Source organism: Oncorhynchus mykiss, chromosome 15 (assembly GCF_057628025.1).
Source record: "Oncorhynchus mykiss isolate SJ-2025 chromosome 15, ASM5762802v1, whole genome shotgun sequence".
NCBI lineage: Eukaryota > Metazoa > Chordata > Actinopteri > Salmoniformes > Salmonidae > Oncorhynchus > Oncorhynchus mykiss.
Window position 1 is genome coordinate 36,326,430 of NC_143036.1, and position 121,896 is coordinate 36,448,325.

Consider the following 121,896-nt stretch of genomic DNA (forward strand, 5'->3'; position numbering starts at 1 on the left):
GCCCTGTGCCAGGTCTTTTTACAATAATGTCTGTAGACTCCGAATGGTTTGAGCTACAATGACGCTCTCTGACACTCACAAGCTACACAAGAGTTGTTAGAAGGTAAGGGGTTCTTCTATATAGAATATCATAGGAAATCCAAGGACATAGTGTCTATAATACCGTAATAAGCTCACATAGTTGCTGTCACAAACTCCAAACTCCACACAGTTGTCACTTACTAGTTGGATATTCATTTCCCATTAAGCAAATACTTCCTGTACTTACATCAGTCATATAAATTCATTTTTTATCAGGTTTTTGCTTTGGAAGACCTTGTTTTTTTATTGAAATTTGCCAATAACACTCCAACTATTTATGTCAAATTGGATTGTGGCCTACTTGTAGCCCTGGTTGTCCTGAAAATACAGTTTAAAACAATTCATTGTGAGGCTAAATACAAGGGCTGAACTTGCAGAAAAAAGCAGGGACGTTACTAGACATTCAGAACGTCCGGGGCTCAGCCCTGAAGACCTGGGGCTGACTAAAAAAATAGATTTAAAAAGCGTCATGTTGATGTTGGTCACATTACTGCTAACTAATGTGAGTTAGTCACGCTGTGTGCACTGTGCATTTCCAAAGTAATCCAAATGGTGACAGCCTAAACCACAAATTAATGTTTTGCATGAAAAAAATTATAGTTACGTGCAGCATAGCATGATTGGAATTTTAGTCTGCCATCCTTTGAATTATGTTGAAACTGCATAAACTCGCATTAGAAGTGGGAATGTTTTATAACTGTAGAGTGGGGGGACTGACACAGGATAATATGTACAAAGCAGGCACCAAACACACTTGAAAATGTATTTTTTTATAGTATTAATGGTAATAAATCACAGATTCCAAAGTCAATTGGCTACAGGACAATATTTCTACCTAATTAATTACACAAAAACAAATACACCCCCTCCAACACCCCTGTAGTAACAACACTTCACAATTTTACACACATGTACATACCAGCATATAATCCTTTCTCCAACTAAATATTCTAAATGTTTGCAAGTTATATTACACAGTACTAGGATGTTAGTCCATCCATAAAGATTAGAAATGAAACCAAATGAAACTGTAGGTGCAAAAGTCTATGACTTTACTCTTTCCCAAGCATTTTAGTGTGTTTATCTTTGTAAATTGTCATAAATTGTAATTCTCTCTTGGGTCAGTGGGTATGTAGACACCTTAAAGAACTGGAATGGTCAACGCGGCCTGTATGATTGCCTTCAGTGATGGGAACATATCAGGGTTTAACAATTTATACACACAGGACATCTTTATTTTTTTTGAGAGGTAAAGTTTAGCAAGGACTACTTCCTCTGGCTTGAAAGGAACATGCCATGTTTATCTTTTGTGAGTTACTCGAATCTGGCTTACTGTGAGGTCAATACCTCTGAATAACATCATCATGGGTGAACAAAATGTGCTATAGTAATAGCAAGCTAACAAAGTTTACCTCCAGTTCTCTCTCTATGTTCTCCTGTGTTCTCGCTCTGCCCTGTCTGAAGTTCTGCTTTCCTGAATCTCCTGTTATTACAGAGACGGCATAGTGTAGCAATATGGAGTATTCTGAACAGACAAACACACACAGAAACAATATACGTGCACACACGCACACTATGAACAACATGCAAATAATGTTTACCTGAATTGAGCTAAAGGTAAAATCTGGGATAATTTCTGTTCCTGAATGATATTAGCAGTTCACTCAATCTTAAACCTGATTAACATTCAACTGTCTTACCGTTCACTAACCACAATACCTTTGTTCTCTCTCTGTCGCTTTAGCAACAAAATCAAAATGCATGCAACCATGTGGCAAAACAGATGAGGTTGGCTTAGATTGTTAACATGTAAGCTATATTTCGTCTCCAATGTTTATTGAAAACAAATACATTTGCACCATGACCACTTGTTGTTACAAATACATAATTACAGTTGTTGGTTAGCTAGCTAGTGAATTTTTTTGCCATATTTGCATTGACATGGAATCAGTGAAAACACCTCAAAACAAGACATGGTATCAATAGCATGATGAAACATGCTGAAATAAGACACGTATGGTTCCCCACATGACAGTGTCATTCTTGCTAGCAATCTGGCCATGCAGAATCACAACAGGCTCTTATGCCCCATGGAAGTGTTTTCTGGGTTGCTAATGAAGCAGCACTGCTAGCTAGACTGGGTAGTCCCTCACGTTAGTTAGTTCGTTATTTAGCTTAACGTTATCTGTCAGTGCAGCTTTTGAGTAGAAATGTAAGTTACTCGAATCTGGCTTACTGTGAGGTCAATACCTCTGAATAACATCATCATGGGTGAACAAAATGTGCTATAGTAATAGCAAGCTAACAAAGTTTACCTCCAGTTCTCTTTCTCATATTTGCGCCACAGATAGAACAATGAGACAGATATTTCACTGGATTTTGGGATCTTGGTGGGGCAAAACAAAAAAGTGGAATGCATGCCAGCAAAGCCACTGCACAACACAACACTAAACAATACATTAATTGCACTATAACGGTGACAAACGGTGCCCACAAACTGTTAGGGCCTACATAAAGCTGTTCCAACAGCAGTCCCAACATCTTACCACTGCTACACCTGGCTATCAGCCTTGTCTGGCAGCGAAACAGTTCATTCAGCTTCATTTACTGCCTTTTTTAAAAAACATAGCTGATATTGCTGACTTGCTTAAACAAATGTGGTTTCAAATGACAATTGAGATGTATAAACTAGAGGTCGACCGATTAATCGGAATGGCCGATAATTTAGGGCCCTATTTTTGGACACTGATTTGGCCGATTTAAAAAAATAAATAAAAAAACGTTTTTTTTTACACTTTATTTAACTAGGCAAGTCAGTTAAGAACACATTCTTTTTTTCAATTACGGCCTAGGAACGGTGGGTTAACTGCCTTGTTCAGGGGCAGAACAGCAGATTTTTACCTTGTCTGCTTGGGGATTCAATCTTGCAACCTTACAGTTAACTAGTCCAACACGCTAACCACCTGCCTCTTATTGTACTCCACGAGAAGCCTGCCTGTTACGCAAATATCACTAAGAAGCCAAGGTAAGTTGCTAGCTAGCGTTAAACTTATCTTATAAAAAAACAATCAATCATAATCACTAGTTAACTACACATGGTTGATGATATTACTAGTTGATCTAGCATGTCCGGCGTTGCATATAATCGATGCGTCGCGCATTCGCTGGAAAAAGGAATGTAGTTTCTCCAACGTGTACCTAACCATAAACATCAAGGCCTTTCTTAAAATCAATACACAGACGTATATATTTTTAAATCTGCATATTTAGCTAAAAGAAATCCAGGTTAGCAGGCAGTATTAACCAGGTTAAATTGTGTCACTTCTCTTGCGTTCATTGCACGCACAGTCAGGGTATATGCAAAAGTTTGGGCTGCCTGGCTCGTTGCAAACTAATTTGACAGAATTTGATGTAATTATGACATAATATTGAAGGTTGTGCAATGGAATATTTAGACTTATGGATGCCATCCGTTAGATAAAATACAGAACGGTTCCGTATTTCACTGAAAGAATAAACATCTTATTTTCGAGGTGATAGTTTCTGGATTCGACCATATTAATGTATTTCTGTATGTTATTATGTTATAATTAAGTCTATGATTTGATAGAGCAGTCTGACTAAGCAACAGTAAGCAGCAGCAGGCTCGTAAGCATTCATTCAAACAGCACTTTCGTGCGTTTTGCCAGCAGGTCTTCAAGCATTGAGCTGTTTATGACTTCAAGCCTATCAACTCCCGAGATTAGGCTGGTGTAACCGATGTGAAATGGCTAGCTAGTTAGCCGGTTGCGCGCTAATAGCGTTTCAAACGTCACTCGCTCTGAGACTTGGAGTGGTTGTTTCCCTTGCTCTCTTCGGCTTTTGTGGAGCGATGGGTAACGATGCTTCGAGGGTGGCTGTTGTCGATGTGTTCCTGGTTCGAGCCCAGGTAGGGGCGAGGAGAGGGACGGAAGCTATACTGTTACACTGGCAATGCTAAAGTGCCTATAAGAACATCCAATAGTCAAAGGTATATGAAATACAAATCGTATAGAGAGAAATAGTCCTATAATTCCTATAATAACTACAACCTAAAACTTCTTACCTGGGAATATTGAAGTCTCATGTTAAAAGGAACTACCAGCTTTCATATGTTCTCATTCCTTCCTGAGCAAGGAACTGAAACGTTAGCTTTCTTACATGGCACATATTGCAATTCTGCCTTCTTCTCCAACACTTTGTTTTTGCATTATTTAAACCAAATTGAACATGTTTCATAATTTATTTGAGGCTAAATTGATTTTTATTGATGTATTATATTACGTTAAAATAAGAGTTCATTCAGTATTGTTGTAATTGTCATTATTACAAATAAAATGTAAGGCCAATTAATCGGTATCAGCTTTTTTTGGTCCTCCAATAATCGGTATCGTTATTGCCGTTGAAAAATCATAATCGGTCGACCTCTAGTATAAACTATGGCATAAGGGGACGACAAGCGTATAAGAGGCAATCCGTAATTTCGATTAAGACAATGAGCGAGCTAGGACAGACGTAAAGTTTCTCAATATAACTATTTGTTTAGCACTTTTGAAATGTACAGCGACAGAATTCAGAACATGGGCTGATGTTACTGTGCTCTCCCTGTATACCATGTTAGAAACGTAGGATAAATAAAGGGGGCATATAGAAGCAGACAATGAGAGCTTGTACAATATTCAATGATTGCATTTTTCTTAAACAGGTTATAGTCTACAATAGAACAGTCAGAACAGTAGGCAAAATTATGAGGGGTAAATAGACCAAATTATTAGGGTGAGGCACATGGGCTACTAACATTTTACTACACAACATACACTTAGTACCTTTCTTAGCTACAGTATACATATCTCCCTGGCATATTACGTAATTTATGAAGGAGCATGCAATACATTTTTGGACTCCCGTTGTTGTGATCAGCTCACTTGAACAGGAAGGTGGCTCAGCGGTCCTCTGAGTTGAGCGCGGCACAAATCATGGTTCATTGACAGCATGGCCAATGTTGAATGTTGATCATTTTAAACTTGGAAAACAGCCCCTTAATCCCAGATTTGGGACCACACAGCCACCGTCACTGATTTCTTTCAAACTACTGATTGAATTAGCGATTTCCAACTTCTTGTGTAATGTTTATGTCCAATGGCCGATGAGCACCGATACGTTTTATCTATTATTTCTCTTCATATAATAAGGATTAAAAATGATTTTACAGTAGATTGTTGACTTGATTGATGATGGTGACTGCTAGCTAATATTGTGAAAGTATGATGTTGACATGATCAGCCTTATCAAAGCTACTGTACATATAACGTGATTTGATGTATTTACAGTGCCTTGCGAAAGTATTCGGCCCCCTTGAACTTTGCGACCTTTTGCCACATTTCAGGCTTCAAACATAAAGATATAAAACTGTATTTTTTTGTGAAGAATCAACAACAAGTGGGACACAATCATGAAGTGGAACGACATTTATTGGATATTTCAAACTTTTTTAACAAATCAAAAACTGAAAAATTGGGCGTGCAAAATTATTCATCCCCCTTAAGTTAATACTTTGTAGCGCAACCTTTTGCTGCGATTACAGCTGTAAGTCGCTTGGGGTATGTCTCTATCAGTTTTGCACATCGAGAGACTGACATTTTTTCCCATTCCTCCTTGCAAAACAGCTCGAGCTCAGTGAGGTTGGATGGAGAGCATTTGTGAACAGCAGTTTTCAGTTCTTTCCACAGATTCTCGATTGGATTCAGGTCTGGACTTTGACTTGGCCATTCTAACACCTGGATATGTTTATTTTTGAACCATTCCATTGTAGATTTTGCTTTATGTTTTGGATCATTGTCTTGTTGGAAGACAAATCTCCGTCCCAGTCTCAGGTCTTTTGCAGACTCCATCAGGTTTTCTTCCAGAATGGTCCTGTATTTGGCTCCATCCATCTTCCCATCAATTTGAACCATCTTCCCTGTCCCTGCTGAAGAAAAGCAGGCCCAAACCATGATGCTGCCACCACCATGTTTGACAGTGGGGATGGTGTGTTCAGCTGTGTTGCTTTTACGCCAAACATAACGTTTTGCATTGTTGCCAAAAAGTTCAATTTTGGTTTCATCTGACCAGAGCACCTTCTTCCACATGTTTGGTGTGTCTCCCAGGTGGCTTGTGGCAAACTTTAAACGACACTTTTTATGGATATCTTTAAGAAATGGCTTTCTTCTTGCCACTCTTCCATAAAGGCCAGAATTGTGCAATATACGACTGATTGTTGTCCTATGGACAGAGTCTCCCACCTCAGCTGTAGATCTCTGCAGTTCATCCAGAGTGATCATGGGCCTCTTGGCTGCATCTCTGATCAGTCTTCTCCTTGTATGGGCTGAAAGTTTAGAGGGACGGCCAGGTCTTGGTAGATTTGCAGTGGTCTGATACTCCTTCCATTTCAATATTATCGCTTGCACAGTGCTCCTTGGGATGTTTAAAGCTTGGGAAATCTTTTTGTATCCAAATCCGGCTTTAAACTTCTTCACAACAGTATCTCAGACCTGCCTGGTGTGTTCCTTGTTCTTCATGATGCTCTCTGCGCTTTTAACGGACCTCTGAGACTATCACAGTGCAGGTGCATTTATACGGAGACTTGATTACACACAGGTGGATTGTATTTATCATCATTAGTCATTTAGGTCAACATTGGATCATTCAGAGATCCTCACTGAACTTCTGGAGAGAGTTTGCTGCACTGAAAGTAAAGGGGCTGAATAATTTTGCACGCCCAATTTTTCAGTTTTTGATTTGTTAAAAATGTTTGAAATATCCAGTAAATGTTGTTCCACTTCATGATTGTGTCCCACTTGTTGTTGATTCTTCACAAAAAAATACAGTTTTATATCTTTATGTTTGAAGCCTGAAATGTGGCAAAAGGTCGCAAAGTTCAAGGGGGCCGAATACTTTCGCAAGGCACTGTATCTGTGTCCGATGACCTTGAGCCTTCTTGGATGGGCACGTCTATGGCAGCAGCCGAAGGGCTAGAATTTTCAATGTCTACTCTTACACTTGGCAGTGACCTAAAGTCCCCATGAGTGACAGAACACTGAGCCAATCACTGCGCAACACTCCGTATTTTCTGCTGGCTTGCCCCAACACCACAGAAAGCACTGAGCTAGGCTTTAACACATGCATTTTGGAGCTGCCTTAACTCAAGAAAACAAACTAAAAAGACCATGTTTGTATGCGGCTTTATTAACTCAATGGTATGTATAGGTTATTTTACATTATTTGCAAACTGATATGTGACACGTACACAAACTCACACACCTTAGCCACATTCCTGACATTTAATCTTAGTAAAAATCCCCTGTCTTAGGTCAGTTAGGATCACCACTTTATTTTCAGAATGTGAAATGTCAGAATAATAGAAGAGAGAATGATTTATTTCTGCTTTTATTTCTCACATCACATTCCCATTGGGTCAGAAGTTTACATACACTCAATTAGTACTTGGTAGCATTGCCTTTAAATTGTTTCACTTGGGACAAATGTTTCGGGTAGCCTTCCACAAGCTTCCCTCGATAAGTTGGGTGAATTTTGGTCCATTCCTCCTGACAGAACTTGTGTAACTGAGTTAGGTTTGTAGGCCTCCTTGCTCGCACACGCTACAGTTCTGCCCACAAATTTTCTACAGGATTGAGGTCAGGGCTTTGTGCCACTCCAATACCTTGACTTTGTTGTCCTTAAGCCATTTTGACACAACTTTGGAAGTGTGCTTGAGGGCATTGTCCATTTGTAAGACCCATTTGCGACCAAGCTTTAACTTCCTAACTGATGTCTTGAGATGTTGCTTCAATATATCCACACCATTTTCCTCCCTCACGATGCCATCTATTTTTAAAGTGTACCAGTCCCTCTTGCAGAAAAACTTGCAGAAAAACACCCCCACAACATGATGCTGCCTCCCCCGTGCTTCACGGTTGGGATGGTGTTCTTCGGCTTGCAAGCCTCCCCCTTTATCCTCCAAACATAATGATGGTCATTATGGCCAAACAGTTCTATTTTTGTTTCATCGGACCAGAGGACATTTTTCCATAAAGTACAATCTTTGTCCCCATGTGCAATTGCAAACCGTAGTCTGGCTTTTTCATGGCGGTTTTGGAGTCGTTTTACTGTGGATATAGATACTTTTGTACCTGTTTCCTCCAGCATCTTCACAAGGTCCTTTGCTGTTGTTCTGGGATTGATTTGCACTTTTCGCACCAAAGTATACTCTAGGAGTCTCCTTCCTGAGCGGTATGATGGCTGCGTGTTCCTATGGTGTTTATACTTGCGTACTATTGTTTGTAGAGATGAACGTGGTACCTTCAGACGTTTGAAAATTGCTCCCAAGGATGAACCAGACTCTCCATTTTTCTCTGAGGTCTTGGCTGATTTCTTTTTATTTTCCCATGATGTCAAACAATGAGGCACTGAGTTTGAAGGTAGGCCTTGAAATAGATCCATAGGTACATCTCCAATTGACTCAAATGATCTCAGTTAGCCTATCGGAAGCTTCTAAAGCCATTACATAATTTTCTGGAATTTTCCAAGCTGTTTAAAGGCACAGTCAACTTAGTGTATGTAAACTTCTGACCAATTGTGATACAATGAATTGTAAGAGAAATAATCTGTCTATAAACAATTGTTGGAAAAATTACTTGTGTCATGCACAAAGTAGATGTCTTAAACGACTTGCCAAAACTATAGCTTGTTAACAAGAAATTTGTGGAGTGGTTGAAAAACAAGTTTTAATGACTCCAACCTAAGTGTATGTAAATTTCCGACTTCAACTGTATTAATGCCAAAATAACATGCAAAACAGGTAAGTCCTACCTGACCTGAATGACGGCTCACCACTGGATCTAAGCATCATGAAACCTATAACACAGTAAATTCATATTACTCTGTGAAAATCAGTTTTTTGGGACCTAAATTGCTTAGCATTTCCACTTATTCCTTCACAGACTCCATGAAATGAGGACCTCTTCCTGAACATTTGGTCATAAACATTTGTGCATGGTTTTCTAGAAACAATGGGTGGTTCATCTAACCCTTTGGCACGACTTACCCCACTCTCCCCTACAGTAAATGGTGAGGAGAGAGGGCTAGAAAGGGAGAGAGAGAGGCAGAGGTAGAGAGTAAAACAGAGAGAGAAATGGAGACAGAGAGAGTAAGATAGCAGGGGAGAGACAGAACGAGAGAAGGAGAGAGAAAGAAAGAGAAAGAAGGGAGACAGAGAGGAGGAGAGAGAAAAAGCTGGGCAGGAAATGGTGGATAGCCCAGGTGTCACCCAGGGGGCAAACAGTGAATAAAAGGTGAGACCTGCTGGGTTCTGTGCAAACAGCCTATAGTCACCTGGCCTGAACCCCAGTCCTCCTTCACACACACACACACACACACACACACACACACACACACACACACACACACACACACACACACACACACACATAGTGTGCAGGTTATCGCCTGGCTCTGTAGTAGAAACTCACATGTACTATATACCCTACTGAACTGTAGAAGGGAAGGAGGATGCAATGAGGGATTGAGGACAGAGGCATGGGGGGGAAGTTGCCTCTGGGCTTTTTTGCACCTTATCACTCATGCAAGATGGAGTGTTACTCATGCCTAACCTGAGCATCTTTTGTGTGTGTGTGTGTGTGTGTGTGTGTGTGTGTGTGTGTGTGTGTGTGTGTGTGTGTGTGTGTGTGTGTGTGTGTGTGTGTGTGTGTGTGTGTGTGTGTGTGTGTGTGTGTGTGTGTGTGTGTGTGTGTGTGTGTGTGTGTGTGCAATAAAGCATGAAGTAAAGCACGAGTTTGACAAAAGCCACACAATACTGACCCAAACATCAGTATGGTAGATTTAGCAGCAAGAGCTATGCATGCTTCTAATGGTTAGCCCAGACTGCCACCTAGTGAGGGGACTGTAAATTAATTCAGCAGTCTATACCAGGACCAAGCTCCGCACCTTGGGGGATCGGGCTTTCAGCTCGACTGCCCCCAGACTCTGGAACGTTCTGCCTGACCAGCTGAAGGCACCACAGACGCTGGGCTCCCTTAAAATGGTCTTAAAGACCTTTCTCTTTAGGAAGGCTTTCTGTTGATAGCTGTACACTTTGGTGTCCTTGTCCCATCAGCTGTGTTCTTTGTGAAAGTTGCCTGTCTAGTTGTGTCCATTTATTTTATTATTTTTTTATTGTATGCAAATTATTCTGTATAATGAAAATCGCTTTACAAATGTAATACACTATTATATATAAAATCAATCTCCTCTCTATATTGCACGATAGTCATGACATTAAAAAAAAATACCACCCAAAAATGCTATTTCGTTTTTAATGGTAATGTATGTTTGGCATTAGCAATGGTGGGCAATTCCAGTTCTCGAGGGCCTGATTGGTGTCACAGTTTTGCCCTAGCCCCAACTAACGCACCTGACTCCAATAATCACCTAATCATGATCTTCAGTTAAGAATGCAGTTTGATTAATCAGCTGTGTTTGCTAGGTATGGCCCCCGAGGACTGGAGTTTCCCACCCCTGCATTAGAGTATACATGCAGGCTAGTTAGATAGTTGATTTAAAACACCAGGCTACATAATTCCAATGGCCTTAAATTACAGTGCTATTATAGTGGTATATACAGTATTTACTAATGTGGTATATATATGGTATAAATGTACTAATGTTATATAAGGTTGTCTTTGTTGCTATGGGAAAACCCTGCTTGGCTTCGACTTCCCGTAACAGCAGCTAATAAATCTTTAGCAGTGAGTGTCTGAGAGGCTTGCATGCAGTTTTACATTATTCAGAGTGTATTATCCACACATTCACATCAGAGCTGTAATCCTAGCCTCTAGCGTTTCCTTCATTTGTTGTAATTATATGTTTGTCAGGTGAGAATATATCCTGGTGCTAACAAAGCTAGCTTGAAGTGAGCAACTGACACTCCACATCCTCCTCTCGCTCTTTAACAGCTAGATGTTGCTCAATAAACCTTTCTCCGTAGTTTTTTCTCCTATTAGGTCACCTCCCAAATGGCACTCTATTTCCTATGTAGAGCACTACTTCTGACCAGGGCCTATAAGGCTCTGGTCAAAAGTAGTGCATTATGTAGGTAGGGAGTAGCGTGCAATTTGGAGTGTAGGCTTATTGTCCCTTTCTCTCCTCAACTGACTTTCTCCTAAGCAATGATATATGGTTCAGGCTCTTGCCCCTTCCACCAAACCTAATAAAGCAAAAAAAAAATTACATGGAAAATGTACAAAATAAAACAAGAAATCAACTTCTACTTCAGGTGGCGGTAGCCCACTTCCAAAGATAAGTTGACACGATTTTTCTCTCTGAACAGTGTATTTATTGTATTGATGTTGGGAGACAATACTTGGAGAAAGTATAAAGATCCATCATTTTGTACAGTATATAGACCCTCGGTCATATTAGTTGGTTCATGTTGTTTTAACTTTAAACCCATGTGTGAGTTACTAATATTGTATGTGTTGATAATGTAGCTTTCACCTCCATTTTTAGTTAGAAACCCTGTTTTGACCAAGACATATTGAATGTATACAAGACATTAACAATAAATTATCAGAACAACACATTGATTAGGAGGAACAAACAGTGGTCTTTAGTTGTGACTGAGCTCAATCAAATCCTGTTTCTCCCTCCAGGCAAAGTGACTATGACTGACTTCTCTGCCTCCCAGGTGTGAAATAACATAATAAAAGGAGTCTGTGAGGAACATGTGTAAGTTGCTGCTTTGTGCGCAGTAGACTACTCTGCTCAGATACAGACAGACTTCTCTCTCTGCTCTCTCTAGTTTAGTACACTGTGTCTATGTGAGACCTGCTTCTCTTTGAATTCCTCTTGCTGGCAACACTCACGATTGTCAATTTCATGGTTGATTAATTGTCATTACTGGGTGAGAGACAAAAAAGGAGAAATGCATTTATGGATAAAAATGGGGAGGAGCGAGACCTTCCCTGAAGAGTGATGTTTAGAAAGAGAAACAATAATTCAAAGGTGTTCCTTGGGTTGTTGGCGTTGACCCTATTCTAGTCAGCTAGTCTATTTGATACAGTTCTTTTTTTTTTTATATTGTGGAAATTGTGAGTGAGATGAAGTTGATTAAAGTCATCATTCTCAACTTAGCAATAAAGTTAGTGAGGGCTGGGCAAGCAAACCATATTTTATATTTTCACTTAAGTTTGCTAAATGTAAAATTTGGTTTGTTAAATTTAACAAAAATATAATAACTGAGTGATGAAACTTGAAAAATTATGTCAATCATCCTTTCTTACCACCAGACATTTTTTTTAGGTACCCTTCCACAGATCTGTGCCTCGACACAATCCTGTCTCAGAGCTCCACAGACAACTCCTTCAACCTCACGGCTTGGTTTTTGCTCTGACATGCACTGTCAACTGTGGGACCTTATATAAACATGTGTGTGCCTTTACAAATCATGTCCAATCAATTGAATTTACCACAGGTGGACTCCAATCAAGTTGTAGAAACAGCTCAAGGATGATCAATGGAAACAGGATGCACCTGAGCTCAATTACGAGTCTCAAAGCAAAGGCTCTGAATACTTATGTAAATAAGGTATTTCTTTATTACATTTTTTTTTTATTTGCACAAAAATTATTTTTTCCATTTTAGAATAAGGCTGTAACGTAACAACATGTGGAAGAAGTCAAGGGGTCTGAATACTTTCCGAAGGCATTGCATAGAGAAACTAGTGGAGGCTGCTGAGGGAAGGACGGCTCACAATAATGGCAGGAACAAAGCAAATGGAATGGCATCAAACACATAGAGGCCATGGGTTTGTTATATTTAAAACCATTCCTCTTATTCTGCTCCAGCCATTACCACAAGTCTGTCCTCCCCAATTAAGGTACCACCAACCTTCTGTGATAGAGGTTAGTGGGAGATAAATTACAGTCATCATTTTTTTTCTCCTCCCTCTTCGTTGAATGACATTGACATAAGTTTGTTCTGTCGTGGTTGTTAAGGAAACAAGTTGATTGTGTTCTTAAAGTATTTCTAAAGTATTATAATCAGTCTACTGTACAGTGGCGTGTCGTGGGCCTGAGGCCTGGGCCTTCAGTGAGGTCCTACACAGTCCCACCCGAATTAATCCACCTCTTATTACCATCTTTATGATGCCATGGCTCTAGACACTATACATTTAGACAGAAACGCAGTATAACCAGGCGTCACCCAAAAACATGACACAATCAATGAGTCTTTTAAATATTTCCCTATTTTTCTTCACCTTTTCATTGTGCGGCTCCGTTGCCCTGAGCGCTTGTTCGTTGAGCTGTAGATCCACTCGGGTGTCCCCAAAAGTTTTCAAAAGCACCATTGCTTGTAAGTGCCCAGCCGTACTTTGGTGTCTCGTTACTGCCTTGGTTAGACAACTCAAGTTTGCAAAGCCAGTGTGGCTCCAAACACCAAATCCATCACTTGCAAATAATAGGCATTCCCAGCAGTACAATTTACAGTGCTTCTCGGAGCCTGTGAGCCATTGATAGCGCTCGTAGTTGGAACTTTGAAAGTGGCGAACGAACCCCTTTCCCACCTGTGACAGGCTTTGAATTAATTAGTTTATCAAATTCAGTTTCCTAGTTCTGAAGTTCTGCATAGACATGCCCATAGGACCTGCCTCTCAATATTGGTAATCCAATCAAAAGACGTGCACGCACTACGCCTGCTAGCTGGCTCCTGTGTAACACTGGAGCCAGCCAGCAGGCGTACAATAGCCAACTCTAAAGCTGATTGGTTGACACAAAATTTTCATTTCCATTCACTTCAAGCTACAAGCGCCCGCACTGTTGATTCTGAAGGCCTGAGGGCAGATTTTAGACCCCTGGCAACTCATGATGGCTGAATATGATTGGATAAAATATCTAACATAAAGACCAGCCCTCCAAATCTCAACCTGGGGCTGGAAGCAGTGCATTTGAATTGAAGGTAGTAGAGTTTAATTCAAACCAATTCAAACCAATTCAACTGAGAAGTGAAACTTAACATTTTCATTAATTTGACAAATCTTTTATCAAAAGGATATGCCACCTATTAATGCAAAGAATACAAATATTATACCACTCAAATGTCAAACAGTATTTTTCTTTGTCGTGAGATGGGTTGATCCACGAAATAAGTGCCTTTTGCGTCCATTTGATATTTTAAGTAGAAATTGTGCACCAATATTACATTTAAAAAGTATGTTATATAAAATGAAGTGCCCTTTAAAACCTCTTAACGATCGGACCATTTTTGTTTTTCAATTTTCGCCTAAAATGACATACCCAAATCTAACTGCCTGCAGCTCAGGACTTGAAGCAAGGATATGCATATTCTTAATTTGAAAGGAAACACTTTGAAGTTTATGGAAATGTCAAATTAATGTAGGAGAATATAACACATTAGATCTGGTAAAAGATAACACCAAGAAAAAAACGTGTTTATATATAATAAACAAAAAATTGTCATCTTTGAAATGCAAGAGAAAGGCCACACTGTATTATTCCAGTTCAGAAGCAATTTAGATTTTGGCCACCAGATGGCAGCGTTGTATGTGCAATGCTTTAGACTTATCTAACGAACCATTGCATTTCTGTTCAAAATGTTGTATCAATGTCACAAATATTACCGAAGGTGACTCCCCTTCTTGTTCGGGTGGCGCTCGGTGGTCGTCGTCGCCGGTCTACTAGCTGCCACCGATCCTTTGTTCTGTGTTTGTTTGTTTTTGTCTATTGGTTTCACCTGTTTCTTGTTTGGTTATTAGGGTGGGGTTATATAAGTTAGTTCAGCCCGCTTCCCGTTTGTGCGGGCTTGTTCGTATGTATGTGTTCGAGTGGTTTGTGTTTGCTTTTCGGGTTCTCGCTGTCCTTTATTTTTTCACATTATTTGTTCCTGTGATTTATTTCTGGACATTAAAGCGTGTTTTTCCCGCATCCTTTTGCTCTCTGCGCCTGACTCCACACCTATACACTCATTGAGCGTTACAATCAAGTCTGCCCAAATGTGCCTAATTGGTTAATTGATACATTTTCAAGTAAATGTGCACTCTCCTCAAGTAACTGTGCGTGGTATTCTTTCACTGTAATAGCTCCTGTAAATTGGACAGTGCAGTTAGATTAACAAGAATGTAAGCTTTCTGCCCATATCAGATATGTCTGTGTCCTGGTAAATGTTCTTGTTACTTACAACCGCATGCTAATCACATACGTACGTTAGCTCAACCGTCCCATGGGGGGGGGGTCACTGATCCCAAAGAGGTTAGTATAGACCATGTGGAGAATTCAATGAATCATATTTTCTACATGAATAAAGGCTTGATAAAGTGCGAAAATTCAGCATTTTGACATATAGGAACATTTTAACCAACTTAAAGATAGAATCCTCAGTAGTGGGAAACAGAGCCACTATCCGCCCCACAGTTGTTTTTGTTGACAAGCTGAGGTGAGGAGCACTAGGGGAGCGTAGCGTAGTTCACATGCTGCTGTTCTATTGTGTGCGCAATGATGTCCGAAGGAAAAACGTCTTTGTTGTTGTAATATTGCAAACCGACGTTGTGATTTCACTATTAAGGATTCCAGCTTTAGCCCCAAAATGTCTCCAAGTTTTCACCGTCATTGTAAAGCCCTAGTTATTTTGTTGCGTTGACAAAGTCATTTCTGAAGAGCACTTTTTGCCAGTCCTGTCTGGTCCAGCGACGGTGGGTTTGTGCCCATAGGCGACGTTGTTGCTAGTGATGTCTGTGACCTACCTTACAACAAGCCTACAAGCCCTCAGTCCATCCTCTCTCAGCCTATTGTGGACAGTCTGAGCACTGATGAAGGGATTGTGCGTTCCTGTGTACGCTGTGTAACTCGGGCAGTTTTGTTGACATCCTGTACCTGTCCCGCAGGTGTGATGTTCAGATCTACCGATCCTGTTCAGATGTTGTTACACGTGGTCTGCCACTGCAAGGACGATCAGCTCTCCGTCCTCTCTCCCTGTAGCACTGTCATTGCACTGACATTGCAATTTATTGCCCTGGCCACATCTGCAGTCCTCATGCCTCCTTGCAGCATGCCTAAGACACGTTTACGCAGATGAGCAGGGACCCTGGGAATCTTTCTTTTTGTGTTTTTCAGAGTCAGTAGAAAGGCCTCTTTAGTATCCTAACTTTTCATAACTGTGACCTTCATTGCCTACCATCTGTAAGCTGTTCGTGTCTTAATGGCCATTACACAGGTGCATGTTCATTAATTGTTTATGGTTCATTGAACAAGCATGGGAAACAGTGTTTAAACACTTTACAATGAAGATCTGTGAAGTTATTTGGAATTTATTTAATTATCTTTGAAAGACAGTGTCCTGAAAAAGGGACATTTCTTTTTTTTTTGCTGAGTTTGTCATTAGTGATTAATTTACCTCTGTCCCTCATTTTAAGGTCAACCCTTTTACATTAACTGAACTTTCATTTTAATATGGTGGAACTATTCCTTTTTGAATCTATTTTTTAAAAGTAAATCTAATAGTCAAATCGTATTGGCTCTCTTCATTGAGAGCCTCTTAGAGGTGGATCCTTCATCTCGCCTCACTGCCACCCAGTCCCTCCGCCATCCCTGGGTGGTCACCATGGCAGCAAGCTCCTCCTCCATGACCAACCTGCACCGCTCCATCTCCCAGAACCTCTGGCGAAGGTTGTCTCGGGCCTCAGTCCCCTCATCCTCCTCATCCTCCCAATGCCCCAGCAGCATGGGCTCCGAGGCTAGCCACAGTCGATTTCAATCTACGGGAGAGAGAGCTGCTGGAGAGGAACCAGACCCAGAGACCCACCACCCAGAACCAGAGACGACAGCCAGGGAATCAGGGAATTAGGACAGTCTCTGAAGCCCACCTCCCAGCCCCAGAAGCCCCCTGAGCAGGTTCAGCCAGCGGGCTCCTCCCCCACCAACACCACCCGGCCAGGGCTGCTCTGCCAAAGACCCAGTCAGAGTAACATCAGCAGCACAACAGCTGTTCAGGCTAAGTCTTCTGTCTTACTGCTGCAGACATCGGAGTGTCTCCATCCCCAGTCTGAATCATAGGCTTTGTCCCAAACGGCACCCTATTCCCTATTAAGTGCACCACTTTTGACCAGAGGGGGTGCCATTTGGGACGCAGATATAGTCTCCAGCTGTGTCTGTGGGTCAGGCTGAGGCCTTAGCCTGTTCTGTCGCTGCCACTCTGTCTTAGTTACAGACCCATGCTCAGCTAGAAGACTTTGATCCCTCTATGGCTCATTCAACACCTGCTTGCTCACACCACAGACTGATATGAGGGTCAGAGGCTTTTTCTAAGACTTAACCCTCTCCAACCCCAATAGGGATGATCAGACTTTGCCTTAAAAAAAATAGGCAAAACAACAGATTGTTTTTCAGGTGTAGTATAAATGAAACTTTAGTACAGGCCCTATGTTCCTCCAGGAACGAAAAGGATGAAGTAAGTATAAGTGAAACTTTGGGGGGGATGAGGCTTAACAGACAGTGACATCTCTTGACACACCCTGCTCTGTGACAATGTAATAAGCCATCATAAATATTTAAATTGAGATCCTGAAAAATGTTATTTCAAATCAAAACAGTTCAAGGAGTAGGCTAAAGGGAGATGAAAACAAAAAGAAAATCAAAGTTTGAAAGTGCATTAAAATGCAAATAGGATGGGAAGAAAAATTGCCAGTAAAGCTCCATTTCATCTGGCATTATCACAAATTACATTCATGATATGTTGTTTTGCATTAATATTGATGATTATTTTTTTCAGTTGAGATTACTTGGATTGCATCCAAAATGGCATCCTATTCCTGCACTACTTTCGACCAGAGCCCTAAATGGGCCTACTAAAGTAGTGCACTATTAAGGGAATAGGGTTTAGGGACAGCCTTGCTGTCTAGCTCACCTTGCTAGTTTCCACTGTGGAGAGGAAAATGTACAGAGGACATTGGGTCCTTATCACTGACGCTGGTCCAGTAATGGAGTCAGATGTAACTGATAGCCTATTTGTGTGGAAAGACCTCACTGGATCACCTCTCTACGCCATTGATTGGCTGTAAATATAAATATTAAATGTAATCTGCCTGACACCTGTATGTTTGTTTTCCACCCCCCTTCCCCTTCCTCCAATTCTGACCTAAAGGTGAAATGTCACTCCAATAGGTTAATGCAACAAAAGTGTTTAATCAAATTAATATTTGATATAATTCTACGTCATCATGTTTTGAGGACATATAATGTTCTGTTTTATTTGTCCACAAGGTGCCACTAGAGGGTAAGAACCCTGTGCCAGTGGGTGAATGAATGCATTAAAATAAATTATGAGAGGAAATAATGTTAATTTTTACATTGCCCACTTGAATTTTTTCTGAGAATGAGTACATTTTTCTTGAGTTGGTGGCAACACGTCCATCATTAAGCTTTATACTTGGGATTGGCAACAATTATGGCACTCTTGTAGAGCGGGTTGTCACCTTGCAATGGAACAGAGGAAGAACAATATCAGTAGGTCTACATACGATTCCCAATGATTTATCTCATCACAATCCTAAATCAGACAGTGAAGAGACAAACATAACTACTGTACTGTACTGTATATTCTCCACAAGTAAGTTCCCTTGAGTCTGGTGAGACACTTGTCCTGATACGGCTGTAGCCTTCATGGCATCTACACAACAGCCATATCAGGGAAAGCCAAACCCTGTCTGTGTCCCAAATGGCACCCAATTCCCTATATAGTGCACTTCTTTTGACCAGGTTCCATAGTGTCAAAGGTGAGCCAGAGCACCCGCACCCTGTCCCAGGTCATCGCTCCCAGTTCTTTATGGAAGTGGCTGAACTCCATCCAGTCGTGGCTGGGAGGTAAATAGTTTCCAGAGCAGTAGAGAGACCACATCCAGGACCATCATGGAGCCAGACACCACTGCAGTCACCAGAACCACATCAGGACCTGACGGGCACTCCGGGAGGAAGAGAACAATGTCAAAGTTTAAAGCCACAATCTGCCATTTCAACAGCCTGACTTTTCCATTATGAATAATCATTGGGTCGTATGTCAATAATTCAAATGGTCTTTAAACAGCAGGAATATGACAGAGTGTGGTTAGAGGGTTAATCTGGGATTCAAACAGCAACAAACTGGTTACCCACCACTCTTTTGGTAAACAACTGAGGATTGTAGCTGGAGAAATGTAGACACTTTCAAATGACTGACCATTCATGAGATTAAAATGATAATTATAATTTTTTGACAAAAAAATTGTTCCCACATACAGCAGCTTAATGGTTGAGTGAATGTGGGCAGCGCCCCGTCTCTGTCTGGCCAGATACAGGAAATTAACTAAGCACCCGTCTGTGTCCCTCTCATTACACCTGTGGAAGCCATGCCCAACAATGGGTATGCAAACCAGGTATTGAAAAAGTTAGGTCCGAAGAGTTGGTTAGTAGACTATTTGTGTTGTGCAATTGTCATCATGGCTGTTTGCATCAGGGGCCTAGGCATGGGTTGGCCTGTGTGGACACAGCCCCACCCACTGGGGAGCCAGTCCTTGACAGGCCCACCCAATCAGGTTGATGTGGTTTAAGCATTTTTGTGGACTTAGAACATCACATTTGTATTTTTGTTTTTTCAATGGGAAAACATTTAATTTTTAACACAGGTTGGGGACTTTTTGCCAAAATTAGAGTACACCCACTTCTCCAGGCACCACTACACAACTGCATAGGGCCGATAGAAAGACACCAGTCACAGACAGTATGATGTTAAAGCGTAAGCATTCACTCGGACATAATAAGTCAGTAGGTCCCAATCATAAGAATACAAAAACACAACCATTAAGCATTTCCCGATGGAAATATACAACCATTACTTTCCATTGCAAAAAGCATTTCACGTTTAATATACAAAGTAAATGTTGACCTAAAGTTGAAATGTTTTATTTAATTTAATTTATTTTATTTCACCTTTATTTAACCAGGTAGGCAAGTTGAGAACAAGTTCCCATTTACAATTGTGACCTGGCCAAGATAAAGCATATGTAACAATGTTTCACACAAGTAAGTAATTTTAAAGAGTTAGTGAGCTGCAATAAAAAATACAGTTCCACTCACCATGCTCAGCAGTTGTACATTTGGTTTGCTAATTTAGTAGCTAGTTATCTAGCTAAGTGGCTAGCTTCTTGCAAAATCAAGCTTCTCTTGGTAACAGCAGAGAATCCCCTCCTGGATCAAGAGCCTTGTTGTATAACATTTGCTTTGTGTGTGCAGCACATTTTTGAGTTACTTATATAACTTTAGGAGCTGGGATGTCTGTCCAGCAAATAGTTTATGTCAGACACTGTATAAAATATTTGCAATGCGCTCTTAAGCATTTAGCTAGCATTCGCTATGGGATTTTACATGTACTTTTTAGCATTGCTAACATTCGGATTACAACGTTCCTAGACGACCAGCAGGGTCAAATAATAATAATCACAGAGGTTGTAGAGGGTGCAACAGGTCAGCACCTGAGGAGTAAATGTCAGAGTTAGAGACGGCAGGTGCAGTAGAGCGCGAGAGTCGAAAACAGCAGGTCCGGTAAACAGGTCAGGGTTCCATAGCCGCAGCAGAACAGTTGAAACTGGAGCAGCAGCACGACCAGGTCGACTGTTGTAATTCTACTGCTTTAAATGGGCAGGTCAAGACAAGGGGCGCTATTTAACTGTGTAAATAGTGCCACTTGTCTTGACCTGCCCATGTAAAGCAGTAGAACTGTTATAATCTCCACCCGGCACAGCCAGAAGAGGACTGGCCAAGGACTCCGAGCCTGGTTCCTCTCAAGGTTTCTTCCTAGGTTCCTGCATTTCTAGGGAGTTTTTCCTAGACACTGTGCTTCTACATCTGCATTGCTTGCTGTTTGGAGTTTTAGTCTGGGTTTCTGTATAGCACTTTGTGACATCGGCTGATGTTAAAAGGGCTTTATAAATACATTTGATTGATTGATTGATTGATTGATTGATTGATTAAACAATATGCCAGATGTCAGAAAGAGAGCACAGACCTATCTCCACATGGTAAGCCCCGGTACTGGTCATAGTGGAAGTCACTGCACTCACAGAACTGCCCATAGTAAGCATGCAGGGTGGGATTTCTGTGGCTTTTATGGAACACACACTTTCCTGAAACACACACGCCATGCCCACTGCACTCCTCTGAGGTGTTGTCATGGCGACAAAGGTGTCTCCCATGATTCTTCATGCTCGGCTTTACTTTCTCACACAACGCTCTGACATGCCACACAACTTTTCTATCCCTCTGACATGGACAGTCACATATGTTCTTCAGCATGGTCTCCACCTCCTCACTGTAGCCCTGGGGCTTGATGACCACCCGGGACTATCCCGTACTGGTGCCAGACCCACATTGAGGGGCAGTGATGATTACGTTAAAATTCACATCAAGCATCCAGGCTCCCCTCTGTTGAGTCCAGTTTTCCTGAGATCGGCTGTCCCCCCATCAGCTCAATGAACAGGCTTATATTTGCCGTGAGGCCCAGGAGGTCGTGGTAAGTGAAAGGAAGAACTACCCTACGCCTTGACCTCTTTCTCCCCTCTCTCTCCAGATGACATCCTGCAACTAGTGGTCTGGCCGACCTACAACCTGGTCGCTCGACCGCATCCCCTCCTCCAGACCATCTCTGGACATTCTCCCATTCCTCACTTTCCTCATCGCTGACCACTGGCTGCATCCCCTCTGACTTCAAAATGGCCCAAGTTGCTCCCTCCTTAATAAACCAACACTCAACTTATCTGACGTCAAAAACTACAGACCTGTATCCCTTCTTTCTTTTCTTTCCAAAACACTTGAGTGTGCTGTCTCTGATTAACTTTCTCGTTATCTCTCACAGAATGATCTTCTTGACACTAACCAGTCAGGCTTCAAGACGGGTAAGTCAACCGAGACTGCTCTTCTCTGTTTCACGGGGGCTCTCTGCAATGACAAAGCTGACTCTCTCTCTCCTTTGTTCTCATCCTCCTAGATCTATCCACTGCATTCGACATCGTAAACAATCAGATCCTCCTCTCCACCCTCTCATCTTAGGCCCTGCACAATCTTGGATTGCATCCTACCTGGCAGACCGCTCCTACCTTGTGACTTGGAGAGGATCTGTGTCTGCACCACGTACTCTCACCACGTACTCTCACAAGTCTAGGTCCAAAAGGCTTCTTAACAGCTTCTACCCCAAGTCATAAGACTCCTGAAAAGCTAACCAAATGGCTATTCGGACTATTTGCATTGACCCCCTTCCCTTTTTACGCTGCTGCTACTCTCTTGTTATGATCTATACATCGTCACTTTACCTCTACCTACATGTACATATTACCTCAATTACCTTGACTAACCTGTGCCCACACACGTTGACTCTCGGAACCCCCTGTATATAGCCTTGTTACTGTTATTTTATTGTTGCCTTTTAAAACCTCTTAGAGATCTCTTCACACGCCAATCCCTTCAGCGGGATCGATTTGACAACATCCAGTGAAATTGTAGTGTGCCAAATTCAAACTACAGGAATATAAATATTCAACATTCACGAAAATATAAGTGTAATACATCAAAATAAAGCTTAACTTCTTGTTAATCCAGCTGCTGTGTTAGATTTCAAAAAGGCTTTACGGCGAAAGCATACCATGCGATTATCTGAGGACAGCGCCAGGAACACAAAACCATACAAACATTTACCAGCCAAGTAGAGGAGTAACAAAAGTCAGAAATAGCTATAAAATTTATCAATTACCTTTACCTTTGATTACAATTACCTTAGATTTTTTTGAGGTTGATCTTGAAGATCATATGAAGATCATTTAACTGCTCTTCCTCCTGTGGAAGGCCTTCTCGCTCACCTATCCATCACAGCTGATAGCTTCACAGTGTCACCCTCCCAGAGTGCAAAGAACCTTGGCGTGACCCTGGACAACACCCTGTCATTCTCTGCAAACATCAAAGCAGTGACCTACGGAACAGCAAGAGGAACTGTCCCTCCCTACCTTCAGGTTATGCTCAAACCCTACATCCCAACGGGGCACTACATTCTGCCACCTCAGGTCTCTTGGCCCTCCCACCCCTATGGGAGGGCAGCTCCCGCTCAGCCCAGTCCAAGCTCTTCTCTGTCCTGGCACCCCGATGTTGGAACCAGCTTCCACAAGAAGCTAGAACAGCAGAGTCCCTGCCCAACTTCCGAAAATATCTGAAACCATACATCTTCAAACAGTATGTTAAATAATCCTCCTCCTCACCTCGACCCCCCCCCCCTTCTATCGCTGACTCTACTGATAGCTACGTTATTGAGGCTGTGATATGTGGTTGGCCTACCTAGCTATCTTAAGATGAATGCTGTAAGTCGCTCTGTATAAGAACGTCTGCTAAATGACTAAAATGTCAATGTAAAATGGAAGTGAGCAGGGCCAGGGCTCAGTCCTTTTGCATGGGTTCTGGAGCATCCCCTCTGTGGTTCTATTTTGTGTCTTGTCCACAAATGCTCCAAAGCCTTCAGGGAAATAATGCAAAATACTGTTTAGCAGTAATGATTACACAAATCTGGGCCAATCAGCACAGCCAGGCAGGCAGCCAGGCAAGCAGGCAGGCACGCAAACACACACATACCCATTTTGAAGTCGCTGGTGGTGCTCCTCATCTCCTCAATCAGGTGTGTCCCCAGCCTCTTGACATTGGGTAGGTCATCCTCCATGAAGAAGCAGATGTCCATGGTGGTACAGGTCTATGGGGTAGTCCCCCATGTGCTTGAACTTCAACTCAAAAGTCTGTACTAAGAGGTAACCACTCACCTTTGCTGACATATTGGGGGGGGGGGGGGATACCTAGTCAGTTGTACAGCTGTTTTCCTTCAACTGAAATATGTCTTCCCGCATTTAACTCAACCCCTCTGAATCAGAGAGGTGTGGGGGACTGCCTTAATTGACATCCACGTCTTCAGCGCCTGGGGAACAGTGCTTTGCTCAGGCGCAGAACAACAGATTTTTACCTTGAGGGATTCAATCCAGCAACCTTTCAGTTACTGGCCCAGTGCTCTAACCACTAGGCTACCTGCAGCCCCACAGTGCCAGTCAAAAGTTTGGAGACATTCAAGGGTTTTTCTTTATTTTACTCTTTTCTACCATCGTGGAATTATTCTAATCATAAGGAGATACTTTTAGATTTCTTCAAAACAATCCAACTTTATTATTTAATTACTGCAGAAAGGAGCTTGTCAACGAGCCTCCTGTAGGTAATTAGTTGAGAGCCCCAGCAAGCGGATATGACCCACAGCATGTTATAGCAAAGTCCATGACAAACAACAGATGTATGGAATGGGTCACAAGGTTGCTAATAATTCACTGCAAACAGTATATGCTGTAAATGCTGTTCTCATTGTGTAGAGACCAGGGTCTGGCCCTGGAGCCATCTAACCCCTGGTACCCCAGTACAGAAACATTAATGCATGCTATGGAATGCAGTCTTGTTAGGCTTATCACCCAAAGACAACGTAAATCTTCTGTCAGTGTTACATCTCCCAAAGGTCCACTTTCAGTCCACACAGACACAATAGAGTTATAAGAACACTTTATTATGTTGCATAAAACAACCATTTGATGCAATTACAGTATTATAACATAATCTTGCAATTTTCTCCACCATACTACATTGTAGAATAATAGTGAATATATCAAAACTATGAAATAACACATATGGAATCATGTAGTAACCAAGTGTTAAACAAATCCAAATATATTTTAGATTGTTCAAAGTAGCCACCCTTTGCCTTGATGACAGCTTTGCATACTATTGGCATTATTAGCAAAAGTTTCAGTCTTCCAGAGATTTGAGACTGGGACTGAGGTTCACCTTCCAGCAGGACAATGACCCTAAGCTTACTGCTAAAGCAACACTTGAGTGGTTTAAGGGGAAACATTTAAATGTATTGGAATGGCCTAGTCAAAGCCCAGACCTCAATCCAATTGAGAATATGTGGTATGATTTAAATATTGCTGTACACCAGCAGAACCCATCCAACTTGAAGGAACTGGAGCAGTTTTGCCTTGAATAATGGTCAAAATTCCCAGCGGCTAGATGTGCCCAGCTTATAGAGACATACCCCAAGAGACTTGCAGTCGTAATTGCTGCAAAAGGTGTCTCTACAAAGTATTGACTTTGGGGGGGGTGAATAGTTATGCACGCTCAAGTTTCTAGTTTTTTTTGTCTTATTTCTTGTTTGTTTCACAATAAAAAAATATGTTGCATCTTCAAAGTGGTATGCATGTTGTTTAAATCAAATGACACAAACCTCCCAAAAATCCATTTTAATTCCAGGATTTTAATTACTTTCTTAAGCCGCTCTTTATATGTCACTCCCTTTGGTTTCTTCTCCAGTCGTCATTGTTCCTGTTTCTGTTCCTGTGTCATGTCTAAGCGTTGCTCGTGTTTCTTATTTTGTGTTATATTTTGTTTATTTATCAAAACACTCACTCCCTGAACTGCTTCCCGACTCTCAGCGCACATCGTTACAGAATGACGATTCAACAAAGACAAGCATCAGGGAGTGGTTTTTTTTGTGTGTTGGGGGTGATGTCGGGTGTTGGAGTCGAAGCTACCTGGGAGGCCTCAGCCGGTTTGTAGGCTCCCATGCCTCAGCGGGTTCGATAGGCTCCCATGCCGAAGCAACCAGGGAGGTCTAAGCTGGCTCGCTCTAAGTCGTCATCCTCCCGTGCCTCAGCCAGATCGACAGGCTCCCGCGCCTTAGCAGAGGTAATCGGTCTGCTCCTGATCCCTGGGATCGTCATCTTGGTCGGCGTCCTGCGACTGGAGCAGCGCGTCGGGTGGGGGTACTGTCATGTGTGCTCCCTTTCTGGCCTCTAGGTCACCAGGCTGCTCGTTAGGGCGCACACCTGTCACCAGCGTTAGGCGCATAATGACACTCACCTGGACTCCATCACCTCCTTGATTACCTGCCCTATATATGTGTTGATGGAATTTATATGAATGACTATAATCGTATGAGTATGAAATTGATTAGAATTATGTATGACCATAGTCTGTACAATATGTCTATAAACCGTGCCTCTGATACATCAGAGAGTGTATTTTGTTACAAAATACAGCACTGAAGCAGAGAACATTAAAATAATAATGACAAATTATTGGGGAATAATCCAAAGTGATACGCTACTACGCCAAGTCTTTCCTGAGCCACCAGTAGTAAGATTTAAGAGATGTCCTACCCTATATGACAAATTAGTCCACAGTTAAACTTGGCTTGACCACAAACCCAAGGGCTCCTTTAAATGTAACCATTGCAACCTGTAATGCTCCGGGTGTCGTGGGTGTGGAGTCAACTGCAGGAGACAGAGAGTTCAATGCTGCGCGTCCTTTAATCGCACCAATGCACCACAGGGTGCTCACAAAAACGTTACGTTCCCAAAACACAGGGAATCAAAATGTACAAATGGGACACAACGTGCCTATACCACAGAGCCAAAGGTTTACAATGAAATAATCCCGCACAACAACCAGGCGGGCCGGCTGTCTAATAAAGACAAACTAATTACACATTCACAGGTGCTACCACTCAACATACAAGGAGGGGAAGGAAAAACAATCAGTGGCAGCTAATAGGCCGGTGACGACGACCGCCGAGCGCCACCTGCCCGGGAAAGGGAAACACCCTCGGTCGGACTCGTGACAGTACCCCCCCCCTGACGCGTGGCTCCCGCAGCGCGCCGACACCGGCCTCGAGGTCGCCCCGGAGGACGAGGCGCAGGGCGATCCGGATGGAGGCGATGGAAATCCCTCAACATGGAGGGATCCAAGATGTCCCCCACCGGTACCCAGCACCTCTCCTCCGGACCGTACCCCTCCCAGTCCACGAGGTACTGCAGGCCCCTCACCCGGCGTCTTGAGTCCAGAATGGCCCGGATCGTGTACGCCGGGGACCCCTCGATGTCCAGCGGGGAGGGAGGGACCTCCGGTACCTCACTGTCCTGCAGGGGACCAGCTACCACCGGCCTGAGGAGAGACACATGAAACGAGGGGTTAATACGATAATAGGAAGGGAGTTGTAATCGATAACACACCTCGTTTATCCTCCTCAGGACTTTAAAGGGCCCTACACACTGCGGACCCAGCTTCCGGCAGGGCAAGCGGAGAGGTAGGTTTCGGGTCGAGAGCCAGACCCTGTCCCCCGGTACAAACACGGGGGCCTCACTGCGGTGGCGGTCAGCACTCCTCTTCTGCCGTCCACTCGCTTGTCGTAGAGATTCCTGGACGGCCCTCCAGGTCTCCTTGGAGCGCTGTACCCATTCCTCCACCGCAGGAGCCTCGGTCTGGCTCGGATGCCATGGTGCCAGGACCGGCTGGTACCCCAACACACACTGAAAAGGGGACACGTTAGTAGAGGAGTGGCGTAGTGAGTTCTGAGCCATTTCAGCCCAGGGAATGTATCGTGCCCACTCCCCTGGCCGATCCTGGCAATACGACCGCAGAAACCTACCCACCTCCTGGTTCACTCTCTCCACCTGCCCATTACTCTCGGGGTGATAACCGGAGGTCAGGCTGACAGAGACCCCCAAACGTTCCATGAACGCTCTCCATACCCGGGACGTGAATTGGGGGCCCCGATCAGAAACGATGTCCTCCGGCACCCCGTAGTGCCGGAAGACATGGGTGAATAACGCCTCCGCAGTCTGTAGGGCTGTAGGGATACCGGGCAACGGGAGGAGACGGCAGGACTTAGAGAACCGATCCACAATCACCAGAACCGTGGTGTTCCCCTGAGACGGCGGGAGATCGGTTAGGAAATCTATGGACAGATGTGACCATGGCCGCTGTGGAACAGGGAGGGGTTGTAGCTTCCCTCTAGGAAGGTGCCTAGGAGCCTTACTCTGAGCGCACACTGAACAGGAGGAGACATAACCCTTAACGTCCTTAGCCAACGTAGGCCACCAATACCTCCCCTGAAGGCTCCCCACTGTCCTCGTCACCCCAGGGTGACCCGAGGAGGGTAGAACGTGAGCCCACCGAATCAGTTTGTCCCGAACACCAAGCGGCACGTACCTTCGCCCCGCTGGACACTGAGAAGGCGCGGGTTCAGCCCGTAACGCCCGCTCGATGTCCGAGTCCACCTCCCATACCACTGGGGCTACCAGCTTCGATGCGGGAAGGATGGGAGTAGGTTCGGTGGACCCATCCTCCGTGTCATAAAGGCGGGACAGTGCGTCAGCCTTCACGTTCTGGGAGCCCGGTCTATAAGACAAAGTAAATCGGAACCGGGTGAAGAACATGGCCCACCTTGCCTGACGTGGGTTAAGTCTCCTAGCTGCCCGAATATACTCCAGATTCTGGTGGTCGGTCCAGATGAGAAAGGGGTGTTTAGCCCCCTCAAGCCAGTGTCTCCACACCTTCAGAGCTCTAACCACCGCTAGCAACTCCCGGTCCCCCACATCATAGTTACGCTCCGCTGGGCTGAGCTTCCTTGAGAAGAAAGCGCAGGGTCGGAGTTTTGGTGGCGTACCCGAGCGCTGTGATAGCACGGCACCCACCCCAGCCTCGGACGCGTCCACCTCCACTATGAATGCTAGAGAGGGGTCCGGATGCGCCAACACGGGCGCATCAGTAAACAGCGCCTTCAACTTGTTGAATGCTCCGTCCGCCTCTGCTGACCACTGCAAACGCACCGGGCCCCCCTTCAGCAGTGAGGTGATGGGAGCCGCTACCTGGCCAAAACCCCGGATAAACCTCCGGTAGTAGTTGGCAAAACCCAGAAAACGCTGCACCTCCTTTACCGTGGTCGGAGTCGGCCAATTACGCACGGCCCTAATGCGGTCACCCTCCATCACTACCCCCGAGGTGGAAATGCGATATCCCAGAAAAGAGACGGCTCGTTTAGAGAACACGCATTTCTCAGCCTTGACGTATAGGTCATGCTCCAGCAGTCTACCAAGCACCTTGCGCACCAGAGACACATGCGCGGTGTGAGTGGCCGAGTAGATCAGAATGTCATCGATATAAACCACCACTCCCTGCCCGCACAGGTCCCTGAGAATCTCGTCTACAAAGGATTGGAAAACGGCTGGAGCATTCTTTAACCCATACGGCATGACGAGGTACTCATAGTGGCCTGATGTAGTACTAAATGCGGTTTTCCACTCGTCTCCCTTCCGAATACGCACCAAACTATACGCGCTCCCGAGATCCAGTTTTGTGAAGAACTGCGCTCCGTGGAACGATTCCACCGCCGTAGCGATGAGAGGTAGAGGGTAACTATACCCCACTGTGATGGCGTTTAGACCTCTATAATCGATACACGGACGCAAGCCTCCCTCCTTTTTCCTCACAAAAAAGAAACTTGAGGAGACGGGTGAAATGGAGGACCGAATGTACCCCTGTCCCAGCGCCTCCGTGACATATGTCTCCATTGCCAACGTCTCCTCCTGGGACAGCGGGTACACGTGACTCTTGGGAAGCGCAGCGTCTACCTGGAGATCTATCGTACAATCCCTTCCCGGTCGATAAGGTGGTAATTTAGTCGCTTTCACTTTACTGAAAGCGATTGCCAAATCGGCATACTCGGGGGGAATGCACACCGTGGAACCCTGGTCTGGACTCTCCACCGACGTGGCACCGATGGAAACTCCCAAACACCTTCCAGAACACTCCTCTGACCACCCCTGGAGAACCCCCTGTTTCCACGAAATTTTAGGATTGTGCCGGGCCAGCCAGGGAGTCCCCAGCACCACTGAAAACGCAGGCGAGTCAATAATAAAGAAACTGATACGCTCCCTATGATTCCCCTGCGTCACCATGTCCAGTGGGACCGTGGTCTCCCTGACCATCCCTGACCCTAATGGCCGGCTATCTAGGGAGTGCACGGGGAAAGGAGAATCTATCGGCACCAGCGGAACCCCTAACTTAAGGGCGAGTCCACGATCCATAAAGTTCCCAGCTGCGCCTGAATCGACGAGCGCCCTATGCTGGGAAGAGGGAAAAAAGCGAAGGAAAAAAGTTAAGACAAACATGTGGCCAACAGGGGGTTCTGGGTGAGTTTGATGCTGACTCACCTGGGGTGACCGAGAAGCGTTCCGCCTGCCATCTCTACTCCCAGACGGACCCCCCCAGCACCGATCAGACGTGTGTCCTCTCCGACCACAGTTGGTGCAGGGAAGGCCTCCTCCTCCGGTACCCCTCGGCGCAGCCCCTCCCAACTCCATCGGAATGGGAGCGGAGGGGCTGGGTGGTGGAACGCACAGGACCCTCTCTGAACGCCCGCGGGCAGCCAGCAGATTATCCAGTCGAATGGACATGTCAATCAGCTGATCCAGTGACAGAGTGGTGTCCCGACACGCTAACTCCCGGCGGACATCCTCTCGGAGACTACACCTGTAGTGGTCCATGAGAGCCCTGTCGTTCCACCCAGATCCGGCTGCCAAGGTCCGGAACTCCAGCGCGTAATCCTGGGCGCTCCTCCTCTCCTGCCTGAGGTGAAATAGTCGTTCTCCCGCCGCTCGGCCGTCTAGAGGGTGATCAAACACGGCGCGGAAGCGACGGGAAAACTCTGGGTAGTGCTCCCGCGCTGAGTCTGGACCATTCCAGACCGCGTTCGCCCATTCCAGGGCCCGACCCGTGAGGCAGGAGATGAGGACACTCACCCTCTCTTCTCCTGAGGGAGTGGGGCGGCGGGTTGCCAGGTATAGCTCCAGCTGGAGCAGAAACCCCTGGCAACCCGCCGCCGCTCCATCATAAGCCCTCGGTAGCGTCAGACGGAGGGTGCTGGAGTCGGGAGATGGGGAGTCCGGAACCGTGGGTGCCGAAGGTGGAGAGAGGAGCCCACTCCTCTCCCATCTGTCCATTCTCTCCATCACTTGATCCATCGCGGATCCGATCCGATGAAGGACGGTGGTGTGGTGGAGAACCCGTTCCTCCATCGATGGGAGAGGGTTGGCTGCTGCTCCTGCTGACTCCATCAATTTGATAGGTGCGGGATTCTGTAATGCTCCGGGTGTCGTGGGTGTGGAGTCAACTGCAGGAGACAGAGAGTTCAATGCTGCGCGTCCTTTAATCGCACCAATGCACCACAGGGTGCTCACAAAAACGTTACGTTCCCAAAACACAGGGAATCAAAATGTACAAATGGGACACAACGTGCCTATACCACAGAGCCAAAGGTTTACAATGAAATAATCCCGCACAACAACCAGGCGGGCCGGCTGTCTAATAAAGACAAACTAATTACACATTCACAGGTGCTACCACTCAACATACAAGGAGGGGAAGGAAAAACAATCAGTGGCAGCTAATAGGCCGGTGACGACGACCGCCGAGCGCCACCTGCCCGGGAAAGGGAAACACCCTCGGTCGGACTCGTGACACAACCATTGCAGTAATATTGCACAGAATAAGTATTTTGTTGACACAGCTTCCAAAATGGAGTATTACGTCAAGCATTTCATTAACTGTAAAACCACTCATGTCATCTATAGATTGGAATGTCCACAGATTTCTCACCCTTCCTGTAAGTTTGTGATGGGTCCATTTGCTGTCATCCAGTGAACATTTTGCTTAATTTGCCCTCAGCTATGGTTAGACTGTTGTTGTTCATGTTTTGCTGTGTTCTAGTGTACTATGGAATATATTGCTTTCTTATTCTTGACACTTCTCCCAGTCATATTTATGGTTAGAACTACCTTGTAGTCTTCTGATACTTCTAGCTTGGAGTTGTATTTTTAAGATAACTTAGCTACAGTATTTCACCTTTTAATGTGTATAGTATTTTTTGTACTCCCTTACGAAGGCCATGCAGCCGAAACGCGTCGGTTTAAAAAAAACGTTGTTTCTATTGAACATTCCATACTAATAAAGGCATTTTAATTCATTATATGAAGAGTTCCTTGGTCCTCCTTTCTTTTGATGTTTATAAACCTTATTTGAATAACAGACAGACTCTCTGAGCAAGATTCAGTGCCGACCTTGACTGGGGCCACTGACAGTACTTCCAAGTCTCCCTATCTTGAGGGAGGAGGGGGAGTAAGTCTCACAGAATCCCCTAATCTTTGTCGGCTGGGTAGCAGGACATTGTGTGCGTATGTTAGTGTGAATATGTGTGCGTATGTTTGTGTGAATGGGTGTGTGTGAGAAGCCAGTGTAAAATTAATTGTTTTGAACAATAGAGCAGCGCGCTCTCGGAAATAAATGTTCTGACTATCGTAGCTGGGCCTCCGTCTGATTCATTTCAACCAGTTTCTCACAAATTCTGGGTTTCAGGCTGAGTAGTTAATTGAATTGGGTTTATGAACATTGAGAACATAATTCTCGTGACATTATGTCACTCCCTTTGGTTTCATCCCCACTCGTTATTGTTCCTGTTTCTGTTCCTGTGTCATGTCTGTGCATTGCTCGTGTTTCTTTTGTTGTATTGTGTTGTGTTTATTTTGTAAAACACTCACTCCCTGAACTTGCTCCCCACATCTCAGTGCACATCGTTGCACAAGTGGTCACCAAAATAATGATTTTATAATATTAGCCTTACGTTGTTGTTGTTTTTTAAATTAATACTAATGCTGTTTTCCATGCTTGTTTTCACTTAAAACTTTGGGATACTGATGCACTTGTAGTCAGAAAGGCCCTTTTTTCGTGTAGGAGTAGGCCTACACGATTTTATTTCGTGGACCCTACATTACACAATTTTATTCATAATGCATTTAATACAAGGCCCCACTTTTTTTGTGTACATTACACCATTTATTTCCTAATGCATTTTATTCAAGGCTATGTCAAATTTTATGAGGGTTGCCAGATTGGAGAAAAAAGTACAGAATTTTTGTTTTTGAAGTTGATGAAGGTATTTGATTGGGTAATGGGGATACATTTTATGATGGGAAATTATTATACACACCATAATACACACACACACACCATAGGCGGCATTCCCAGGGGGGACGGGGGACACACAACCCCCCCATCCTGGGAAAAATATGACTTGTCCCCCCCAACATATCACTGTAAACATAACTATGTAATTTAAATAATATTAATAATACGCAATGAGAGCAGTTGTGCTGATTATAGACACTTAACAGCGCGTTTTTAAGTTTCAAAAGATTGCGTCCCCCCGCCCTTTGCCTCACAATGGTTTGATCCACTGCCTCCCACCCTCACCAGCCATCACCAGTGGCACATGATGCAGGTACTGTGCATGTGTGGGAATCTGACAGAGTCTATCGTTGATGGCTGACCTCCAGTAAGTAGTTCAAACAAAGGATATGTTAGACATTTCTTTACTTCTACCACTCAATACAAGAAAACACATTTATAACCGTCACCAGTCTCCTCCTACATTTATGACCAAAGCCCATCTCCTACTGTAAATAACCTGCACACTGTGTGTGTGTGTGTGTGTGTGTGTGTGTGTGTGTGTGTGTGTGTGTGTGTGTGTGTGTGTGTGTGTGTGTGTGTAGCCAGCCAGACAGGTAACAAAATGGCAGAAAAAAAAAGCAGAGCTGTCACGTTCTGACCCTAGTTATTGTGTTAATTGTTTGTTTTAGTTGGTCAGGACGTGTGTTGGGTGGGCATTCTATGTTTTGTGTGTCTAGGTTGTTTTTCTGTGTTCGGCCTTGTATGGTTCTCAATCAGAGGCAGGTGTCGTTAGTTGTCTCTGATTGAGAATCATACTTAGGTAGCCTGGGTTTCACTGTTGTTTTGTGGGTGATTGTTTCCGTGTCTGTGTTTGTTTCACCACACAGGACTGTTTCAGTTTTCACATTTATTGTTTTGTATTTTTGTAGTGTTCTCGGGTTATCGTCTATATTAAAGATGTTTAACACTAACCACGCTGCATTTTGGTCCTCCTCTCCTTCAGCGGAAGAAAACCGTTACAGAATCACCCACCACAAAAGGACCAAGCGGCGTGGTAAGCAGCAGCAGCAGGAGAGGCAGCAGCAGCAGCAGCAGGAGAGGCAGGAGAGGCAGCAGCAGCAGCAGGAGAGGAAGCAGCAGCAGGAGAGGAAGCAGCAGCAGCAGCAGTGGGAGAGGCAGCACTATTTGGAGAAATGGACTTGGGAGGAGATCTTAGACGGGAAAGGACCCTGGGCAGAGCCAGGGGAATATTGCCGCCCCAAAGCAGAGCTGGAGGCAGCGAAAGCAGAGAGGCGGCATTATGAGGAGCTAGCACGGCAGAGCGGCTGGAATCCCGAGAGGCAGCCCCAAAAATGTATTGGGCGAGGAGGGGGGGTGGGGGGGGTGGCACAGGGAGAGTGTGGCAGAGACAGGAGTCAGACCTGAGCAAACTCCCCCTGTTTACTGTAAGGAGCCATGGATGGAATCAGAGCAGTCGGCGAAGTTGAGGTGTGCGTCTGGGAATGTTGAGGAGGTATTGGATAGAGTAGAGAGAGAGCTGTTGGTTTGGCGTAGTATGCACGGCATTCGCCCTGAGGAGAGTGTTAGCTGTCTGATGCCACCTGTGTCAGTTCCTCGTACTCAGCCTGAAACTTGTGTTAGAGTTCCGGAAGATTTGATTCTGGCTATACAACCAGGTCTCCAGTACACCTTCACAACCCGGTGTGTCCTGTTCCTTGCACTCACCCTGAGGTGCGTGTCCCCAGCCCGGTATCACCAGTGCCGGCACCCCGCACCAGGCTGTCTCTCTGTTCCATCAATACAGGTGCTCCCGCCTGTCTCTCTGTCCCATCAATACAGGTGCTCCCGCCTGTCCGGCGCTACAAGAGTTTCCGCCCCTCAGGCCAGATGCGCTAGAGCCCCTCAACCAGCCTGAGCTACCCCTCAGTCCTGAGTTACCCCTCAGTCCTGAGCTACCTATCAGTCCTGAGTTACCTCTCAGTCCTGAGTTACCTCTCAGTCCTGAGCTACCCCTCAGTCCTGAGTTACCCCTCAGTCCTGAGCTACCTGTAAGTCCTGAGCTACCCCTTAAGTCCTGAGGTGTCCCTCAGTCCGTTGGGCCTGTTGTTTAGGGTTCCCAGGTCAGGGTTGGCGGCAAGGGTCGCCGTTCCTAGGAGACCACAGAGACGGACTAAGACTATGGTGGAGTGGGGTCCACGTCCAGCACTAGAGCCGCCACCGCGGACAGATGCCCACCCAGACCCTCCCCTATAGGTTCAGGTTTTGCGGCCGGAGTCCGCACCTTGGGAGGGGGGTACTGTCACGTTCTGACCCTAGTTATTGTGTTAATTGTTTGTTTTAGTTGGTCAGGACGTGAGTTGTGTGTCTATGTTTTGTGTGTCTAGGTTGTTTTCTGTGTTCTCAATCAGAGGCAGGTGTCTTTAGTTGTCTCTGATTGAGAATCATACTTAGGTAGCCTGGGTTTCACTGTTGTTTTGTGGGTGATTGTTTCCGTGTGTGTGTTTGTTTCACCACACAGGACTGTTTCGGTTTTCACATGTATTGTTTTGTATTTTTGTAGTGTTCCCGGTTATCGTCTATATTAAAGCTGTTTAACACTAACCACGCTGCATTTTGGTCCTCCTCTCCTTCAGCGGAAGAAAACCGTTACAAGAGCATTTGTCAGTACACCAAAACGCAAAGTAAGAACACTAGTAGCCTAATATCTCAAAGACTAGTTGATAAAATGTTCATAGGAAATAAGTGAAATGCTAATGGAAAACTGTCATAATGATGTAATTAGGCAGAGCAGGCAACAGCTGGCACACAGACAGCAGAGCTGGTGACAGATAGGCAGGGACAGACTGGAAGAGACAGTGAGTTTCAGGTAAGTTTGTTGAGTCTTTGTTTGGCAACATTGTGAAAGGTTCTCTCTTTTTTAGACTTGTAAAATAGGGACATCATTTGAAAAGGCCATGGATATCCCCCACTCTCAACTTAAACTGGTGACTGAACTAAGATTTGTTTAAGGCAATGGTATTAGTGTTGTGATTAATTGTGTAGTTTTGGGTACCAGTAGTTAAGAGTATGGCAAAAAACGTATTTATTTTCTAGGTGACAGACTGTGTGTCAGTGAGGGTGGTGAATGGGAAAGAGCCAAGGAGAGAGACTTCAGAGGACAGTGTCACAGCTACGGCAGGACCAGATGTCAACTTTGTTGGCAGCAGCACCAGTATAGGGGACAGTGGCACAGCATTGTGGCACAGTGGCACAGCCTTTAGAGGCCACACGGATGACAGTGGGAATTTATACCAGCTTTTGAAACTTAGGGCAGAAGAGGATGATCCCATTTTATTGACATGGTTAACAGAGCGTACCACAATGTACACAGGCCCCAAAGCACAGAAGGAAATTCTGAACATCATGGCCAATACAGTCATTCGAGGCATTGCAGCTGAGATTTGGTCTCTTCCGATTGTACAATTTTCAGTAATTGTTGATGGTACTCAATATGTCTCTGGTGCTGAACAGGAGAGTGTCTGCCTGCGTTATGTTGACCATGACCTTGTCCCTCAATAGGAGTTTATTGGGCTATACAGGGTGTCAAGAGGCAACAGGCGAGTGCATTGCAAAAGTGGCAACTAAATGTGTTGTTGAGGCTCAATTTGCCAATGTCTGGCTTCGTGGGCAGGGTTACGATGGTGCCTCAAAAATGGCAGGAAAATACACAGGTGCACGGGCAATTGTGAGGAGGCTGCAGCCATTAGCCCTCTATGTGCATTGTGGAGCATACTGTGTAAATCTGATTACACAGGCTGGCTACTCAGCCTCCACTGATCCCGGATCCCTTTCTTGGGTCCATCAGTTAGGTGTCCTCTATGGCCAGTGAGGAAATTTTAAGAGCATGTTTGAACCAATTGCCACGTCCAAAGATACACATCTGGCCACCCTGAAACCCCTATGTCCAACAAGGTGGACTGTGCGGAATACTGCTTTTAGAGCTGTGGTAGGGCAGTATGAGCGGGTACTAAGCAGCCTGCATTATCTTGGCCATGTGCTTAGGGTTGTTGTCCTGTTGGAAGGTGAACCTTCACCCCAGTCTGAGATCCTGAGCTCTCTGGAGCAGGTTTTCATCAATGATCTCTCTGTACCTTGCTCCGTTCATCCATCCTGACTAGACTCCCAGTTCCCTGTCAGTGAAAAACATACCCACAGCATGATGCTGTCACCACCATGCTTTACCGTAGGGATGGTGTCAGGTTTCCTCCAGACATGACACTTGGGATTCAGGCCAAAGAGTTCAATTTTGGTTTCATCAGACCAGAGAATCTTGTTTCTCATGGTCTAAGAATCTTTAGGTGCCTGGCCGGGCGGCCAGCTTTGGGAAGTCTTGGTGGTTCCAAACATCTTCCATTTAAGAACGATGGAGGCCAAGGTGTCCTTGGGGACCTTCAATGCTGCAGAAATGTTTTGGTACCCTTCCTCAGATCTGTGCCTTGACACGATCCTTTCTCTGAGCTCTACGGATAATTCTTTCGACATGGCTTGGTTTTTGCTCTGACATATACTATCAACTGCTGGACCTTAAATAGACAGGTGTGTGCCTTTCCAAATCCTGTCCAATCAATTGAATTTACCACAGGTGGACTCCAATCAAGTTGTAGAAACATCTCAAGGATGATCAATGTGTCAAGACTTCTAGAAGTAGTGGGTGGAGGAGTCAGGTGCAGAGAGCAGGGTAGTTAGATACGTGGATATATTTATTCCCAAAGCAACAGAGTGTCGATCAACGCCACACACACGGGCGCTAAAAGACCCAGTCCAAAACAAACAGCACGAAACGGTTCGGGAAATAAAATCCACCAAAATCACACACACCAATAACAGAAAAACAAGCCCGCACAAAAGCCGCCGGGCCTACCGGGTTTAAATAGCCCAAAACCTAAACAAGAAACAGGTGCAACTATTCAGACAACACTAAATGAAACATAAAAGCGGATCGGTGGCAGCTAGTAGGCCGGCAACGACAGACGCCGAGCGCCGCCCGAACAGGAAGAGGCACCATCTTCGGCGGGATTCGCGACATTGCCATTGCCATGAAAGCCTAGTAGGCCATGAAAGCCTAGTAGGGTTCTGGGCAGAGGCAGTAGGCCTATTATACCTTGTTACAATAGCCTGATTGACGCGACCAATGCCATTGCCATTGCCATGAAAGCCTAGTAGGCCATGAAAGCCTAGTAGGGTTCTGGGCAGAGGCAGTAGGCCTAATATACCTTGTTACAATAGCCTGATTGACGCGACCGTAATAATAATCATGAAACGGCCTTGGAAGTGCCATAAGTGTAAGCCAACATAACTCATTATTTTGCATTAACCTGTTTAACTGCATTGATATAGCTTAATTGATCATAGTCCAGACTCGTTATAGTTGCAAATACCATGCAGTAGCACCGGCGGAATATAAAGCAAACAGATTTTATTGGCAGGTCCTCTGATTCCCCACATTTGTTGATTAATGAATTCCCCATTGTGAAAATGTATCCCCATTCGCCAATCAAATACCTTCATCGATACCACAAATGAAAATAAGAAAAATGCAGCTTTTTACTCCAATCTGGCAACCCTCATTAAATCTGACAAAAACAAGCATAGGATACAGCATTGACATTACTACAAAAAAAAAAAAAAAAAAAACATGAGGCTCCTCTTACAAGTATTTCTGTGACAACTTGGTTGATTATCAATATTGGGTTGTTAACGTGTTTTTTATATATATAAATAAATGTGGGAGACAAAAAAAGGCAGTGTAGAACACCATTGCCCGAAATGCATTGCTCCCATAACTTTCAATTATATTGTTCCGAAGTTTGCTCGCCCAAAATGTATTTTCCTATGAAATAATAACAAGTCTCTTTAGAAATAGAATGGCAAAAGTCTTACCACAATTGATACATATCAATGAAACAGGGTTTATTAAAAATAGACACTTACAAATACAAGAACATGTTTCAGTTTAATACGATATGCTAAAGAACTAGATATAGATCTTTCAATAATGACCGTTGATGCCGAAATTATGTCTTGAATGACCTTTTCTTGTCAGAAGGTGGGTGTAGCTGGTGCATGAAGTCAGGCGCAGGAGAGCAGAATGAGTGAGCAATGTACTTTCTCAAAATAAAGGCACAAGGTAACAATACACTTCACCAACAAAAAACGGTAATCAATTACGCATGGGTGAAAACAGTACCCATCGAAAACCAGCCAATAACGTACCAAAAGAAACAATCACGCACAAAAACATGGGGGAAACAGAGTGTTAAATACATGAACAGTGCCTTGCGAAAGTATTCGCCCCCCTTGAACTTTGCGACCTTTTGCCACATTTCAGGCTTCAAACATAAAGATATAAAACTGTATTTTTTTGTGAAGAATCAACAACAAGTGGGACACAATCATGAAGTGGAACGACATTTACTGGATATTTCAAACTTTTTTAACAAATCAAAAACTGAAAAATTGGGAGTGCAAAATTATTCAGCCCCTTTACTTTCAGTGCAGCAAACTCTCTCCAGAAGTTCAGTGAGGATCTCTGAATGATCCAATGTTGACCTAAATGACTAATGATGATAAACACAATCCACCTGTGTGTAATCAAGTCTCCGTATAAATGCACCTGCACTGTGATAGTCTCAGAGGTCCGTTAAAAGCGCAGAGAGCATCATGAAGAACAAGGAACACACCAGGCAGGTCCGAGATACTGTTGTGAAGAAGTTTAAAGCCGGATTTGGATACAAAAAGATTTCCCAAGCTTTAAACATCCCAAGGAGCACTGTGCAAGCGATAATATTGAAATGGAAGGAGTATCAGACCACTGCAAATCTACCAAGACCTGGCCTTCCCTCTAAACTTTCAGCTCATACAAGGAGAAGACTGATCAGAGATGCAGCCAAGAGGCCCATGATCACTCTGGATGAACTGCAGAGATCTACAGCTGAGGTGGGAGACTCTGTCCATAGGAGTATATTGCACAAATCTGGCCTTTATGGAAGAGTGGCAAGAAGAAAGCCATTTCTTAAAGATATCCATAAAAAGTGTCAGTTAAAGTTTGCCACAAGCCACCTGGGAGACACACCAAACATGTGGAAGAAGGTGCTCTGGTCAGATGAAACCAAAATTGGCAACAATGCAAAACATTATGTTTGGCGTAAAAGCAACACAGCTGAACACACCATCCCCACTGTCAAACATGGTGGTGGCAGCATCATGGTTTGGGCCTGCTTTTCTTCAGCAGGGACAGGGAAGATGGTTAAAATTGATGGGAAGATGGATGGAGCCAAATACAGGACCATTCTGGAAGAAAACCTGATGGAGTCTTCAAAAGACCTGAGACTGGGACGGAGATTTGTCTTCCAACAAGACAATGATCCAAAACATAAAGCAAAATCTACAATGGAATGGTTCAAAAATAAACATATCCAGGTGTTAGAATGGCCAAGTCAAAGTCCAGACCTGAATCCAATCGAGAATCTGTGGAAAGAACTGAAAACTGCTGTTCACAAATGCTCTCCATCCAGCCTCACTGAGCTCGAGCTGTTTTGCAAGGAGGAATGGGGAAAAAATGTCAGTCTCTCGATGTGCAAAACTGATAGAGACATACCCCAAGCGACTTACAGCTGTAATCGCAGCAAAAGGTGGCGCTACAAAGTATTAACTTAAGGGGGCTGAATAATTTTGCACGCCCAATTTTTCCGTTTTTGATTTGTTAAAAAAGTTTGACATATCCAATAAATGTCGTTCCACTTCATGATTGTGTCCCACTTGTTGTCGATTCTTCACAAAAAAATACAGTTTTATATCTTTATGTTTGAAGCCTGAAATGTGGCAAAAGGTTGCAAAGTTCAAGGGGGCCGAATACTTTCGCAAGGCACTGTAATTGGGGAATGAAACCAGGTGTGTAGAAAACAAAGACAAAACAAATGGAAAATGAAAGGTGGATCAGTGATGGCTAGAGTCCGGTGACATCGACCACTGAACGCCGCCCGGACAAGGAGAGGGATCGACTTCGGCGGAAGTCATGACATTTCTATTTAAAACTTTGGAAGCTTTCAACTTTCCAGCTAAAATAATACATTTAGTAAAAATGCTATATAAATGTTATGATGTTAAAATGTTAAATGCTATATAAATGTTATAATATATTATTTGATGAAACTGCTTTAGAAAGTGGCACAGGACAGGAATGTCATCTCTCCCCCCTCCTGTTTGCACTGGCAATTGAACCGCTTGCAGAAAGAATTAGACAGGACCCAAATGTAACAGGTAGCAGTATTGGTAAACATTCATATAAACTAAACTTATTTGCAGATTTTTTTTTTTTAACCTTTATTTAACTAGGCAAGTCAGTTAAGAACAAATTCTTATTTACAATGACAGCCTACCGGGGAACAATGGGTTAACTGCCTTTCTCAGGGGCAGAAAGCCAGATTTTTACCTTGTCAGCTCAGGGATTCAATCCAGCAACCTTTCGGTTACTAACCCAATGCTCTAACAACTAGGCTACCTGCTGCCCCAAAATCTCCTGATATACCTGAACAATATTGAAAACTCACTGCCCCTCTTGCTAAAAATATTTTCAGAATACTGTAAAGTCTCAGGATATAAGGGCCTCCCGAGTGGCGCAGTGGTCTAAGGCACTGCATCGCAGTGCTAGCTGTGCCACTATGGACTCTGGGTTTGAGTCCAGGCTCTGTCGCAGCCGTCCGCGACCGGGAGACCGGGGAGGTGCACAATTGGCCTAGTGTCATCTGGGTTAGGGGAGGGTTTGACCGACATTGTCCCATCGCACACTAGTGACTCCAGTGGTGGGCCGGGTGCATTGCATGCTGACACGGTAGCCAGGTGTATGGTGTTTCCTCCAACACATTGGTGCGGCTGTCTTCCGGGTTAAGTGGGCATTGTGTCAAGAAGCAGTGCGACTTGGCTGGGTTGTGTTACAGAGGACGCACGGCTCTTGACCTTCGCCTCTCCCTAGTCCGTACTGGAGTTGCAGCAATGAGAGAAGACTGTAACTACCAATTGAGGAGAAAAATGTACTGGAAAAAAATAAATATTGGGCAACAGGAAAAAGAAAAGTAATAACTCATGATCTACAGTGGACGACAAAAAATATAAAGTACTTAGGATGCTTAATAAGTGACAACCAACAACAAATATGTAAAGATAAGTTTACTCAACAATATGAAAGCAGATCTAATTAAATGGAACAATCTTCCCATAAATATTACAGGTAAAATAAACCTCTTCAGAATAGCTTGGCTCCCAAAGTTTTTATATTCATTCTCGGTAATAACAATTACCACACTGAAGATATTCTTTATAAAAGTACACCAGAGCAATCTTGAAATAATTATATTTGAGAACAGTCTAGGAGAGATGATTGTGGCTGAGACAGGTCAATGGGTTTGTAAAGGAGAGACTAAATCTGTGTCCCAAATGGTATGTAAGAAATAGAAATAGGGTGCCATTTGGGACATAGTTTAGTGTCTCCTTTACAAACCCATTGACCTGTCTCAGCCACAATCATCTCTCCTAGACTGTCTCACTGTAAACCACAGGGCAGTGCTAAAGAGGGATCTCTTTGTGATCACATGACACAGAATTGTTACAGTAAATTTCTCATAAACATTTGTATAAACCCAGATGGCTGCTGAAGACATTGCTGAGAATGTGATATTAATCACTATGTTCTACCCTCCCTCTGTGACACGGTGCAAACACAGAACTCTGTAACATGCAAAGTTTTTTACAGTCAAGAGGAGGTTTATTTCTAGATAATTCCATAGGCTTCCTCTGACTCTCTCTCTCTCATCTGTGTCTGATGGGCAATATGGGCTGCAGCATTAGCCCATCCCAGAAGCAGCTGAAAGCAGGACAGATCTTTGCACAAAAAAAGCTGTGAAGGGAAAGGGAGAGAGGGGATGGGGGTGGGGTAGGAATTTGCAAAACACTCCTTTACCTTGAGTGGGGAAGGAAAATGTTGCATCTCATTGCAACAATGTATTTCATATGGAATATTGTCACTGTGTCTGTCTGCGTGGTAAATGAATGTGTCTACACTACTGCTCCAGCAATACATTTCCACACTAAATTCATATTATCAGGTCAGATTAAATGTTCCATGTATATTGTCTGGCTGCAGGGAATTTACATCAAATGAGCCATACGTGTACACAATTCAATTTTAGTACAATACATGCACACATTTCACAGTCTTACTATTGGCCTTCATCAATAATTAATGAAGTATAATATAATATTAATCTAGTTCAGTGATGTTTTTACTAGGTCCACTGGAGTAAACCAACAGTGAGCTCATCGTCGCCACAGGTGATTGGTGCCACTCAAACTGTCCAATCACAAACCGTCTGTTTGACAATGCAAATTTTGGCTTGGTCAGCTGAGCTGTAATCTTTTTGGACATATTTTTCGCAACAGCTATGATATCCCTTCAAGTTCTGATGTTGGACAGCAAAATATTGATCCAACACACAATTTACAATGACAACCGATAGAAATGTCCTAAATACTGCATAGTGTTTGTGGATTGCTGAGCTAAAGCTAGCAACTAATAATGCGGACGGTTTCCTATGGCTAACGTTAGCTGGGATATTCGACTCATCGTCCTCCCTGGTGGTTTCTCTGGTAAGTTCATTTTCTAGTGTGGGGTTTGTCTCTCTTAGACTATATACTAGAATAAATATTGTAATGTACATTTGACAAGTTTTTGAATGTAACTAGCCAAAGAAAAGGAAGACATTGGCTAATGTTAGCAAGCTAACGACGTTGGCTATCGACGCCCATGTCTTAATTCACAACTCTCGTTTTTAAAAACGCTGGTGTAAAAGTAACTTGGATATAAAATGCCCTTCCCCACAAGCTAGGCTGCTAGATACGCACATTTCTTATTCATCTATACATTTGTAAAGTTATTTAACTTAGCTGTTAACATTAACTGTCCTCGTTCTTGGAAAAAAACGAACGTTAGCTAACTAAGTTAGCTCCGCAACATCTGCCTGGACTGTGTGACCAAACATTCGCTAAGGTCAAGAATTGAAAAGCTGTTATTAAATGTAGATTTAAAAAAAAAATGTATCGTGGGCGTAACGTTAACTCGACAAGTTGGTTAGCTAACTTACCTAGCCAGTCAACTAGCTAACGGCGCTAGTTACGTACTTTTTTTATAACTGCAAATTATTCGACATTCTTAACCAAGTCAAGTGACCACCAAGCAAATCTCGCTAACGTACGATATTTTTGTACCATTTTGTGTCTCTGAACACTGCATTCTCTACCAGAAAGTTGGTTGGCCCTCTTTGATGTCACGTAGTTTGATGGATACTTCTGTGTATATATAGTTTAGTAATATATGTGGACACGCCTTCAAATTAGTACATTCGGATATTTCAGCCACACCGGTTGCTGACAGGTGTATAGAATTGTGCACACCGCCATGAATTCTCCATAGACAAACATTGGCAGTAGAATGGCCTTACTGAAGAGCTCAGTGACTTCCAACGTGGCACCGTCATAGGATTTCTTCTTTCCAACAAGTCAGTTCCTAAAAAATTCTGCCCTACTAGAGCTGCCCCCGTTGACTGTAAGTGCTGTTATTGTGAAGTAGAAACGTCTAGGAGCAACAATGGCTCAGCCACAAAGTGGTATACCACACAAGCTCACAGAACAGGACTGCCGAGTGCTGTAGCGCGTAAAAGTAGTCTGTCCTCGGTTGCAACACTCGCTTCCGAGTACCAAGCTGTCTCTGGATGCAACGTCAGAACAAGAACTGTTCGTTGGGAGCATCATGAAATTGGTTTCCATATCCGAGCAACCGCGCACAAGCCTAAGATCAACACGTTCTCTGGAGTGATGAATCACGCTTCACCATCTGGCAGTCCGACAGAGTAATCTGGGTTTGGTGGATGCCAGGAGAACTCTACATTCCCCAATGCATGCATAGTGCCAGCTGTAAAGTTTGGGGGATTTTTTTCATGGTTCGGACTTGGCCCCTTAGTTCCAGTGAAGGGAATTCTTAACTTTACAGTGTACAATGACGTTCTAGAGGATTCTGTGCTTCCAGCCTTGTGGCAACAGTTTGGGGAAGACCCTTTTCTGTTTCAGCATGACAATGCCCCCCGTGCACAAAGTGTGGTCCATACAGAAATGGTTTGTCGAGATCGGTGTGGAAGAACTTGACTGGCCTGCACAGATCCTCGACCCCATCGAACACCTTTGGGATGAATTGGAATGCCTACTTTGAGTCAGGCCTAATCGCCGACACCCGTGCCCGACTTCAGTAATGCTCTTGTGGCTGAATGGAAGCAAGTTCCCGCAGTAATGTTCCAACATCGAGTGTGGGGGGGTTGTTATAGCAGCAAAGGGGGACTCTATATTAAGGCCCATGATTTTTGAATGAGAGTTTTGACAAGCATGTTTCAACATACTTTTGGTCATTTAGTGTGTTTTCATTTATAAAGCCCTTTTACAAAAAAGTCCCACTTTACCTAACATCTTTACTAAACATTTGGACATACGAGTAACACACGTGGTCTCGGGTATCTATCGAAATCTTGATATTCCAGTTGTCTCTACTGAGTTAAGTAAATCAGCTTTTTGTTCCACAACTAAGGTCCAAAAAAACCATCTTAAATGTTCTTACATTTGATGTTTTAGTACCTTAAGGACAATTCAGAAAGCTAATAGAGGATCTTATTACTGATGAATGTGTTTGTATTTTATGACAGTGTTTGTCTTTCTGCATGCATTTTATATTTTGTGTGTATCTTTTGTAATTGATGTAATTCAGGGCCCATCTGTAAGAGACCTTGGTATCAGTATGACTCCCTGAACCTTTATTGTAAATCAAAAATAACTAGCTAGCTACTAGCTGAAACGTTTAATACTTCTGATTCTACTTATCTATCAAAATAAAATTGTACTTTGTAAACAAAAGGTGTAGACTAACAGCGAAATGCTTACTTACTGGTTCTTTTCCAACAATGCAGAGTTGTACAATGCAGAAATATATACACTCACTACTGTAAGTCGCTCTGAATAAGCGCATCTGCTAAATGACAAAAAAAAGTTACAGATAAGAAATGTTTTAATAGTGACAGTGAATAACGACAAAAAATAACCACATATGGTTCGTTTTTCAGGGGGACTGATTATTTCCCACCCCACTTTAGCTGAGATGGGTAGAAAAGTTCTCTCTCTACATGCCAATATGTATAAATCTATTACAATGTATTGCATTGGGGGCTATGGAGGGGTTGGAGATAGGGATATGTATGACACAGTCCCCTTCAAACTACCCATATTTGGTTGGTAGAGACCCCACTGAGTATTTCCCACCCAATTTTAGCTACAAGCCAATATGTATTCTATGTACAGTCTATAGTGTAATGCATTGGGGGCTATGGGGGTGGAGTGAAAAGCCAGCAGCAGGCTGTGCAACAGTACCCTTCAAAAACAAACAATATTTGTTGAGTAGAGACTAGTGTTGTCACGATGCCAACATTTTACTTACGATACCAAGTGAAGTATCGCAATACCACGGGGGGAAATTCAGTGGTCTCGTGTCCTGTTTTCTAAACGTAATGCTCATGTGCTACACATCTGGCACTGATATTCATACTTCTACTCAATACAACACATTAACTTCATACTGTTAACTGTGTAATATATTGAACAAAAATATAAACGCAACATGTAACATGTTAGTCCCATGTTTTATGAACTGAAATAAAATATCCCAGAAATTTTCCATATGCACAAAAAGCTTATTTCTCTCAAATTTTGTACAGAAATTAGTTTATATCCCTGTTAGTGAGCATTTCTACTTTGCCAAGATAATCCATCCACCTGAAAGGTGTTGCATATAAATACGCTGATTAAACAGCATGATCGTTACGCAGGTGCACCCTGTGTTGGGGACAATACAAGGCCACTCTAAAATGTGCAGTTTTGTCACACAACACACTGCCACAGATGTTTTGAGGGAGTGTGCTATTGATGTGCTGACTGCAGGCATGTCCACCAGAGCTGTTGCCAGAGAATTTATTGTTAATTTCTCTACCATAAGCTGCCTCCAATGTCATTTGAGAGAATTTGGCAGTATGTTCAACCGGTCTCACATCTGCAGACCACGTGTAACCACGCAAGCTCAGGACCTCCACATCTGGCTTCTTCACCTGCGGGATCGTCTGAGACCAGTCATCTGGACAGCTGATGGAACAGGAGTATTTCTGTCTGCAATAAAGCCTTTTTGTGGGGGAAACTAATTGTGAATGGCTGGGCCTGTCTCCCCAGTGCCCAGTTATGTGAAATCCATAGGTTAGTGCCTAATTTATTTCAATTGACTAAAATCCTTATGTGAACTGAAATTGTTGAGTTTTATTTTTGTTCAGTATGGAATACTACATAGAATGGCTACTTTGCTAATATTTGCTGAGGCCTACCTGTGATTTGGTTGGAGGAAGGAATATATATGATGATCTGCATGTCACTGTGGCAGTAGGGGGGAAACACTGCATGAAACTTACTCTAAAGTTAACACACTCCCTAAATCACACACTCTGTCTCCCAAAACAAACAAACACACGCCGGCGCCGACAGAGATGGCCGCCTCGCTACGCGCTCTTATTTTTTTAATGTATTATTTCTTACACTGTTACCCCAGGAAATCTTAAGTCTTATTACATACAGCCGGGAGGAACTATAAGAGCAACGTCAACTTACCAACATTACGACCAGGAATACGACTTTCCCAAAGCGGATCCTCTGTTTGGTCCACCACCCAGGACAATGGATCGGATCCCAGCAGGCGTCCCAAAACAACGGCGCCGCAGAAGGGGTAGACGGAGCGGTCTTCTGGTCAGGCTCCGTAGACGGGCACATCGCCCACCGCTCCTGAGTATACTACTAGCCAATGTCCAGTCTCTTGACAACAAGGTAGACAAAATCCAAGCAAGGGTTGCCTTCCAGAGAGACTTCAGAGATTGTAACATTCTCTCTTTCACGGAAACATGGCTTACTCGGGATACGTTATCAGTCGGTACAGCCACCTGGTTTCTTCACGCACTGCGCAGCCAGAAACAAACATCTCTCTGGTAAGAAGAAGGGCGGGTATATGCCTTATGATTAACGAGTGTGGTGTGATCATAACAACATACAGGAACTCAAGTCCTTTTGTTCACCTGACCTAGAATTTCTTACAATCAAATGCCGACCGCATTATCGACCAAGAGAATTCTCTTCGATTTATAATCAGTCGTGTACACCCCAGCAGCCACCTCAACGACCCTGAAAGAACTTCATTGGGCTCTATGTAAACTGGAAACAACATCCCGAGGCTGGGGATTTTAACAAGGCTAATCTGAAAACAAGGCTCCCTAAATTTTTATCACCATTTCAAATGTGCGACCCGGGCTGGAAAAATTCTGGATCATTGTTACTATAACTTCCGCAGCGCTTGCTAAGCCCTCCCTCGCCCTTCTTTCAGCAAATCTGACCACGACTCCATTTTGTTGCTCCCAGCCTATTGACAGAAACGCCCATACTCAGGTCTGGTCGGACCAGCGTTGAATAATCTGATTCCACGCTTCAAGATTGCTTCAATCACGTGGACTGGGATATGTTCCGGATAGCATCGAACAACAACATTGATGTACAGTGGGGAGAACAAGTATTTGATACACTGCCGATTTTGCAGGTTTTCCTACTTACAAAGCATGTAGAGGTCTGTAATTTTTATCATAGGAACACTTCAACTGTGAGAGACGGAATCTAAAACAAAACTCCAGAAAATCATATTTGTATGATTTTTAAGTAATCAATTTGCATTTTATTGCATGACATAAGTATTTGATACATCAGAAAAGCAGAACTTAATATTTTGGTACAGAAAGCTTTGTTTGCAATTACAGAGATCATACGTTTCCTGTCGTTATTGCACACACTGCAGCAGGGATTTTGGCCCACTCCTCCATACAGACCTTCTCCAGATCCTTCAGGTTTTGAGGCTGTCGCTGGGCAATGTGGACTTTCAGCTCCCTCCAAAGATTTTCTATTGGGTTCAGGTCTGGAGACTGGCTAGGCCACTCCAGGACCTTGAGATGCTTCTTGCGGAGCCACTCCTTAGTTGCCCTGGCTGTGTGTTTCGGGTCGTTGTCATGCTGGAAGACACAGCCACGACCCATCTTCAATGCTCTTACTGAGGGAAGGAGGTTGTTGGCCAAGATCTCGTGATACATGGCCCCATCCATCCTTCCCTCAATACAGTGCAGTCATCCTGTCCCTTTTGCAGAAAAGCTTCCCCAAAGAATGATGTTTCCACTTCCATGCTTCACGGTTGGGATGGTGTTCTTGGGGTTGTACTCATCCTTCTTCTTCCTCCAAACACGGCGAGTGGAGTTTAGACCAAAAAGCTCTATTTTTGTCTCATCAGACCACATGACCTTCTCCCATTCCTCCTCTGGATCATCCAGATGGTCATTGGCAGACTTCAGACGGGCCTGGACATGTGCTGGTTTGAGCAGGGGGACCTTGCGTGCACTGCAGGATTTTAATCCATGGTGGCGTAGTGTGTTACTAATGGTTCTTTGAGACTGTGGTCCCAGCTCTCTTCAGGTCATTGACCAGGTTATGCCGTGTAGTTCTGGGCTGATCCCTCACCTTCCTCATGATCATTGATGCCCCACAAGGTGAGATCTTGCATGGAGCCCCAGACCGAGGGTGATTGACCGTCATCTTGAACTTCTTCCATTTTTTTAAAAGAATTGCGCCAACAGTTGTTGCCTTCTCACCAAGCTACTTGCCTATTGTCCTGTAGCCCATCCCAGCCTTTCGCAGGTCTACAAGTTTATCCCTGATGTCCTTACACAGCTCTCTGGTCTTGGCCATTGTGGAGAGGTTGGCGTCTGTTTGATTGAGTGTGTGGACAGGTGTCTTTTATACAGGTAATGAGTGGAGAACAAGAGGGGTTCTTAAAGACTCTTAAAGAAAAACTAACAGATCTGTGAGAGCTGGAATTCGTACTGGTTGGTAGGTGATCAAATACTAATGTCATGCAATAAAATGCTAATTAATTACTTAAAAATCATACAATGTGATTTTCTGGATTTTTGTTTTAGATTCCGTCTCTCACAGTTGAAGTGTACCTATGATAAAAATTACAGACCTCTACATGCTTTGTAAGTAGGAAAACCTGCAAAATCGACAGTGTATCAAATACTTGTTCTCCCCACTGTATAAGCTAGAGGTCGACCGATTTTATAATTTTTCAACGCCGATACCGATTATTGGAGGACCAAAAAAGCCTATACCAATTAATTGGCCATTAAAATATATATATATTTATTTGTAATAATGACAATTACAACAATACTGAATGAACACTTATTTTAAGTTAATATAATACATCAATAAAAATCCATTTAGCCTCAAATAAATAATGAAACCTGTTCAATTTGATTTAAATAATGCAAAAACAAAGTGTTGGAGATGAATGTAAAAGTGCAATATGTGTCATGTAAGAAAGCTAACGTTTAAGTTCCTTGCTCAGAACATGAGAACATATGAAAGCTGGTGGTTCCTTTTAACATGAGACTTCAATATTCCCAGGTAAGAAGTTTTAGGTTGTAGTTATTATAGTATTTATAGGACTATTTCTCTCTATACCATTTGTATTTCATATATTTTTTGACTATTGGATGTTCTTATAGGCACTTTAGTATTACCAGTGTAACAGTATAGCTTCCGTCCCTCTCGCCTCTACCTGGACTTGAAGCAGGAACACATGGACAACATCCACCCTCGAAGCATCGTTACCCATCGCTCCACAAAATCACGGCCCTTGCAGAACAACCACTCCAAGTCTCAGAGCGAGTGATGTCTGAAATGCTATTAGCGCGCACCCCGCTAACTAGCTAGCCATTTCACATCGGTTACACCAGCCTAATCTCGGGAGTTGATAGGCTTGAAGTCATAAACAGCGCAATGCTTGAAGCACAGCGAAGAGCTGCTGGCAAAACGCACAAAAGTGCTATTTGAATGAATGCTTACGAGCCTGCTGCTGCCTACCATCGCTCAGTCAGATTGCTCTATCAAATATCAAATCATAGACTTAATTATAACATAACACACAGAAATACGAGCCTTTGGTCATTAATATGGCCGAATCCGGAAACTATCATTTCTAAAACAAAATGTTTATTCTTTCAGTGAAATACGGAACCGTTTTGTATTTTATCTAACGGGTGGCATCCATAAGTCTAAATATTGCTGTTACACTGTACAAATTAGTTTGCAACGAGCCAGGCGGCCCAAACTGTTGCATATACCCTGACTCTGCGTGCCATGAACGCAAGAGAAGTGACACCATTTCACCTGGTTAATATTGCCTGTTAACCTGGATTTCTTTTAGATAAATATGCAGTTTAAAAATATATACACTGCTCAAAAAAATAAAGGGAACACTTAAACAACACAATGTAACTCCCAAGTCAATCACACTAATGTGAAATCAAACTGTCCACTTAGGAAGCAACACTGATTGACAATAAATTGCACATGCTGTTGTGCAAATGGATTAGACAACAGGTGGCAATTATAGGCAATTAGCAAGACACCCCCAATAAAGGAGTGGTTCTGCAGGTGGTGACCACAGACCACTTCTCAGGTCCTATGCTTCCTGGCTGATGTTTTGGTCACTTTTGAATGCTGGTGGTGCTTTCACTCTAGTGGTAGCATGAGAGTCTACAACCCACACAAGTGGCTCAGGTAGTGCAGCTCATCCAGGATGCATGCTGTGGCAAGAAGGTTTGCTGTGTCTGTCAGCGTAGTATCCAGAGCATGGAGGCGCTACCAGGAGACAGGCCAGTACATCAGGAGACGTGGAGGAGGCCGTAGGAGGGCAACAACCCAGCAGCAGGACCGCTACCTCCGCCTTTGTGCAAGGAGGAGCAGGAGGAGCACTGCCCTGCAAAATGACCTCCAGCAGGCCACAAATGTGCATGTGTCTGCTCAAACGGTCAGAAACAGACTCCATGAGGGTGGTATGAGGGCCCGACGTCCACAGGTGGGGGTTGTGCTTACAGCCCAAAACCGTGCAGGACGTTTGGCATTTGCCAGAGAACACCATGATTGGCAAATTTGCCACTGGCGCCCTGTGCTCTTCACAGATGAAAGCAGGTTCACACTGAGCACATGTGACAGACATGACAGAGTCTGGAGACGCCGTGGAGAATGTTCTGCTGCCTGCAACATCCTCCAGCATGACCGGTTTGGTGGTGGGTTAGTCATGGTGTGGGGTGGTATTTCTTTGGGGGGCCGCACAGCCCTCCATGTCCTCGCCAGAGGTAGCCTGACTGCCATTAGGTACCGAGATGAGTTCCTCAGACCCCTTGTGAGACCATATGCTGGTGCGGTTGGCCCTGGGTTCCTCCTAATGCAAGACAATGCTAGACCTCATGTGGCTGGAGTGTGTCAGCAGTTCCTGCAAGAGGAAGGCATTGATGCTATGGACTGGCCCGCCCGTTCCCCAGACCTGAATCCAATTGAGCACATCTGGGACACCATGTCTCGCTCCATCCACCAACGCAATTTCCCTAGTTAAAATAAATTCATGTTAGCGGACAATATTAACTAAATATGCAGGTTTAAAAATATAGTATTGTGCATTGATTTTAAGAACGGCATTGGTGTTTATTGTAAGGTACACGTTTTAGCAACAGTCCTTTTTCGCAAATGTGCACCTCATCTATTATATGCAGCGCAGGACACGCTAGATAAACTAGTAATATCATCAACCATGTGTAGTTAACTTGTGATTATGATTGATTGATAGATTTTATAAGATAAGTTTAATGCTAGCTAGCAACTTACCATGGCTTCTTACTGCATTCGCATAACAGACAGGCTCCTCGTGGAGTGCAATGGGAGGCAGGTGGTTAGGGCGTTGGACTAGTTAACTACAAGATTGAATCCGAACTGACAAGGTAAAAATCTGTCGTTCAGCCTCTGAACAAGGCAGTTAACCCACCGTTCCTAGCCTTCATTTAAAATAAGGATGTGTTCTTAATTGACTTGCCTAGTTAAATAAAGGTGTAAAAAAAATCTGATTTGTTATGAAAACTTGAAATTGGCCCTAATTAAATCGGCCATTCCGATTAATCGGAAGTATAAGCTGATTTGGTGAGCGAGTTTATTAGCAAGTGCATTGGTGGTGATGTACCCACGGCGACAATTAAAACCTTCCCCAACCAGAAACCGTGGATTGATGGGAGCATTCGTGCAAAACTGAAAGCGCAAACCACTGCTTTTAATCAGGGCGAGGTGACTGGAAACATGGCCAAATACAAACTGTGTAGCAATTCCCTCCGCGGGAATCAAACAAGCTAAGCGTCAGTATAGAGACAAAGTAGAGTCGCAATTCAACGGCTCAGACACGAGAGGTATGTGGCAGGGTCTACAGTCAAATCACAGACTACAAAAAGAAGCGGGCCACCGACACGGGCCGCTACCAAAACCTGCTGACTCTCCTTCACCGCAGCCAACGTGAGTAAAACATTTAAACGTGTTAACCCTCGCAAGGCCGCCGGCCCAGACTACATCCCCAGCCGCATCCTCAGAGCATGCGCAGACCAGCTGGCTGGTGTGTTTAGGGACATATTCAGTCAATCCCTATCCCAGTCTGCTGTTCCCACATGCTTCAAGAGGGCCACCATTGTTCATGTCCCCAAGACAGCTAAGGTAAATGAGCTAAATGACTATCGCCCCGTAGCACTCACTTCCGTCATCATGAAGTGCTTTGAGAGACTAGTCAAGGATCACATCACCTCCACCCTAGACCCACTCCAATTTGCTTACCGCACCAATAGGTCCACAGACGACGCAATCACACTGCACACTGCCCTAACCCATCTGGACAAGAGGAATACCTATGTAAGAATGCTGTTCATCGACTACAGCTCAGCATTTAACACCATAGTACCCTCCAAACTCATCATTAAGCTTGAGACCCTGGGTCTCGACCCTGTCCTGTGCAACTGGGTCCTGGACTTTCTGACGGGCCGCCCCCAGGTGGTGAGGATCAGCGGGGTGGAGATGTTGTTTCCTACCCTCAACACTGGGGCCCCACAAGTGTGCATTCTTAGCCCTCTCCTGTACTCCCTCTTCACCCATGACTGTGTGGCCATGCACACCTCCAACTCAATCATCAAGTTTGCAGACGACACTACAGTGGTATGCTTGATTACCAACAACGACGAGGCTGTCTACAGAGAGGAGGTGAGGGCCCTTGGAGTGTGGTGTCAGGAAAATAACCGCACACTCAATGTCAACAAAACAAAGGGGATGATCGTGGACTTCAGGAAACAGCTTCGGTTTTAAGTTCCTCTGCGTACACATCATGGACAAACTGAAATGGTCCACCCACACAGACAGGGTGGTGAAGAAGGCGCAACAGCGCCTCCTCAACTTAAGGGGGCTGAAGAAATTTGGCTTGTCACCAATAACACTCACAAAATTTTACAGATGCACAATCGAGAGCATCCTGTCGCCCACTACCCCAAGGCTCTCCAGAGGGTAGTGAGGTCTGCGCAACGTATCACCGGGGGCAAACTACCTGCCCTCCAGGACACCGACGCCACCCGATGTCACAGGAAGGCCAAAAAAAAAATAATCAAGGACAACAACCACGCGAGCCACTGCCCGTTCACCCCACTATCATCCTGAAGGCAAGACAAGGTCAGTACAGGTGCATCAAAGCTGGGACCGAGAGACTGAAAAACAGCTTCTATTTCAAGGCCATCAGACTGTTAACCTCTCTGGGATATTCGGGACGGTAGCGTCCCATCCCAACAACAGCCAGGGAAAGTGCAGGGCGCCAAATTCAAAACAACAAATCTCATAATTAAAATTCCTCAAGCATACAAGTATTTTACACCATTTTAATGATAGACTTCTCGTTAATCCAGCCACAGTGTCCGATTTCAAAAGGGCTTTACAGAGAAAGCAAACCAAACGATTGTTAGGTCAGAGCCAAGTCACAGAAAAACACAGCCATTTTTCCAGCCAGAGAGAGGAGTCACAAAAAGCACAAAGAGATAAAATTAATCACTAACCTTTGATCTTCATCAGATGACACTCATAGGACTTCATGTTACACAATGCATGTATGTTTTGTTTGGCGCGTTATGTTCAGTGGTTCCAAAACCATTTTTTTGATTTTGCAGAGAGCCACATCAATCATTTAGTACACAATCCAAAATCACGTCCCGGCAAGTCCATGCTAAAGTTCAGATGAAAAGTTATATTACAGTTCGTAGAAACATGTCAAACGAAGTATAGAATCAATCTTTAGGATGTTTTTATCATAAATCTTCAATAATGTTCCAACCGTAGAATTCTTTTGTCTTCAGAAATGCAATGGAACAGAGCTCGCTCTCTACCGTGAACGAGCTCATGGCACTCTGCCAGACTCTGCTCAAACAGCCCTTTATGAGCCCCCACTTCACAGTAGAAGCTTCAAACAAGGTTCTAAAGACTGTTGACATCTAGTGGAAGCCTTGGGAAGTGCAACATGACCAATATCCCACTATCTTCAATAGGGCATGAGTTGGAAAAACTACAAACCTCAGGTTTCCCACTTCCTGGTTGGATTTTCTTTCTCTGGTTTTTGCCGCCATAGGAGTTCTGTTATACTCAGACATCATTCAAACAGTTTTAGAAACTTCAGAGTGTTTTCTATCCAAATATACTAATAATATGCATAAATTAGCAACTGAGCCTGAGTAGCAGGCAGTTTACTCTGGGCACCTTATTCATCCAAGATACTCAATACTGCCCCCCAGTCCCAAAGAAGTTAAACAGCCATCACTAACATTTAGTGGCTTCTGCCAACATACTAACTCAAATCTCTAGCCACTTTAATAGTTACAAATTGGATGTAATAAATGTATCACTAGCCACTTTAAACAATGCCACTTTATATAATGTTTATATACCCTACATTACTCATCTCATATGTATATACTGTACTCTATACTGTCTACTGCATCCTGTCTATGCCGTTCGGCCATCGCTCATACATATATTTATGTACATATACTTGTTCATTCCTCATAAGGTAGGTGTTGTGAAATTGTTAGATTACTTGTTAGATATTACTGCATGTTCAGAACTAGAAGCACAAGCATTTCGCTAACGTCTGCTAACCGTGCGTATGTGACCAATAAAATCTTATTTTGACACCACCCTCTCGCCCACAAACATACACACACACTGCTCCCAACTAAAATGTTTGGCACCAGAAATATATTTTTAAATATAATTTAGGCCTATATGAATCCTACCTTTTTTTTATCATTCATGAGTGGCAGACACTTTTCCTTTTAATTCCTGTGCAATAAAAAAGAACCTAATGTGACATGGTTTGTGAAATTCTATCAAATGCGTGCAACATCCTGCAGGAAGAAAATAGGTGGCTCTGGTTATGATTCATTTATTTATTTTGAGCTAGAGACAAGCCGTTTGCTATGCTGTAACGCTGCAAGCATGTCTGTTGCGAAGCTGTTTTTCTTCTCTGGCACTGCTGCTTGACAGTGAACTTGCAAAGCCTATACTCAGACTGGCTTGTGCTCTTGGTTATACCAGGCATTCAATTATATACTGTATCACAGTATCACAATATATATTGTATCACTTTAGCTCGTGCTGCTCTAATGTAACAGCAGAAGACTGATCAGGGTCTCCATCCTCGCTCTCCATCACCGCTAAATTATATATATATTTAAAAACTGATGGCGGAATAGATGCGGACGGAGAGGAGCAAGTGAGTGAGGGCTGGTACTGGATGCAGCTGGCTGTTCACAGCTGCCACACATGATATGTGCGTGAAAGTGAAGTGGACATTATTGGAGCGGTGCATACGAGACTAGTTGCTGTTCCTTCAACAATTTTATAACAGGCGCCAGCGGGTTCTTTAGATGGATAGGGACACGTTATTTTATAAAAACATTTTATATAAAGTTTTGGTACCGTGATACAAACGTGGGATTGGTATACCGTGCAACACTAGTAGAGACCCTACTGAGTATTTTCCACACCTCTTTAGCTGAGACAGGTAGACCAGTTCTCACTACAAGCCAATATATCCCATTTAAAGTCTATTAGCTTATTGCATTGAGGCTATGGAGAGGGTGGCGAACAAAGTGCTGCTGGATATGTACGACACAGTCCCCCTCCAAAACTACACATTTGGTCAGTAAAGACTGCTGAGTATTTCCCACCCCACTTTAGCTGAGACGAGTAAAGTGTTTTTTTCTTTCCTCTACAACCCAATATGTATAATGTGTATTGTATTGCATTGCAGTAGGGTTGGGCAATATGGTTTAAAAATCATCTCAACTGTTAGTTTTTTTTTTGTTTGTTTTAAACGTAGAACTTAAAGGTCAAATACACAGCAATAGTCGAATGAATTGAGGGCTTGTGAAGTTATACCTAGGCTAAATATAGGCCTTCCACAACCACAAGAACCCCTAATAATACAATTATTTGAACTTGCTTTTTTTTGCAATAATCACTGATCTGGCTTTTAAGTTTGAAAATGTTTTTTTTTTGTTCCAAATTTAACTAGAGCCATGCATAATGCACATTCACTAATGATGACTAACTTATTGTAGCAGGCATTAGGCTATAGACAATTAATATAGATCTCATGAACAACCTCTCAAGCCCACGTGCTGGTGATTAGCCAGCTAGTCTTTATATTTCAAGTTTAGCCAACTTGGATCTATTTGCTAGCTAACAAGGTTGAACAGTTGTTGTTATGAACACATCCTGTCTCCAACTGTTTGGAAAGCATGTTAGCCTGTCCACTTTGTTCAGATGTTGAAATCAAGAGGCCTGCCTTATTTGTAAAAATGAGAACAAGTTGCCAATTTCTTAAATTGTTGTATGCTTATTGCACTTTCATATAACAGAATAGACAGCTAGTAAAACTTTCTTTGGCTAAAATGCGTCTAGCTGTAAACCGAGCATTCATTTTCAGCAATTCATGTAAATTGATACTATCATTTTAGTTGTCTGTACTGCGTGTAATTTGAGTAGGTGAGACCTAAAAAGTGTATTGTTTAAAACAATTAACTTCTCTATTTCTGTCAAATAATGTCTCAATGCGTTTTGGTGTCCATATTAGAGATTATTTTGGACCAAGCCTCAAATGGAAATAGTGAGTTGAAACTGCTTGCCAGAGAGAAAGATGTGGTCTCAACTTTGTTGGAGTGAGAGACAGGGGGATGGGCTTTGTGTATAAACCGAAGAGGTGAAGCGAGAGGTTTCCCTTGCTAAAATATGTTCAAAATAAGGGCAGTGTGTTTCTATTGGCTTATTTTGGAATAATCTTGTCGCTTTGGGACAACTTAAATTGTAAGTGCGGAGACGTACATCTCTCGAGTAGTGCAGCGTTCTAAGGCATTACATCTCAGTGCTAGAGGCGTCACTACAGACCCTGGTTCGATTCCAGGCTGTATCACAACCGGCCGTGATTGGGTGGCGCAGAATTGGCCTTGCATCGTTATGGTTTGACCGGAGTAGGCAGTCATTGTAAATAAGATTTTGTTCTTAACTGACTAAGGTTACATAAATAAATAAAAAATCTTGTCATTATATAAACATCTCTGGTGTGAATGGGGACACACAGCATGGAGAAGCAAATGAGACGAGACCAAAAATACAACATGAGAACAAGCAGACACAAACTCTCATAAAAAGGGAAAATAACACAACCTTGATTCTTGCGATACAGGCTTTTGAAATATCACACAAATATAAATTCAAATTAATTTGAACAATTGCCCAGCCCTACATTGCAGTGGGTGGAGTAAGGAGTCACCAGTACTCTGTATTAAACCCGTTGCCCAGCACGAGACAAATGTGAAGTTTTCAAGTCTATTGAGTAATTCCAGTAACTTATATTTTATTAAGTGTATTTCTTCAAATACAGCCTACACTATCTGTAGTATAATTTGACGAATTTCATTTATCAATAGATTTTTTTCGAAGGTGGTTGCAATACTGGGGAAAACTATTTGTTTTTGATATTCCCAACATTTAGCATGTCTTTGCAGGGGGACTCTTAAATCTGTTATCGTGCTCCCAGCATAATATCATACTGCTAAGTGAAATGGTTGACTGGCTAGTAGCCACACATGCTGATGCTCTTGCTGGCTACATTAAATCAAATGTTATTAGTCACATACTCATATTTAGCAGATATTATTGTGGGTGTAACAAAATGCTTGTGACTTGAATCTAGATAGTGACAATACATCATCTACAGTACAACTCCAAACATGGGTATATCCCTGGGACAACTCTTACCCTACGAGGTCGGAAAACTGCTTGTTTTCTGTTCTACCTAATGAATTGCACTGACTATTAGTCCCTAATAGTGGGGAATAATGGGGGGGGAGAAGCAGTGGAACTTTCTTTAAGATCCAGATTTTGAATTTGAGGGTATAGGTTTAACGTCCTTTGGACAACATGTACACAATGACATCAGTTTCATTTCGGTCTCTGCTTTCCAGGCCACTATCCCATTCCCAAATGGATGATGAGCATGGAGTATGTTCTTCTCGTGTGGACTACACACCCCCACTCTACAGGCAGGAGACCACACCCTCCTATCAGTACAGGTGAGATTAAGCTATATGCATTCATACAGTGCCTTCGGAAAGTATTCAAACCCCTTCCCTTTTCCCACATTTTGTTATGTTACAGCTGGGGATGCATGATATCGGAATCTATTTCAACGCCGAAGTTAAAAACCGATGTCAAAGCTACCGTGCATACCTATATAACGTGATGTAATGACACCACATACATTTTTGCTCTACAAGTGCCACACAGCATTCCTAACCTAGTCCACAATGTCTGCTGTGTGGATCGAGCAGTCAACAAGTCGAGCAGTCATTTGAAAGAGTAAGAACATTTCAGCGAGACAACTCAAAAGATAAAATCCATTAAGGTCAAGATAATGTAATTCATTGCCCTTGACAATCAACCGTTCTCTCGTGGGTGATGTTGGCTTTCGCCCACTGGTCGAGCTCCGGTACACACTACCCAAGTGCGCTATTTTTCAGATGTTGCCCTACTGGAGTTACACAGTAATAGCGTCACTGCTATTGGCTTCTCAGCATACAGTACATACTATGGAACGCTGTTTGGGTCTTTGCGTGTAAAAAGATACAGTTGCACTGTCAAGGCTGTACAAAAAAGTCTGCAAACAAGCAAACCCCGGACACGAACAATGTGTACACAATACCGTGTTGGTAATAAAGCATAATTTGTTTGACCGCAACTTCTAGGGGAGATAGCTACAGTGCCTTACTTTCGCAAGGCACTGTATATACCAAGCTAAAGCTAGCACCAATACAACCAGCCTGAAAACAATGACCAGTAGAAACTGCAGTCATTTGCTGCTGGTGATTCTCTGATCCACCTTTACGCAGATGACACCATTCTGTATACTTCTGGCCCTTCTTTGGACACTGTGTTAACAAACCTCCAAACGAGCTTCAATGCCATACACCACTCCTTCCGTGGCCTCCAACTGCTCTTAAACACTAGTTAATGCATGCTCTTCAACCGATTGCTGCCCGCCCGACTAGCATCACTACTCTCATCACTACTCTACATATTCTGACTTAGAATATGTGGACAACTACAAATACCTAGGTCTCTGGCTAGACTAGAGACCTAGGTCTCTGGCCAATCTCCAAAACAAAGCCTCCTTCACTCATGCTGCTAAACACCCTCGTAAAACTGACTATCCTTGACTTCTGCGATGTAATTTACAAAATAGCCTCCAACACTACTCAGCAAATTGGATGCAGTCTATCACAGTGCCATCTGTTTCATCACCAAAGCCCCATGTACTACCCACCACTGCGACCTGTATGCACTCGTTGGCTGGCCCTCGCTTCATATGCGTCACCAGACCCACTGGCATCAGGTCATCTATAAGTCTTTGCTAGGTAAAGCCCAGCCTTATCTCAGCTCACTGGTCACCATAACAACACCCACTCGTAGCACACGCTCCAGCAGGTATATTTCACTGGTGATCCCCAAAGCCTCCTTTGGCTGCCTTTCCTTCCAGTTCTCTGCTGCCAATGACTGGAATGAATTGCAAAAATCACCGAAGCTGGAGACTCATATCTCCCTCACTAACTTTAAGCATCAGCTGTCAGAGCAGCTTACCAATCACTGCACCTGTACACAGCCCATCTGTAAATAGCCCACCCAACTACCTCATCCCCATATTATTTATTTTTACTCTTTTGCACCCTAGTATCTCTACTTGCACACAGGAGGAAACCTGGCACCATATTGAAATTGAACTTCAGTTCATGAAGATAAATAGCTAGCCAGCTACTTAACCCTGTTGCCCAAATCTAACGTTGTAAGCAGCCACCGAGCTTCATCTGGCTACTAAGGCTCGACCTGACCGGGTTATGTGTTGTTAAGCTAGCTACAATAAGGATTAGGCACAATAGTGGAATTTGCAGTTTGTCTTCAAAATAAGTGTCATTGACAGTAATACAAATAGTGGAATTATGCCATACTTTTATTTTGAAGGCTAACCGCAAAGTCCACTACAGGGACTGGGAGACTTGTCAGGATTGAGGCAAAGATGAATGGAGCAAAGTACAGAGATCCTTGAAGAAAACCTGCTCCAGAGCGCTCAGGACCTCGGACTGGGGCGAATGTTCATCTTCCAACAGGACAATGACCCTAAGCACACAGCGAAGCCAACCCAGGAGTGACTTCGGGACAAGTGTCTGAATGTCCTTTATTGGCCCTGCCAGAGCCTGGACTTGAACGTCATCGAACATCTCTGGAGAGACCTGAAAATAGCTGTGCAGCGACGCTCCCCATCCAACCTGACAGCGCTTGAGAGGATCTGCAGAGACAAACTCTCCAAGTGTGCCAAACCTGTAGCGTCATGCCCAATAAGACTCGAGGCTGTAATTGCTGCCAAAGGTTAAAGTACTGAGTTATGTAAATGGGATCTGTTTTTTTATTCTTAATACATTTGCAAAAAAAACAAACCTCTTTCTGCTTAGTCATTATGGGATATTGTTTGTCAATTGATGTTTTTTTTTATTTTATTCATTTTAGAATAAGGCTGTAACAAAATGTGGAAAAAGTCAAGGGGTCTGAATACTTTCCGAATGCACTGTATATACTTTGTGGTGACTTTATAAACTAATGAATGTGTTCTTGACAAGTATTCCCATACCATCTATTGTCTAATTTGGCGATCTGGAGTGCAGGTAATTGTTTTAAAAGCCTTATGACGTGATAGTGTGTTATCCCTAGTAACGAGAACCATGTAACCATGACACATTCCTACACGATTTCCTGATTTCACAGATGGACCACTTAGAAGTTAAATCATGGGGGAAATTATTTTACCCACTGATAGAACTAAGGCTTTCACCAAATTGACAAGCGTTGCATGATTTTTTATTTCTGGGGGTGGATTATCCCTTTTAAGGAGCAAATATCCACACCTGATTCTATCAATCAGCATAGGCATACATGGTTACCAGCATTAGGTCATAGAGAGAGATCGAGGACTCGTCTTTGTATCTGTGCCATTATAGCATCTGTGATTGAGGCTATCTCCATTTGGAAGTAGCACATTTTCTTGCTTACAATTGGCTGATCTCTCCTGAAGAACCAGTTGGACATGACTCCAACAGGGTCACCAGGAGTGATCAGCCAATGAAGTTGGAAGTCCCACCCAGTTGACTAAATTAAAATGGTGGAAGCCCACAATGGTGCTGAAAATGTTAATCAAAATAAAAACTTTTTTTAAATAACTAACCCAAGATGGACCACAACCTGTCGTTTCCAATGGGAGCAAATTAATCAGTGCCAGAACAAGCAGAGAGGTGGACAGAGCCAAGAACGAGCTAGCGAGACCATATTTGCGCGTTCTAGCATGTATTTCAATCAAATGTATTTATAAAGCCCTTCTTACATCAGCTGATGTCACAAAGTGCTGTGTAGAAACCCAGCTTAAAACCCCAAACGGCAAGCAATGCAGGTGTAGAAGCACGGTGGCAAGGAAAAACTCCCTAGAAAGGCCAGAACTTAGGAAGAAACCTACAGAGGAACCAGGCTATGAGGGGTGGCCAGTCCTCTTCTGGCTGTGCCAGGTGGAGATTATAACAGAACATGGCCAAGATGTTAAAATGTTCATAGATGACCAGAAGGGTCAAATAATAATAATCACAGTGCTCGTCGAGGGTGCAACCTCAGGAGTAAATGTCAGATGGCTTTTCATAGCCGATCATTCAGAGTATCTCTACCGCCTTGTTGTCTCTAGAGAGTTGAAAACAGTTGGTCTGAGACAGGTAGCACGTCCAGTGAACAGGTCAGGGTTCCATAGCCGCAGGCTGAACAGTTGAAACTGGAGCAGCAGCACGACGAGGTCGACTGGGGACAGCAAGGAGTCATCAGGCCAGGTAGTCCTGAGGCATGGTCCTATGGCTCAGGGCCAGAGTGAGAGAGAGCATACTTAAATTCACACAGGGCACCGGATAAGACAGGAGAAATATTCCAGATTTAACAGACTAACCCCAGCCCCCCGACACACAAACTACTGCAGCATAAATGAGCATATTTCCATTTGGGAACGCCTACTCTCTGAAATGTGCATGCGCAATAACTCGATTTGCGCTAGCACTGTTTCTCAACAATGCAATAAATTGGCCCATTCTGTTCGTAACAGATTCAAGTTTTGTGAATAGAAAGCTGTATTGAAATCAAGTGTTTCATCAATAGGAAAATTAGCATAATGTCGGCCAAAACCTATCTTCTCCCACTGCCGGCCACTGGGCTTCCTCTCATCACCATATTTGGTGGTGAGTGGTAATGTCAAACGGATGCTTCAGATTTAAACATCCTGTGAAACATTTGGGGCCTCCTTTTATAACCGTTGTGTAAAATTTACACAATCTACTTACACCATTTCTGTAAATACTTAGCAAGCACAAACATATTGATTTACTAACTTGGCGCACGCCATATACACATTGTTCCGGTTATAAATCAAACCTGTCGTAAAACCGCTTGTGAACGAGCATTGTCGCCCGTCATTCACCTTTTATGGTGACAATAACACCCTTTTATTTTCTGTATATTTTGGAAGTAGGCAAAGACACAGTATCTAATGGAAATATCAATGGGGAACATCAAATGTTTTTGGGGATGCATACAGAATATTTTATTTTTCAGGCTACAGCAAATGTCACTCACTGACTGTTTCTGAAAGACAAAATGATTGCAAATTGTTGTGGACCTGTAAACAGTTTAAATTCATGTTTTGTATTTACTTTTCCCCAACCTAAATAGGCTGCACTGCCTGTGAATTCTGAAACTTTGTCTACTCAAAAAATAATTAAACTACAGTACTCAATATTTGGAAGGTGTTCTTAATGTTTTGTACACTCATTGTAGATGCCTGTTAATAATTATTTTAGAATGCAAAGATTAAACAAATGACCAGGACCAACTCCAGGCTTTTTCACCTGGTTTTACTGATTTTCCTTATGAACTGTAACTCATAACTTTTGATATTGTTGCATGTTGCGTTTTTTAAATATTTTTGTTCAATATAGAAGACCAGTTGAAGTATGACAAAACCAACGCTTTGCAGTACTTAGGGAATGCCACAAGAGGGTGACATTGACTAACATATAGGTCCCCTAAAATTACAGTACACTGAGTCGTGGTTTGCGTTTCAAATTTGGTTAGCAAATAATTTGGGGAGGTGCGTATATTTGTCCTGTTACAAGTGTCAGTAAGACCAAGGAGCTGATCGTGAACTATAGGAGAAAGAGGGGAGAGCACATCGACTAGGCTGTTGTGAAATAGGTTGAGAGCTTCAAGTTCCTTGGGGTTTACATCACTAAGGACTTAACATGGTCCACACACACCTGCACGGCAGTGTCTTTTCCCCCCCAGGAGGCTGAAAATATTTATGGACCCTTGGATCCTCAAAGTTCTACAGCTGCACCATCGAGAGCATCTTGACTGGCCGCATCACTGCTTGGTATGGCAAATGCACGCCCTTGACCGCAAAGCGTTAGAGGGTGGTGCGGACAGCCAAGTACACCACTGGGGCTGAGCTCCCTGCCATCCAGGACCTCTATATCAGGTGGTGTCAGAGGGCCTGAAAAATTGCAGAAGACTCCAGCCACCCAAGCCATAGACTTCGCTCTGCAACTCTCCGGCAAACAGGTTCTGAAACAGCTTCTACCCCCAAGCCATAGGACTGCTAAATAGCCAGACTGGTGAATAGTCAATTAATGGTACCCAAACTATCTGCACTGACCCTACCTACACACACACTCACTAGACCATATTATATATCTACATATCGCCATCTACACACACACACACACACTACATTGACACATTCACAGACACTACATACACACACGCATACCAACAACACAAACACACATTACACACTTTTTACACATCATTTGCAGCTGCTACTCTCTTATTTGACTCTTATCAACCCTGATACCTAGTCACTTTACCCTGCCGTCATGTACATATCTATCTCAAATACCTTGTACCTCTGCACATTGATCTGGTACTGGTATTCCCTTTTATATATAGCTCCATTCTTGTATTTTATTTTATTCCTCTTGTGTTACCATTTTATTTTTAAACTCTGTATTGTTGGGAAGGGCTCTTAAGCAAGCATTTCACGGTAAGGTCTACATCAGTTTTATTAGGCGCATCTGACAAATACAATTAGATTTCTTGCCTAACCCAACTTCCCCTGAGACACCCGCAGGGAGTGAGGTCACGGCCAGGGTCATCATTTCTCACACCAGTCTGCTGCACTTGTGTTCAACTTCTCAAGTAGCCCATCTAGAGTTTGTGCATTCCTTGTAACGTGTAGAAACTTTTGTTTGTTTTACACTACATGACCAAGTATGTGGACCCCTGCTCGTCGAACAACTCATAAAAAATCATGGGCATTAATATGGAGTTAGTCCCCTCCTTTGCTGCTATAACAGCCCCACTCTTCTGGGAAGGATTTCCACTAGGTGTTGGGACATTTGCTGCGGGGGGACTAACTTCCATTAAGCCATTAGCATTAGTGAGGTTGGGCACTGGCTTGCGTCGGCGTTCCAATTCATCCCAAAGGTGTAAGATAGGGTTGAGGTCAGGGCTCTGTGTAGGCCAGTCAAGTTCTTTCACACAGATCTCGACAAACCATTTCTATATGGACCTCACTTTTTGCACATGGGCATTGTCATGCTGAAACAGGAAAGGGCCTTCCACAAACTGTTGCCACAAAGTTGGAAGCACAGAATCGCCTAGATAGAATGTCATTGTATGCTTTAGCGTTACGATTTCCCTTCACTAGAACTAAGGGGCCATGCCCAAACTATATATATATAAAAATTTAAAAAATGACCCAGCCCATTATTCTTCCTCCACCAAACTTTACAGTTGGCACTATGCATTGGGGCAGGTACCGTTCTCTTGGCAATCGCCAAACCCAAATTTGGCCATCGGACTGCCAGATGGTGAGCGTGATTCATCACTCCAGAAAATGCGTTTCCACTGCTCCAGAGTCCAATGGAAGCAAGCTTTACACCACACCAGCGAACTCTTGGCATTGCGCATGGTGATCTTAGGCTTGTGTGCGGCTGCTCAGTCATGGAAACCAAGTTTGTGAAACTAACGACAAACGGTTATTTTGCTGATGTTGCTTCCAGAGGCAGTTTGGAACTCTGTAGTGACTCTTGCAACCGAGGACAGACTTTTTTACACGCTTCAGCGGCCCCGGTCTGTGAGCTTGTGTGGCCTACCACTTCGCGGCTAAGCCGTTGTTGCTCCTAGACATTTCAACTTCATAATAACCGCATTTACAGTTGACCAGGGCAGCTCCAGCAGCACAGAACTTTGATGAACTGACTTGATAGCCAGACTGGCTATTTGATAAGTCTGACCATAATTATATCCTCCTGATAACTGCTTTCAAGCAAGAAGCACCAGTGACTCGATCAATAAAAAAGTGGTCAGATGGAAAGCAACAGGACTGTTTTGATAGCACAGACTGGAATATGTTCCGTGACTCTTCCGATGGCATTGGAGTACACCACATCAGACACTGGCTTCATCAATATGTGCATCAACGATGTCGTCCCCACAGAGACTGTACGTACATATCCCAACCAGAAGCCATGGATTACAGCCAACATCTGCACTGAGCTAAAGGCTCGAGCTGCTGCTTTCAAGGAACGGGACTAACACGGAAGCTTATAAGAAATCCTGCGATGTCCTCCGACGAACCATCAAACAGGCAAAGCGTCAACACAGGACTAAGATCGAATCATATCACACTGGCTCCGACGGATGTGGCAGGGCTTGCAAACTATTACAGACTACACAGGGAAGCACAGCCGAGAGCTGCCCAAGTGACACGAGCCTACGAGATGAGCTAAATTACTTCGATGCTCGCTTCGAGGCAAGTAACACTGAAACATGCATAAGATCAGCTGTTCCAGACGACTGTGTGATCACGCTCTCCGCAGCTGAAGTGAGTAAGACCTTTTAAACAGGTCAGCATTCACAAGGCAGCAGGGCCAGACAGATTACCAGGACGTGTACTAAGAGCATGCGCTGACCAACTGGCAAGTGTCTTCACTGACATTTTCAACCCCTCCCTGTCAGTCTGTAATACCAACATGTTTCAAGTAGACCACCATAGTCTCTATACCAAATAATACTAAGGTAACCTACTTAAATGACTACCAACCCGTAGCACTCAGGTCTGTAGCCGTGAAATGCTTTGAAAGGCTGGTATGGCTCACATCAACACCATTATCCCAGAAACCCTAGACCCACTCCAACTTGCATACCGCCCTAAAAGATCCACAGATGATGCAAGCTCTATTGCACTCCACACTGCCCTTTCACACCTGGACAAAAGGAACACCTATGTGAGAATGCTATTCATTGACTATAGCTCAGCGTTCAACACCATAGTGCCCTCAAAGCTCATCACTAAGCAGAGAACCCTGGGACTAAACGCCTCCCTCTGCAACTGGATCCTGGACTTCCTGACAGGCCGCCCCCAGGTGGTAGGGGTGGGCAACACGTCTGCCACGCTGATTCTCAACACGGGGGCCCCTCAGGGGTGTGTGCTGAGGCCCCTCCTGTACTCCCTGTTCACTCATGATTGCATGGCCAGGCACGACTCCATCACCATCATTAAGTTTGCTGATGACACAACAGTGGTAGGCCTGATTACTGACAACGACGAGACGGCCTATAGGGAGGAAGTAAGAGAACTGGCATTGTGCCAGGACAACAACCTCTACCTCAATGTGAGCAAGACTAAGGAGCTCATCGTGGACTACAGGAAAAGGCGGGGCAGAACGAGCTCCCATTAACGGGGCTGTAGTGGAGAAGGTTGAGAGTTTCAAGTTCCTTGGTGTCCACATCACCAACAAACTATCATGGTCCAAACATACCAAGACAGTCGTGAAGAGGGCTCGACAAAACCTTTTTCCCCTCGGGAGACAGAAAAGATGGAAAGATTTGGCATGGTCACCAGATCCTCAAGAAGTTCTACAGCTGCACCATTGAGAGAATCCTGACCGGTTGCATCACCGCCTGGTATGGCAACAGCTCGACATCTGACCATAAGGCGCTACGGGGGTAGTGCGTATGGCCCAGTACATCACTGGGGCCAAGCTTCCTGCCACCCAGGACCGAGATCATGGGCAGTGTCAGAGGAATGCAGGTAAAATTGTCAGACTCCAGTCACCCAAGTTATAGACTGTTTCTCTGCTACCTCACAGCAAATCACCACCGGTGATAAAGGTAACAAAAAAACAATGCCACTTAATATAATGTTTACATACCCAACATTACTCATCTCATATGTATATACTGTACTCGATACCATCTAATGCATCTTGCCTATGCCGTTCTGTACCATCACTCATTCATATGGGGCGGCAGCGGCAGCCTAGTGGTTAGAGCGTTGTGTGGACTAGTAACCGAAAGGTTGCAAGTTCAAATCCATGAGCTGACAAGGTACAAATTGTCGTTCTGTCCCTGAACAAGGCAGGGGCTGTTCCTAGGCCATCATTGAAAATAAGAATTTGTTCTTAACTGACTTGCCTGGTTAAATAAAGGTAAAAAAATAAATATGCTATGCTATGTTATATATACTGCTCAAAAAAATAAAGGGAACACTAAAATTACACATCCTAGATCTGAATGAATTAAATATTCTTATTAAATACTTTTTTCTTTACATAGTTGAATATGCTGTCAACAAAATCACACAAAAATGATCAATGGAAATCAAATTTATCAACCCATAGAGGTCTGGATTTGGAGTGACACTCAAAATTTAAGTGGAAAACCACACTACAGGCTGATCCAACTTTGATGTAATGTCCTTAAAACAAGTCAAAATGAGGCTCAGTAGTGTGTGTGGCCTCCACATGCCTGTATGACCTCCCTACAATGCCTGGGCATGCTCCTGATGAGGTGGTGGATGGTCTCCTGAGGGATCTCCTCCCAGACCTGGACTAAAGCATTCCCCAACTCCTGGACAGTCTGTGGTGGATGGAGCGAGACATGATGTCCCAGATGTGCTCAATTGGATTCAGGTCTGGGGAACGGACGGGCCAGTCCATAGCATCAATGCCTTCCTCTTGCAGGAACTGCTGACACACTCCAGCCACATGAGGTCTAGCATTGTCTTGCATTAGGAGGAACCCAGGGCCAACCGCACCAGCATATGGTCTCACAAGGGGTCTTAGGATCTCATCTCGGTACCTAATGGCAGTCAGGCTACCTCTGGCGAGGACATGGAGGGCTGTGCGGCCCCCCAAAGAAATGCCACCCCACACCATGAGTGACCCACCGCCAAACCGGTCATGCTGGAGGATGTTGCAGGCAGCAGAACATTCTCCACGGCGTCTCCAGACTCTGTCACATGTGCTCAGTGTGAACCTGCTTTCATCTGTGAAGAGCACAGGGCGCCAGTGGCGAATTTGCCAATCTTGGTGTTCTCTGGCAAATGCCAAACGTCCTGCACGGTGTTGGGCTGTAAGCACAACCCCCACCTGTGGACGTCGGGCCCTCATACCACCCTCATGGAGTCTGTTTCTGACCGTTTGAGCAGACACATGCACATTTGTGGCCTGCTGGAGGTCATTTTGCAGGGCTCTGGCAGTGCTCCTCCTTGCACAAAGGCGGAGGTAGCGGTCCTGCTGCTGGGTTGTTGCCCTCCTACGGCCTCCTCCACGTCTCCTGATGTACTGGCCTGTCTCCTGGTAGCGCCTCCATGCTCTGGACACTACGCTGACAGACACAGCAAACCTTCTTGCCACAGCATGCATTGATGTGCCATCCTGGATGAGCTGCACTACCTGAGCCACTTGTGTGGGTTGTAGACTCCGTCTCATGCTACCACTAGAGTGAAAGCACCGCCAGCATTCAAAAGTGACCAAAACATCAGCCAGGAAGCATAGGAACTGAGAAGTGGTCTGTGGTTATCACCTGCAGAACCACTCCTTTATTGGGGGTGTCTTGCTAATTGCCTATAATTTCCACCTGTTGTCTATTCCATTTGCACAACAGCATGTGAAATTTATTGTCAATCAGTGTTGCTTCCTAAGTGGACAGTTTGATTTCACAGAAGTGTGATTGACTTGGAGTTACATTGTGTTGTTTAAGTGTTCACTTTATTTTTTTGAGCAGTGTATATTATGTACATATTCTTCATCCCTTTACACTTGTAAAGGTAGTTGTTGTGAAATTGTTAGGTTAGATTACTCTTTGGTTATTACTGCATTGTCGGAACTAGAAGCACAAACTAGCTACACTCACATTAACATCTGCTAAACATGTGTATGTGATTTGGAACGGTTGATTGTCAAGGGGAATGAATTCCATTATCTTGCCGTTAATGGATTTCGCCTTTTTGAGTTGTCTCGCTGAAATGTTCTTAATCTTTCAAATGACTGCTCGACTTGTTGACTGCTCGATCCACACAGCAGACATTGGTCTAGGTTAGGAATGCTGTGTGGCACGTGTAGCGCTAGATTTTTTTGTGGTTCATTACATCATGTACCTACGTTATATAGGTATGCATTGACATCTGCTTTGACATCGGTTTTGCAAATCGTTTGTTAAACGAGACATCGGGCCAATGTTGGCATTTTTAGCTAATATCGTACGATTCTGATGTGCTTGCCGATGCATCGGGCATCCCTGGTGGGAACTCTTCAAGACTGTTGGAAAAGCATTCAATGTGAAGCTGGTTGATAGGATGCTAAGAATTTGCAAAGCTGTCATAATGGGTGGCAACTTTGAAGAATCTCACATATAAAATATATTTTGATTTGTTTAACACGATTTTGCTTACTACATGAGTCCATATGTGTTATTTCATAGTTTTGATGTCTTCACTTTTATTCTACGATGTGGGAAATAGTAAAAAATAAAGAAAACCCCTTGAATGAGTAGGTGTGTCCAAACTTTTGACTGGTACGGTGTATTGCATTTTTTTTTCTTCTGATACACGTTTTGTGCAAAATATTAATTATCACTGCAGGGCTGTCTGTCTCTGTACTGTTGAATAAAAAGTACATTAGTACTGCAAGTGATTTCGTTCCCCGGTATCGCACAGTGGTTTTCAGCTGCCTATACTAATATGTGAATATCAGTCCGTTCTACGGAGAGAGCTCTCCTTTCACCAGGTTTCCACTAGTTACCACAACCACAAAGTAAAAATTGACTGTCGTAAAAGTTCATGAAAACATATCGTTTTTTGGTCTTAATTTAAGTGTAGGGGTGTGGTTTAGTTTTTTTGATATCACATTTGAGAAGAAATTGTAGAAATAGGCGGGGGTTGACTTTCTGGCTGTGGTAACTAGTGATATCCCCTTCCCCTAGTGTTCCCGCCCCTCGGGGTTCCGCGAGCACGCATGCGCGCGATACCGTAAGGGAATGGCTGTTGTGTGATCGGGGGTTGGGCCGCCAGGAGCGAAGGGACAGCTGCAAGAATTTGTAATGTCCGCCATGTTGGCTATGGCGTATTGAACCAGGGAGGGAGAGTGGAGCCTCGGAAAAAAAGAGACCGATAGTAGTAATCGACCAAAATCCGGGCCTTCCCGGCTCCCGTTCGTATCGCCCTGGTACCAAGCGAACGGTTGACTTCTGATGAACATCACAGATCCATCCATGAGAACTCAAACCAGTACTGCTGTGAACATTATTAGATCGGTAGATTTATGCTGCATCTCACATTATAAAAAATGAGTAAATTGTCGTTTCGGGCACGGGCGCTGGACGCTACCAAGCTTCTACCCGTTTTCCGCTGCGAGGACTTGCCTGACCTGCACGAATATGCCTCTATCAATCGGGCAGTGCCGCAAATGCCAACTGGGATGGAGAAAGAGGAGGAATCGGTATGTTTTATTATCTCTGTCAGATTCATATTTTAGATGTTTGCACTATGTTCACAATATCGGGGTCGCCCCTATCTTGCCTGCGCAAGTTTGCACAAAATGGCTGCCGTGTCGGTTTTCTGTTAAGTGTAAATTGCGACGAAATGTGCGTGTAACACCGACATTTTACCGTCAACATGATCCCAGCCGTGTATTGTTTCGAATGTAGGTTAGTAAGCCTTGTTGCATCCACTTATTTCACTTGGATTTACATTGGAAAACACAAAGGGGTCACGTGATTCTTTTCGCATCCGCCATTTTGTTTACGTTGTCTTTGCCAAAAACACAGTTGGGGATGGGCTTTGAAGTGGTGCCATTACCACGAACAAATACCAGGGGGAGACACTGAGTCGACATGTCTTTCCTATGCATGTTTTGAATGGGCTACACATTTGGACAGATCGGTAAAACAACCATCACACGCACGACGTTCTGCGACTGGCACTACCAGTCAATAACTGAACAGAAACGTGCGAACTCTACGGCGCTGATACCTCTTGCCAGACTGCACAGGCTTTTTTTCTAATACATATGTGTGCACAAAAGCTATGCTTAGCCAAGTGTCTCAAATTGACAGGGACATTGATTCTGTTGGAATGTATACCCATAGTAAAATTATTTCAAGCTTGAACTACAACTGACAGAATCTGCAATTTAGAAGCCAGTCCAGGTATTCATAAAGCACCTCAGAGTAGGAGGCTGTAGTAAACTAGTTATGGAAGTAAAGAGCACCTGCCTAAGGGTAATGAAGCACATGATCTCCTGAATATAATATGGCAGATCTGAGTGCTGATGTGGTGTGCATATTTTTTGCCTGTCGGGGTGAGGCAAAACAACCCCGTTCTGGGTTATAATCCAAAACAACCCCCGTGACCAATTTTGAGCATTTTGGTGTGATGATCGGCAATGTCTCAACTAGAGCATCGGAGGGATGGGGGAGCAGTAGTGCAGTCAATTTAACTACCAGAAGAATACCACCAGGCCCCATCTCCCTTCCTGTGCTCTCTGTTATGTAACCTCCTGGAGTGACAGAGGAGAGAGGTGTTTTACTACAGGGGCTCAAGTGATATGCAGCATGGCTTCTTTGCTGTCTGACCTTCATCTACCCCGGTGGGAACTGGATGGAAAACCTGGACTATTCTCTTTATAGTGCATTACTTGTGTCTTACTGTACATTGGGTTAGTGGTCCAGAAGTTGTGACATCTGGGACGCAGTCTTGGGGCTGGTTGACTGGGGCAGACTGAATGGATGAACTGCTAGCTAGCTTCCCCTGACCAGGTTGTTTTAAATCTGGAAAGCAAAACTCTGTGGCTGGCTGTCTATAGTGAAACCATATAGGAATCAACAGCATATATATTTTATACGTCTCACTGTTTTATGGAATGTTGGAAGTGTTGTTTCCCCATCATGCTTTGCTCTAGGACATGGGTAGGCAACCCTATTTTTGATTTAACCAACTTGGAAGACCAGGTGTGTTGAATTTTATGCAATAACTGAACTGATCAATTAGCCCAGTTGGGCAGGTGTTGTCCCTAGTTTAAACTAAATCATGCAGCACTCCAGGAACAGGGTTGCTTACCCCTCTAAGAAATTGAAGACTGTTTGGCTTGACCTATGTCTTTTTCCTTGACTGTCCTCTAGTTCCATTAAGTCCAAAATTATTATTTGTCTTGGTGGATTTCTCTTTGCACAATTAAGTTACTTGGTTACTGAATGGACTGTGCCAAACCTGTATGAGGTCTTGGATGGGTGAGCACTAGGCCAGGGGTTCTCAAAGTGAGGTCCATGAAGGTACTGCAGTGGGTCCCCAGCCTCCATTTTTGTTTTAATTGATTAAACATTTTGGCGAAAGGATCCTTGGAATATGATGAGGCTGTAAAACAATACAATGTGATATTAATCTACAACAGGGATGGGCTACTCCAGTCCTCGGGGGCCTGATTGGTGTAACCCTTTTGTCCCAGCTAACACACTAAACTAATCTTCTGTTTAGAATGCAGTTTGTTTAATCAGCTGTGTTTTTCTAGGGCTGGGGGGGGAAAGCTCCAGCCCTCGGACTAGTTTCCCATCCCTGATCTACAATTGATTTTGTTAACCCTGCACAACATGGGCCTGGGAGGCTCACAGGAATATATTTTTATTAGCAGTTCTCTACTTTTCAACTCAATATTTCTTGTTCCCCCAAAATGTTTTATTTTATTTAAAGTAACTGTCTAGTCAATCTCACCTTTAAAGTTAATATTCTAACTCGTACCCAAATAATGTTGACACATCCTATACCTGTATTTGTGGCCAAAGCATACATTGCAGGAAATTAACTTCAAAACTGCAACATTCTCTTCAATGCCAAGAGGTGGGCCTTTAAAATGTTATTTTCCAAGATCTGAGAATTAGTCCGTCCAGCAATTCACTGCTGAAGTCATGGTAAAACTCGGTATGCTATTCAAGTTGTTTTGAGGGCGTTCCGGATGAGTTTCCTGTGACAGAAAAGGGTTCCCGGCCCCAAAAAGTTTGAGAATGCATGCGCTAAGCTGTGTCCCATGTAGTGAACAATTTCCAACCCCTGCTTGCCTCTCCCAGTTTGAGTTTTGTAATCCTTCAAGAGGAACATGAGTCAGACTGAGCCAGTGTTTCATAATCTTCCACGCTGACAATACACCTAGCCTAATAGCTAACATCCCTGCTGAAACCATACAGTACACCTAGCTAATGTCCCTGCTGAAATGTTGACATATGCTGCATGATTTGAGTGCAGTGCTGTTGCATCTGCTACTTTACTAGAATTTACTATACACACTAGGCTACTTCTTCAATTTGTCAATCAAAACAGAATCTGCACTAAGGTCGTAATTATAAAACCTACTTGAATACTGAACTCGGTCTTGAACAGGCCTGTGACGACCGTTTTTAATTTAATTGAATATACGAGAAAATTGGCCTACTTCTACCTTTGATTACACAACTCTTACCTTTAGCAGATGCCATTGTCTGACTGAACAGACTGGCTAAAAAGTCATTGTTTATATCCCAAATGGCACCCTATTCCCTATATGCCTCGCCCAGTTTGGGGCGGCAGGTGGTTAGAGCGTTGGACTTATAACGAAAGGTTGCAAGATCGAATCCCCGAGCTGACAAGGTAAAAAAGCTGCCATTCTGCCCCTGAACAAGGCAGTTAACCCACTGTTCCTAGGCCGTCATTGAAAATAAGTATTTGTTCTTAACTGGCTTGCCAAGTAAAATAATATCAGGGCTGCCCAACCCTCTTCCTGGAGATCTACAGTTCTGTGGGTTTTCAGTCAACCCTAATTAACACACCTGATTCTACTAATTAGCTGCTCAACAAGACCTAAATTAGCTGAATCAGCGATGCTAAATTAGGGTTGGACTGAACCGGAGATCTCCAGGAAGAGGGTTGGTATAATTTTCTGGAATTTTCCAGGCTGTTTAAAGGCAGTCAACTTAGTGTATGTAAACTTCTGACCCACTGGAATTGTGATACAGTGAATTATATGTGAAATAATCTGTCTGGAAACAATTGTTGGAGAAATTACTTGTCATGCACAAAGTAGATGTCCTAACCGACTTGCCAATACTATAGTTTGTTAACAAGAAATTTGTGGAGTGGTTGAAAAACTAGTTTTAATGACTCCAACGGAAGTGTATGTAAACCGCCGACTTCAACTGTATATAGTACACTTATTTTGACTAGGGCCCAGGCAATCAGCTTGTCTAATGAACACCTGCTGGAGGCCACACTTTTTTTTTTATTGGGGTCTACATCCTGTTCCTCGGGAACATTGAGGGAAATGCATGTCTCTGTGAAAATAGGCTGCAAAACTTTCCCACCTGTGTTTCTGTTTTAGCCCAGGTGTCCTAGCTGTGTGTATCAGGTAGTCTAATGGTATCAGATGTTTCTGCTCTTGACATTGTCATGTCAAAACATGGAGTTGGCATGATGGCACAAATATGAGCATTAAGACAAGTAAGCTGATGCTTATAGCGAGGTTTCTGTATCATGGATTTTCATGACAGGGTGCTTTTCTATTTATCACCCACCCTACATGTTGCACCGGCCTTAGCTAATGCTGCTAGGCCATAAGAAGGTAGGCTACCTGAGCTAAGGATAAGCTAGCTAAATGATCTAATGTATGATCCTTCTCCCTGCGGTGACTATTTTGTTCATTAGTTGTTTCATTCACAGACATCCTTTATCACTACCATGTGCGTACACATTAATAGAGGAAGGTCCCCAACTTCACTAAGCTCAGTCAAGCAGCTGTGAGTAATTTTGCTATCGTCAGGTCAGCTGTGATTCAGGTTAGTGGGTCGCTGCCTGGCGTTCTCCAGAGGAGCGTGCAAAGGACTCTGGCTTAGGCCTGCTTCCAATTGGTTCCTTATGCAAGTTTTCACCCTGCCCGGAGTTCAGCGGTGTGTGTGCTGCCTTAGGCCTCATGGGGGTGATTTGGGGCCATGCTGAGACATTCATAAACGGCTCATTGAGAGTTTAATTCTTTATTTACTTTATATGCTATCATATCTGATATGAACATCCTGTCAGTGACATGGTCACATTACTAAAGCAACAGTCTATCCTTCCAATATGGTTGTCTGGAGTGTATTATTTTATAAATTAGTGAGTGCCGCAACGGTTGCCAGGATTCAGCTATAAGCCCACTGTGCCACCATCGGGACAAATTGGAGACATTGCGCAAAGATGAGCTACTTCTGTACTGTTTACCACACTTACCAAATATCAGAACAACACATTGAACAAATTATCCAATAAATATTAAGCTTATGAGGTATTTTGGACTATTTTCAAAGATGGACCGATTTGGCACCAAATGTGTTATGTCATCTCTGTACCCATGTCTTAAATGCAACTTTTTACAGGACTCTAGCGCAAACAGTATGGCTGATATGAGCCAATGAGTTTGCATGACTGTTTTTTCATGTCTAACAGTGCCACCATGCGGCATAACTGAACCATACTTTACAGGTTAGCTAGACTCATATCCCTGAACGTGTGTGCCAAATTTCATCACATGGAATCAACAGATTAAGCTATATTAACATGGGTGCGTTATAGCGCCACCGCGTGGTCGATCTGACCGTGCTTGAATATGTTGAGTCTCCAGTGTTTGGAACGGGTACCAAGTTTTGTTACAATACGAATATCCGTGACTGATTTGTGCCAGATCACGCGAATGCGTGTTCGTCAATAGCGGCCATGTTTTATGTACTATGTGCCTTAAAGCTGCAATATGTAACTTTATGGATGACCAATTTCACAATTTTATTTTAGATCTGTCATTCTCATTGAAAGCAAGTCTAAGCGGTAGATCTGTTCTGTGTTCTAATTTTATGCTTCCTGTTAAGTTTGGCTTTTACTTTCTGTTTTCTACACTAGCTTCAAACTGCTGAAAATACAATATTTTTGATGATGAAAAACATATTTCGTAGTGGTTTACCGTTGAAGTTGGAATTTTACGTACACTTAGGTTGGAGTCATTAAAACTCGTTTTACAACCACTCCACAAATGTCTTGTTAACAAATTATAGTTTTGGCAAGTCGGTTAGGACATCTGCTTTGTGCATGACACAAGTAATTTTTCCAACAACCTTACAGTTAACTAGTCCAATGCAATAACGACCTGCCCCTCTCTCGTTGCACTCCGTAAGTTGCTAGCTAGCATTAAAAAAACAATCATAATCATAATCACTAGTTAACTACACATGGTTTATGATATTATCTAGCGTGTCCTGCGCTGCATATAATCTGACTGAGCATACAAGTATCTAAGTATCTGACTGAGCGGTGCTAGGCAGAAGCAGGTGCGTAAACATGAATTCAAACGGCACTGTCGTGCGTTTTGCCAGCAGCTCTTCGTTGTGCGTCAAGCATTGCGCTGTTTATGACTTCAAACCTATCAACTCCCGAGATGAGGCTGGTGTAAACGCTGTGAAATGGCTAGCTAGTTAGCGCGCGCTAATAGCGTTGCGAACGCCACTCGCTCTGAGCCTTGGGGTGGTTGTTTCCCTTGCTCTGCATGGGTAACGCTGCCTCGATGGTGGCTGTTGTTGTTGTGTTGCTGGTTCGAGCCCAGGGAGGAGCGAGGAGAGGAACGGAAGCTAAACTGTTACACTGACAATACTAAAGTGCCTATAAGAACATCCAATAGTCAAAGGTTGATGAAATACAAATGGTATAGAGGGAAATAGTCCTATAACCACAACCTAAAACTTCTTACCCGGGAAAATTGAAGACTCGTGTTAAAAGGAACCACCAGCTTTCATATGTTCTGAGCAAGGAACTGAAACGTTCGCTTTCTTACATAGCACAAATTGCACTTTTACTGTCTTCTCCAACACTTTGTTTTTGCATTATTTAAACCAAATTGTACATTTTTCATTATTTACTTGACGCTAAATTGATTTTATTTATGTATTATATTAAGTTAAAATAAGTGTTCATTCAGTATTGTTGTAATTGTCATTATTACAAATAAGAAAATAAAAAAAAATTGGTCGATTTTAATCGGTATCTGCCTTTTTGGTCCTCCAATAATTGGTATCGGCGGTGAAAAATCATAATCGGTCAACCTCTAGCTTGCAAGCCAAAGACCGCCATACCAACTGTGAAGCACGGGGGTGGCAGCGTAATGTTGTGGGGCTGCTTTGTTGCAGGAGGGACTGGTGCACTTCACAAAATAGATGGCATCGTGAGGAAGGAAAATTCTTAAAATAAAGTTGTGATCCTAAGACGGAGAATTTTTACTTGGATTAAATGTCAGGAGTAGTGAAACTGAGGTTAAATGTATTTGGATTTCAACTGTAGATGTTGTTTTGTCACAAACTGAAATTAGGCAAACAATACAAATTTTGGCAACCAGGAAATGTAGCTTACTAATTGCTAGGTGTGGCCTTTACCACGTTTGCGCCATTATCGTTATGCACACTTGCTACTCCTCATTCAGGCCCCAGGCGGCTAAAGCGTCTCAACCCCAGAGCAACGTTTTCTCCTGTGCGATCTCCGGGGAAGTAGTCTATAATGTTTGCAAGTACCGCCCTCTCAGTTGAAACTCATTAATAAAGTGTTCTGTCAAACTAATGTATCTTACTGTAGGGCTCAGTTGATCTTGTAAACTAAAGGTCTGTTGTAGGCGTGTAATCAACGTGTGAGCTCTGTTTCAACTTCTCCTTAAATTTTGTTATGTAGTGTTGGGATGGCGGCTTGGGAGAAACGTACTAGGTGGAGTCTTGTATCTCCTGTCAAGCTTGTTTATCTTCTTGAAGCTGTCTTTGCTTACTGTGTAAATAGGAGCCATGTCTTTGGCTATGTGGTAGGTTACGGCCTTTGTCTTTATTTTTTTCCCCAATTGGTAGTTAGTGTTGTTTCATCTCCAACTCCCGTACGGACTGGGGAGAGGCGAAGGTTGAGAGCCGTAACGCAACCCAGCCAAGCCGCACTGCTTCTTGACACAATGTCCGCTTAACCCGGAAGCCAGCCGCACCAATGTGTCGTATCAGCGTGCATTGCGCCCGGCCCGCCACAAGAGTCGCTAGAGTGCAATGGGATAAGAACATCCCTGCCGGCCAAACCCTTCCCACCAGCAATCCATCCCTGTTTAACATAGGTGGCTGGCTGTAGCTGAGGGGCTTTGCTGCTGTCGAGAGCTTTTTTCACCTTGCAATTGTCGTAAAGTAGGGGATGGTTCTATAAATTATTTGAAAACGTTAGTCGCCACAACACTGAAGGAAGCACATTTTGCGCAACACTTGCATTTGGTTGATATTGGTTTGTCTGTAGCATAAATACTGCCATACCACTGAAGACGCCTTTCTTTGGCACCAAATCAATCTCGTTAGCACTCGCAGCTCTCATATTTCTGAGGTTTACTGAGGTAAAGCCCTTTCTCTCATCACCAGCGTCTAACTGTACACGGGGACGTTTGTGATTGGCCAGCATGTACATGCCATGCCACGTGAGAGCCTGCTTGTGATTAGTCAGCATCCTCTATGCATGTAGAGAGTGAATGAATAGAGTCTAGCGCATCTCATTGGCGGTATCTTAAGTCTATTTTTTTGTTGTATTAATGGATTGTAAAAAAAAATAAATAATAATAATTACATTTCCTGCCATTTCTTGCTATTTATGGATATATTGCACATGTCAATATCAAATATTTGTTCTGAATTTGATTAATCGTGCCTTGTGTTGAAGGGAATGTGAGCTGGGTGTTGCATCATGATTTGCTTCAACTGCTAACAGAAGACCTAAGACTGGCCTGTTTAATGTTTGTAGACTAGCTTCAGATACTAGCTTATCTCTGTTAATATTGTAGTTGTAATAGGATGTTCAGTCTTGCTCTGATGCACTGTTTGCATTGTTTGTTATAAAAAATAAACAACATTAACTGTTTTCGGCAGCAAGCTGCCTTAACCTGTCTGGGAACGGGGTTTCGCTAGCCAACAGCCAATGAAATTGCAGGGCGCCAAATACAAATCAACAGAAATCTCATAAATCAAATTTCTCAAACAAACAAGCATTTTACACCATTTTAAAGATACAATTCTCGTTAATCCAGCCAGTGTCTGATTTCAAAAATGCTTTACAGTGAAAGCTCCACAAACAATTGTTAGGTCACAGGAAAAACCCTGCCATTTTTCCAGCCAAAGAGAGGAGTCACAAAAAGCACAAATAGAGAGAAAGTTAATCACTAATCTTTGATCTTCATCAGATGACACTCATAGGACTTCATGTTACACAATACATGTAGTTTTGTTCGCTAAAGGGCATATTTATATCCAAAAAATCTCATTTTACATTGGCGCGTTATGTTCAGTAGTTCCAAAACATGCAGTGATTTTGCAGAGAGCCACATCAATTTGCAGAAATACTCATTATAAATGTTGATGAAAATACAAGTGTTTTGCATGGAACTTTAGATAAACTTCTCCTTAATGCAACCGCTGTGTCAGATTTAAAAAAACTTTACGGAAAAACATAATCTGAGTACGGCGCTCAGAGCCCAAAACAGCCAAAAGAAATATCCGCCGTATTGCGCTGTCAACATTAGTCAGAAATAGCATTATAAATATTCACTTACCTTTGATCTTCATCAGAATGCACTCTCAGGAATCCCAGTTCGACGACAAATGTTTGATTTGTTCCATCAAGTCCATCATTTATGTTCAAATAGCTTCTTTTGTTAGGGCGTTTGGTAAACAAATCCAAACGTGCGTTCGGGTCCAGCCGAACATCGGACGAAAAGTTCAAAAAGTTATATTACAGGTGGTAGAAACTTGTCAAACTAAGTATAGAATCAATCTTTAATGTGTTTTTATCATAAATGTTCAATAATGTTCCGACCGGAGAATTCCTATGTCTGTAGAAAAGCAATGGAACGTAGCTACCTTTCACGTGAGTGCGCCAGACCGAGGCTGTGGCACTCTGCCAGACCACTCACTCAAAGAGCTCTTATGAGCCCCTCCTTTAGAGTAGAATCCTCAAAACAGGTTCTAAATACTGTGGAATCTAGTGGAAGCCTTGGGAAGTGAAACACAACTAATATCACGCTGTATCTTCAATGGGGGCTGAGTTGAAAAACTACAAACTTCAGATTTTCCACTTCCTGGTTGGATTTTTTCTCAGGTTTTTGCCTGCCATATGAGTTCTGTTATACTCAGACATCATTCAAACAGTTTTAGAAACTTCAGTGTTTTCTATCCAAATGTACTAATTATATGCATATTCTAGCTTTTACGGCTGAGTAGCAGGCAGCTTAATTTGGGCACGTTTTTCATCCAAGCCACCCAATACTGCCCCCTACCCCAAAGAAGTTAATGTAGTTGTGCACAAGCACAAATCGCCACATCCGTAATTTTTGTACTGTCCGACTCTGCCATCTTGGTAATTTTTACTTGGCAAGAAAGTTATCCCAGCCCTAAAAACCTACTGTTTTTCAGCAAACTCTCAGGTCCTCTGATAATACTTATCCCGTGTGAATCGTCATCCCTGTGTTTTGAGTGATATTAGAGTTTAACAGGTGCTGCACCCAGTTTGGATAAGAACATGGGAACAAATTGATGCTTAAAACAAAGTTCTATGCACGTAGCCTACAGATGAAGGAACTGTTTTGTCACACATCAACTTTCCTAGTGCCATACTTCTTCAGTTAATTAAATGTCTACATGGGTTACGTGGTTACATGGTTCTTATTGATATGCGTTATTATTTTGACTTTCTCGGAACTGAAGGCCCGTTAGGCCAATAGTAGGCTATCCATACTCCTTTGAAATGTCTTCACGTCTAGAAGAGCCTCCAGGCTGACGTCATAACAGGTAATTTTGAATGAGGAAAAAAAAAATATTACAGGGGTAAAACTAATCCCGCCCGAATCGTCCACTGTAAAAACAACGGACATGCTGGGGTGATAATTACATAACCGATGTCCAATAGTATTACTATTCCCTGCGAATAGGGCTAAAGTAACCAACAGGGTGTGTCTGTGTGGAAAAATACATGTTTTAAATTTTCTACCAATCAATTGATCTAAAAAACACTTGCGGTTGAACAAGATTTTTTTTAAAGTCTGGGACAGCCCAACTGTTTCTAGCTACTCAACCAACCTAATGAGAACTTGAGTGCGTGTACATGAATCCCAAAGTTTTTAGACTCGCCTGTACTGATATTGTTTTGAGTTGATCTGAGGATGCTCAACGTCAGACCTCGAATTCCCCTGAATTGATTTCCCCCATAATGTGAATTAAAATTTGATGAGTACTGTGAATGTGACCTCAGATGGGGACAATGGACCTACTGCTGGATAGTCGGGGGTGTAAGCCTATATGTTGAATTGCTGGGGGGCTTAACCTTTTCACAGGTACCAACAAACATGTGTGAACCTTCTACAGTGGTCCCTGCCACGCATGCTTAAACCGGTTGGATTAGAAAGCTCACCAAGAACGTCCAGTTTCGATTGACGCAACAGTAAGCGTTTGAGCTAGCCACATTTTTTTTAGAACCATTTTGCACAAACACAGTCCTTACAAAGTTATGTCCTGAATGTGACAAGTTTATTTTGGAATGCAATGTTAAGGTATTCACAGAAATAGCAACAGCATACATAATCATCCAAACCAGAAAATGTGGACTACATTCGTCCAAGCGCTAACTGAGGAGACATTGATGTAACACAAGCATATTAGGAAACTTTAGGCTGACAGAGACCACAATATGAATGATCTAATACCAACATTGATCTAAATATTTGAGAAAGTAATCCATCGATGGGTAGTTTGTGTGTGCCGCCATGTATAAGAGACCAGATTAGTTTGGTCTGTTTACAGTATGCATTTTGAAGGGGGTGTGTCATCTACGATCAGTTACTTACCTTCATTCACTTCCGGAAGTTTACTCGAAAGATGAGTGATCCATTCCTTGACCTCAACGTCTGACAGACGTTTACGTGACACCCAGAATGCATTATATTATGTCAACAAACATGGCGCCACGCATAGCTGGCAAATAGCTTAGCATTAGCTCATTATAATTAGTACGACCTTCAAAAAAGTATTTTACACACATAGGTGTCCATTATAATTTATGCAATAATCGGAATGCATTATTTGTCACCAGTACATGAAAAGGTGAATAAAACTGTACATACATACATGCAAGCATGCATACATACATATTTCATGCTACAGTAGAAACGACAACACGATATACAGATAATAAGGCACTTACTTTGATAGGAATGCACACATCCACACACATTTGTTTGTAAGGAAAACAACAATGGAGGCAATGTGAGCTTCAGCCAGAAAATAAACGTAAAATGCCTATTGTAGTTGGAAACGCCAGCAAATTAATGGAATATCTACATATGCGTACAGAGGCCCATTATCAGAAACCATCACTCCTATGTTCCAATGGCACGTTGTGTTAGCTAATCCAATTTTGTCATTTTAAAAGGCTAATTGGTCACTAGAAAACACTTTTGAAATTATGTTAGCACAGCTGAAAACTGTTGTGCTTGTTAAAGAAGCAATAAAACTGTCCTTTAGACTCGTTGAGTATCTGGAGCATCATAATTTGTGTTTTCGATTACAGGCTTAAAATGGCTAGAAACACAACTTAATTCTGAAACTCATCAGTCTATTCTTGTTCTGAGAAATGAAGGCTATTCCTTGAATAGAATGGAATAGCCTTAATTTCTCAGAACAAGAATAGACCGACGAGTATCAGAAGAAAGTTCTTTGTTGCCTACATTTTATTTGTGTGCTTCTACTTAGGCGTACATCATGTACTCGATTGTAAAAAAAAATCGGCGTAGATACCTGAACTATAATAATAAATACGCAATATCACTCAGCATTTTGTGGCAGGACAGGCACTTTGTTGATGCTTAATGTTCAGTTGTAGATATGTTTGTTTTTATTATTGTATCTAAATTATTTATTTTAACATTGGTTAGAAGACGCAGGTCACAAAAATGAAATTAAGCAGTTATACCCCATTATTACTTACTGTTAATCATTGTTTTTGAAACATTAGAAAGCGTGCTCAGTTTGATTTTTGGTGTAATTCCGTGTAATTTATTTTTTAACTGTTGTAGTGTAGGCCTACTGACCTTTACCTTCCTCCCCCACAGGAGCACCATCTACAGCGGGCTATCTCGGCACAGCAGGTGTATGGGGAGAAACGGGACAACATGGTCATCCCCGTCCCCGAAGCTGGGAGCAACATCGCCTACTACGAGTCCCTATACCCTGGGGACTTCAAGATGCCAAAGCAGCTCATTCACATACAACGTAAGGAGTATTACTGTTCATGTAGCCTGTTTGTCAGCGGTCTTTATTTTTCTGTTGTCTCTTTGGTCAGTCGGTAGATGTTTGTTTTTCTTCTCTTGAGTGTGCTTTGCGTGTGTGCACATACTGCAGTTTGTGTTCATGCTGCTGTGTGTTTGCAGTGCATGTGTGCTCTGTCTGGGGTATGTTTAAAGCCCCAGTGCAGTCAAAATGTGGTGTTGCTATGTTATATACACTGCTCAAAAAAATAAAGGGAACACTAAAATAACACATCCTAGATCTGAATGAATGAAATATTCGTATTAAATACTTTTTTCTTTACATAGTGGAATGTGCTGACAACAATCACACACAAATTATCAATGGAAATCTAATTTATCAACCCATGGAGGTCTGGATTTGGAGTGACACTCAAAATTTAAGTGGAAAACCACACTACAGGCTGATCCAACTTTGATGTAATGTCCTTAAAACAAGTCAAAATGAGGCTCAGTAGTGTGTGTGGCCTCCGCGTGCCTGTATGACCTCCCTACAATGCCTGGGCATGCTCCTGATGAGGTGGTGGATGGTCTCCTGAGGGATCTCCTCCCAGACCTGGACTAAAGCATCCGCCAACTCCTGGACAGTCTGTGGTGCAACGTGGCGTTGGTGGATGGAGCGAGACATGATGTCCCAGATGTGCTCAATTGGATTCAGGTCTGGGGAACGGGCGGGGCATCAATGCCTTCCTCTTGCAGGAACTGCTGACACACTCCAGCCACATGAGGTCTAGCATTGTCTTGCATTAGGAGGAACCCAGGGCCAACCGCACCAGCATATGTTCTCATAAGGGGTCTGATGATCTCATCTCGGTACCTAATGGCAGTCAGGCTACCTCTGGTGAGCACATGGAGGGCTTTGCGGCCCCCCAAAGAAATGCCACCCCACACCATGACTGACCCACCGCCAAACCGGTCATGCTGAAGGATGTTGCAGGCAGCAGAACGTTCTCCACAGCGTCTCCAGACTCACGTCTGTCACGTGTTCAGTGTGAACCTGCTTTCATCTGTGAAGAGCACAGGGCGCCAGTGGCGAATTTGCCAATCTTGGTGTTCTCTGGCAAATGAAAAACGTGCTTACAAGCCCAACACCGTGCAGGACAACTCCGACCTGTGGACGTCGTGCCCTCATACCACCCTCATGGAGTCTGTTTCTGACCGTTTGAGCAGACACATGCACATTTGTGGCCTGCTGGAGGTCATTTTGCAGGGCTCTGGCAGTGCTCCTCCTTGCACAAAGGTGGAGGTAGCGGTCCTGCTGCTGGGTTGTTGCCCTCCTACGGCCTCCTCCACGTCTCCTGATGTACTGGCCTGTCTCCTGGTAGCGCCTCCATTGTGTGGGTTGTAGACTCCGTCTCATGCTACCACTAGAGTGAAAGCACCACCAGCATTCAAGTGACCAAAACATCAGCCCGGAAGCATAGGAACTGAGAAGTGGTCTGTGGTCCCCACCTGCAGAACCACTCCTTTATTGGGGGTGTCTTGCTAATGGCCTATAATTTCCACCTGTTATCTATTCCATTTGCACAACAGCATGTGAAATTTATTGTCAATCAGTGTTGCTTCCTAAGTGGACAGTTTGATTTCACAGAAGTGTGATTGACTTGGAGTTACATTGTGTTGTTTAAGTGTTCCCTTTATTTTTTGAGCAGTGTATATTTTTCCACACTACGGTTGGAGTAATAGTGTGAAATTGTGAAAATTATGGTAATGTAGTTTTAGTTTAAGAGTAGTTTCAAAAGATCCTGAAATGTATTTTTTGGTGGGATGGAGTTTTGTCCTTCAATGTTGACGTCACCATGCGGTAAATTAGTTAGGTGCAATACTTCAATAAGATAGCCTTTATTGGCAGAGAGGTTTGAAACACTATTTTCTTTTAGTTTTCCCCTTCCAACTCAGACCACTAACAGACAGTCGTAGTAAAATTATTGTTTGAGAAATTGCCCTTTAAAAACCTGTTTTTTGTTTCTGTTTTCAATAAAAAATTAAGGTTGTACGGTACTTAATTGTTACTCAAAGAATTTGATATTGAGATTAAATTGACTGCATTGGTCCTTTTAAGTGATTGTCAGCCCCTGGGGTTTCTCTCTAATAGCAGCACTGTGATCCAGAGGTGTCCTGTGGTCTGAAAACATTTGAGCACACTCGCACAGTGAGAGAGGGCACATATGGGAAGGTAGATGGGCACAGGCTAGGCAGGGGGTGTGGGACACTGAATAGTCTAATCCCAGGGGACCCCCTCTCAGCCCCAGCTCACAAACACTCCTGTCAGCTCTGTTTTTTTTCTAAGGGGCTTTCATGTCGAACCAAAGGCAAAGGGAGGGCAGGCTTTTTGCAAGCTTAGTGTATTTCTGGAGTTCGCCGCATTAAGCTGCTGATTGTGATCTGCGCTAAATTTAGAGACGTGTGTTTTTACCAGAGTTCCTATGGTCATCTTTCTGTAACCCCTATTCACTATTAGTACACTGTTTTTCTAGGGTCCTGGTGATCTGTTAAAAAGTAGTGCACTATATAGGGAATTGGGTGCCATTTGGGAAGTACTACCACTTGGGAAGTGTTGGAACATGTTCTTGGGCTAAAAGGCACGAGTATGGACTGATGATGGCAGTGCAGAATGCCTTGTAAAAAAGCGTAGAAATTAATGTGCTTTATCGCTGATCTGCGCACTCCTGGCCAAAATCATCCAAACTGGATAATAACTCAAAACAACTTGTAAGGTTAGAGAATTTTATTAACATACTACTGACGCAGTCAACACCAAAACATGGCATAGAGTTAACACAGACAAAATGAAAAACCAAACTCTAAAAGAAAACTAGACTATAAGACTAAATTAACTTTTCTAGTTAGGGAATTTTGTTAAATAATTCCTTCTATTTTTTTTTACATATACTATTTTATAAATATACTGAACAAAAAATATATAAATGCAACATAGAATTGTAATGAAGTCATTAGGCCCTAATCTATGGATTCCACATGGCTGGGAATACAGATATGCATCTGTTGGTTACAATACATTAAAAAAAAAAGTTTTTTTAAAATAGTGGCGTGGATCACAATCTGGTGTGACCACCATTTGCCTCGCGCAGCGCGTCACATTTCCTTCGCATAGAGTTGATCAGGCTGTTGATTGTGACCTGTGATTGGACATACTGCCAAATTCTCTAAAATGATGTTGGAGGCTTATGGTAGAGAAATTATCATTCAATTATCTGGCTACAGCTCTGATGGACATTACTGCAATCAGCATGCTAATTGTTCGCTGTGGCATTGCGTTTTGTCAAAACCGCACATTTTAAAACTCTATCTTATTGTCCCCAGCACAAGATGCATCTGTGTAATGATTGTGCTGTTGAATCAGCTTCTTGATATACCACCCTCTTAGGTGGATAGATTATCTTGGCAAATAAGAAATGCTCACTAACAGGGATGTAAAAAAATTTGTGCACAATTTGAGACGATTTTTTCACGTTTGGAAAATTTCAGGGTTTTTTCCCCCCTAGCTCAATAAACATGGGACCAACACTTTACATATTGTGTTGTATATTTTTCTTCGGTGTAGAAAGCTGGTCAAATTGTTAAAGATTTTGCTACCGTGGAAAGGACAATACCTGTGTATTTGTGGAAAAATCACCTTGATTCATTCTTTAGTCATATCCTAGTTTACCTATTTACTTATGGCCCTGCCTACTTCTGACAACTTTTTTTTATTAATTACATGAGCACAAAATATTCTGCTTTATTTGAAACCGCAAGCCAGACACAATTGAAATGGGCCTATGTGCCCTCAGAAAGTATTCATAGCCCTTGACGTATTCCACATTTTGTTACAGCAGGAATTAAACAATTATAAATACTGACTTGTTTTTTCTTCTCACCAATTTACTAACACTACCCTATAATGACAATGTAAAAACACCTTTTAAGACGTTTTTGCAAACATATTGAAAATGAAATACGGATATCTAATTTACTTAATTATTCATACCCCTGAGTAAGTACTAATCAAATCAAACTTTTATTAGTCACTTACACATGGTTAGCCGATATTAATGTGAGTGTAGCGAAATGCTTGTGGTTCTAGTTGTGTGCAGTAATATCTAACAATTCCCCAACTACCGAATACACACATCTAAAGGGATGAATGAGAATATGTACATATAAGTATATGGATGAGCCATGGCGGCATAGGCAAGGTCCAGTAGATGGTATAAAATACAGTATATGGGTCAAAGACGTGTAAGATTTTCAAAGTAGCAAAATAAATGTCACCTAATCCCTTATTAGTTATATTCAAGAATAAAGCCAATTCATTTTTATTGTGATTCAGTATAACATGGTGTTTAAAAAATATATAACTATGGCCATTTTTTTTGTAATCACAAGGTTATTATATCCATGCTTGGCAGAAATATAACTACCCAGAAAAAATAACATTTTATTTTGAGTACCACATACAGTTGAAGTCAGAAGTTTACATACACCTTAGCCAACTACATTTCAACTCGGTTTTTCACGGTTCCTGACATTTAATCCTAGTAAATATTCCCAGTCTTAGGTCAGTTAGGATCAACACTTTTTTATTTTAAGAATGTGAACTGTCAGAATAATAGTGATTTTATTTCAGCTTTTATTTCTTTCATCACATTCCCACTAGTCAGAAGTTTACATACACTCAATTAGTATTCGGTAGCATTGCCTGCAGCAAAGCACCCCCACAACATGATGCTGCCACCCCCGTGCTTCACGGTTGGGATGGTGTTCTTCGGCTTGCAAGCCTCCTATTTCCTCCAAACATAACAATGGTCATTATGGCCAAACAGTTCTATTTTTGTTTCACCAGACCAGAGGACATTTGTCCAAAAAGTACAATCTTTGTCCCCATGTGCAGTTGCAAACCGTAGTCTGGCTTTTTTATGGCGATTTTAGAGCAGTGGCTTCTTCCTTGCTGAGCGGCCTTTCAGGATATGTTGATATAGGACTCGTTTTACTGTGGATATAGATACTTTTGTACCTGTTTTCCTCCAGCATCTTCACCTGGTCCTTTGCTTTTGTTCTGGGATTGATTTGCACTTTTCGTACCAAAGTACATTCAGCTCTAGGAGACAGAACGCGTCTCCTTCCTGAACGGTATGACAGCTGCGTGGTCCCATTGTGTTTATACTTGCGTGCTATTGTTTGTACAGATGAACGTGTTACCTTCAGGCATTTGGAAATTGCTCCCAAGGATGAACCAGATGTGGAGGTCAACAAAAAAAAAATCTGAAGTCTTGGCTGATTTCTTAAGATTTTCCCATGATTTCAAGCAAAGAGACACTGAGTTTGAAGGCCTTGAAACCATCCATAGGTTCAACTCCGATTGACTCAAATTAGTTTCATGACTACCATCATGTGATATGCTTTAAAATGGCTTTTTACTTTTGTTATACTTAAGACATTGAAGCGCAGAAGTCCGGACAAAAGTTAAAATATTTTTTTAGATAAAGTATATCGCCCATTATTCTATATATTGTTGCAAACACTAACACAATTATGCCATGGGAGTTCATTTATATTTTTAGGGCGAATTTCTCAATTTTAAAATTGCACAGGGTGGGGTTGAGACCCAGGGCCTCCAGCTTGATGAAGAGCTTGGAGGGTACTATGGTGTTGAATGCTGAGCTGTAGTCATTGAACAGCATTCTTACATAGGTTTTCTTTTTGTCCAGATGGGATAGTGCAATGTGATGGTGATTCTGTCATCTGTGGACCAGTTGGGGCAGTATGCAAACTGAAGTGGATCTAGGGTGGCCGTTAAGGTGGGTGCGATATGATCCTTGACTAGCCTCTCAAAGCACTTTATGTTGACAGAAGTGAGTGCTCCAGGACGGTAGTAGTTCAGTTCTTTGCCTTCTTTGGTACAGGAACAATGGTAGCCGCCTTGAAGCATGTGGCGACAACAGCCTGGGATAGTTAGCGATTGAATACGTCTGTAAACACACCAGCTAGCTGGTCTGCGCATGCTCTGAGGATGTGGCCAGGGATGCCGTCTGGGCCAGCAGCCTTGCGAGGGTTAACACATTTAAATGTTTTACTCACGTCAGCCATGGAGGAAGAGAGGGGGGACGCAGTCTTTTTGTTTTAAGCTGTTACGGTGGCACAGTATTATCCTCAAAGCGGGCAAAGAATGTGTTTTAGTTTGTCTGGAAGCGTGACGTCAGTGTCTGTGACGTGGCTGTTTTTGTAGTCTGTGATTTCCTGTGGACCCTGCCACATACGTCTCGTGTCTGAGCCATTGAATTACAATTCCACCATGTCCCTGTACCGGCATTTTGCCTGTTTGATTGCTTTGCAGAGGGAATAACTACACTGTTTATATTCATCCATATTCCCAGACCCCTTTCCATGGTTAAATGCAGTGCATCGCACTTTCAGTTTAGTGCGAATGCGTCCATCCATCCACGTTTTCTGCTTAGGGTAGGTTTTAATAGTCACAATGGTTAGCGCCAATGCATTTCTTTATAAACGCACTCACCAAGTCAGCGTATAGGTCAATGTTGTTCTGAGGTTGACCAACATATTCCAGTCCGCGTGATCAAAACAATTTTGAAGCGTTGTTTCCTATTGGTCAGACCAGGGTTGAATGGTTCTCGTCACTGGTACATCCAGTTTGAGTTTCTGCCTATAAGACGGAACGAGCAAGATGACGTCGTGGTCAGATTTGCCGAATGGGAGAGCAGGGGAGGGCTTTGTATGCGGAGTTAGAGTAGCAGTGGTCGAGAGAATAATCCCTGCGTGTCGTGCAATCAATATGCTGATAGAATGTAGGTAGCCTTGTTCTCAAATTTGCTTTGTTAAAAGCCCCAGCAACAAATGCAGCCTCCGGATATATAGTTTACATAGAGTCCAGTGAAGTTGCTTGAGGGCCGATCACTTGTGGGGGAACGTACACAGCTGTGACTATAACAGACGAGAATTCTCTTGTTAGGTAAAATGGCCGGCATTTGATTGTAAGGAATTCTAGATCGGGTGAGCAGAAGGACTTGAGTTCCTGTATGTTGTTATGATTACACCATGAGTTGTTAATCATAAAGCATACACCCCGCCCTTCCTCTTCCTAGAGATGTTTATTTCTGTCGGCGCGATGCATGGAGAAGCCCGCTGGCTGAACCGATTCCGACAACATATCCCGAGAGAGCCATGTTTCTGTCTCTCTGGAAGGCAACCCTTGCTCGTATTTCGTCTACCTGGAGACTGGACATTGGCGAGTAGTATACTCTGGAACGATGTGCATGTCTACGGAGCCTGACCAGAAGGCCGCTCCGTCTGCCCCTTCTGCTGCGGCGGTGTTTTGGGTCGGCTACTGGGGATCAGATCCATTGTCCTGGGTGGTGTTCCGAACAGAGGATCCGCTTCGGGAAAGTCGTATTCCTGGTCGTAATGTTGGTAAGTTGACGTTGCTCTTATCCAATAGTTCTTCCCGGCTGTATGTAATCATCTTTGGCAGCGATTTTAAAGCTGTGAATGTTTATGTAAGTCTCTTAGTGCTTTCCACACCTGGATTGTGCAGCATTTGCCCATTTTATTATTATTTTTTAATTCCTCAAGGTCTGTCAAATTGGTTGTTGATCATTGCTAGACAACCATTTCAGGTTTTGCCAGGATATTTAAGTCAACTGTAACTTGACCACACGTCTTGGTAAGCAACTGCGGTGTAGATTTGACCTTTTAGGTTATTGCCCTGCAGAAAGGTGAATTCATCTCCCAGTGTCTGTTGGAAAGCAGACCGAATCAGGTTTTCCGCTTGGATTTTACCTGTGTTTTGAGCTCTATTGCTTTCTCTTTTTTTATCTTGAAAAACTCAAGTCCTTTACGATTACAAGCACACCCATAACATGATTCAGCCACCACTATGCTTGAAAATATGTAGAGTGGTACTCTGTAAAGTGTTGTTTTGGATTTTCCCTAAACACAACTCTTTGTATTCGGGACAAAAAGTGAATTGCTGTGCCACATTTTTTGCATTATTACTTGAGTGCCTTGTTGCAAACAGAATGCATGTTTTGGAATATTTTTATTCTGTGCAGGCTTTGTTCTTTTCACACTGTCAATTAGGTTAGTATTATGGAGAAATGTTGTTAATCCATCCTCAGTTTTCTCCTATCACAGCCATTTAAACTGTAACTGTTTTAAAGTCACCATTGGCCTTATGGTGAAATCCCTGAGCTGTTTCCTTCCTCTCCGGCAAGTGAGGAAGGACACCCGTTTCTTTTGGGTGTGTTGATACACCATCCAAAGTGTAATTAATAACTTCAACATGCTCAAAGGGATATTGAATGCCTGTTTTTTTTTTTTTTTTAACAACCAATTGGAAAACCTCCCTGGTCTTTGTAGTTGAATCTGTTTGAAATCCACTGCTCGACTTAGGGACCTTACAGAGAATTGTATGTGTGGGGTACCGAGATGAGGCAGTCATTCAAAATCATGTTAAACACCATAATTGCACACAGTCCATGAAACGTATTATGTGACTTGTTAAGCACATTTTTACTCCTGAACAAATTTAGGCTTGCAATAACAAAGGGGTTGAATACTTACTGACTCAAGACATTTCAGCTTAAAATGTTTATTTGGCAAATAATTTGGATAACATGGTAACAATTTGACATTATGGGGGTATTGTGTAGGCCAGTGACGAAAAAAATCTTAATTTAATCAATTTTAAATTCAGGCTGCAACACAAAGTACGTAAAGTCGAGGGGTGTGAATACTTTCTGAAGCACTGTATATAATGAATTCGGAGGAGAGAAATTATTTTAAATATTAAAACATTGGATCTCTTACTAAAGGCTCTAGTCATACTATACTTAAATCTGAACTGGTTCTCAAGCAGATTAGTAAGAATGTCTCATCTCGTGTTCAAAAATGACCTTTCCCCTTCATTCAGATAGCCTCTCACTTTTGGTTATTGGAAGATAACTTAATCTCCAAAATATGTCTATTTTTTATAACAAGCCATAGAAAGCTGGTTGCAATTTCAGTTTGAGCCACAAGAAAAGGCAGAACAGTGCCTGTGCCATAAAGGTTGCAAAACAGTTAGGAGATTTTCAATGTACCGATTCTATGGCACATTGTTTATGAATTATACACAAAACAACGGCAGATTCAAAACTTAGTTTTTCAACTACCTTGAAACCAATAGAATTTGTATTTATTTATTTATTTGACCTTTATTTAACTAGGCAAGTCAGTTAAGAACAAATTCTTATTTTCAATGACGGCCTAGGAACAGTGGGTTAACTGACTGTTCAGGGGCAGAACGACAGATTTGTACCTTGTCAGCTCGGGGGTTTGAACTTGCAACCTTCCAGTTACTAGTCCAACCACTAGGCTACTCTGCCGCCCCAGAATGTTATTTGTATGGGGGATACATCTGCACATTTTTTCTGAGAAGAGACAGTCTCATTAGATTCAACTACAGGTATGTGGTGGCTTGTTTTTGGTCGCAAGTTCAGGAATGGCAAAATTGCAACATTTACTTGGAGCTAACGCTGCAAATAGCATTGCTGGGTGATTTTGAAAAGTCCTAGTCAATTGATCAGTAATAGAATACTCACAGCAAAAATGTTTCTTTAATTTACAATCTGTAGAAACTATTAGAATGGAAAAGTTAACAACTTTAGTGGAACAGCACAGTGGAAAAAGTGTCAGTAAGAAATCAAACTGGATGGTCTTCAGAGATAGATGGGAGGAGTTGAGGGTAGCTGAACGCTGGGACTAAAAACAAAATATAACTAATGTAAAATATACTGCTGTAAAATGTATATATTATGTACTCTGTAAATAAAAATGTCCCTTTTTCAGCACCTTGTCTTTCAAAGATACAGTACCTTGCGAAAGTATTCGGCCCCCTTCAACTTTGCGACCTTTTGCCACATTTCAGGCTTCAAACATAAAGATATAAAACTGTATGTTTTTGTGAAGAATCAACAACAAGTGAGACACAATCATGAAGTGGAATGACATTTATTGGATATTTCAAACTTTTTTAACAAATCAAAAACTGAAAAATTGGGCGTGCAAAATTATTCAGCCCCTTTACTTTCAGCGCAGCAAACTCTCTCCAGAAGTTCAGTGAGGATCTCTGAATGATCTAATGTTGACCTAAATGACTAATGATGATAAATACAATCCACCTGTGTGTAATCAAGTCTCCGTATAAATGCACCTGCACTGTGATAGTCTCAGAGGTCCGTTAAAAGCGCAGAGAGCATCATGAAGAACAAGGAACACACCAGGCAGGTCCGAGATACTGTTGTGAAGAAGTTTAAAGCCGGATTTGGATACAAAAAGATTTCCCAAGCGTTAAACATCCCAAGGAGCACTGTGCAAGCGATAATATTGAAATGGAAGGAGTATCAGACCACTGCAAATCTACCAAGACCTGGCCGTCCCTCTAAACTTTCAGCTCATATAAGGAGAAGACTGATCAGAGATGCAGCCAAGAGGCCCATGATCACTCTGGATGAACTGCAGAGATCTACAGCTGAGGTGGGAGACTCTGTCCATAGGACAACAATCAGTCGTATATTGCACAAATCTGGCCTTTATGGAAGAGTGGCAAGAAGAAAGCCATTTCTTAAAGATATCCATAAAAAGTGTTGTTTAAAGTTTGCCACAAGCCACCTGGGAGACACACCAAACATGTGGAAGAAGGTGCTCTGGTCAGATGAAACCAAAATTGAACTTTTTGGCGACAATGCAAAACGTTATGTTTGGCGTAAAAGCAACACAGCTGAACACACCATCCCCACTGTCAAACATGGTGGTGGCAGCATCATGGTCTGGGCCTGCTTTTCTTCAGCTGGGACAGGGAAGATGGTTAAAATTGATGGGAAGATGGATGGAGCCAAATACAGGACCATTGTGGAAGAAAACCTGATGGAGTCTGCAAAAGACCTGAGACTGGGACGGAGATTTGTCTTCCAACAAGACAATGATCCAAAACATAAAGCAAAATCTACAATGGAATGGTTAAAAAATAAACATATCCAGGTGTTAGAATGGCCAAGTCAAAGTCCAGACCTGAATCCAATCGAGAATCTGTGGAAAGAACTGAAAACTGCTGTTCACAAATGCTCTCCATCCAACCTCACTGAGCTCGAGCTGTTTTGCAAGGAGGAATGGGAAAAAATGTCAGTCTCTCGATGTGCAAAACTGATAGAGACATACCCCAAGCGACTTACAGCTATAATCGCAGCAAAAGGTGGCGCTACAACGTATTAACTTAAGGGGGCTGAATAATTTTGCACGCCCAATTTTTCAATTTTTGATTTGTTAAAAAAGTTTGAAATTTCCAATAAATGTCGTTCCACTTCATGATTGTGTCCCACTTGTTGTTGATTCTTCACAAAAAAATACAGTTTTATATCTTTATGTTTGAAGCCTGAAATGTGGCAAAAGGTCGCAAAGTTCAAGGGGGCCGAATACTTTCGCAAGGCACTGTAATTAGTGAAAATCCAAAACTTCAGATCTTCATTGTAAAAGGGGTTAAACACCATTTCCCATGCTTGTTCAGTGAACCATAAACAGTTAATGAACATGCGCCCGTGGGGCGGTCATTAAGACACTAACAGCTTACACACGGTAGGCAATTAAGGTCAGGTATGAAAACTTAGGACACTAAAGAGGCCTCTGAAAAACGCCAAAAGAAAGATGCCCAGAGTCCCTGCTCACCTGCGTGAATGTGCCTTAGGCATGCTGCAAGGAAGCATGAGGACTAAACTGAAATGTCAGTGTTCTGCCATGGCCAGCGACGAGCCCAGATCTCCATCCCATTGAGCACATCTGGGACATGTTGGATCGAAGGGTGAGGGCTAGGGCCATTCCCCCAGAAACGTCCGGGAACTTGCCTTAGAAGAATGGGGTAACAACTCACAGCAAGACCTGGCAAATCTGGTGCAGTCCGTGAGGAGAAGATGCACTGAAGTACTTAATGCAGCTAGTGGCCACACCAGATACTGACTGACATTTGTTTTTGACTCCCCTCCTTTGTTCAGGGACAGACACATTGTTCAATTTCTGTTAGTCACATGTCTGTAGAACTTGTTCAGCTTGTCTGAGTTGTTGAATCTTATGTTCATTAAAATATTTACACATGTTAAGTTTGCTGAAAACAAATGTAGTCAACAGATGGAGGATGTTTCTTAAGCTGGAAGTAGAAGCCTACGTGTTGTTGTCCATTTAGTTTACTCCAATTAGGGGAGAGGTGGTAAGGTCAGGGAGAAATAATAAAGGAACATATTTATTACAAAAAATAATATGGGGAGTTTGAAAGGATACATGTAATTACATTGTTAGATTGCACAATGTATCTGCAATATATTAAAGCTGGTCTACCACCTAAAACAATATATTTTAAAAAACAAGTTGGTTATTTTTTGTTTACTTCAACCTGTCTTCTCTCACAGCTTTCAGTTTGGATACAGAGCAGCCGGACTACGACCTGGATTCAGAGGATGAGGTGTTTGTGAATAAGCTGAAGAAGAAGATGGAGATCACCTCTCTGCAGTTTGAGGACATGATCGACCGGCTGGAGAAAGGCAGTGGCACGCAGGTACTTTACCAAACGACAATGCTGATGAAGGCAGTTCTCTCAGAAAATGGGACGTATGCCAGTGTTTATCAAACCTTTTGTCGACTACCTTTCTGCTTATTTGATAATAAAAAAGTTGAAAGGCTTGAGTACTAGAAAGAACAGTGTGATTAAATGTGTGTTGTCTGCTCAGCTGGTGAACCTGCAGGAGGCAAAGCTGCTGCTGAAGGAGGATGACGAGCTGATCAAGGAGGTGTTTGACTACTGGACCAGGAAGAGGAAAAACTGTAAGAGCAGTTCTCTCATCCCCACGGTGAAGCAGGAGAAGAGGGACGGATCTAGCACCTCAGACCCCTACGTGGCCTTCCGCAGGAGGACCGAGAAGATGCAGACTAGAAAGGTGAGCCACGTCCTAGGTAGGATGACGGAACTGAACAAGGGCTGCATGCAAGTATAATAAACCATTTCACTTTCAGGAAGGTGGCCTTTTCACAGGGCATTGCAACCCAGGGCATGGTTGAGGGAATTTTCTTACCTACCTTTCTGTATTCACTAGTGTGTAATTTAGCTATGAACTATTCTCAGGAAGTGACAGTATAGCAGAGAACCCAGTTAACATTTTAAAGTAGGAAAATGCCTAACTTAAATGCTGCTCCCATGCTTTATTCCTGCACCAACATAGATGTTAACATCTAACTTGTGTCTGCAGAACCGTAAGAACGACGAGGCTGGGTATGAGAAGATGCTGAAACTGCGGAGGGATCTGAGCCGAGCCGTCACTATTCTGGAGATGATTAAGAGGAGGGAGAAGAGCAAGAGAGAGCTGCTCCACCTCACCCTGGAGATTGTAGAGAAGAGGTGATACATATTTGATATTTTTACATTTTATTCATATGAATAAGGGAGACTGAGGTCATCACCGTGAGAAAAGAATGGATAACTTTGTAATCAAAACCCCACCATTTCTCTCTGGGATTTAGTTCATGGATTTTTCTGCTGTTGTGGATTATGAATGAATTGTCCCCGAAATCAATGAAACAGTTTTTTTTTCTCCGTGATTGTAGCAGACTATTAACTGAACGTTTTGTTTTTGACAAACCGGCCATTTTGTATCTGTGGCAATCTGCAGTAGCCTGTCTGGTTGATTAAAACTGCTATGTTTGTTCAAAAAAAGACGTGCTAATACCCATCATACAGGATGCGTCCCAAATGGCACCTTATTCCCTAGTACCCTATGGGCCCTGGTCAAAAGTAGTGCACAGGATAGGGAATATGGGAAGCATCCTGTATGATGGTATTAGCATGTTTTTTTTTTTTTAAGAAGCCAGGCTCTGCTGCTCATTAATTGGCAGCATCGTTCAGTGCTCTCTTTTGCATGCATTATCAAATAGAGTTCACCTTATTTTTGCAGTAAGGTCGAAGCAATGAGCTCATTGACTTTGACTCGTTACACTGCTGCCCATTAAAAAAAATGGCATTGTCAGCACAGAATGGAATAGAATAAGCTGGGCTTACTGTTGGTTAGTTGCCTATTATATTTCTTAATACTTATTTTGGGGCTTGTTGTTCCCTTGTGGAGCAGTCTATAATGCGTCCCAAATGGCAGCCTATTTCCTATATAGTGCACTACTTTTGAAGAGGGCACATTGGGCTCGGGACAAAAGTAGTGCACTATATCGGAAATAGGGTGCCATTTGGGACTTAACTATCCAAATATCACTTATTAGAATGGAATAGATTTCATCTGAAAGTAGCTGTCACTGACTTCAGACTTTCTGATTTGTAGTGCTTCTGATTTGTAGTGACATTGCAATTTCCGCCTGTTATCAGCCTACCCTGCGCTGGTGGCTCCCTTTATTCCTATGGTTTTATTTTGACTTAGTTATATTGGGATATTCTATTTTTGATGGGAGATGTTTTGCACTCATATGCTAAAAGGTGTGTCAGTGGCGTGGCAGAGACACAGGTAGCTAACTTCCTTCACTGTACTTTCCTGGTCATTTTCTCAAATTTAGAAATGGTGTAGCCTATCCGCATCCAGAAACCTGCAGGTGCAGAGTACGAAAAGTGAAGTCATAAAAAAAGATGGCACACTGTTTTATTGTGCAATGTTTTGACCCAAAACGGTCTTTCTCAGAGTCTTTCTTAATCAAGCCCCCTTTTTCTCCGTATGTCTTTCCCAGGAACGGAATGCCTGACTACGGCAGTGAGGTGATGGCTGAGGCCCTGGCCCAGAGGGCTCTGGTGAAGCCCATCTACACGATACCCATCATTCCTCTCTCCAACAGCAACCAGTACCGCCACCAAGACCACATGGACATGAAGGACTACAAAACGAAGGTAAGAGACACAGGGCATAAAATGTACTTTTTTGTCCACCAGCCAAGTAAATTAGAACAACTGTTTAGCCTGTGTGCAACGCTTCTAAAAATGAATTTTTCACTCAGCTCTAGGTAGAGCTCATGTCTGAAGGAGACGACACCTGCGAGGGTATTAAAAAAAACACGCCCTGTTAAGAACTCTTTTTATTTTTTAAAATATTTTTTTATATATATAAACAGTTTTATAAACAGTAGATCCACTGTAGATTATTTCACATTGGAAATCAGTGTTGCAGCTCAAGGAAGGCTATATAGTATTTGAAGTTTAACGTTGTGCAATTATTTTACCAGCTATGAAACAAAACTGAAAATTATATAAAAACAGCAACTGCAGCATTTTTATTTTACTATATACAGTTGAAGTCGGAGGTTTACGTACACTTAGGTTGGAGTCATTAAAACTAGTTTCTCAAACAGTCCACAAGTTTCTTGTTAACAAACTATAGTTTTGGCAAGTCGTTTAGGACATCTACTTTGTGCATGACACAAGCAATTTTTCCAACAATTGTTTACAGATTATTTCACTTATAATTCAATGTATCACAATTCCAGTGGGTCAGAAGTTTACATACACTAAGTTGACTGTGCCTTTAAACAGCTTGGAAAATTCCAGAAAATGTAATGGCTTTAGAAGCTTCTGATAGGCTAATTGACATAATTTGAGTCAATTGGAGGTGTACCTGTAGATGTATTTCAAGGCCTAACTTCAAACTCAGTGCCTCTTTGCTTGATATCATGGGAAAATCAAAAGAAATCACGCCAAAAAATTGTAGACCTCCACAAGTCTGGTTCATCTTTGGGAACAATTTCCAAAAGCCTGAAGGTACCACGTTCATCTGTGCAAACAATTGCACTGAAGTATAAACACAATGGGACCATGCAGCCGTCATAGCATTCAGGAAGGAGACATGTTCTGTCTCCTAGAGATGAACGTACTTTGGTGCTAATAGTGCAAATCAATCCCAGAACAACAGCAACGTATCTATATCCACAGTAAAACAAGTTTTATATCGACATAACCTGAAAGGCCGCTCAGCAAGGAAGAAGCGTCTGCTCCAAAAGCGCCATAAAAAAGCCAGACTACGGTTTGCAACTGCACATGGGGACAAAAGATCTTGCTTTTTGGACAAATGTCCGCTGGTCTGATGAAACAAAATAGAACTGTTTGGCCATAATGACCATTGTTATGTTTGGAGGAAAACGGGAGGCGGCTTGCAAGCCGACGAACGCCATCCCAACCGTGAAGCACGGGGTTGGCAGCATCGTGTTGTGGGGGTGCTTTGCTGCAGGAGGGACTGGTGCACTTCACAAAATAGATGGCATGAGGAGGAAGGGAAAGTATGTGGATATATATTGAAGCAACATCTCAAGACATCAGTTAAAGTTAAAGCTTGGTCGCAAATGGGTCTTCCAAATGGACAATGAAGTTGTGTCAAAATGGCTTAAGGACAACAAAACCAAGGTATTGGTGTGGCCATCACAAAGCCCTGATCTAATCCCATAGAAAATTTGTGGGCAGAACTGAAAAAGCATGTGCGAGCAAGGAGGCCTACAAACCAGACTGTTACACCAGCTCTGTCAGTAGGAATGGGCCAAAATTCACCCAACTTATTGTGGTTAGCTTGTGGAAGGTCTACCTGAAACGTTTGACCGAAGTTAAATAATTTAAAGGCAATGCTACTAAGTACTAATTGAGTGTACGTACACTTCTGACCCACTGGGAAAGTGATGAAAGAAATAAAAGCTGAAATCATTCTCTACTTTTATTCTGACATTTCACATTCTTAAAATAAAGTGGTGATCCTAACTGACCCAAGACAAGGAATTTTTACAAGGATTACATTTCAGGAATTGTGATAAACCGAGTAAATGTATTTGGCTAAGGTGTATGTAAACTTCTGACTTCAACTGTAAATGTGGTCATACTTGACTACTTTTATTCACAAATGCTTTTATTCACAAATTACTCACACGGTGGAGCCCTGACCACCCAACAGAGTGGCTGGTGAAATAGACATCTTACCTGCCAATGCCAAAATTCACCCGGAGGTGGCCGTGTTAATTTTAGGCCCTCAAGATGCAGATGTTCCCATAGCTGTTGTATTGATAAGGAGACTGAAAAGCGTTATGGCATCTTCAGTAACAGCTTTACTATTCTGAACAAAAATATAAATGCATCCATGTCAGATTTCTGACATTTGCCTTATTTCATACAAGGAAATCAGTCAATTGAAATGCATAAATTAGGCCCTAATCTATGAATTTCACATGACTGGGATTGCAGATATGCATCTGTTGGTCACAGATATCTTAACATCAGAGGTAGGGGTTTGGCTCGTTTGGTTTGGCTATCGGTACGTGGTTCCGCAATGCCGCACGAGACAAACTAAGCATTACGTTTCCATAATCAATGTTCATTTGTGCTTCCGTTTCCTGTTTTTGTAGCATTTGCTCTGCGTACAATTTGAGGAGTTGAGACATGGTATTGTTAGAAAAGTTAACTTCTCTATTTCAGTAAAATAATGTATCAACGTATTCCACTTTCCATATGACCGAGACTGTTGGACCAAACCTCGAATGCAAATAGCTACTTTGAAACCACTTGTCAGAGGAAGAATTAATCTCAGCTTTGTTTTTGTGAGTCACATGGGTAGGGGCTTTGTGTGTGTGTGTGTAAAAGGGAAGGTGCACACAGCACTGAAGATTAGAAGGAGAAGATACCAAAAAGACAACATGAGAACAAGAGGATGTAAACGCTTATAAAAAAATACTTGCTTCATGCGATAGACATTTTGGAAATAATTCAATATATTGCCCAGCCCCGAGGTACATATCGAATCATCTTGAAATTGAAAGATGCGCATCCCTACTACTTATCACTGGGTGATGAGCGACTCTATTGTTTCTCTCCCACCCTCATCCGTTGATGTAACGCTGACCCTCCACACTCCGAGTCCAAACCCTGCTGTCCCTTTGCTTTCGTTCCTTCCATTGTTTAGACTTATTACACACCCTGCTCCCCCGTATTGTAGCATTTCTCCCTGCCTTTTCCCCCTGGGGCCTTGGGTTGAAGGGGAGTTCAGTTCACTAACCCTCAGCAGTGTGTGTGTGTGGGTGGGTCTGGTCAGGGAGAGGCACCATCTGTCTGGGCAAAAGGATATGGCACATGCCTCGCCCACCATCTGCATATCAATGAGTCTTAACTCACTACACTTCTGTTTCTAAATGGTTCTCCCCATCACAGTACCACCTCCATAAGAAATTCTACAGGGCTCAGACACATTTCTGTTGCTCGTGAAGTAAATGGACCATTAATTAGTCTTCTATATTCTTCCAGCCAGAGAAAACTGAAGTGGTCCGAATGAAGAGGAAGTACGAGAAGAAGCCTAAGATTCCTCCTCTCTCTGCACCCCAACACTCTGGCCCCTCTGTGTTCAACCCCAAGGACCTCAACCAGTACGACTTCCCCAGCTCTGACGACGAACCCTTTTCCCAGGTGAACTCATAACACTGCTGGTGGCGATGAGATATGCATCCTAAATGGCACCCTATACCTTATTTATCTACTGTTTACGAAATGGGATGCCATTTAGGGCATAGGTGATGGTAGTGATGGTGTTAAGTATCGGTTTGTATTTGGTGGTAGTAGTAACTGCTGCAGTAGTAGTAGTAGTAGTAGCTGCAGTTGTAGAACTAGTAGTGGTAGAAGAAGAAGAACTAGTAGTGGTAGAAGAAGAAGAACTAGTAGTGGTAGAAGAAGAAGAACTAGTAGTGGTAGAAGAAGAAGAACTAGTAGTGGTAGAAGAAGAAGAACTAGTAGTGGTAGAAGAAGAAGAACTAGTAGTGGTAGAAGAAGAAGAACTAGTAGTGGTAGAAGAAGAAGAACTAGTAGTGGTAGAAGAAGAACTAGTAGTGGTAGAAGAAGAAGAAGAACTAGTAGTGGTAGAAGAAGAAGAAGAACTAGTAGTGGTAGAAGAAGAAGAATTAGTAGTGGTAGAAGAAGAAGAATTAGTAGTGGTAGAAGAAGAAGAACTTGTAGTGGAAGAAGAAGAAGAAGAACTAGTAGTGGAAGAAGAACTAGTAGTGGAAGAAGAAGAAGAACTAGTGGAACTAGTAGGGGTAGAACAAGAAGAAGAACTAATAGAAGAATAACTAGTAGTGGTAGAACAAGAACTAGAAGAACTAGTAGTGGTAGAAGAAGAAGAATTAGTAGTGGTAGAAGAAGAAGAATTAGTAGTGGTAGAAGAAGAAGAACTAGTAGTGGTAGAAGAAGAAGAACTAGTAGTGGTAGAAGAAGAATTAGTAGTGGTAGAAGGAGAAGAATTAGTAGTGGTAGAAGAAGAAGAATTAGTAGTGGTAGAAGAAGAACTAGTAGTGGAAGAAGAAGAAGAACTAGTAGTGGAAGAAGAACTAGTAGTGGAAGAAGAAGAACTAGTGGAACTAGTAGGGGTAGAACAAGAAGAAGAACTAATAGAAGAATAACTAGTAGGGTTAGAACTAGTAGTGGTAGAACAAGAACTAGTAGTGGAAGAAGAAGAACTAGTAGTGGTAGAAGAAGAAGAACTAGTAGTGGTAGAAGAAGAAGAATTAGTAGTGGTAGAAGAAGAAGAATTAGTAGTGGTAGAAGAAGAATAATTAGTAGTGGTAGAAGAAGAATAATTAGTAGTGGTAGAAGAAGAAGAACTAGTAGTGGTAGAAGAAGAAGAACTAGTAGTGGTAGAAGAAGAAGAACTAGTAGTGGTAGAAGAAGAACTAGTAGTGGTAGAAGAAGAAGAACTAGTGGAACTAGTAGGGGTAGAACAAGAAGAAGAACTAATAGAAGAATAACTAGTAGTGGTAGAACTAGTAGTGGTAGAACAAGAACTAGAAGAACTAGTAGTGGTAGAATAACTAGTAGTGGTAGAAGAAGAATAATTAGTAGTGGTAGAAGAAGAAGAATTAGTAGTGGTAGAAGAAGAAGAATTAGTAGTGGTAGAAGAAGAAGAACTAGTAGTGGTAGAAGAAGAAGAACTAGTAGTGGTAGAAGAAGAAGAACTAGTAGTGGTAGAAGAAGAAGAACTAGTAGTGGTAGAAGAAGAAGAATTAGTAGTGGTAGAAGAAGAAGAATTAGTAGTGGTAGAAGAAGAACTAGTAGTGGAAGAAGAAGAAGAACTAGTAGTGGAAGAAGAACTAGTAGTGGAAGAAGAAGAAGAACTAGTGGAACTAATAGGGGTAGAACAAGAAGAAGAACTAATAGAAGAATAACTAGTAGTGGTAGAACTAGTAGTGGTAGAACAAGAACTAGAAGAACTAGTAGTGGTAGAACAACTAGAAGTAGTAGTGGTAGAAGAAGAAGAACTAGTAGTGGTAGAAGAAGAACTAGTAGTGGTAGAAGAAGAACTAGTAGTGGTAGAAGAAGAACTAGTAGTGGTAGAAGAAGAACTAGTAGTGGTAGAAGAAGAACTAGTAGTGGTAGAATAATAATTAGTAGTGGTAGAAGAAGAAGAACTAGTAGGGGAAGAAGAACTAGTAGTGGAAGAAGAAGAAGAACTAGTAGTGGTAGAAGAACTAGTAGTGGTAGAAGAAGAATTAGTAGTGGTAGAAGAAGAAGAACTAGTAGTGGTAGAAGAAGAAGAACTAGTAGTGGTAGAAGAAGAAGAACTAGTAGTGGTAGAAGAAGAAGAACTAGTAGTGGTAGAAGAAGAAGAACTAGTAGTGGTAGAAGAAGAACTAGTAGTGGTAGAAGAAGAACTAGTAGTGGTAGAAGAAGAACTAGTAGTGGTAGAAGAAGAAGAATTAGTAGTGGTAGAAGAAGAATTAGTAGTGGTAGAAGAAGAACTAGTAGTGGTAGAAGAAGAAGAATTAGTAGTGGTAGAAGAAGAACTAGTAGTGGTAGAAGAAGAAGAACTAGTAGTGGTAGAAGAAGAAGAACTAGTAGTGGTAGAAGAAGAACTAGTAGTGGAAGAAGAAGAATAACTAGTAGTGGAAGAAGAACTAGTAGTGGAAGAAGAAGAAGAAGAACTAGTAGTGGAAGAAGAACTAGTGGAACTAGTAGGGGTAGAACAAGAAGAAGAACTAATAGAAGAATAACTAGTAGTGGTAGAACAAGAACTAGAAGAACTAGTAGTGGTAGAAGAAGAAGAACTAGTAGTGGTGGTAGAAGAAGAAGAATTAGTAGTGGTAGAAGAAGAAGAATTAGTAGTGGTAGAAGAAGAAGAATTAGTAGTGGTAGAAGAAGAAGAATTATTAGTGGAAGAAGAAGAAGAACTAGTAGTGGCAGAGCAAGCACTAGTAGAAGAAACTCATAGAAGAATAACTAGTAGTGGTAGAACTAGTAGTGGTAGAACAAGAACTAGAAGAACTAGTAGTGGTAGAAGAACTAGAAGTAGTCGAACTAGAAGTAGAATAACTAGTGGTAGAAGAAGATCTAGTAGAACTAGTAGTAGAAGTAGAACTAGTAGTAGTTGGGGACATGATCACAATCGTGGCTGTTGTCTAGGTAGCCATCCACGGTTGTTCTTATGGTCTCTGCCTCTTAATGTAACTCACCCATTCCCCCTCTGCGTTTGTTTAGATCCATTCAGGTTCCTCGGAGGCAGAGGAGGAGAATGACCCAGATGGCTGCTTTGTGTTCCGGAGGAAGGCCGGCTGTCAGTACTATGCTGTGAGTAGAGTAGCTGCCTGCCCTCCTGTGACTCAACTGCTCTATTTATAGCCCTTACGGCGCTCTCTCGGACGGCCAGTCACACACAGCCAGGGTTGCCACTGGTCCTGCTGCTTTTTTATCTTCAACATTCTGACGGAGCTTTCCTCCTTTGTCTCGAACTATCTTCTCTCGCTCTCCTCTCTCTCCCTGTCTCAGTCTCGCCTGGACCAGAGTGGTAACTGGCCATGGGTCAGCCCGTCGGAGGGCGGTTTGGGGGACCCTCGTTTCCGCTACTGTCTCACGTCTCTAACGGTGCCCCGGCGCTGCGTAGGGTTGGCACGGCGGCGCACGGGCAGAGGGGGCAGGTGAGTTCAGGCGCCCTTATTGCTCCCTAAGGCTGTGTCCTAGATGGCACCCTATTCCATATGTAATGCTGTACTTTTGGGCTCAGGTCTAAAGGTAATAGGATTCCATTTGGGACACATCCCAAATCTCACCTACTAGCCTGGTATAGTAGCCGTTCGTTTGACAGGATCCTATTTCTGTGCTTGATGGCGTTTAGGACAGGGAGTTCCCAACCTTTTTTCCTCTAGGGCCCCAACTTGTTGTTTGAAACACATTTGCTGCAATTCTATGTAATTTAACAAGACTCTTTACACTTTTTTGATTTAATTATGATGATGATAATAATATACATGGATAAAGAAATTAAAATCTGGACCCTATTTCCTCGAACATTATTCCGCTATCAAATGTTTTATGGTCTTTTACATGAACCTTCTTTGTAACTATACGTATTCTCTTGTACAGAAAGCGATTTGAACAATTGACGGCGACAGTCACACATTGTATAAGATTACTTTCCAAGCAAAGTCCAAAAGTCCAAATTTGTAGCTCGGCTTCTGAATTTTAGAGGTATTCCGAGGTGCATCAGTTGAATCTTCCTCTGTTTTTTACTGCTTGTTTCTAGCCTAAACCATCGTGGTTTAATGCGTCGTTTTAGATTGTTTATTTCAATCATTTTTAAATGTATTTTTACAATTATTATTACCCTTCAAATCAAGGGAAGTCTCTCCCTTGATTTCGGAACCTCTGGTTTAGGAGATTACGTTTAGCTGGCGACTGTTTCTCGCGCGTGCCCACGCGAGAGATATTGGAATCAACTATCAGGTCTTTGAGGAAGGCTAGAACTATAGTACCCTCATAGTGTGATATGCAATTACAGCTGCAAAATGTAATCACACTTATACCACCGGCCTGGGGTTCTGAATATATATCCAGAACTTACCGTCTTGTGTTTTAGGAAGATTAGTCTATAACTGCATCCCAAATGTAACACTATTCCCTAATCAGTGTACTACTTTTGACCAAATGGCACCCTATTTTCCACCAATGGGCCTTTCTCAAAAGTAATGCACTATGTAGGGAATAGGGTGCCGCATCAGTCTTATCAATAAAGTGATTTAGGGTATGTTAACAGTTAGCCGCCAAAAGATATTTGTCCAGTCATGCATATGTTTATAGGTTGATTTGCGTTATTTCGTTTAATTAAATACTGTAGGTGTCAGAATTTAACATCTGGTCAGTCATAAAACCGGAACAGTGTCACGTTCCAAAAAATGTACAATGAGTGTTTAGTTAGAAAGTGACTTGCGTTTAACGTCAACTAATGGCTTAGTGTCTAGTAGAGTGGTTCCCAAACTGAGGGGATCCACCACCATCAGTCTGCTGCTCTCTCCCTCCACTGAGACCAACCATCAGATGCAGGCACCATCAGCCCAGTAAAATTAAAGGCGCTTTAAAAAAAATACAAAAATAACCTTGTAAATAAAAATAACCGGTAGTTCTCGGCTTTGTTGGACTCCGTGATCTTGACTCAAAAGATTGGTGACCAGTGTTCTAGAGTTTTCTCTGTTAACACTGTCAACGCTTCCCTTTACTGTGGCAATTGTGATCGAATCCATGCAATATTAGCCACTTTCAATGCAACATACTGAAACAAAACAAACTATGCAAGAGATTTTGTCGGCAGAACGCATTGGAGTTGGATTCTACACAGACCTTTGCGGCATGAACAACCTGCAGTTGGCCTATATGCAAATATACCATTGCCATATGTAGATCTGTGCCATTTACTCTGAACTGGACTGTTTACGACATGAGTAGATGCTACTGTTTTGAGGTTAAAGCGAGTGCTGCGTGTAGCCATTTGTGCACATTTTGTTCATATCCTTTGCTAGTTAGTGAGTTATTAGCCAGGTAATTTATAGTTGGCTATAGGGGAGTAAGTGATTTCCCAAGAAAGCACAACATGTGTACCTTTCTAGACATCTTTGAAACGCAAGTCAGGTAAAGAGCTTTATTTATTTTTATATGGGTCAGTGTTGTATTTTGAGACGGGCTTGAATAAGCTAAGTAGCCAATAGGGAGAGAGTAGTATAATTTCTGATTCTCTGTAATAATAGTATGGGAATAATGTGCTTTATTTTAAGTGGTTTCTTGCATCAAACACAACCTATTCAGTTGTCCCCTTTTCTGAAGCACAAGTGGATAAACAGGTTTATGTCAAGCCCTGCATGTTTTTTTATTTTTATTCAAAAGCCTGATGGAATGTAAGCCTACATTGAAAACCACACATTGGCTGCTACTGTAGGTTGAATGATATAACAGCTATTTCCATGTTACTATGTAATGGGATTCATTTTCTCCAGAATTTGATGGTAGGCCTACATTATGATGAAATAGCCACAGTAGCCTACATGGCCACTGTAAAAACTGTAACTTAAAGTGGGTATAGCCACAGTGATCATAGTAAATGTGCGTTGCAAGTTGCACAGAATTTTCACAAGCTCAAGTTTGTGCTCAGCAGACCTGAAATTTGCTCAGTGCCAGAAACAATTAGATGGATACATTGCTACTCCCCCAGACAAAAAATACACTACATGACCAAAGGTATGTGGACACTTCCTCGCCGAACATCTCATTCCAAAATCATGGGCGTTAATATGGAATTGGTCCCCCTTTTGCTGCCGTGTAGCATACTTTTAGCCATGTAGAGTATATATTTTTTTTTAAGAAACTCAGTCCGGCTTTCAACTTACTCTTGAAAGTTGTAATAGTAGGATGCACAAGGTGCAATTTTGAAATTGGGTAGACCATAATCAGTTTCCTCTTGCCATGTCAGTCAGTGCACACCTTAGCGAGCTATTTATAACTTGTCAGAAATGTCCAGATCAACTGGCCCATGTCAGATAACGTTTTTAGCTAGGTTTTTTAGCCCATAGATTTTTTTATGTTTGAGTCGCTTAAATATCACATGAATACACATTAGACATGACTCTCCACCAACAAGAGAGGTGTTGTTCATTAACAGTACTTGTGCCTATAGACATAGATGTGGTGTCCGCGCAGGCGTGATATGTTCCCTGTTGCTGGAGGGGGGCCTGGGGGAAAGTTTGAACACCTGGTCTCTACGAGCAAACCAGAGCGGAGACATGTTACTAAGCGACGCAGACTGTAGCAGCCAGTGTTGCAGACTATTTTTCAGATAATCACTAAATTACGTTTTGCCGTTGCCCCGACGATGCCACAGCACCAATTTGCCTTGCTGAAGCCCAACTGCGGTCCCCTCACCTGGCACACACCCCCTCAGCTTGTGCTTCTTTACCTGTGTGTGCCGTTGCTGTGACATCTGTTTCATAGACAGCTTTTCCCACTCTCGTTTGAAGCAGAATTGAGTGGGGAAACTCGCTACATGTTTTCAAAACCATAGAAATCCTCTGTCAAAACTCCCCAAAGGCAGCCTGAAAAGTAGCTGAATTTGACGCTAGCCTCCTCTACCAAGAAAAGTTGTTGGAGGGGTCTGAAAACTCGCTAAATTTGCAACACTGGCTGCTGCAGAGGGAGAAACAGAGAAGCAGCATGCAGCAGCGAACAATGGCTAAGCTAGCAACCGAAAAGCTTCTTAGCATTACTCTCCTGTTCTACTGGTTTTCATAAACTTCCTTTCATTGTCATCATTTTAACAACCTATCCTAGTTCTTGCATATTTAGATTTCCTATCTTTCTCTTGCATGTTCAGATTTCCCCACTAAGTTTCTAACGGAGATGTTTATCTCTGTCACATGAACCTGCTTGCACCAGGTGCGTCTTTTTTAGAACACTGTTTTCCCACACTGTCGGAAATGCAATGTATTACATTGTCTACTTCATAACAGTAGTTTAGTTGCATGTTCAATAATGAGAAGATAGACTTACTATTGTCACATTTTTTAAGCTAGTTATGAAAAATGTTCATTCCTTGTACCCATGCGTAGTTTTTTGGGGTTGTCGCGTAATTTTACTGGAACTGGTTTAACCGTTTGTTAACCCGTCAATGGGGGTCGCTTAGTAGGTAGCAAAATTGACTGGAATTTGCGTCCCTACTGTGATTTGTAAAGAGTGTCTTTCTGATTATCTTTCAGGCTGTTACTGGACAGAGCACACACAAACCTGGACAGCATTTTCCACAGCCTGGACTCGGACCCCGAAACCGAACCACTTCAAGACTCATCTTCCACAAGCTCTCCTCTCCGCAACGTAGAGCCAGCCAGTACCTCAGACGTCAATACCTCGGACCAAACCAATACTTCCAACAACCACCACCCCTCCTCCTCCATCCCCTCTTTGTCGTCATCTGTGGACCTCAGTGAGATTCTTTTGAACATTAAGTCGTGCCGCTGGAGGCACTTTAGGCCGCGGACACTATCCCATCACCCCCTGGGTGGAGGCGACATCTCACGCTATAGAGGATTTAACCGGACTACGTCCTCGGGACATAGCAAGCTCCTTGGGAGTGGAATTAACACCCGACCCTGCACTGGCCCTGGAGCTACCCCCATCACTGGTGAGTTAGTCCACTGTCCTGTGCTGGAGCACTCATCCCTACCTAAGGAGGTTTATGCTAGTATTCAGGCATCAGATAGCCTGCTTGAGAGTACTGAGTACTTTGTTTCTGTCACTAACTACTTTGCTTTACGCAATGCAGGTATAGGCCTAGCGGTGCATGCTAATTTGCTTCTGATTCCTGAATGTAAATGGGATTGACCCCAGCCCTGTGATGGGGTGTGTTTCTGACATTCTGTTTTGACTTTTAAATATAACAAATAGTAGAGAGAACCTGATCCTAGATTAGCGCTCCTACTCTGAGATGCTTTTGACCCAGGGCCCATAGGACTGTGCACTATAAGGGGAAAGGGGTGCCGCATTCCACCCTCTTGCATTAGGGCACTATGTCGATGTTATGCAGGATACCCATTCTCTTTTTAGAAATTATCTTTAGAGATTGTAAAGAGTTTGTCAGGCAGGTAAAGGAGGTGGTCGTTTTGATCTTGTTACGCGATCATAATCTCTTGAATAGTTTTCCTGTTCTGGAAGAGCTATGAAGGTTTAGTGGGAAAATCTGAATTCAGCAGGCTTTGAGTGTGTGTGGGGAGGGGTGTAATTGTACATTTTTTCCATGACTTGAATTGTGAGCTGCCATATTTTCATTGACCGTGTGTGTACGCGTGCGTGTGCGCATGTCTGTTGCTGTGACCGTAGGGCTGTTGCGGTGACCTTATTACTGTTACAGCACCAGCGGTCATGAGTCATGACCGTAATCTCCTTTTGTGCACTCTGGTTGTGTTGGGAATACGCAAATCGCTAAAGACCATCAATTCGCTAATGGCCTGGTTCTCAGAGCTCTATTTATCCCACTAACCACTGACATCAATGCACATGCAATCGAAAATCACATCTAACTTTAAAACGCACTGATTGATCAATTTGAAGAAAGAGAAGTTCAACAGGTTGTAACTGAGTGTATAACATGGTTTTGGGGGATGTTTCGAAGCCTAACACAACAAAATGGACATCACTTCATAAGTTGATTGATTTAATTCCAAACATCCATAGGCATGTTGGAGCATAGGCCTATATATGAGCCCAAGCCTGGGGGGAAACACTTTTTTAAACATTTTTTTTATAATGATTGAGACATACAATATATTTGTATTTAGCTGCACCAGACAGGATGCTCTTGCCAGCATACTTGGCGTGCAACATCTATGCTGTGGCGTGTATGGGCTTCAGGCTTTTTGATGTATTTCAGAACTACAGTTTCCTCTGCTTGGCGCAACAGTGAAGTGGGCAGGGCAGTACAGATTTATTCTGTTACATCTGCAAGCAGAGTCTGAACATCAGACAGGATGGCATTGTCTCCCTCAATCCGTGCAAAGATTACTGCTATGGGTTTCAGGAGTTTCTGGCTGCTTACCACTCTCCCAAAATACATCATCCAGGAGGATCCTCTTGATGGGGCTGTCCATATAGGCAGATTGTGATATGGCCATTTCTGAGAAACTCAGGTGTTGCTGGGCAGCTTCAATGTGGTGCTCTTATTCTTCTCACTTTGCTTGGTGAGGTAGATTGCTGCTTTAACTTGATGACCCTTCACATACCTAACCATTTCCTTGGCTCTCTTGTAGTGTATCCATGGTTTTCAGTGCCATGATGTCCTTGAGGAGCAGATTCAATGCATGAGCAGCATAGCCAATGGGTGTGATGTGAGGGTAGGACTCCATCCACTTTAGACCAAGCAACCTTCATGTTCACAGCAGTGCAAGTGCCTTCTGTGGTCCAAGGGCATTGACTGCCTTCAGCTTATCAGCTTATCTGCAATGTAGAGACCGTCCATGTCTGTCCCTTGTGTCTATGCTCTTGTAGAATACTGGTTGAGGGGTGGAGATGATGTAGTTAATTATTCCTTGCCCGCAAACATTCAACTCCCCATCAGAGATGATTGCAATACAGTCTGCATTCTCTATGATTTGCTTGACATTCACTTGAACTCTGTTGAACTCTGCATCCAGCAAATTAGTCGATAGAGTATGTCTGGTTGAAGGGGTGTATGTTGGACGATGAACATTGTGATATCTCTTCCAATACACATTGCCTGTGAGCATCAGCAGAGCATTTCTCTGACTACGTTCCTCTATTGAGTCAAAAATTCTTCTGATTCCAGGAGGACCATGAGCTGTTGCTATCGATAAGGTGTCTGATTCATAATTTTTACCTTGATTAGGAGGAGGGACTTATGTCAGGTTGCTTGTTGTGAGCGCTGAGGGGACTTTATGCACTAAGCCAGATGATTCTGCGTCTCTGTTGCGTTCTAAACATATGACTTGACACAGTATTTGCAAATGTACACAGCTTTTCCCTATACCTTAGCTGCAGTGAAATGTCGCCACACATCAGATAGTGCCCGTGGCATTTTCCTGTGAAGATTAGGGGGGGAAATTGTTTAAAAAACACCTACAATTCCATGTACAGATAAATAGTTAAGCAGTTAGATTAAACAACTTCTTTGTAAGATAAATGTTTTAAAATTAAACGTATGGAAACGGGTGAATTAACACTCAGTTCGCAGGCTGAAGCAAGCTAAAAACCCACATGGTAGCAAAAACTAACTAGCAGAAATTGTTAACAAGTTAGAAATTATTTAACCTGTCTAGGACTGGGGTTTCGTTAGCGGAATGAATGAAATTGCTGGGCGCCAAATACAAATCAACAGAAATCTCATTAATCAAATTTCTCAAACATACAAGTATTAGACATCATTTTAAAGAAAAAGTTATCGGTAATCCAGCCACGGTGTCTGATTTAAAAAATGCTTTACAGCGAAAGCTACACAAACGATTTATGTTAGGTCACCACCAAGTCAAGTCACCTCCATGCTGTGCCCCTTTGGCCCTGAGGCACAGTCATGCCTACAGTAATGAACTGTGGCATATGAACACCACTGGGGGCAGAGGTAAAGCGGGCAGCTTGGCACCGGGGGCTCCGAGTCGGAGTCGCTATCACTGAAAGAAAACATTAAAAAAATATTTGTATTCTATGAGCCTTTTATCATCACATAAAATAAACATATGTATTGTATAGAGCAGAGGGAACAGTCACTAAGGTGAAGTGCTGTTCCATTCAACTCCGGCCATTGTTGTGGGCCTGCACTCGCCCCCAGCACCCAATGGCTATTTCATATGGACATGAAGAGGAGTAGCAGGTGCAGTGGCCATGTGTGTGTTCGCTGTTCTACTCCATTCCACTTGAATAAAAAAATTGAAAATATAATCTGACATGGGGGGGGAATATATATATATATATATATATATATATATATACACACACACACACACACTCAAACAAACCAACACACACACAAACAAACCACACATTTCATTGCATTTTTTTTATTTTTATATATAATATATATATATTTTTATATTTCATAAAACGGCATTAGCACTTACTCGTCCAGAAGTACGTCCTGTCCTTGCAGAAACAGCTCCTCAGTTCGTTTGAATCATAACACTCCAAGATTCCTCAAACAAAAAAAAATCTGTCTCACTTTCACTTTTTCACTTTCACTTTACATGATTTATTCGTCATCTTCAATGAAATCGTTGAAACTACAGCTTTCCGAAATACAGCTGCGCATAAAAAGCCTTACAGCAACTCCTCTGATCGTCAAGGCGAGAATGGAGTTCCCTGCGCGTGCGATTACAACCAAGGAATTGTGGTCCAACCCAAAACCATTACATACTGGCGTTTACCTCAGCTCATTGGCTATCTACCCAGCTAGATTTCAAGAAGATCAGTGGTCATTGGGCAGAAATATAGTCAATCAATGAAGCTTCGCTAAAATTATTGGTGCGTAAGGTAGTCTTTGCTCGTTGTCTTCAAATCAGTTCACATCGGTCAATACTCCCAGCAAAAAAAACAATGACGTTTGGCTGTGTTGCAAACATCCAGAGGAATGCACTGAAACCAACCATGACTAGATAAACTATTGTTTACGGTGGGTAATCACGCCGAATGCGCCGTAAAAAATTGATAGAGATGGAATTCACGGCACAAACGGTTTACAAAATGTTTCGATTTTAGGCTATAAAAATTGATTTTATCAAAGAAAACGGCACTTCATTTGATCACTGGGACCCTCAGGAAGAGAAATAAGAGCAAGATATCAGAATGTAAGTCATAGTTTTACCTTCAGATGTGAATGTGTAAAAAGTGTCATGGCGGAAAATTTTTCTGTTGTTGAATGCTCTTCTCAAACAAAAGCATGGTCATTGTTCTATGTAATAGCTATTTCAAATTGGAAAACATAGTTTGATTACCAAGATTCTAATCTTTTGAAGGGTGTAAGACACTTGCATTTTCAAGAATGTTTAATGTTACGAAGTTGTATTTTTAGTTGTCACTCAAATTTCCCCTGATGTTGGTCCCTGTACGGGATCGCAGCCATATTAATGCAACCGCCATGTCAGATTTTTTTTTTACTTTACGGAAAAAGCATAATCTGAGTACGGCGCTCAGAGCCCAATCCAGCCAAAGAAACCTCAGATTTTCCACTTCCTGGTTGGATTTTTCTCAGGTTTTCACCTGCCATATGAGTTCTGTTATACTCAGACATCATTCAAACAGTTTAGAAACTTCAGTGTTTTTTTTATCCAAATCTACTAATAATATGCATATCCTAGCTTCTGGGCCTGAGTAGCAGGCAGTTTACTTTGGGCACACTTTTCAACCGGACGTGAAAATAGCGCCCCCAAGCCATAAAAAGTTCATATGAAGTGGAAAATGCCAATGGAAAACACTGCTAGAAGTTAGGCCAGGTATCCCAGGCCTATGTATAAATGTGCCCAACTGGGGTTGTCTGATTTTAGTTTTAACTCCCCATCACTAATGAGCTGTGGCGCTTCTCAGTAATTCAGATCTGCAAAGGGGAGGAGGAGGGTCGCTAAGTTTGTCATTTTTTCTTGATCTCTGGCTCCCTCAACTCATTTGTCTTAATTATTTCATCAGAAATAATTGTTTTTTACCCTAGCACTACACAGCTCATTCAAATAATCAACTAATCATCAAGCTTTGGGGAAACGCTGACAGATGGTGTCTATATATGAAAAATGCATGCTTAAAAATATCTACCAATCATTTGGTTGAAAGGACAGACTACTCTTGGTCAACAGATGTGTTTTAAAGTTGGGGACAGCCCTAATTCATACAATGAATGCTTCCTTATTAGAATACATTAATTCCTGAGAATACATACATTCCTGTTCTCCTGGCTCAGGTGTTGTATAAATGTTGTTGTGTAAATAGATTCAGAAGAGGTGCTGGGGTGTCAGGGTCATTGGCCATAGAGTAGAGGGGGAGTCTGCTGCATACTGCAGTGTCTCAAGCTAGAATATTGGCTTGATTGGAGTTTAACCGTGATAGTCATGTTAGTGTCTAAAGGTCAGAATATACCTCACAGGAATGTACGTTTTAGAATGCTGTTTGATGTCAGAACGCTCAAATGTGTGTTTTCTTTTCATACCCCCTTGTGTTGTGCTAGGCCAGGCATTAAACTGCATTACAATTTTGGGGAGGCATTTTTTGCCATGCGAGCGTTTATGTTTATGTTCACCTTGTCGGCTTTTGATGTCACTAGGCGGATTTGTGTTCGAGTAGGGTATGTTCTGGCAATTCAGTGGCTTTGACACCTGTTTTGCTTAGATCAAAGGATAACCATAGGAGGTAGTTCATAGCTAACCTGGGTTTTCTCCTGATAAAGCAATCTTCAGGCTCAATTGTTCTGAAGGATGTATTTGTATGGACTCCGTCAAGTCAAAGCTTTGACATAGTGACCTGATTAGAGGTTACATGCCCCATCTCAAACCCCACCTGGAATCTGGAAAGATTTACTCCCAAAGCAGAGCGGCTGGTTAAGTGTAGGATGTCTATTGAGAATATATTTTAGATAGAGTTTCTGTATCCCAAATTTCCCAGGCTGAAAATAGATATTTCTGAGCATTTTCTTTCCGTAGCCGAGTGCTCACTCCGCTGCCTATGTACCAGCTGTGTGGAGTGCTCTGCTGCCACTCCCCCCTCTGATTGCCTTCGTTCATGGGTTAGCCTACCAACTTCATGTTTTACACAAAACTGTTAGAACTATTGCATTCCGTGCCTCAGTAAGTATAAGCACCATTTCATGTTTTTTCTTCAGGAGGGGAGTAGGCTAAATGCAGCTATTTACATGTTTTACACAAAATACATTATTGACATGTTTGTATAAACAGGCAGTCGAGCGATTTCATGTTCTTCTTAGCTGATGAGTTACATGCAGCTATTTACTCTGGCCAGAATATCAGCATATATTGCGACGCAAAACAAACTCGTTGTCACACACTTTTTACCGGTCCGTATACACGCTCAGCTGCCTAGAACGTTCGGCTGCCCAGAGGTGGAAATCAGCAAGACACACACAGACCTGCTCTCACTTGGAGCCAAAGCCAGACCACTGGTACTTCACACCAGCTTGGTGAAGATATTGAATGTTGATCTAGATGACAAGCTACACGGTCAGTCAGCCTTGAAGGAGGCGATAAGCCTAAACGTTTTGTATTTGTGGGAGTGGCATATAGCCTACTGTGTGCACTGTGCAGGTATTTCTTTGCTTTATCTATGACTGGTGGAGATATATAGGATCTGCATATTACCTCAACTCTTCATTCTCCTGTGTGTATAACCCTTGTGTGTTATAACACTGTTATCCTGTATCTGTGTAGCGTTCACAGCAGAGCAGTACCAGAAGCACCAGGAGCAGCTGGCCCTGATGCAGAAACAGCAGCTGGAGCAGATTCAACATCAGCAACAGACACAGCCAAACACAGACCCATCCTCTACTACTACAACATCCACAGCAACACCACCTAACACACAGGTCAGACACCACTCCTTTACACACACCACACACAAAGCTCCAAAATAGCCCTGTCGATGTGTATTTCACCCAGCGTTTCCCCTACCATTGTAAAGGCATGGCAGGCCCCCCTCTAGCCCCTTCATAAAATATATTAGGGGAAACACTATCATTCCTTTTGAGCATTTTATTTCTTCAATGGTATGTAGAATGTCTGACTTGGTCTCTTTGTCCTCCCTCCCTTCCAGTGTATAATCTCTAAGACATTAGACTCGGCCAGCGCCCAGTTTGCTGCCTCTGCCCTGGTGACCACGGACCAGCTGATGGCCTTCAAGGAGGAGGGGGTTCTGGGAAGTGGAGTCAACGGGGTCCTCCCAGGCTCAGGTAAGCAGCACCGCTGATCTGTCGTTCACTTCATAGCAAATGAAATAAATGACACTGGGGAGTTAAATGTTAGTAATTTTAGCAGACACTCTTATCCAGAGTGACTTAGTCGGCCACTCATCAGTCATTGCAAGTCAAGTGTTCAATTGAGGAAGTGTTCAATGTATCTCTTGTAAATGTATTTTATCTTTCCCCATCTCTCTTAGGAGTGTACAAGAGCTTACACCTGGCCAGCACCACCCACCACCCTAACAGCAACCAGACTCTCACCCCTCCTCCATCAACCCCCACCTTCCCCCAGCCCTCGTCCAACCACTCCTCTACCTCTCCGTCCCCCGTCACGGCCTCTTCTCTCACATTCCCTCCCAATGCCCATCACACCCACCTGGGTAATAATGCTGCAAACACCTCCCCCACCACCACTCAGGTCCTGATTGCGAATAACATCCGTCTGAGCGTTCCCCCCTCATCCTCCTCCCCTGCCCTCCCCAGCCCGGGCGGCACCACCACACGCCACATACCCAGGGCCCTGGGAGCCGTGCCCTCCTCTGCCTTAAAGATGGCTGCCAACACCAACTGTCAGATGCCCAACAATGTCACCGGTGCTTCTACCATGGACATAGGATCCAGGTGAGATGAGTTGACATTTTCTGACTGATGTACTATGTATGTCTCGCAAATGGTACCCTATTCTCTGTAGTGCACTACATTTCACCACAGCCCTTTGGGAAATGGTCAAAAGTAGTGTACTTTTTATATTGAATCTGGTGCCATGTCTTGATTGCCTAATGTCATGCCTAAGCCATGTGTCTAGTGGGAGCTGTGTATTATAACAAAAGTTTGACACTGTTTGTATTCCTCCTCCAGAGATAATCAAGACAAGCCAGCTCTAAACAGTATAACTGACAACACAGTGGCCATGGAGGTGACGTAGCAGAGTGGTGGTGGTGCAGCTAGCTGCCACGACAGGCAGCCCCAACACTACCCAGCCCTCTGCTGCACAACCAGTTCTTTGCTTAGAGTCTGCTGCTACCCTCTGAGTTCACTCTTTAGGTGCTGTGCACCGTAGCATTGGGAATGCAAATACGGCAGCAGGTGGGACTCCACACACAAAACGGACTACATACGTAGTACGGACAGACACGTTTCCACGGCAACTGTGGGAATGTATTGTTGCAATTCTCATCTCATGCTTTTTTAATATTTGTTTTGTTTTTGTATTCGTTAATGAGTAAAAATTGACATCTTGTAAAATATGAATACGGCAAAATAGTATCTGTACTATAACTACATATTTGTAATACCCCCTTGTATATACGTTACTTGAATACAGAAACTTATTCATTTGTGATGTTTTGCACTTGGGAATGAAAAGAAAAAAGCGATAAACTATAGATGAAAGTTTCAAATTAAGACGTTTCATCACTTGCATGTTGCAGAGCCTGCTGTTATCTATTTATTGTGCTGTGTTTACAGTTTTTTTCTTTTGTTTATTTGTACACTGTACCTTCATTGGTTCCTGTGCTGTAGTAAATGTTAGGTAGCTACGGACTCCTGGGTATTTTGTATATTGTGAACACAAAGCAGGTTTTCCCCCTTTTGGGTCCCTGTACTTCTTTGGATCATATGGAATTCAATAGTGACATAAAGAGACTCTTTGGGGATGAGGTGAGCCAGAGGAGAAGGTCGGCTTTGGTTCACTTTACTTTGTGTGGTTATATCTCTTCCCGGTATCTTCCATTTACATTGCTATCCCGATACAAGTAACAAAACTAGGGATGAAGTCTCTTCCTGCTGCTTCTGATTCAAAGCACTATTTTTTTTCCTTTTTCTAATGATTTGATTGATATTCAATGCTGCTTTTGTATAATTTGTCCCTAGTTTTCATGCAATGGTATCTCTCCCCCCTCTCACAATTCATTTCTTTTGTAAACAGAATTGTTATTTTTGTATTTTTCTTGTGGTAAAAAATGATTAAGCTTCTTCGTATTGAAAGACTTCATTATTTTGTTAATTGTTCATGCATAGGTTATAAGGGCGGTGAATGACAGTTAAAATTGCTGTACGTGTATCATCATTCCAATTTCTGACCAGAAAAATCTTGAAGGGGGTTAGCTAATTGAGAAAGGGTGTGTTTCTCTTTTCTCCCCAGAAGGATGCAAGGCCAAAAACCACAAGTATCGGGTGCCTTCCCTTGGGGAACTATGTGTTCTCTTCTGTGAAGAGTAAGGCACAAAGACAGTGCTGCTAGTAGTACTTGTCTGTGTCGTCACAATCTGAATACCCAGTCCAATGGCAGGATTTATCCTTGAAGTTTTCTTGTCCCACCTGGAGGCTGAAAAAATATATATTTTTGTGTGAAAAAAAGTGACCGAACTCTCGCGATAAAATCAGACAATAAAGCCCAGGGCATTATGTGGATTATGTGGCTCGCTGTCTTTTGTTGGTTGAATGTCATGGTCTAGTGTGGGTGTGTAAGCTAAAAATCTACATCTGAATAAAAAATGTGTCATTTTGAAACTACTCATGTCATACAGTGTTGTGTGTGTATATTGGTATTGGAGTAATGGTATTGTTTGGAGGTGCCATGCGGTTTGGAGGTGCTCTCAGGTGTATGAAATCGAACACACCCATGCCGTCTCCTTAGACAAACATTGGCAGTAGAATGGCCTTACTGAA

General features: G+C 42.8%; 1 protein-coding gene across 7 annotated transcripts; it reads left to right on the plus strand.

Moving 5' to 3' along the window:
- Window positions 1-43,381: 43,381 nt before the first annotated feature.
- LOC110490019 (enhancer of polycomb homolog 1) lies at window positions 43,382-121,642 on the plus strand. Of its 7 annotated transcripts, XM_090199934.1 has the most exons (16): window positions 43,422-43,700; window positions 59,645-59,752; window positions 85,292-85,451; window positions 92,590-92,914; window positions 97,939-98,084; window positions 98,257-98,463; window positions 98,773-98,921; window positions 100,247-100,403; window positions 103,782-103,940; window positions 106,998-107,087; window positions 107,286-107,434; window positions 111,533-111,954; window positions 118,700-118,854; window positions 119,082-119,217; window positions 119,424-119,847; window positions 120,085-121,642. In XM_090199934.1, exons 4-16 carry the CDS (start codon window positions 92,755-92,757, stop codon window positions 120,149-120,151), a joined length of 2,421 nt encoding a protein of 806 aa, XP_090056060.1. In that variant the 5' UTR covers window positions 43,422-43,700; window positions 59,645-59,752; window positions 85,292-85,451; window positions 92,590-92,754; the 3' UTR covers window positions 120,152-121,642. The 7 variants fall into 7 exon arrangements, 4 of the variants coding, with proteins under 4 accessions (XP_021418773.3, XP_090056060.1, XP_021418772.3 ...); XM_021563098.3 differs by lacking the exon at window positions 92,590-92,914 and having other exon boundaries at window positions 43,382-43,700; XM_090199933.1 differs by lacking the exons at window positions 43,422-43,700; window positions 59,645-59,752 and adding an exon at window positions 72,106-72,592.
- Window positions 121,643-121,896: the final 254 nt, after the last annotated feature.

Bases quoted from the DNA above. Each gene is read 5' to 3' on its own strand.
- LOC110490019 (XM_021563097.3), top strand. From the start codon at position 72,440: ATGAGTAAATTGTCGTTTCGGGCACGGGCGCTGGACGCTACCAAGCTT. The intron at 107,088-107,285 runs GTGAGTAGAGTA...TCCCTGTCTCAG, and splicing joins CCGGCTGTCAGTACTATGCT to TCTCGCCTGGACCAGAGTGG. The intron at 111,955-118,699 runs GTGAGTTAGTCC...GTATCTGTGTAG, and splicing joins TGGAGCTACCCCCATCACTG to CGTTCACAGCAGAGCAGTAC.